At 32.2% G+C, this 121896-nt stretch overlaps 5 protein-coding genes across 6 annotated transcripts; 3 read left to right on the top strand and 2 right to left on the bottom strand.

Annotated features, from left to right (window-relative positions):
• The first annotated feature begins 503 nt into the window (after window positions 1–503).
• Window positions 504–3071, top strand: LOC148312704 (uncharacterized). Its single transcript, XM_088274834.1, has 2 exons — window positions 504–634; window positions 1439–3071. The coding sequence occupies exons 1-2, from the start codon at window positions 617–619 to the stop codon at window positions 2837–2839; spliced, it is 1419 nt and encodes a 472-aa protein (XP_088130960.1). The 5' UTR covers window positions 504–616; the 3' UTR covers window positions 2840–3071.
• Window positions 3072–6665: 3594 nt separating this feature from the next.
• Window positions 6666–13459, bottom strand: LOC148312703 (uncharacterized). Its single transcript, XM_088274653.1, has 4 exons — window positions 13392–13459; window positions 10651–11020; window positions 9097–9240; window positions 6666–7633 (listed from the first exon to the last, which is right to left on the bottom strand). Exons 2-4 carry the CDS (start codon window positions 11005–11007, stop codon window positions 7310–7312), a joined length of 825 nt encoding a protein of 274 aa, XP_088130779.1. The 5' UTR covers window positions 11008–11020; window positions 13392–13459; the 3' UTR covers window positions 6666–7309.
• An 11068-nt stretch (window positions 13460–24527) lies between these two features.
• Window positions 24528–34297, top strand: LOC148312702 (putative ATP-dependent RNA helicase Dbp45A). The gene is made up of 9 exons (XM_088274693.1): window positions 24528–24734; window positions 24822–25015; window positions 27723–27934; window positions 29066–29201; window positions 29765–29934; window positions 30307–30534; window positions 31543–31670; window positions 32267–32420; window positions 33339–34297. The coding sequence occupies exons 1-9, from the start codon at window positions 24656–24658 to the stop codon at window positions 33682–33684; spliced, it is 1647 nt and encodes a 548-aa protein (XP_088130819.1). The 5' UTR covers window positions 24528–24655; the 3' UTR covers window positions 33685–34297.
• Window positions 34298–38466: 4169 nt separating this feature from the next.
• l(2)k09913 (transmembrane protein 53-like lethal (2) k09913) lies at window positions 38467–74759 on the bottom strand. Of its 2 annotated transcripts, none has more exons than XM_088274704.1 (8): window positions 74558–74759; window positions 60428–60620; window positions 59164–59300; window positions 57790–57955; window positions 52306–52442; window positions 41905–42042; window positions 41010–41187; window positions 38467–39627 (listed from the first exon to the last, which is right to left on the bottom strand). In XM_088274704.1, the coding sequence occupies exons 2-8, from the start codon at window positions 60515–60517 to the stop codon at window positions 39487–39489; spliced, it is 987 nt and encodes a 328-aa protein (XP_088130830.1). In that variant the 5' UTR covers window positions 60518–60620; window positions 74558–74759; the 3' UTR covers window positions 38467–39486. The 2 variants fall into 2 exon arrangements, with proteins under 2 accessions (XP_088130830.1, XP_088130839.1); XM_088274713.1 differs by lacking the exon at window positions 52306–52442 and adding an exon at window positions 45027–45157 and having other exon boundaries at window positions 38871–39627; window positions 74558–74731.
• Window positions 74760–101270: 26511 nt separating this feature from the next.
• Window positions 101271–105394, top strand: LOC148312700 (transmembrane protein 53-like). Its single transcript, XM_088274800.1, has 4 exons — window positions 101271–101276; window positions 102078–102223; window positions 104016–104181; window positions 105260–105394. Exons 1-4 carry the CDS (start codon window positions 101271–101273, stop codon window positions 105392–105394), a joined length of 453 nt encoding a protein of 150 aa, XP_088130926.1.
• Window positions 105395–121896: the final 16502 nt, after the last annotated feature.

Raw genomic sequence — 121896 nt, 5'->3', positions numbered from 1 at the left:
CAAACCGATTTGCACAAAAATTAAATGTAACTATGATGAGGTGAGTATGTTTAAACATTTAAATGTGTGAAATTTGTTTGTTCAATTCAGGGGGCAATATTCCTTATGATGCTGCCCTCTCACCAATTGAAACTTTCCTGGAGTGAATTTTTTTATTTTTTTTTTACTATTTATAATTTTTTTATCAAAGTTAATGGTAAAAGCAACATATTTTCTTGAAAAAAAACATTTTTTCATCAGTAAACGTATAGTTTACTTCATCACATAGTTTTATAAAAAAAAATAGCGAATGTGCTTGGTAATAAAAGCAGGGGAAGACCAAGGAGAACTCGGCATGATTTTTTCAAGTGTTTCAAATACTTGGCCTTTGGCACGAGAAAACCCAGTGAGGGTACAATATTGCAAATTGTAATTATGTGTATGGTGAAAAATAAATCTGTGAATACACAAAAGATGTTCTCAAAGAATAATTACATTATATATTTTTTTAAATTTTTAGATCTGGTGGCCATTTGTGGAAAAATGTCTTCACAGTGAACACATAGAGCGTATCTGTGGTCCAAATGGAATTGTGGCCAATGATGTATTTGGAGATGCGTACTGCAAATGCCTCCCCATGTATGGAAACCTTGCTGTAAGCAAAGAATAGTTTTATTCAAAATTTCGTATTAAAATAAAAGGGAAATATTTGTGTTTTTATTATTTACAAAAATACTTTAATTTCATACTTTTTCTGTGAGCCTAAGCGGCTCATTATTAGAAATAGGTATCAAATTATGCTTGTGGTAGAGTGGTTTTGAACCAAGAAACTCTGACTCAAGAGTCCGCGACACTAACCACGGGACCACAACCCGACTTAATATATTTTGTTATCATAAATAGATAAAAATAAACTTGTGATTTTTTCAAAATCTTGTCAAATTATTTGCAGATTGCTTTGAAATTTTGACACACCATTGAATTTGAATATGCGCATGTTTTTACCTATCTATATCAATCAAATTGTAGGTGTTATTTTGTTCAAAATCTCAAATCTCAAGTGATTAACCAATTGCTTTGAAATTTTGACAGTGATATTTTTTTTTAAAATAGCTTTTTTGACCTTGTGGTAAAAAAATGCTGGCAAAGCTATTTGTTGAACGTTGTTACACATGCAAAAATTGCCCATGACGGTCAGCATATTTCTTGATAGCTGCTGTCATTCAGTATTTTTTTTTTTCAATTGCATATCCATTGCTTCATAAGCATTGTGAAATTTAACATGTTAGAAATGTTTTTTTTTCTTCTTTCTAATCCTTTTAACCAACTGAGCCACAGTAATGCGTGGCCGGGCACAGCTAGTTAAAAATTATTAGTAGCTCAATTTATGATTTACCAAATGGCATTATTTTTTAAAAATTACTATAAATTTTTATTAAATTTTAATATCTTTTTTCAGTTGCAAGATATGTGCTATTCACTTTTTCAACAAGGCCCTTGTCAAAGCAATGAGATGTTTGTGCCAAAAAATAATTATACACACCTCTCCAATTGCATTTCCAAAAATTATTTACAATCCAAAGAAGGACAGAATGACCAAGAAGTAAATGCATCTGTTTTAGAACCAGAAATTTACAAACAGAAAGTAAACAGCTCTGAAGAAACCGAAAAATATTTAAAGATGGAAGATATTAAGAATGAAGAAATAAGCGAGATTATGGAAGTCAACATGAATGATAATATAACAAAGAAAACTAATGAAGATAGCAATTTAAAGGGGGATATGAAAACTATGATAGACACAAGTATGCAAGACAATCCAGAAAGGACAAATCCTGGTGTAGAATTGGAAGTGCAAGATAATATGGATTCCAAAAAACAAATTGATATAATCAACATATCTGATATATCGCAGGATACCATAACTACACCAACAGATGATGTTACGAATGAACCATATCAAAATGATGAATCAAGTGCAAATTTTAAATATCACGATATAAGAGACAGTGAATCAATATACAATGAAACTAATAAGGAAACAAATTACGTTGTCTTTAAAGCCCACAATTCTGATGGAAGTCAGGGAAGAATATATTCAAAACAGCATCCATCTTTTCATAAGCACAATGGTGAAATTTTCGGCAATCCAGAAAACCAAGAAGAGGGTCACTCGAAAATTATCATTGATCATTTGACATCATTACAAGATATGATTAAACCCAGAGAAAAAGATGAGGAATTACATGACAATGAAAGCAATCGTACCAGTGAAATGGAAGATAAAATTTACCAGGAGTACCAAAATCTATTGAGAATGTTCGCAAATAATCCACCTTTAATTAACTATGAACCTATAAGGATCACCGAGAACCAAGAAGGAGAAATTCAAGGCAAGGAAAGTGCCGAACCGGAAAAACCGCCAGAAATTATCTCAATAAATTTTGAAGACATGGAAGATGTACAGGAAGAATTGACAGTCAACGGTAAGATTTTTGAAGACGAGTTGGTGCATGTGCCAAGGTTTCGTTCGGTTGAACATATCAACCAATTTATACAGGAAAACAGACAATTTCAGGACCGTGTTCAAAGCCAAGAAGACATCGATTCCACTAAAAAAGACAACTGGAAATTCTTTGATTCAGAAAAGAGCCTGGGAGAAGCAGAACCTCCAATTCCTTCCGAAATATTCTCAGATTTGTCTCAGTTTGAAGACAAGGATGATTCACATGATGGGACATTCCCGGATGAACACCAAGAAAAATATGAATCAGAAAATCCTTTTTCGATTCCTTCCATTTCATATGAAGAACAAACGGAATCCAATGAGAAGGAGAATTGGAGATTTCCAGAACTATGATGGGAATTTTTCAGACAAATTTCACAAAATTCCTAACCTAAAATTACCTAACCTAACTGTTATTTTAACTCTTAATCAAGTGCATTCTACCCATACATAAAGTGACCATAAGTCCCGTTTTGAATGGGACTGTCCCGTTTTTAGATACCCTGTCCCGTTGTCTGCAAGTAAAGTTTCGGGATGTCGATATGTCCCGTTTTGAAAAAAAGAGCAACACGCGGTAACAATTTTAAAAAAAGTGTGAAAAATCTACAGTAGTTTGTAGTATAGCCGTTTCATATAACTTTGCTGAACAAATCCTAGCTTGTTTAGTCTTTTCACAGATCAATAATTACAAGACGGAGTACTGTGAAAAGGGATGTTGTTAGTTAAGATAAATTTTTAAAAATCGTGCCAAGAATTATATTCTTATATAAAAGCAAACCCACTTACCTATACTTAAGAAAATTTGTTAATCAGAAAAATTTAAAACATAATTTTTCATATTATTATATTTTTCATATTTTTATATTATTATAATACATAAAAACTATGAAAAAAGATGTGTTTCCTTGAATAACCATACTATTACGTAAGAATTGGTATATGTCCCGTTTTGAGGACAAAAATAAATGGTCAGTTTACCCATACATGAAGTGGATGCTCTGCGTCTCTTTAAGTTTTTATGTACACAACATATACATATTTCTGTTATCCACCCAATGGGTGATATATCGCTCACTCCTTTCAAGAACGTCATAAATCAAAAATCGACAATTTTCAGGTGTGCATGTTTTCGGAATGCCTGGGCAATATCTGGATAATGTACTTTATCCCAGCAAAAGAGGCATATTTTTAACTTGATATTTACCCGCTACAGGGCAGAAAATGTTATTCTTGCATTTTGGAGAAAATGTATTGTTTAATAATTTTTTTAAATATATTAAATATTTTTAAAATGGAGAAAAAACCTTCAGGTTTTACCTAAAAAGATCTGTTGCACAGTAAAAAGTTCAATAAGAGGCTTGATATTTATTTTTAATACACTGTGTTATATTTTAAAACATTAAAAACGTTCTCCTGAAAAATCAAGTTTTTTTGATTTATGACGTTCTTGAAAGGAGTGGGCGATATATATGACCTAAATATTCAGCGTTTGTTTGGTGATTTAGGACTAGCATGCCAACCGTTTGGGTGGATGATGCCGTTAGAATTGAATCTGAGCTTTATACAAAAGTTACCTTTCCTGCGCATGCGCTTTAAGTGTTATCTTGAAGGCCTAGAGATGCAGTTTTTTAAATCACATCCACATCGCAAAAACGACTCTAATAACATTGTCTCCTGGTATGCTAAATAATTCAGAAAGAATTGTATATACTTTTCATGAATCCATCAGCATTTACTTTCATGAATACATCAGCAAAACTTACTTTTTTCATATTTTTTTTTGATATCTCATCAAAGATGAAGAAGAATATGGAAGTCTGCGCATTTACGGGCCTGACGACCGTCATAGGCTGGTTTAATTGATCACTTTACACACGTGTAACATTCACCAATTCTACCCATTATTGACAACCATATTACTCAAATCCTTGGAAGTTCTATATATATGAACCAATTTCGAAACACTGTTCTTGAATCACTAGAACTTCACTAGAGACATCTATTGGTGAGATGAAAAGAAGCTTTTTATTGAGCAAATTAACTGCTATATTTGGAGACATTTGGACACACTAATGTTGTTAATTACTTTTTTCAACCATAGATGTCGCTGCCGAAGTAACACGCAAATCTTTTCAATTGAAATGCTTCATTATTCATGAAAATACAACTTTCCGAAAATTGAATAATGTGGTTGTCAATCATGGGTACAATGGTGAATGTTACAAAGTGTATAAAGTGACACTTAAACTAACTTATGACGGGTCGTTGGCTCTGTAACTGCCTGGACCTCCATATTCTTCTTTATCTATGTTAATGTATCTATAAAAATCTTAAATTTTTTTTTCACTCCATTAATTGTATTATCGATTATTAATTATTGAATTCACATCGTCTGCGAATAAAAATCCCATCTTTAAAATCAAACATGTGAGCCTTGGTTTATTCAAAACCTTAAACTTCTAAAGTTATCCACCGATCACTTTGAAATTATGACACAAAGATTCATTTAAATGTGCAGGCAAAGAAAAACAATTAAGCATTTGTTGTTCTTTACCTGCGACAAGTAAAAGACATGTTTTTTCCGCAATGGCAGCGCCATCTGTTAAACTTAACGGCAACACACGCAATACTAAAAATTACTCATAGAGGACAGCATGTTTTTTGATAGCTGGTAAAATACTGTACATGCACATGTGAAATTAAACATGTGAAATGTGTTTTCTTTTTTTTCCATTTAACCATTTGACTGAGCCACAGTTTAACGTGGCTGGATACAGCTAGTATTACGTAAAACATTAAATCATATAATACACGAGAATATGACATAATATCAATATCAACGTGTCACAATTTAAAAATATCTAGGTCGAAAGTTCAAGGAAAATTTAAGATAATTTTTTTTTGTAATTTAATAATTGTATAAATATTTTTAATGTCAGGCGGTATTTTCTCACGTGAATTAATTTGTATCTAAGACCTCTGAATTTATGGGTATTTCCACACATTATTCTGGGAAGAGATCAAATAACATATATATATATATATATATATATATATATATATATATATATATATATATATATATATATATATATATATATATATATATATACAATACATATAAAATATGTTTTTGTGTCATAAAACATTTGAATAAATTAATTTTACTGCGTTGTTTTCGACATTGTAAATTTCTTCTCATAAGTATCAATGAAAAAAATATGTTGAAAAAAAAATTAACTTTCGTGCCGTTTCTCTGCAGGGGTAGGCAAAGAGAATAGAACGCCACACCGATATTTGCAAACAATTTTCACCTCTTCCACTTTCATGCATTTCCTCATACATCTTCTACTTCTAACCCTTATCCGCACCTAATGGTGCATAGGGCACTGCATTGTATTGACGCAGTATTATCTTGATCGTTACTTACATGAAGGCAAGACGATTACTCCTGCGCTTCAGGGACCAGTCCAGGGTAATATTAAATAAATATTAGAGTGTAAAATCACTAATATTTATTTTCACTCCCCCCTGGGAATCGAACCCGGGACCTCCAGCACGGAAGCTAAACACGCTAACCATTGCACTACGGAGGCGGACCTCATACATACCCGCCGAATATTCATACTCCTGACCTGAACACGCTCAAGCATTTAAAATACTTGACCACACCAAGTTTTCCTCTGCTTCTATTCCAACTACATTCACCCCATAAATTTGTTTTACTATTCTTTCTTCACTCATTCGATTCACATGTCCAAATCATCTCAGGCTTTTTAAAAATTTTATCGATAATGCTTCAGCCTTGCATTCTTTCCTTAATTCACCATTCGAACATCTATCGTACATCGTTTTGCCACATGTCTGAGAGATCGCATTTCAACTGCATTTAGTCTACTTTCATACATTTTTGTCAACTCCTTGCTTTACTTCCATGCATTAGAGATGGAACTAGGACTCTTTTATATACTGCCAGTTTAGCTTTTGCTGATAGGTTTTTGTTTGCTACAAACTGATTTGTGATAAAGCATTATATATACACATTTGTGTCAGGGTATTTTCCAGACAAATTCGACAAAAACGCAGGTAATTATTTGATTCTTGCATACATAATCAAATTCGGCTTAAAATAGCCATATTTTTTGGACTAAAGGTTATATTTAAATAATAATAAAAAATGTTTTGTTTCATAAAAATTATTGATTTATTATGTAATAAAGATTTCGTTGTTTATTTAGCTCACAAAATTAAAATATGTAGGTAAAAAATACAGAAAATTAAGAAAACAACTTACATAGTTGATCAAAATTTTATTTGTAATTTTTACCAGCAAAATATTTGCACTAATGGTAGACATAATTCATTTGCATCCCAAAAATTTTTGTTAATTTTTTTTTAAATTGTTGTATCCTTCAATATAAAAATCTAAGAATTGGCAAGTAGGTACATTCTAAGACTGTAACAATAAACAATACCTAACACATTGTTTGTGGAAAACACATAAAAGTGTCTTTTACATACTGTTGGTATAGAGCGGGAGACGCTTATAAGCACTCTATTTGCTTACTTTTGGTAGAGCGTCTGACTTCAAAAAACATTGTATAGTTCAGAATTGAGTTTGCGGTTACTTGTGATCAGTATACGACCCTAGTTAGTATACCAATTAGGGTCAGGGTTGATGAAAAAATCGCCCACCAACAATGTGTTTACAGATATGGCCTGTGTTTACAAATTTTGTGAAAACCAAGTTTTGTCGGGTCCTGCTTTTTGCATATAGTTTATATGAAACGTGATTATAGTAGATTAACAGTGTGTTCAGAAATATTAATAAATGCGACGAATCTGACATTCAGGCAAAAACGTTGAATAACTGATGACCAAGGTCTCTTCGGACATTACGTTTTCTCCTTTGCAGCCGAAATGCGAGTTCAACATCAAACATTTGCCGTTCCCGTTCAATGGGGCAAATGGAGTCTCTTCAATGAAGATTTTCTCTTGTATTTTACGGCTCCCCTTTTTGAATTCCTCATTTTCTTTCAAACACAAGTCTGAAACGCATTTTCCCAAAGCGGAATTGGGATCGTGCACCAGGACTTTAGAGCTAGGGCACATGGCTTGTTGGTAAATCTTTCCGCAATCTCCATTTTCCTACAAAAAACAATTTGAAATAAAGAAATAATGACATATATATCTAGCACCCAAACTGTATAATTTTGCACTAATTGGTATAAAATTAAAAAATAATTTAATGTTGCTTTATGATATTTAAAGTTGACCCAAGAATTATTTAAAGTTGATCACCCCACCAAAATAAAAATTGTTAATAACATTATTTTTTATATATAACAAACTGTCGGGACTGTCACCCTTACAATGTATTAAGATATTTATTTTATTTATCATATATATATATATATATATATATATATATATATATATATATATATATATATATATATATATATATATATATATATATATATATATATATATATATATATATATATATATATATATATATATATATATATATATATATATATATATATATATATATATATATATATATATATATATATATATATATATATATATATATATATATATATATATATATATATATATATATATATATATATATATATATATATATATATATATTTGTAAATTACATCTATGTGGCCTCACTGACTTTTCCTGTTCTGAGGGTACATTTTACAATATTTATAAAAATTGTTTATGATATTCAATCGAATTCGACATGGCCGAATTATGCAATCTATTTCAGATCTACCTAATACCATTATCCATTTATGAATAGCTTTTTTATACTGAGTTTATTTTTTAATGACTAACGAATAATGGAACCAGGTTGTACAAATTTCTTAAATAATGATCTAAGTTCTTTTCACCAAAAGAGGTATATGTTAAGTTTTATTTGATGTGTTTCTGTGTTTTGGATCGTGTAATTATTTGTATGTCTCTTTGTTAAGTTGTGTTTGATGTGTTTCTGTGTTTTGGATCGTGTGATTCTACGTATGTTACTATAAAGTGTGATAATTGCGATTTGCGTGCTTTGCTGGGAGGTGCTTTCTTGTGTTATAAAATAGTAATTCTTAAATTTAAATGTAAGGATTGTTTTGGCATAAAGTTGTTTTACAAACTCTGTCTTTGCAAACATTCTTCACCTCTTACACATTCACACATCTCTACATGCATTAACATTTGCTTGTATTTAGGAGCAATGAGGTTAACACATTTCGGACGGGTGTTTTTTAAGCCTGCGGACCACTGGGGACGGGATTTGATAATTATGTACATATAGTTAAGACCTTAACAAACAGCTGGTCCATAATATTCAAATAAAAACATTGAATAATTCCTTCTTTTCTGACTTTGAAATGAGGCCGGCGCAGAAGGTAAAAATACCCTTCCCGTCCTTAAGCATCAATCGACCGAACGGGTAGAAATACCTTCCTCGTCCACAGTGTGTTAAGAGTAATGTAAATGAAGAATAAGTCAGAGTAGAAGATTGCTTGGAGTTCAACCAGTTTTGGTCAGTAACAGATCTGTTAATGTCTGAGGGGATAGTGTTGAACTTATGTACTTACTTGGATGGCTCTTGAAATTGGACTGTCACAAGTACACGCTCCGAGATCAAACATGTCAGGATCCAGCAAGTTATTCTCGCCGCAAATATTTTTCTTGGTTGCGTGTGTCCTGAACACACATTCGTTCAGCGCTGGCCACCATGCCTGCAATAAATAAATACATTAAAAAAATGAAAATGCATTGAATTCAGTCTACTTTTTTCCTTCTTAGATACCGCATGATTGACAAGGTTGAAATGCTAGAGGTACAATACGGAGCTAAGGATACAGAGCACTGGGCAGTAGTGGTGTTGTAAAACACAGCAGATCACTTAAACCAGCCTATGACGGTCGTCAGCCCCGTTAATGCCCAGACTTCCATATTCTTCTTCATCTTTGATGAGATGTCAAAAATAATATGAAAATAACTCCTGTAATTGGAGATAATCCAGATTTTGTGAACAAGTATTTGGACACACTCAAAATGTTGTATATAGTATTTATTGATTTGGCGTTTAATTTGTAGAACTCCATTTTTATTTATGTATTAATTTTAAATCAAACACAGATTTTTTGAGTCTACTAAGTTATATTTTATTAACAAAAACACATAAAAAATTAATATTGTGACAATTGTTTCGCCTTGTTAGGGCATTATTGTCACAAGATTTTTTTTTTGTGTTTTTGTTACAACTTAGTAGATTGAAAAAATCTGTTTTGATTTCAAATTAAAACATAAACTATATAGAACACTCAGTTTTCCCGTCCCGAGGGTACATATTACAATATTTATTTATAAAACTATATGTATGAAAATTGTTTATGATATGCAATCAAATACAACATGGCCGAATGATATGATCTATTTCAGATCTACCCACAAATATTATCCATTTATGAACAGCTTTTTTCTACATAATTTATTTTTTTAATGCAGAAAGCAAGGGGGCTACCGAACTATCCTTCTAAAAGAACCCATCAGTTGGTACAATGAAACCCGGTCACTGGTCAAATAAAATATATATGGAAAATATATATACATCGTTGTTGTTTTATTATATAAACTGCAGTTCTACCAAGAAATGTCAGAAATGCAATAATGCAACAAGCCATGGGCTCTAAATCCAAAGTTCTGGTCCACAATTCCAATTCTGCTCTAGGAAAATATCATTATATTTTATAAAATGCAGTTTCACCAAGAAATGTTGTGACAAAACTTAAATCTAAGAAAAAGATGAACATTAAGAGTTACTCAAAATATATTTTGTATATTAAAAGCCATGTTAACTTTGTGGTATGGCAATATAACACTCTCCTCATCGTTCATACTTTGTTTTATGTAATACCACTTCATCATCAGGTCAAATGTAGACTAAAGTGAAATTTTTATGGTCTGATATTTATACAAAACTAAAATTTGAACTCCGGTTGTCAGGAAGTAGTGTTTTTCAAAGTGGTATTACACAAAGTGAACAATGAATGATAAGGGGAATGTTATACTTAAAATCCTTTCACAACTCAGTGAACGATGAATGATAAGGGGAGTGTTATACTTAAAATCATTTCACAACTCACATGTCCTATTTGGCAACGTTGCTTGTGACAGACAGGTTCAACTGGGAATTGCTTTCCCCTCTTGGACTCTTCCGGCAGCTCCAGGATGAGGACCTCATTCTGCGCGCACAGTTTCGAGGGATTGTTAAGGTCGTGGCACTCTTCTCTGAACCAGATCGACCCTTTGGTGCACTTGGTGCCGACCCATTTCTCGACCGCCATTTTGGCCTTGATGTTATATGATACGTTGGGCACATCCGGCAGATCCAGGGTAGTGATCACGCCGAATCGGGCAGGAACGGGATCCACCGCCATCATGACTGAGATATTCACCATCAGAAATAAGGAGACTGTAAGCCAACGCATTGTTGAAGCCATGTTTGAGGTTTATCTATAAGCAAAAATACATCCAATGAAATTACGTACATTTATATGTAATTTTATGATATTATTAGTAAATAATTACATTTAAATGTGTGGGCAGAAGACAGATCTCCTGGTGCCGGAAAAAATATGGTCTCAGATCAAAAATACGTATGGAAGAAAAGTTCATTATGCGCATTCTTATACGTTCCTCTTTTATTCAAATGAAATATTACTTATCAACAAGATTGTATGTTTAAATATATTTAATTTTTAAAATGTAATTAATATTTAATTAAAATATGAATTTAACACAAATTATAAGAGAACTCAAAAGCACATTATAAAGAATTGCAAAGAAGATACTTTTGGATACACACATTCATGATAATATCCAAAAGTACATTCTTCACAATTCTAAAGAATGTAATTTAAGAATGCAATTTAAGGTACATATATTCATAACAATACCCAAAAGTACATTTTTCACAATTCTAAAGAATGTAATTTAATAATGCAATTTAAGGTACATATATATTCATAACAATACCCAAAAGTACATTTTTCACAATTCTAAAGAATGTAATTTAATAATGCAATTTAAGGTACATATATTCATAACAATACCCAAAAGTACATTTTTCACAATTCTAAAGAACGTAATTTAAGAATGCAATTTAAGGTACATATATACTCCTAACAATACCCAAAAGTACATTTTTCACAATTCTAAAGAATGTAATTTAATAATGCAATTTAAGGTACATATATTCATAACAATACCCAAAAGTACATTTTTCACAATTCTAAAGAACGTAATTTAAGAATGCAATTTAAGGTACATTTATACTCATAACAATACCCAAAAGTACATTTTTCACAATTCTAAAGAATGTAATTTAATAATGTAATTTGAGGTACATATATTCATAACAATACCCAAAAGTACATTTTTCACAATTCTAAAGAACGTAATTTAAGAATGCAATTTAAGGTACATATATACTCCTAACAATACCCAAAAGTACATTTTTCACAATTCTAAAGAATGTAATTTAAGAATGCAATTTAAGGTACATATATTCATAACAATACCTAAAAGTACATTTTTCACAATTCTAAAGAATGTAATTTAATAATGTAATTTTAGGTACATATATTCATAACAATACCCAAAAGTACATTTTTCACAATTCTAAAGAATGTAATTTAATAATGCAATTTAAGGTACATATATATTCATATCAATACCCAAAAGTACATTTTTCACAATTCTAAAGAATGTAATTTAAGAATGCAATTTAAGGTATATTCATAACAATACCCAAAAGTACATTTTTCACAATTCTAAAGAATGTAATTTAAGAATGTAATTTTAGGTACATATATTCATAACAATACCCAAAAGTACATTTTTCACAATTCTAAAAAATGTAATTTAAGAATGCAATTTAAGGTATATTCATAACAATACCAAAAGTACATTTTTCACAATTCTAAAGAATGTAATTTAAGAATGTAATTTAAGGTACATATATTCATAACAATACCCAAAAGTACATATCGCTCACTCCTTTCAAGAACGTCATAAATCAAAATTTGACAATTTTCAGTTGTGAATGTTTTCGGAATGCCCATAAAATGTACTATATCCCAGCAAAAGCGGCATATTTTTAACTTAATATTTACCTGCTACAGGGCAGAAAGTGTTGTTTTTGCATTTTGAAGAAAAGGTATTGTTTAATTATTTTTATCAAAAAACTAAATATTTTTCAAATGGAGAAAAAAACTTCAGATTTTACCTAAAAAGATCTGTTGCACAGTAAAAAGTTCAGTAAGTGGCTTGATATTTATTTTTAATACATTGTATTATATTCTTCAACTTTAAAAACATTCTCCTGAAAAATCAAGTATTTTGATTTATGACGTTCTTGAAAGGAGTGAGCGATATTTCACAAATGTAAAGAATGTAATTTTCGGTAAACATATTCATATTAATACCCAAAAGTATATTATTTACAATTTTAAAGAACACGCTTTTGGGCACTAACAAAAATGCCGCTTTAAAATGATCCAAAATCATTATTATTAAACATTTTAAAATTATTATATATGTAAAAGTTTTTTTTTCTTTTACAATTGGTAAGTAATGATTTCATTTAAAGAAAATACCAGTGTGTAAGAATGCCCACAATAAACATTTTTCCTTTAAACCTTAATTATCCTGAAACATGTTTATATGACTTACTGAATTCTGCTAATATGGTCTTCATAATGCATATAAAACACCAAAATCTGACATTGGTAAATATTTCTAACACCAGGTCTGGGAATTATACTAAACGAAGCTTTCAAACAGTTATATTATTATTGGGTCATCAACCAGTAAGATAACTTACCTAGAAATTCAGTTGTAACCCACAGTGACACCGCTCAGTGTTGACCCACCAATGTTTGGTGACGAACTGACTAAAATTATTCAGAGTTTTTAGTATACTATAGAATTATTACCCCCACCAGTATTCTCATAAGTACATAGGTGATTATATTTCTCAGAAACATGATGTTTATCTTATCAGAGTTGGATTGGGAACAAAAAATCATAAATACATATTGGAATATTTTTTTCCCCCTTTATTAACCGCTGTAGCCGATTTGTACATCATTTATCACATATTGTTTACTTATGGAAGTCTGGGCATTTACGGGGCTGACGACCGTCATCGGCTGGTTTAAGTGATCACTTTACACACGTGTAACATTCACCAATTCTACCCATGAGATGTCAAAAAATAATATAAAAATAACTCCTGTAATTGGAGATAATCCAGATTTTGTGAACAAGTATTTGGACACACTCAAAATGTTGTATATTGTTTACTTTATAATAAAATAATATATTTTCACATAATTTCTGTTTGAAGTACTTACTTTGTGATTTTCCATTTTATAAATAAATGTAACTTTGTATTAAATTACAGCGATTTTAAAACAAAGTTACATTTTAATTATAATATATTTTCTCTTTTTAGTTTATTATTGGTTCCAAATTATCCAAGCAAGGATGAACATTATAACGACAAGGAATTATGAATTAGCTTGAAATATTGTAATAACTATCGCTTTATAGTTGTCCGCCTCCGTAGTGTAATGGTCAGCACGCTCGGCTACCGTTCAGGAGGTCACGGGTTCGATTCCCAGGGGGGGGTAAAATAAATATGAGTGATTTTTTCACTGTAATATTTATTCAATATTACCCTGGACTGGTACCTGAAGCGGAGGGCTTATCGCCTGTCTTTCATGTGTAAAAACGATCAAGATAATACTGCGTTTATATGACGGAGTGCCCTATGCACCATTGGGGTGCGGATAAGGGTTTTATTATTATTATTATTATAGTTAGGAAGTGACATATTCCAGATATCAATATGGTTTGCGAAATCATTGCTGAGGTTAACAAAAATAAATGGAAAAAATTGTCAAGTAGGTATCGTTTTCATTTTATTTTTATTCTTCTTCTCACCCTTGTCCGCACCCAATGGTGCATAGGGCACTGCATCGTATTGACTAAGTGTTATCTAGATCATTAACACATGAAGGAAAGGTGATCAGCCCTCCGCTTCAGGGACCAGTCCAGGGTAATATTAAATAAATATTAGAATGTAAAATCACTAATGTTTACTTTCACCCGCCGCCATTGGAATCGAACTCGGGACCTCCAGCACGGTAGCTAAACATGATAACCATTTTCATCATTAACACATGAAGATAGTGATCAGCCCTCCGCTTCAGGTACCAGTCCAGAGTTATATTGAATATATATAGGAGTGAAAAAAATCACTTATATTTATTTGACCCCACTGGGAATTGAATCCAGGTCCTCCAGTACGGTAGCCTGGATTTTTATATTCAACATAATTTGACAGACGTGTGAGACTAAAGATGTCATACGATGGAGTAGAAAAAGAGGAAGATTTTGGAGAGACCATATTTATAAGATGGATGAATTAAGGATCCCATACATTGCGGCTAACGATATATCACCGACACGTGTTAAAAAAAAACATGTTTTTACCTGTAACATGTTACAAATGCAACGTTATGTCGAAATTTCATATCAATGGGCAAATAATTTAAGAAGATTCAACATTTTGAACAAACTAACATTTGCATTTTTTATATGGATTGACAATATAATTACTTTATTACATAAATTTATTTAAATCCTTAATTAAGTGTGGCAAATAATATTTAAATAAAAAAATTCTGTATTCTTTCTGTGAAGGTTCGCGCCAACCAGGACGACCACTGCTAACAATTTGTCAGCAGTTCTCATCTGAACTTCGGGACGCGGACCTAACTTAGGGGGATGCAAGGGAGCTGGTGGCCAACAGAAAAGCCTGAAGACGGTTTGTGGACTCCTTATGCTCCACATAGGGAGCGGATATGGTTTAATAATATAATTCTTTCTGTGTGGGATATTTGAAAATTTAAAAAAATATTTTCGATAAATTGATATTTTATGAAAATACACTTTTTTGTATCTGGCAATACTTTTCACTAAAGCCATCACTAGAAAAAATTGCCCACATTTAATGTGTTGACTAATATTAAGGAAATCCAGAATATGATTCGATAAAAAACATTTTTAAAAATGACAGTCACCCATTGTACTAAATGCGGTAGTGTTAAATTTACCATAACCAACCATTACATAGATCCACGAAGCGTAGCTACACCATGGCTTTAAAACTTTCAAATAGTCTAAATAGTTCATTGAGTAAAATAATTTATATTTATTTACTAGGTGTCTTAACTTGAGACAAACATATTTTGTTTTTTATAGAAGTATCTAAAAAAAAATATTTTATTTCAGGTACTCTCTTCTAAAAATATATATATGAAGTAATTCTGAATAAATGTTACCGTTGTTTAATTAGATTAAGCTTTATACTTCACGAATTCTCAATTGAGGGCATCACAGTCAGCCAAACTCCAAATCTTTCAATAAAACAACTAACATACGAAGATAATGCATCATAAGTGCATACATGGCTTTTTTTTAAAACAAAAAAGGTCCTGTAACTCAATTCATGTCAAGCTTTTTATTAAAACAAATTATATTCAAATCAAATTAAAAGCAGATTTTCCTATCGTTTTGACTAATTATATAAAATTAGATTGTAATTACGAAATCGTTAACATTGTTTCGTTTAGGTAATTGATTTAGATAATTAAAAAAAATGTATGTATCCGTAAAAAAAGGTAACGGAACGTTGTACCACCCATAAGGGTATGTAAAAACATAGAAAAAAAACCCTGAATGCATATGTACATCTTGCAAAAAGAATTGCATTATGGATGTTCGAAAATGGGAAGAATGGTAAAGTGTATAAAGTAATCGCTTAATACAACTAAATGACAAGTCGTAAGCCTTGGGATGCTCAGATTTCCATCTTCTTTCATTTAAAAATATAAAAATGCTTTGTCTTAAGTTGAGAATCCTACTATAAATATTGATATATAATCCGTAGAGGGAATAATCTGGTGTTTGAAAATGCTAAAATAATTAACACATTGTTTGCGAGAAACATTTAAAAGCGTCATTTACAAACTGTTGATGTCAGCAGAAGATGCTTATAAGCGTTCTATTTGCTTTCTTTTGGCAGAGCGCGAGAGATGCCAAAAAATATTTTACAGATCAAAACTAGGTTCGCGGTTACTTGTGATTAGAATAGAACCCTAATTAATAAACAAATTATGGTCGGGGTTGATGAAAAAACCGTCCGACACTAATGTAATGTGTATAAGCTTTGTAAATTTCTGATTCACTTCTGTCAGTAACACAAAGGTATCCAATTATTAAGTTGACACTATGCAGGTATATATATTATAATAAAAAAAAGTGTTATGACTATAAGCTGAACTCGAAAAACAATTTTTTTTCCAAGATAATTTTCCTTTTACGTTTATAATTATATATTTGCCACATCATTTTACATGACAATGATTTCATAATTTTTTATAAAGACTATTAGCATAATAATATATGTACATTTTTGGGGAGGTCCGTGTCTTGTAGGCGACTATAGTTTAGAGACGAGAAGGAATGTGTATTTGATTACGCATTTTTATCGATTGTTGCGCAGTATGATCGATAACCTTGAAATTGTCTGGAACATTGGTCTGTCTGTTCCCGATAGTTGCCTAAGACAGCGTCGGCATAGATTGTTTCACATTCCTATATACAGGACCAACCTGCCGATGGTTATGCCTGTAGGAAGAGCTGCCGCTATGCTGAACAATATCACCCCGGATACTGATCAGTTATATGTGTCTGAAGGGGTTTTCTAAAGAGTGATTCTTCTACATCTTTAAGAAGAGCGTTCTTGCTTACTTTATAATTTTGTTTTTTAATGTATACGCTCTAAATTTTAGTTTGTAATGTAAATGTTAATTATTATTTAAAGTTAGTTAGTTAAAAAATTTAAAGCTAAATTGTTCGAAATCTTATAAACCTAAAAAAGTAATTCCCTGTCCTTTCCTTTTCTTCCTTTGCTTTTCTTCTTTTCCTTTCACTGCCATCTCCTTTTCTCTTTATCCCATTCTTGTTTCATGTCTCTTCCTTTATATAGACCTCTTTTATGCATAGTTGTGAAAAACTATAATTGGTACTCATGATTTAATTTTTTGTATTCTGATGTATCATATATTGTAACTGTTGTTCTTCCTTCCAATAAAAAAAAAAAATATTGAACAAATTGAAAATGAATTGAAATTGAAACCTGATAACGCAACACAGGGGTAAATTGTGCAACCCAAGCAATATGATAATTCACAAAAAATATATTTTTTAATGAATTTAATGAGTGATGCCCTTGAGGTAGTGTTTAAGGAAAAATATATTAAAAGAACAATGGATATGAAAAACTGATTTTGTCAAAATATGTCCAGGTCATGGTTTAAGAATCTTTTTACTTCTAAAGGCCATATTTATTTATCTGATTAAACATAAGGTCAATTTCATTTCAAGTCAATCCATCAACTTTTTTAGTTTTGGGGACACAAACATATAAAAGCTAAATTGTCATGTATAATTATTTTTTGACATCTCATGAAAGATGAAGAAGAATATGGAAGTCTGGGCATTTACGGGGCTGACGGCCGTCATAGGCTGGTTTAAGTGATCACTTTACACACGTGTAACATTCACCAATTCTACCCATTATTGATAACCAACCACACTACTCAAATTCTTGGAAGTTCTATATATATGAACCAATTTTAAACATTGTTCTTGAATCACTAGAACTTTACTAGAGACATCTATTGGTGAGGTGAAAAGAAGCTTTTTACTGAGCAGAAACTCTTTTATTAGTATGTACGTAAATACCCAGACTTCCATATTCATCTTCATCTTATGAGATGTCAAAAAATAATATGAAAAATACTCCTATAATTGGAGATAATCCAGATTTGTGAACAAGTATTTAGACACACTCAAAATGTTGTTAATGTATAATTATAGTAACTATTTTTTTAAATTTATGTGCGTCCCATCATGACATAGGGATTGTATACAGAGCAGACACCGCAGTAACAAAAAACTCTCTAAGAGTGTCAGAAATGAAGACTCTAAGGAGCATATCTGGCAAAAGTCTACGAGATAGAACAAGGAACACCAGGATAAGAGAAATATGCAAGATTGAAGACATTGTTAGGTGGGGAAGGCAACGAAGAAGACAGTGGTATGCGCATGTAAGGAGAATGGAACCATCCGGACTCCCCCACATTGCATCTCACAGCAAACCCCAAGGTAGACAACTCCTGGGCAGATCGCCAAAGAGATGGATTGACTGGTAGGAATTGACATCGCAGGAGGCTAATCCCTTTTAAAAACAGGCCGCAAGGCCTACACAAAGAAGAGTTTTTTAAAAAAAACAAAATATGTTTTTTATTTCATCATTTGTTTTAAATTAAATTATATATTAATAATAATAATAAAACCCTTATCCGCACCCCAATGGTGCATAGGGCACTGCTTCATATAAACGCAGTGTTATCTTGATCATTTACACATGAAGGAAAGGTGATCAGCCCTCCGCTTCAGGTACCAGTCCAGGGTAATATTGAATAAAATCACAAATATTTATTTTACCCCCCTTGGGAATCGAACCCGGGACCTCCAGAACGGTAGCCGAACGTGCTGACCACTACACTACGGAGGCGGACAAGAATAATTATTTATTAAATATTATATCGCAATAAGCAAACATAACTTTATAGTATTTCTATAACTATATGTATAGTTATTTCCACTTTTATTTGATCGGGTTTTCTCATTACCAATATCACCAGTCTCATGATAGTGGTAATGACGAAACCCGGTCCCTGGTCAAATAAAATAAAAGTAGAGAAAAAACTATATGGTTTTAGTTTTGTTTTATAAAATGCAGTTCCACCAAGAAATGTCAGTATAAATCTTTTAAAAAACAACGGATTTCTCTGTATTTTGTTTGCCCAGGGACTGAGTGTTGATGTTTTTTTGAAAGCTATATTTATTTAAGGATATATCGTAACACACAAATATTTTGTCCATGCTGTTGACTTATTGAGTTTTAATATTCATCGCACATACTCACGTAAAGTGCTTTTATACCCAAAAAATCAATATTAATTTTGGCATGTGTCAATACACTGCTTACTAATTGAATAAGCCCATAATTTTTTATTTGTTTGAAAAATGTTCATCTTTTAATTCGAGTGTTGTGGAAGTTATTATGACAAAAATTATTGATGGCTTATTGTACCTGGCCACGAGTTGCTGTGGCTCAGCCTGGTTGGATGGAAAAGAAAGAAAAGAGCATATGAAAACATGCGTATATCTAAATCCAATATTGTGTCAAAATTTCAAAGCAACTGCTAAAAAGCAATAACCTTAGATTAAAAATTTTAAACAAAGGAACATTTACAACATTTTGAGTGTGTCCAAATACTTGTTCACAAATTCTGAATTATCTCCAATTACGGGAGTTATTTTTTTGACATCTCATCAAAGATGAAGAAGAATATGGAAGTCTGGGCATTTACGGGGCTGACGACCGTCATAGGCTGGTTTAAGTGATCACTTTACACACGTGTAACATTCACCAATTCTACCCATTATTGACAACCACACTACTCAAATTCTTGGAAGTTCTACATATATATATGAACCAATTTAGAAACCTTGTTCTTGAATCACTAGAACTTCACTAGAGACATCTATTGGTGAGATGTAAAGAAGCTTTTTACTAAGCAGAAACTCTTATATTAGTATGTGAGATCCGAATCCTGGATTATAATTTTAAAAAAAAAAAAAAAAAAAAAAAAAAAATAATAATAATAAGGAACATTTATATTTTTCATACTATTTTTTGACATCTCATCAAAAATGAAGAAGAATATGGAAGTCCGGGCATTTGCAGGGCCCTGTAAATGCTTAGACTTCCGTATTCTTCTTCATCTTTGATGAGATGTCAAAAAATAATATGAAAATAACTCTTGTAATTGGAGATAATCCAGATTTTGCGAACAAGCATTTGGACACACTCAAAATGTGTATGTAAATTTATATTTTTACTGACACCTCAATGTGGATGAAGAAGAATATGGAAGTATGGGTATTTACAGGGCTTACAATCTGCCATAGGCTGGTTTAAGTGATCCCTTTATACGGATCTAGCATCTAGCATGCAGCATTCTACATTCTACCCATGATTGACAACCATACTACTCAAATTTCGGAACTTGTATGTACCTATCCTTTAATTGAATATTCTTTCACATGTGAGTCCTTGGCAGCATCTTTGGTTGAATTGAGTAAGTTTTTTATTTATTTAGCAGAGACCCTTATGAAATGTATGAAAGATTCTTTCTGAATTATTTTACATACTAGAAAGCGCCTGAAAATATAATTATTAATTTTTATTAAATATATAATTTGACCAGTTATTTACAATATTTTCAGTGTGTCTAAATCTCTCTATCTCTTATTATTTATTTTAAAATCCCTCTTATTCCTCATTTTTTTATGAAGTTTCACTTCTTTCACGTGTACGGCACTGCATGCACAATTTTTTTTGCAATTATGTTTGTTTTTTTATATTTTTTATGATTAATATAATACTTCCTTTATGAAATATTATATTAACTTAATAGCAAAATAAATAAATTACTTTTGAGATGTTATCACACGATAAAAATAATGATAAGAATTAGATAACAGGATTATATTATTAATGAAATAACACACTTCAGTTGATTTTCCTACAGTAACAACAGCAATACAAAATAAATAAATAAAATAACAATAAAAAAATGCAAGTGCAGCAACGTACTTGGAATAAAAATGAAATTTCTAAAAACATAAAAAATAACAGAGATTTCATGTGTGAGGGAGGCAGTTAGGGCGTTTGTGCACTACCCGGAATTTTACCGTCTGGCACTTCAGTTAGTGTGATAAACGATGATTGGCTTGGATTGGCTTGTGCTTCTGTCCATCTTTCTTCGGATCGGTGCTCTTGATCGATGCGTGAACACGTTGCGCGTAAATTCGATCGCGCTAAACTGTCATAGTCGCTTTTATTTTTCAAAACCGGACTGCCGGATGGTAAAATTCCTTGTAGTGCACAAGCTCTATTATCTTTTGTCAGCACACTCGGCTACCGTAATAGAGGTCCCGGGTTCGATTCCCAGGGGGGATCAAATAAATACATGTGATTTTTTTCACTCTAATATTTATTCAATATTACCCTGGACTGGTATCTGAAGCGGAGGGCTAATCACCTTTCCTTCATGTGTTTATGATTGAGATAACGCTGCGTTTATATGATGCAGTGCCCTATGCACCATCGGGTGCAGATGAGAGTTTGAAGAATAAGAAAACTTAACGATTTTTTCCAAAATTGCAATTATTAGATATTAAAAAAAAAATCATTGTATTTAAGTTTACTTACTCGTATTTTTAAAAAAGACATGTATTTTTTGCTCGTACCATTTGAAAATCAAAGCTACAATGTGAGAAAAGTAAATATTATTATAAGCAAATTTAAACGAGAAAAACATGTATTGAAAATAGGTAGATACCTTACCCACTGATTCAATAATAAAACAAGGTGTTTAAAAAAATTGTGAATCACAATATTTTACAACTTCGTTATAATTTATTGATGCAAGAGATTTTCATATACATAAAAAAATATGTAGGTATGTACAAAGTTTTAGTCATCGAATGAATAATTATACAAATTTTAAGCTTCTAGAATTACACAGAAGGTGATGACATTTTTTAAAGGATTAATTTGTGTTTTTGCAATCATAAAAATATGTTATAAAAACATGTACCAAGTACCAATGTATTTTTCTAATTTACGATGGTTTTTCCATTTTTTTTCTAAAATTAATTTAATGAACAAATAGTATCCTTGTTCTCATAAAGCAGTGTAAATAACCAAGTACATTTTTATAATATTCTATTATTAGTTTCATCTTGTTTGCAATATTTCTTACAACAAAAGACATCATCGAAAATGGTGTTGCCTCATTTACTTATTACCTTTAACACACATACACAAACATATCATATTCATACAGTAGAAAGTGACCAAGTGCAATTTTTTTACAAAAACGTGATTATTAACTATTTGATATCTTAATAAACCGTATCCGCTCCCTAGGTGAGACATATGGAGTCCACAAACTGTCTCCAGGCTTTTCTGTCGGCTGCCAGCTCCCTTGCATCCTCCCAAGTCAGATCCGCGTCCCGAAGTTCTGACGAGAACTGCCGACGAATTGTCAGCAGTGGTCGTCCTGGGCGGCGCGAACCTGATGCCTTGTAAAAGAGGCAAGCTTGATTAAGGCTCTCAGGAGGCATGCGGAATGTGATCATTGACTATTTGATATCTTACTAGCTTAATAATGCCCTGAAAAAATCCCAAAGCGATTTTAAACTTGAAAGTATAATGTATTGATTTGTTAAAAATGACTAACTGCATTGATGTTTATTTTTTTGCCAAGCAAAAGTGACTTAAATGGCCCTCCTGAACATTTTACGTTTTGTTAGTTAGTCACTTTCTCCTGTACGACTACGATATGTATATTCACAACATTTTGAATGTGTACAAATGCTTGTTCACAAATTTAGATTTCTCTTAGGAGTAATTTATATTGATATCTCAAGATAGTATAGACTAGAAAAGTATAGAAAGTATAGAAGTCTGTATAGACAAACTTCATATTCATAGGAATATGAAGGTCTTACGACCTAACAGGCTGGTTAAACCTGTCCAGGAGTGAGTTTCTGCAAACTGTATCCGGGAAATAAGTTTTTTTTTATAATTCTTCCATGGTCAATGCTATAAGCAACATATTTTCTTGAATAATAGAATAAAATAATCTGAAGTGCAGTTTTAATGTTTAAAACAACCACAGATGGCAGTATTAGTGCCATTTTAGAAATAAATATCACTGGGCTTTAGTTATAAGCACGGCCGTTCATATACGCCCATAATCCTTTGAGGAAAGTTTTGTTTGGACGACCATGTACGGCCACACTACCGGACAGGTTAAGTGATCACTCTATGCACGTCCAACATTCACAGTTCTACCCAAGATATTCTTATAATTGACACATTCCTTTGTATGTGGGTTCGTGGCAGCATCTATGGTCGAGTAGAGTAAGCTTTGTATTTAGCTGAGACTCTTATTTAATTTTTTGTAAGAAGCCTGGGTAGTTATAGTGAAAAAAAATATGGCATAATGAAATATCAAGAACACATGACAACAGGATATGTGTAATTTTTATTTATTTATCATTTTTCGTTGTTATAAACTAAACCTTTTAAATATTTGTAGCGTAGACCTAATAGACATATCAACATGTTTAATTCTCTGGGTCAACATAACAATAAACATCGATTAGACTTGATAAAATTTACCTGAAGGCCAACAATGATACACTTCGCCACAATGTCCTACACCTAGAGCTCCTTCACTCACATCATTTTAATTCATTAAAAAATTATACCGTGGCGACCGCCTCTTCGATTACAAATTATATGACGGCCTTGACGATCAAGAAAGCTTTCAAAAATTAAAAATGTCAAAATACCAAACAAACAACAAAGAAAGTAACCTTTTAGGTTATTTGTTTTAATATTGCAACATGCAAGTGTAAAGAAAAAAATATGCCAGATTTTTAATATCAAATGAGTAGCGAAAATGAATTGATTAGAGAGTTTGTCCCTTTTTAGATACTCAGTGGTGCATAGGATACTTAATCCAATTGAGGTGATATTAAATCGATAATAAACGATTCAATGCACTACCCCAAAAATTATATACTATGCACTACCCCATAAATCACCGAGAGAAAAAAAAAAGAAAAGTACCTACTCAGTCAATTCTCGCTACTATATTAAAAATCTGGCGTAAAATTAGTTTGAGCACTTGCAAGTTGCAACACATGTGAATCGAATAACCTCAAAAACAACTTTGTTTTCTGTTTTGACATTTCTGACAGTTCGATCGCTCGTTTCGGGCAATTATAAAAATATGTCTCATTGTATTTATTGAAGTAAATAAATTATCAGCAAACCTGCAAGATATCAAAACAGCTCTCAAAATGTTACCCGATGACGAAAACGTCACCTTTTCTTCCATGAATGTCAAGCCTTGGATCATCAAACAATGTGAAAACTTGGGTGAGTTTTTTTTGCAATACTGTATTGCGTATTTGATGACAAGTTTTATTTTATTTAATTTTTTGTTTATATATATTTATCTTTTAGGTATTAAGACACCTACTCCTGTCCAGGCAGGATGTATTCCAAGTATATTTAGAGGAATGGACTGTATTGGTGCAGCTAAAACAGGATCAGGGAAAACGTTTGCGTTTGCAATTCCTATGCTGCAACAACTTTCTGACGATCCTTACGGTATATTTGCGTTGGTTTTGACTCCTACACACGAATTGGCACATCAGGTAAAGAAACATGTTGTTTTTCGTATATTCTGACCAATATTTCTACATAATTTTTTTTAAACATTTAGTCCATCCGACATTGTTGTCACCATCTTTTGTTCTCCCAAAGTCTCCATCTTAAACATTTTGGGGTCCATCTTGTGGGGTCTTGTCTTGCAATATCACTCACTCCTTTCAAAAACTTGATTAAAAAAAAATATAACACAATGTATTAAAAATAAATATCAAGCCACTTATTGAACTTTTTACTGTGCAACAGATCTTTTTAGGTAAAACGTGAAGGTTTTTTCTCCATTTGAAAAATATTTAGTATATTTAAAAAAATAATTAAACAATACCTTTTGTTCAAAATGCAAAAACCACACTTTATGCCCTGTAGCGGGTAAATATTAAGTTGAAAATATGCTGCTTTTGCTGGGATATAGTACATTTTCTGGCCATTCCGAAAACATGCACAACTGAAAATTAATGATTTTTGATATATCGCTCACTCCTTTCAAGAACGTCATAAATCAAAAAACTTGATTTTTCAGGAGAACGTTTTCAAAGTTTAAAAATATAATACAATGTATAAAAAATAAATATCAAGCCACTTATTGAACTTTTTACTGTGCAACAGATCTTTTTAGGTAAAACCTGAAGGTTTTTTCTCCATTTGAAAAATATTTAGTATATTTAAAAAAATAATTAAACTATACCTTTTGTTCAAAATGCAAAAACAACACTTTATGCCCTGTAGCGGGTAAATATTAAGTTGAAAATATGCCGCTTTTGCTGGGATATAGTACATTTTCTGGGCATTCCGAAAACACTGAAAATTGTCGATTTTTGATTTATCACGTTCTTGAAAGGAGTGAGCGATATGTCCTGCCCAATGCCATGTGATCCATGATATCCTCTATTTTGGTTCTGTTGCTGATATCTTAATTTTTTTATTTTATCCCTCAGGCTTAAACCGAGCATGGACCTTTCCATGGATCGCTGTGTGCATTTGACCTTCTCTGCATTTCTCTTTGTCAGAACCATATTCTCTAGTGCATATGTGTTCACTGGCAGTATGCAGGATTCACAAACTTTTCTTTTTAGACAAGCCGGAACCTCCTTATTTTGCAGAATCTGTTTGAGCTTTCCAAAATTTAACGAAAACCTGGCTTTAACTACCCTACCTTCGGGTTATTTTCTGAGTTAATTCTGTCGAAAGTAATTATCGTTTTTTCTGCAGAATTATGAAAACAGATTTTTTGCCATAATAGGTGCTTTTAGGACGGAACTGATGTCTACCTTCGGGTTATTTTCTGAGTTAATTCTGTAGAAAATAATTATCTTTTTTTCTGCAGAATTATGAAAACAGTTTTTTTTGCCATAATAGGTGCTTTTAGGACGGAACTGATGTACTTTTTTGCTAGCGTGATCCCTCTCTCTGTATCGCATTAAATATTTTTGGCTCAGGGTTAGCGCAATGGTGCGGAAAAAATGACGCTTTTCATTCCAAAAATTGTGTATTTTTTATAAGAATCTGTGTATTAAAATTGTATTCATAAATGTATGCGAGAAGAACAAAGAGACGCAGTTCATAGACTTTTATTTTATATTATTTCAAGAAATAAAAATACTTTGTGTTCTGATCCACTCACATTTTTATTTAACCAACTAGTTTCGGCAACAACCTGTTGCCCTCTTCAGGGTTACATTTATTACTAAATATATATATTTAGTAATAAATGTAATCCTGAAGAGGGCAACAGGTTGTTGCCGAAACTAGTTGGTTAAATAAAAATGTGAGTGGATCAGAACACAAAGTATTTTTATTTCTCGAAATAATATATCAATATGATCCACAAAGTTAATGCTTTCAATATTCAAAACAGACTTTTATTTTGTTTATAACATTGTCCCCACCACATGCAACTCCTTTAAATCGTATATAAAGGGTGGAGGGCAAATTTTTGTGTGCTCAGATAAGATTAAAATTCAAACGTATATACGTCGCGCTCGCTCTTTGTCCTTTGAGTTTCAGTACTGAGTGTTATTTGATCGGTTTGGTGACGGGTTTTCTTTGTGTTTATACTCAGTACTGTTAAGAAGCGAAACATCGTGCGTCACTCAATTTATTGGCGTCGCTTTGCTCTTCTCGCCTTTATAACTTTATAATTTTCGGAAAATAAATAATTGACTTTCATTTGCGCGTTTCCGTCTTCCTCATTTTAAAATTTTTTATGTGTAAACATTTATTTAAATCACAATTTATACATATTTAGAACTTTTCTTTTTTTTGCTGAGACCCACCAAGCCACCTTGTGTGTCTTGTCAGTGGAGTTCTTTTTTAATACTTTTTTTATTGTTTTTAACAATTTTAACCTAATATAGACACAAAAAAGAGAAAAAATTAAGAATATAAACATTTTACAATTTTCATAAAATTAACTCTTGATCATTTACCCATTCCTTTATTTGGCCTTTGTTCCATATTTTATTTTGACCTCTACTAACATCCGTCGGCAACAATTTTAAAATGTTCGGAACGATATATCGCAGTGTTCGACTCCCATATTTATTGTTAATTCTTCATCACAAGTATTCCACCATTAGACGAAACAGACGCGCATCACGTAAGTTCCTATGTGTAGGGCGGTTAGTAAGTAAGATTCTGGAACGAATAATGCTCATTACGAGACGTTCCACTGTAATGCCGTTGTGATATTTCCAGATTGGGGAGCAGTTCTCGGTGCTGGGCCAGCCGATGGGGCTTCGGGTGTGCGTAGTGACGGGCGGCAGCGACCAGGTCCTGGAGGGGCAGAGCCTCTCGCGGCGGCCCCACATCGTGGTGGCCATGCCCGGCCGGCTGGCGGACCACATCGACGGCTGCGATACCTTCTCGCTCAAGAAGATAAAGTACTTGGTCATTGACGAAGCCGACAGGTGTGTTTTAATCTTCAAATTAACCTTTTAAGTTCTGAACAATTATACCAATAGAGTGCACTACACAGAATTTTACTATCCGGCAGTCCAGTTAGCATGAAAAAACAGATGATTGTCTTGTGCGCTAATGTGTAAAGGCAACTAGCCGTAACTCAAACGTATTAAAAACTCGTATTAAAAATAAATATCAAGTCACTTTTTGAACTTTTTACTGTGCAACAGATCTTTTTAGGTTAAACCTAAATGTTTTTTCTCCAATTGAAAAATATTTAACACATTAAAAAAAAAAATTAAAATAAACCTTTCGTTTAAAATGCAAAAACAGCACTTTCTGCTCTGTAGCGGGTAAATATTAAGTTACAAATATGCCGCTTTTCTGGGATATAGTACATTTTCTGGGCATTCCGAAAACAAGCACAACTGAAAATTGTCGATTTTTGATTTATGACGTTGTTGAAAGGAGTGAGCGATTTGCGTTACTGACCATATCAGTCCATGGAATGGGTAGCATTTTACGATGGATCCACATTTCGAATACCTTCCTTTAATTTGAAATAACTATCAAATTAACATTTATTTTGTCCGGCCCCGTGGTGTAATGGTTAGCATGTTTAGCTACCATGCTGGAGGTCCCGAGTTCGATTCCCAGGGAGGGGGGTGAAAATAAATATTAGTGATTTTACATTCTAATATTTATTCAATATAACCCTGGACTGGTCCCTGAAACGGAGGGCTGATCACCTTTTCTTCATGTGTTAACGATCTAGATAACACTTCATTAATACGATGCAGTGCCCTATGCACTATTGGGTCCGAATAAGGGTTAGAAAAAATAATCAAAATAAACAAAGACAATATCCTAGTCATACAGGTGAAAGTGACCAAGTGCATTTTTATACAAAAACGTGATCATTGACTATTTGATATCTTACAGCTTAATATTGCCTTGAAAAAATCCCAAAGCGATTTTAAACACGGAAATATAATATATTGACTTGTTAAAAATGACTAACTGCATTGATGTTTATTTTAATGCCAAGTGACTTAAATGGCCCTCCTGAAGATTTTACGTTTTGTTAGTTGGTCACTTTCTCCTGTACGACTACAATATGTGTATATTTTTGCTTTCAGATTGCTCAGTGGGTCGTATGACTCTGACCTGAGCACAATCCTCAGCAAGTTGCCGGTGAAAAAACAAACCTTACTCTTCTCTGCAACCATTACGGAGCAAATAAAGGAAAACCAACTTTTGACACTGAACATGGACGTAAGCTATGACATATTATACAGGGTTTTTAATAGCAATGATACAATTTTACATGATTATAATGGCAACACTGCTTATTTTAAAATAAAATTCTTATGTTGTTTGTGTTCAGTAGGTTCTGCTTTTTAACCCTTTCAATGTCAAAGATGGCCACACCCAACAGTATGTGATTTTTTCAACAAAAATAAAACCTAAAAGAAGTATATTTTTTGTATCCAGATAAAGGAAATTATGAAAACTTACCAAATATTTATGTATTAATTCTTAAATCAAGCACAGATTTTTTGAGTCTACTAAGTTGTATTTTATTGTAAAAAAAAACACATAAAAATTAATATTGTGACAATTGTTTCGCCTAGTTATGGCATTTTAAAACGATATATTTATCGTGTGGCGCTTGAGTTGCCGTTTTCTCAGAAAAAACACAGTTTAAATATTCACAAAATGTCAGGGTTGTCACAATTTGATACAGAAAACTGATACTGTGAGAAATTTAAGGATTCATGGATGATATTATTCAGTAATTGGACTAATTATTCGTTGTTCAATTTACCGTGTTTTAGAGCCTTCACACGTGGACGGAAAACGCACCGCAAGTGACTGTGTCTACATTAGACCAGCGATACGTTGTGTGTCCGGCGTACGCGCGAGATGTTTTCCTTGTCGAAGTGTTGCGGACTTATATGAAGGATCACGCAGACGGGAATATCATGATTTTCACCACAACTAAAAAGTAAGTTGAACAGGCTGTGAGCTATCATATTAATTTTTTATTTTTGGATTTGGCGTTTAATTTGTAGAACTCCATTTTAATTTGTTTTTGAAATGTGAGATCCTACACTGATTTTTTTTGAGTCTACTAAGTTGTATTTATTTGTTAAAAAAAAACACATAAAAATCAATTTTGTGACAATTGTTTCGCCTAGTTATGTCATTTTCAAACGAATGTCAGTTGAAACAGACGTTCGTTTTAAAATAACTAGGCAAAAAAATCGTCACAAAACTGAATTTTATGTGTCATCTTATTGTTTGGTGGACCCTTGTATATACCGTAACAATAATCGACTCTTAGATATTACGAACATATTGAATGTATTGTCCCCAGAGACTGCCAGCTGCTCTCTGTGACGATGAACAACATAGGCCTGGAGAACGTCTGCCTGCACGGCTACATGAAGCAGCGCGAGAGGGCCGCCGCGCTGACCACCTTCCGCGGCGGCACGGCCCGCGTGCTCATCGCCACCAACGTGGCTAGCCGAGGGCTAGACATCCCGGCCGTGCAGCTGGTCATCAACCACAAGATGCCGCTAGAACCCAATGAATATGTGCACAGGTAAGCCTGTTATTCCATTACCTCTTACACTATCTTCTACTCCTTTTGTCTCAATCCTCTGGATAGGTCTGCAGCAACAAATGACACCTTTGCCACTCTGGTCTGTTTTGCGAAACCCTCTTCGGCTCTTCATATGTCGAACAGCTCGTGTAACGTGTAATGGTACCGGAACACTTATGATGAGGAACGCGGAAATGCGCAAATGAAGATCAATTATTTATCTTTCGAAAATTACAAAAGTTATAAGGGCGAGAAGAACAAAGCGACGCCAATTGACAAAGAGCGAGCGCGACATATTAAGTTTAACGGTATATCCAATCTGAGCACACAATATTATATTAGTCCTCCACCCTTTAAATACGATTTTACAGGAGTTACATGTGGTGGGGACGATAATGTAAACATTTAAATTTAATGAACTGCGTCTCTTTGTTCTTCTTGTAAACATTTATGAATACAATTTTAATACACAAATTCTTATAAAAAATACACAAATTTGGAAGGAACAGCCCGTGTCCTCGTATGAGTCGCAAAGATATTTGCGGTGTGGTATCCATTATCAAAATTCATAACAAAAGAACACAATAAAATCAAACGTATTTCTATTTTTTATAAAAAATTGTTTAAATTTATTCACTTCTCGTCCTTTTGACATATCCTGCAGGACTTATTTTCATTTTTCATTTAAACCCTTATCCGCACCCCAGTGGTGCATAGGGCACTGCATCATATAAACGCAGTGTTATCTTATCGTAAACACATGAAGGAAAGGTTATCAGCCCTCCACTTCAGGTACCAGTCCGGGGTAGTATTGAATAAATATTAGAGTGAAAAAAATCACATATGTTTATTTGACCCCCCTGGGATTCGAACCCGTGACCTCCAGAACGGTAGCATTGCATGCTGACCATTACACTATGGAGGCGGCAGGACTTAAGTATAGGTATATTTGTGACTCTATTTTGAAGACAGCCATCAGGAGGAATCGATTGTTGTACATTGTTGCAGAGTTGGACGCACCGCTCGGGCCGGCAGATCCGGTCTCGCCATATCCCTCATCACTCCGTACGATCTCATGTCTCTTGGGGCCATCGAAGAAAAAATCAAAACCAAACTAACGGAGTACAAGATTGACGGTAAGCTCATCATGATTACTCGGTATTAAAGCATTGTTTACGGCACATATTTGTGTGTTTTAAAAACCTCATGTTGAGGCGGTGTGCACATTTTTGTGCATTTCGGTAACCTTCAACTTACAATTCAAAAAACATATTTTAAACGTCTAAGAAAAACGTATGTATCCTGCATACTGCCAGCGAAAACTGGCTGCAAGTAGCAACAGACTGACAAAATGGAAGGATACGGAAGAAGCTTATAACCAGTAATAGAGGACAGACAGCTAAAGAATAAGAAGAAATGTCCAATTTCTTATTTTGCCTTGTTGTGTAGCGGATAGGTATCACTCTGATACAAAAATATTATCGATTCTTTTCTATCATCATTTTTTCAATGCAATCTAATAGAAAGATGTGACTGCCGTATCAATTAATGAATTAACAAATAAGTGTTATAAAAGTGGTATTACACAAAGTAAACGATGAATGATAAGGAGAGTGTTTAATAAATGAATTTTTCATGTTAAGCAATTTGATTTGCCAAACGGATAGAAAATTGTCACATCGTCTTCTTGTACTAATATTATGTTAACATCTTCAATATTCTATTTGTACAGATAAAGAGGCCGCGAAGATATTTACCCAGGTGTCTGTCACCAAGAGAGAAGCTGAGATTAGCCTGGATAATGAAGATTTTGATGAAAGAGCTAAGAATTATAGAAGGAAGGACTGGATCACCAAAGGACTTAATCCTGATCTCATGGAAGCCAGGTACGGAGTGTAATTTTTCCACAATTTATTATTATTTGTTCATCAGACACTGGATTATTCATCCTAAGGATGATATATTAATATTATAAGTGTCTCAACTTGAGATGAAACACCTACCAACGTTATGAACGTTACACAAGTGTATAAAGGATCACTTAGGCCAGGTAAATGCCAGGTCGGAAGCCCTGGGATGCTCAGACTTCCATCTTTTTTCATTAAAAACATTCGATAGATGTTTCATATAAGTTTATAATATATATACTAATGAACTTTAAAGGCTTCCACTCTTTCCTTCAAGGTTTGAAATAGAGGTAAATATCGTGGGTATACTGGCAAAAAACGTCAACTCTAAAATCCCTGTTATTGAAAGCTTTTAGCCTGAATAAAATACCCTCTATTTATAGACTATAAAGTGTAATTTACTTGTAAAACCACATAAATATGACATTTCAAACCACTTAGTGTATTTTGCCAGTTTATAGAACGTTGAAAACTTTATAATACTGCATCGTTAAGTCAAAATTGCATATTTTCAAGTTAACGTTTTTTGCCAGTACACCCACGGTGAGATAAATATGAAAAATTTAAATTTTTTATTTTAAAAGCATTGATAATTTTGTGGTATGGTAATACATATAAAACACTTTTCTTATAACACCCATGATATATGTATAAATAAATAAGGAAAATATATATTTTGTATTTCAAAAGCATTGATAACTTTGTGGTATGGTAAAATAACACTCTCCTTATCATTCATCGTTCACTTTGTGTAATACCGCTTAAAAACTCAATTCACGTCTACTTGTCATTTGAAACCGGTTGTCATGAAGTAGCGTTTTTATAAAAAGTGAACGATGAATGATAAGGAGAGTTTTAAGTAAATTACATTTCAATTCTCTTAATTAATCATTTCAGATACCAAAAAAAGATAAAGCTGCGCAGAATAGAAGTGAGAAAGGATAAAATGAAAAAGATGCAGAAAATGAAACGCGACGTGTTGAAGGAAGAAGCCGAAACTAGTCGGAAGGAATCGGATGTAACGGCGGGCGGGGTGAAGGCCACAATGAAAAATGTCAACAAGGTCATCATGAAAACCGACAGCAGGTTCAAAAACATGGCCAGCAAACTGACCAGCATCGGCAAGAAGGCGGCTAGGAGCAAAGTGAACGCAGATATCAAGAAGAAAGACGGGAAATTGGTTAAAGTTGATCTGATAAAAGGCAAGAGAAAATCAAAAAAGGAGACAAGTCGCAAAAGTTGATTTATTATGTAACTCCTTAACTCTAGATAACTAAACTATATTTATATTATTTTTTGACATCTCATCAAAGATGAAGAATATGGAAGTCTGGGCATTTACGGGGCTGACGACCGTTCACGGCTGGTTTTTCTTTACATCTCACCAAAAGATGTCTCTAGTGATTCAAGAACAAGGTTTCTAAATTGGTTCATATATATAGAACTTCCAAGAATTTGAGTAGTGTGGTTGTCAATAATGGGTAGAATTGGTGAATGTTACACGTGTGTAAAGTGATCACTTAAACCAGCCGATGACGGTCGTCAGCCCCGTAAATGCCCAGACTTCCATATTCTTCTTCATCTTTGATGAGATGTCAAAAAATAATAAGAAAATAACTCCTGTAATTGGAGATAATCCAGATTTTGTGAACAAGTATTTGGACACACTCAAAATGTTGTAAACTATATTTGTAGACACATAGTAACTTAACTTTTGTCAGGCGGACTACGCAATCAAAAACGTGAAAATTATCAAAAGTATTTATTAAAAATAGGAATTGGTTACATGGCGCTTAAGTTTGGTTTATTGGGAATGAATGTAAGAGATATTTAAAAATAAATCACTCTTCCGCACAGCTACTTCTTCTTCTTCTTTCCATGTTCGCTCCCTAGGTGGAGCATATGGCCAACACGAGACGTCTCCAAGTCACTCTGTCACGCGCCATCTCCCTAGCTTCCTCCCAGGTCAGTCCGGCGTCTCGAAGTTCCGCTGAGTATAGTCGGTGAATGGTCGTCAGCGGCCTTCCGGGGCGCCGGAATCCTCGGGGTTGGAAGAAGAGACATGAGGGGTTGATGCTCTCATGTCCCAACCATGTCCACCTTCTCCTCTTCAGAACTTCCAGTATGAGGGGCTGTTGAGTTCTTCTCCTCACATCGTCATTCCTGACGAAGTCATACCACTTTATACCCAGTATTCGCCTCAGGCACCTATTTTCAAAACTTGCTAGTTTCTTGCTTTGAGCTTTGGCGAGGTGCCACGACTCACATCCGTGCAGCGTTTTTCACAGCTACTACATATGTCAATATTGTGTGATCCACACATGGCGTTTTTGCATTTCATGCATCGATGTTTTGTCATCCTACGAGCCTTTGATGGACATAAATAATAGATTTTGCGCACATTAGTCGCAGAATGAACAGGAGTTGCAGAGTCTGGAGACTCACCAAGAATATCTTTTAAGAATACCTTGATGTCATAATAATACATACCTTTATGAAAAACTAACATGATAACTAAACTTATGCCAACCGGACTACGATATAGCCGTATGTCACCTCCTAATCATCGTGTTATTGCATTTGCATCACCCGATGAACTATTCACACCAATCAGGAAGGTAAACAAAGCGTGGGGGTGCAGGGCTCGGGGAAGTTAGTGCACTTGACTTTCTCAGAGAGGGGCGTCATCGCGTGGACGAATGTTGAGTTATCTAGGGTTAAAACGCTGCTTTAAGATCACTTAAACCAGCCTTTGACAGGTGGTAAGCCCTGTAAAAGCCCAGACTTACATATTCTTCTTCGTCTATGTTGAGATATTTTTCTATATTTATTAAAAACAGTTGTTAGATATGAAAATCAATGTTTCTTTTTTAAATATTCTTTTCCATACTATCTATACACAGCCACTCATTGCTTTTTTTGCTCAGTCTCATCAGAAAAGAAAGAGTATAGAAAGCACACATTTCCAATGTATTCAATTTTTATTATTTCATAATGCTAAGAAACACTGCGATCAAAAATGTTGAAAATGTTAAATGACAAAATAGTAGGGTGATGTTACTGGATTTATAAAATCCAAAAATTAGTCTCGCTGCGTTTAACACTGTTTGCAGTAGTCATTTTTTATTAAAACCCTTATCCGCACCCCAATGGTGCAAAGGGCACTGCATCATATAATCGCAGTGTTATCTTGATCGTTAACACATGAAGGAAAGGTGATCAGCCTTCCGCTTCAGGTACCAGTCCAGGGTAATATGGAATAAATAATTGAGTGAAAAAATCACTTATATTTATTTGACCCCCCTGGGAATCGAACCCGGGACCTCCAGAACGGTAGCCGAGCGTGCTGACTATTACACTACGGAGGCGGACAAAGTCATTTATTGTTTTATAATCTGTATGTGTATACAGTTAACCCCCATATAATGTACACTCGTGTAAAGTTTTCCCCTATAACGTTTGCTACAGTATTTTTTCCTATAATGGTGGTCCGTTGGTTAAAATGTAAATCAGTTAAATTGGTTGGTTAAAATTTATTTAAAAAACTATAATCCCTTATAACGTTCCCGCGATAATGCGGAACCTATCTCAGCGTTATAAGGGGGTTTACTGTAAGTGTAAATAAAATTCTAATTATATCTCAAAAATCTTTTATTCATAAAGTGTCATACATTTTTTTAAATAATGTTATAAAAACATATTTTTACAATCTACCGCGGGGGGAATTTCTTAATTGAAAACTGTCTTACATTTTTTTTTGTAAATAAGGAACATTATCAAATATTCTATGTTTTGTTAATATCTATTTTGACATACAAAAATTCACACAATTTTTATATATTTTGAATGTTTTTTTATTTATACATTTTATTAATAAAAACCCCCTATACCTTGAAACAAAAAAAAAAAAATCTTCCAATATGAGTTTTTGAAACATTATTTACATCATGTTTATAAAAAAAAAAACAAAAAAACAATAGTTTTCTCAATATAAGTACAAGCGTTTTGATTTGAAATTCAAAAGAGACCAAAATTCGAAAAATATTCTAAACTAGCTGTACCCCGGCCACACGTCGCTGTGCCCTTTGTTTGGTTAAATGGAAAAAAAAGTAGACAATCCTTTTTTTTTAAAAGGAATATCCCGCAAAGCCTTGAGGCTTGTCTGCAGGTAGGATAGTAAGGATAAATGTTTAATTACACAATGCTTGTACCCATACAATATTTTTGCAGTTGTCAAGAAGCACGCTGTTTGTCATGAGCAGTGTTTAGTATAGTGTGCTGCTGTTACATTAAACAAATGCAAAAAAGCCACGCTACATCGCTGAGCGATAATATATCGGATATATCACGTACATACATTCGCATGGGTAGGGCAGTTAGTTATGATTTTTCATAGCGTAATATTTTTCGAATTTTGGCAGAATTCAAATTATTTTTGCTGGAATAAACTAGCTTTTAGTACGATACGTGTTTAAATTATGTTCGTGACTATAATATACTTTCCTTATATGTATATTAATATAAAATGCAGGTTTATAAAGTTTACGAATTTCATTCACATATTTTGTTCAGTCGAAAAGTTCTACAAAAAACATCCAAGCCACCTCATTGATAGTTTAGATTTAAAAATAATAAAATAATAATAAAACCCTTATCCGCACCCCAATGGTGCACTGCGTCATATAAACGCAGTGTTATCTTGATCGTTTACACATGAAGAAAAGGTGATCAACCCTCCGCTTCAGGTACCAGTCCAGGGTAGTATTGAATAAATATTACAGTGAAAAAATCACTTATATTTATTTTGCCCCCCTTGGGAATCGAACCCGGGACCTCCAGAACGGTAGCCGAGCGTGCTGACCATTACACTACGGAGGCGGACAATAGATTTAATAGATAGATTTAATTAATTGTATAAAAAAGTACTGTAGAACCTCTCATAACGACGTAACTCTTTCCAGAATCTTACTCGTTACCCAATTTTGTTGTTATATTGACTGGCGCAGAAGTCCTGCTTCTGGGACTTGACCTTTCTCCACAACTCGTTATGCGAAATGTCGCTAGTTAATGGAGCAACTTTTTCACATTTTTTTTGGTCGCTATGCGAATCACTCGTTATGAGGGGTTCCACTGTATTTGTAGGCTTGTCTGTTGATCTGATAATGATAAAGATTGTTTGTATTTGATACTGCGTATGGACCTCGACATGTCATTTTCTTAACCGGATCCACGCGGCTCGCATAACCGTATGTGTTTTAATAAAACATGCCCCATACGCGGCTGACATAACCGTATGTGTTTTTACTTTGCTCCAAGTTTCGAACCTCAGTTCAACTTGGAGGGATTTTTTCATGGTGTGAAACTTTGGATAAAATAATACGTCAATCCTTGGCCTTACGACATCTGTTGAAATATCTGACTAATAATTTGTAATATCAAAAGGATAAATAAAAGAACAGATCCCTGATTTTTCTTGCGGTCGGTAATTAGTCCGCGCCATAATCATGCCCTATATCTGTCTCACTCTCGACGCTACGCATCACCAGTGGGTAAGAGTGACACACGATGTGTGCTTTGATTTATTTATGTTACGATCTTATTTGTTTATATTACGATATATTTCAAGAATAATGTGACACAAGTGTATTATAGAGTACCAAAAAGGCACAATGAATCCCATTGAACGTAAAACCGCCAGTGTTGTATTTCTGTATTTATTCCGTATAATTGAAAAATAATCGAACGGTAGTTAGTACCTTCTATATTGTCCGCCTCCGTAGTGTAATGGTCAGCACGCTCGGCTACCGTTCTGGAGGTCCCGGGTTCGATTCCCAGGGGGGGTCAAATAAATTGAAGTGATTTTTCACTCTAACGTTTATTCAATATTACCCTGGAGTGGTACTTGAAGCGCAGGGCTGATTACCTTTCCTTTGTGTGTTAACGATCAAGATAACACTGCGTTTATATGATGCAGTACCCTATGCACCATTGGGGTGCGGATAAGGGTTTGAAGAAGAAGATATTATAGAGAAAGAATTACATTTAATCATACTGTGAAAAATTTCTATTTTATGCTAATAAAAAAAAACATTAATTTAAAAATGCAAAAATCTCCTTTCTATCATGTTACATTTGCAAAACATATCGTTCACTCCTTTCAAGAACGTCATAAATCAAAAATCGTCAATTTTCAGTTGTGCATGTTTTCAGAATGCCCAAAAATGTACTATATCCCAGTAAAAGCGGCATATTTTTAACTTAATATTTACCCGCTACAGGGCAGAAAGTGTAGTTTTTGCATTTTGAAGAAAATGTATTGTTTAATTATTTTTGTAAATATACTAGATATTTTTCAAATGGAGAAAAAACCTTCAGGTTTTACCTAAAAACATCTGTTGCACAGTAAAAAGTTCGATACGTGGATTGATATTTATTTTTGATATATTGTATTAGAACTTTAAAAACGTTCTGAGAAATCAAGTTTTTTGATTTATGACGTTCTTGAAAGGAGTGAGCGATGTATGTAACATCTTTTCTTTTCCAGTAAACAATATCATTTTGAGTATCTCTTGGCTTTTAAAAATATATATAAATTAGAATTGTTAACAAGGATCTCCTTATTAATTTCGTATTACAGTGAAATTTCAATTGAACCTTGAATTACAGTTTTGATCGAATCGCACTTGCTGGGACATTTCTCCAGATGTTCTTATGAGTAAGATGATGAATTGCAATTGCTAGGACATTTCTCCGCATGTTCTTATGAGTAAGATGGTAAATCGCGAGTGCTAGGACGTTTCTCCAGATGTTCTTATGAGTAAGATGGTGAATTGCAATTGCTAGGACGTTTCTCCGCATGTTCTTATGAGTAAGATGGTATATTGCGAGTGCTAGGACATTTCTCCAGATGTTCTTATGAGTAAGATGGTGAATTGCAATTGCTAGGACATTTCTCCGGATGTTCTTATCACTGAGATGGTGGGTCTAGGTCAGGTCAGGTCATGTACGGTGTATAGATTAGGTCGGGTCGGGTGGAGCGTGCCTCCTATATCCTGGCGCGGATCTTCTCGGGCTCGGCCAGGAGGTCAAGGCTGCCGAGATGCTCCGACATGAGGGTCAGGTACTCGCTGGTGTGGTACTTGTAGTGGGACACATGCGGCGACTTGTCCCAGCATTTCCACGTTGTCTGAAACCACAAAAACGAGCATTAGATTTAAGGCTGAGGTCTCAAACGTTTAAATATATATTGGATTTGACTATTTTTTTTATATATATATATATATTGAACTTTTTTTTTTTTAACTCTTTCCCCTCAAAAAATTATTTTCTTTTCAAAACCTTATATTTATTTTGAACAAAAAATCATTTTTTAATACGAAAACGGTGTTTTGAGCAAAGTATTCAATCATGTCAAATGTTACCTAGATTTAAAGAAAATTAAGTTGCGATTTATTGTATATTGCGCCTTAAAAAAATACATCGCTCATATATACAGTAAGCACTCTTCCGATTATCCGGAAAATATTTCACAATAGTACTTATGATACAATAATTAAAGAAAACACTTCGTTTTTTACCACTTGAGTTTAATTATAGACTACATGTTTCAGAAGCTAAACTTCCATCATTCAGGTCTGTATAATAACTAAAATATAAAATATAAAATTGTTCTATAAATAAGGATAGGGGGAAAGTAAGGGGAAGGGGTTATTATACAGACCTGAATGATGGAAGTTTAGCTTCTGAAACATGTAGTCTATAATTAAACTCAAGTGGTAAAAAACGAAGTGTTTTCTTTAATTATTGTAACATGTCTTACCACAAAGTTAATGCCGAAACAATAAATAAAGTACTTATGATGATGAAACACGTGTTGAGGGCCAAACATATTTGCTGTCTGCAGTAATACAATAACAGTATGGGCGATTGTCCACTACCCGGATTTTGACCGTCCAGCAGTCTGATTTTGAATAATGAAAGCGACTACGACAGTTTAGCGTGATCAAATTTACGCGCAACGTGTTCACGCACTGATCCGAAAAAATATGGACAAAAGCACATGCCAATCCAAGCCAATCGTCGTTTTAAAACGCTAACTGACGTGCCGGACGGTAACATTCCGTATAATTCCGTGTAGTGGAAAAACGCCCTATGTATGTCACTTATACTGGGTTTTCACTTCAAATTGAATGCCTTATAAATCGAATTGGACATTTAACAAATACTGCTGTTATATAAAGTACAAAGATCTCGTGTCACTGGCTGATTGTGCTTTTTATCAAAAAACAATATTTCGAAACATGAAATGATTTTAAATTCTTCTTCTCTGGTCTCAATCCTGTGGATTGGTCTGCAGCAACAAATGACATCTCCTTCGCCATTCAAAGGATTCTGAGTCCGAAAGAGACAATGCAAAACCAAAGAAATAAAAAAAAACAGGAAAATTTCGAGGCGTCAACAGGCGTGCCTACACTGGAAGAGAGTCGTGCCCAACAGAGAACTGTGGAAGTCCAAGAGGGAGGGGTTTGTGCAATACTAGACACAAGAACAAGGCTGAAGTAGCGGTACCTTGACGCCCATGCTCTTCCAGCTGTCGTGCACCTTCCTGTTGGAGTTCTCGGAGCCGACGGGGTCGGTCTTGCTGAGCAGGAACAGGGCGGGCGCGTGGCACAGGTTGCGGTGGAACTGCTGGCTGGAGCGCATGTAGTGGATGGTGGCCGACTCGTGGAACGTCTTCATGTGGTACCTGCAAATCACAACACCACTTTACAGTGTCCACCAACACACGAGCCATACTAACTTTCAGTCAAAATGTTTTGTGTCGGGTTGTGGTCACGTGGTTCGCGGACTCTTCAGTCAGAGTTTCTCGGTTCGAACCCACTCTACCACAATTTGATACCTATTTCTAATAATGAGTACAGAAATAGTATGAAATTGAAGTTTTTTTGTAAATAATAAAAAACATACATACTTCGCTTTTATTTTAAAAAAAAATGCTAACTAGCTACAACGTGTTGTGATAGTAAGTATAAAGGTTTTTTTACTTCAAATTGGACTTTGACAAACTAAATTGGACACTTTACAAGTCGAATCGGGCATTTAAAAAATCAAATAGGACATTTAACAAACCAAATTGGGCATTCAACCAATCAAATTGGACGTTTTACAAACCAAATTGGAAACGTTTTAAATCAAATTGGATGTTTTACAAAACAAATTGGACATTATATTGTATTTTATGAAAAATGTTGGAATTTAAAAAATATATATATTCAAGTACTTCTCATGATTCAATGAAGTATTGAAAATCTTGTCTGAAAATTCCAAAGCTTTTTATAAAATACAATATGTCGTCCAATTTATTTTGTAAAATGTCCCATTCGAAGTGAAGTGAAAAGTGCAAGAAGTCAAATTTTATCAACTTGCGCAAAAGGTTCGCCATCCCTGATTTCGAGATACTTACACAATATATTTCTGAAGGGTGTTCTGCATCACTTGGTTCTTGGGGAAGATCGCCTTCGGCACCCCTATTGAGATTTCACTGATGTCAGCCGCGCTGTCCCATATCTGGGCGGCCACCTTATCCAACACTGGTTGGTACCTAACGATAAAACACACTTAAATACATACTCAATATATTTTGTATATTAAAAGCCTTGTTAACTTTGTGGTATGGTAGCATGGTTATATAACACTCTCCTTATCGTTCATCATTCACTTTTAAAGTGGTATTACACAAAACGAATGATAAGGAGAGTGTTACATACTCAATAATTCACCTTGATAAAAAAAAACAAAAATGAATTTTACTTCTGCAGTCTTCATATTCTATAATCCTTAGGACTCAATTATTATTATTTGCAAAGTTTAACATCAAACATTTCAATAAACTCCCTAAAGAAATAAAAAAAATAGATGATATAAAAATCCTTAAGAAAAAAATTAAAGCTCTATACATTTAAATCTTAAAAAAAATATATAAAAAAAACTATTTTATCTTTTATTTTATAACATTAAACCACGAGTGTAAGTCCCTTTCCAAGCACAAGAGCACAGACTCTTTTATGGAGAGGCACAGCGAATCGAAATATAAAAGTTCTCCATATGTATAAATGATTCAAATGTTATTATGTTATAAATAAAAATGTAAATATATTAAATGAATAAAAAAAAGAAAAAAAAGTACCCGTGATTGAGTGAAACATTAATAAACTCAAGAGGTGATCCAAACCATACGATAACAATGTAATTATACTATTAATAATTGTTGTGTACTAGTGGAAGATTATCAGCAATACCTCGCTAGTGCTTTGACTTTAAATAAGTATGACTAGGTAGCCTAAGCGAGTGTCTGGTTTCTAGGTGAGACAATACTAGAATCCCCTTGCCGGACTATGCTGGCATACACATGCTTGCGGCTATGTTGTTGTCACCAATCTATCACCAACATATCCGTCCACATTCCTTACAATAATACAACAAGCAGCGGGTAAAAGATAATTTGAATACAAAATGAACAGAGTTAATTTGCAGGCGGGAATAAAGCGTTTGGGTGTTTTAAAGTAATCAATTCGCTCACTCCTTTCAAGAACGTCATAAATCAAAAAACTTGATTTTTCAGGAGAACGTTTTTTAAGTTTAAAAATATAATACAATGTTTTAAAAATAAATATCTAGCCACTTATTGAACTTTTTACTGCGCAACAATTTTTGATTTATGACGTTCTTGAAAGGAGTGAGCGAATTGTGATAAAGAATGCACAATGAGAATTTTTTTAGGCAACTAATAAATAACTAAGTGACTAACTGAGCATCACGCCACTTTTCCGCGGGGATATGCAGAGAGAATAGAATGCCACACCACTCTGTCTTTGCAAACATTCTTCACCGCTTCCGCATTCATGCATCTTCCCATACATATCCACTGATTATTTCGACTCCTGACCTAAATGCTTTTAAGTATTTGGTAAACCCGATCATGCCAAGTTCTTGTCAGTCTTCCTCTGCTCCTGTTCTAATTACATTCACGTCATAAATTTGTATTCCGTTCTTTCCTCACTCGTTCGTTGTGTGTGCAAACCGTCTCAACACACCTTTCTTAATTTTATCGATGTTTATCTCAGCTTTGCATTCCTTCCTTGTTTCACCATTCAAACATCTATCAAACATCCTTTTGCTGCACGCTACTAAATATTTATGCAACTAATAAATATTATTATTATTTTGTCCGCCTCCGTAGTGTAATGGTCAGCATGCTCGGCTACCGTTCTGGAGGTCCCGGGTTCGATTCCCAGGGGGGTTTAATAAATATAAGTGATTTTTTCACTCTAATATTTATTCAATATTACACTGGACTGAAGTGGAGGGCTGATCACCTTTCCTTCATGTGTAATCGATCGAGATAACACTGCGTTTATATGAAGCAGTGCCCTATGCACCATTGGGGTGCGGTAAGGGATTTATTATATAGTAAATATTTAAAAAAAAATCTAATGATGACAGAGCACAAAACTGATTGCAGCAATTTTCGGAGCATACGTTAGCAAAGTAGTGTGCAATCTGTACCATGGTCGGGTATTAAAAATTTAGGATAATTTATATAGCGCCATTTTTGTAAAATACTACTCCAGGGTGTTTGAAGTTAACACATTGTTGTCGGGCAAATCTGCCCGCTAATTATCAAGTGTCACGAGCGGGCGGATTTCAAAGTCGGAAAAGAAGGAATTATTTCATGAATATTATGTATTAAATATGAATATTATGTACCAATCTCTTTGTTAAGGTCTAAACCAGTGGCTCCCAACCTGTGTATTCATACCATCGGTGGTACGCAAGTGGATAGTTGGTGGTACGTGAAAAATAATCAGTAATGGCGGACAAAAATAGTAAAAAAATATCAGTTAAACTATTGTATTTTTTTATATATTTTCTATTAATATAGGTTATATTTAGAAAAAATTGCGTGCGGCACATTAAATTTTTCTTATACAAATAATTTAATTTAATTGTATGATTTTAAGATGAATTAAATTGAGTTTTGAGAAATATAGCCACCCTATAAAATTTATAATGCAAATAGAATAGCAAAATTGTCGAAATACAATAATTTTTACTAAGTAGTACAACTAAGCTAGATGTACTACCAACCAAAAAAGGTTGGGAAACGCTGCTCTAAACTATAAAAAATAAAATGAAACCCTTACCGCACCCCAATGGTGCATAGGGCACTGCTTCATATAAACGCAATGTTATCTCGATCGTTTACACATGAAGGAAAGGTGATCAGCCCTCCACTTCAGGTACCAGTCCAGTGTAATATTGAATAAATATTAGAGTGAAAAAACCACTTATATTTATTTTACCCCCCCTGGGAATCGAACCCGGGACCTCCAGAACGGTAGCCGAGCGTGCTAACCATTACACTACGGAGGCGGACTCTAAACTATAAGTACATAATTATCAAATCCTGTCATCAGCGGTCATAAAAAACACCTGTCTGAACTGTAAACGAAAAAACTTTTTCATACGTGTCCCGACAACAAGGTGTTAATATAGGGTTATGGAGAGAAAACAAGATCATCTTACTTGGGTTTGTCGGCGGAAGCTAGTAAGCATATCTCCCCCCACATGTAACCGCCGACGGAAAAGCCGTGAACGACCAGCGGATTGTACAAACTGTTGGACTCCAAAAACCGGAGAGCGTCAGCCGCGACCAGCTGCAAGGCAACAACAACATTACGGGGCTGCGCTACTCTACCGGAGACGAGCCAACTTCCCCGTGAGACTGTTCTCAATGCGGCGATGGCTCAATGGCCAACCTAGGGTCCGGACATGGCAGGGTAGATCACTTGTTAACTAAGTTTCAAACCCTTATCTGCACCCGATGGTGCATAGGGCACTGCGTCATATAAATGCAGTGTCATCTCGATCGCTAACACATGAAGGAAAGGTTGTCAGCCCTCCGCTTCAGGTATCAATCCTAGGTATTATTGAATAAATATTAGAGTGAAATAATCACTTGTATTTATTTGACCCCCCCCTTGAGAATCAAACCCGGGACCTCCAGCACGTTGCAGAGGATGCTGACCATTACTCTACGGAGGCGGATAACTTACGCAGAAGTATAAATTTAAGTTTTATTTGTATATTTAAAACATTGTGATATTTCACAAAGAAGTATTGTAGTTTTGGTTTGCCACGTTCTATACATTATAAAATAATGGTCATACTACAGTGCGAATTTTCGAAAACCCGTAACTTTGTTCAAAATCAAATTCTACCTTCCATTTAAACATCACAATTAAGTAATTTTTATGCATTAAATTTTAAAACATACACAGATTTTTGAGTCAACTAAGTTGTATTTTATTGTTAAAATACTTAAAAATTAATATTGTGACAATCGTTTCTCCTAGCTATGGCATATTCAAACTAACGTTTGTCATTCGTTTGAAAATGCCATAACTAGGCGAAACAATTGTCACAATATTAATTTTTATGTGTTTTTAACAATAAAATACAACTTACAACATTTTGAGTGTGTCCAAATACTTGTTCACAAAATCTGGATTATCTCCAATTACAGGAGTTATTTTCATATTATTCTTTGACATCTCATCAAAGATGAAGAAGAATATGGAAGTCTGGATTAATAATTTAATATAAGAGTTTCTGCTTAGTAAAAAACTTTTTTACATCTCACCAATAGATGTCTCTAGTGAAGTGCTAGTGATTCAAGAACAAGGTTTCTAAATTGGTTCATATATATTGAACTTCCGAGAATTTGGGTAGTGTGGTTGTCAATGATGGGTAGAATTGGTGAATGTTACACGTGTGTAAAGTGATCACTTAAACCAGCCTATGACGGTCGTCAGCCCCGTTAATGCCCTGACTTCCATATTCTTCTTCATCTTTGATGAGATGTCAAAGAATAAAATGCAACTTAGTAGACTCAAAAAATCTGTGTTTGATTTACTCAAAAAATACATAAATTAAAATGGAGTTCTACAAATTCAACGCCAAATCAATAATTTAAGTGTAATCCTTGTGTGCAATTTTTCTTAATGCAGAAAAGCCGACTGTATATAATTTCTACAGTAGATTCCCAATTTAGACTTTTGCCATGTCATGTGTATCGCGGAATGAAATTGTGAACCGCATATTTTTTTAAAACCGCATTTCTCTCAGCACGCAAGTCTGCATGTTGGTAATCTAAAAATATGTGTACAATGTTGATTGAAGCTGCTCCACTGAATTCTGTTCATGTAAACGACAATTAAGACCTCAAAACCCAAGTAAAATAATTTGCACATGTATACGTAAACATTAAAATATGCATACAAGCTAGAAAATTTAAACATACATTATTTTAATGAGAAATGTACTAATTATTAAAGAAAACACTTCGTTTTTTACCACTTGAGTTTTATTATAGACTACATGTTTCAGAAGTTAAACTTCCATCATTCAGGTCTGTACAATAACTTATTATACAGACCTGAATGATGGAAGTTTAACTTCTGAAACATGTATAATAATAATAATAAAACCCTTATCTGCACCCCAATGGTGCATAGGGCACTGCGTCATATAAACGCAGTGTTATCTTGATCGTTTACACATGAAGGAAAGGTGATCGGCCCTCCGCTTCAGGTACCAGTCCAGGGCAATTTGAATAAATATGACAGTGAAAAAATCACTAATATTTATTTTACCCCCCTTGGGAATTGAACCCGGGACCTCCAGAACGGTAGCCGAGCGTGCTGACCATTACACTACGGAGGCAGACAAACATGTAGTCTATAACAGTCTGAAACATGTAGTCTGAAACATGTAGTCTATAATAAAACTCAAGTGGTAAAAAACGAAGTGTTTTCTTTAATAATTGTAACATATCTTACCACAAAGTTAATGCCGAAACAATAAATAAAATAGAAATGTACTATTTTAGGTTTTATAACTAATGAAATGGGAAATTGAAAAAAATCGTATGAAGGCATTTGATACAAGTTTAGAATTCATTGGATAGTTATGTTAAAAGTGCACAATTTTTTTTATTTTACTCAAATTAGTGATAGCGACGATGAAATTAGAATGTTCATCAATCGGAAGATGCGTATCCATAGTGAAAACTCTTGAAAATGAGTCATTCAGATTTCACACGACCTTGTCGCATGTCGGGTTATGGTCCCGTGGTTAGTGTCGCGAACTCTTAATTCAAATTTATATTATCCACTGACACTTCGTGATGGAATAGCATTTTTAATATATTATTAGATTAAAACCAATATTTTTAGCTTTTCCACTTTATTTTTATTTGACCAGCGACCGGGTTTCGTCGTTACCGACATCATCAGACTGGTGGGAGGCTATACAAATTGTTATGTTATGTTATATACAAAAGAAGGCAGGAGTTGATAACCACGATTTGATATAATTTTATTGAGAAATTAATTTAATTTGAGTGAATTTAAGTATTGTATGATATTAAAAATATTTTTTATAAAGGTTTTTTTGTATTGAGAGCACGATTTTATATAACATTATAACTTTATATAAAATCGTGCTCTCAATACAAAAAAACCTTTATAAAAAATATTTTTAATATCATGCAATACTTAAATTCACTCAAATTAAATTAATTTCTCAATAAAACTATATCAAATCATGGTTATCAACTCCTGCCTTCTTTTATATATAACATAACAATTTGTATAGCCTCCCACCAGTCTGATGATGTCGGTAACGACGAAACCCGGTCGCTGGTCAAATAAAAATAAAGTGGAAAAGCTAAAAATATTGGTTTTAATCTAATAATATATCTTAATTCAAACTTTATACAATGAAATACCTTTGTTTTAACCTTATTTTTTATTATTAGTACACTTTTTAACCTACCGGTGTGTGGAAGCTTTTGGTAAGAGAATGTAATTGAGTATTTAAATGTTTTAGAATTTAATAATCCCTACAACATTTTGAGTGTGTCCAAATACTTGTTCACAAAATCTGGATTATCTCCAATTACAGGAGTTATTTTCATATTATTTTTTGACATATCATCAAAGATGAAGAAGAATATGGAAGTCTGGGCATTTACGGGGCTGACGAACGTCATCGGCTGGTTTAATATAAGAGTTTCTGCTTAATAAAAAGCTTCTTTACATCTCACCAATAGATGTCTCTAGTGAAGTTCTAGTGATTCAAGAACAAAGTTTCTAAATTGGTTCATGTATAAAGAACTTCCAAGAATTTGAGTACACTACTCAAATTCTTGGTTGTCAATAATGGGTAGAATTGGTGAATGTTACACGTATGTAAAGTGATCACTTAAACCAGCCGATGACGGTCGTCAGCCCCGTAAATGCCCAGACTTCCATATTCTTCTTCATCTTTGATGAGATGTCAAAAAATAATATTAATAAACCCTGATGATGACAAGGTTTTTGTTGAAACCGGTAAGTTAAAAAGTGTACTAATAATAAAAAAGTGGTTAAAACAAAGGTGTTTAATTTTATAAAGTTTATAAAATGTGCCACTAAGTATCTGCGAAAAACATTCAAGAAATCTAAGAACAAAGTTTCTCAGTTTGAACCCACTCTACCACAATTTGATACCTATTTCTAATCATGAGCCGCTTAAGCTCACAGAAACAGTATAAAATTAAAATATTTGTGTTAATATCAAAAACACAAATATTTCTCTTTTAATTAAAAAAAAAACTACAACATTTTGAGTGTGTTCAAATACTTGTTCACAAAATCTGGATTATCTCCAATTACAGGAGTTATTTTCATATTATATTATAATATGAAAATAACTCCTGTAATTGGAGATAATCCAGATTATGTGAACAAGTATTTGGACACACTCAAAATGTTGTAAATAAATTATCTGGTCAAATTATAAGCTTAATAATAAAAATGAAAATGGTATTTTCTGACATTTCTCATGTGTGTGATTATAATCCAGGATTCGGATCTCACATACTAATATAAGAGTTTCTGCTTAATAAAAAGCTTCTTTACATCTCACCAATAGATGTCTCTAGTGAAGTTCTAGTGATTCAAGAACAAGGTTTCTAAATTGGTTCATATAACTTCCAAGAATTTGAGTAGTGTGGTTGTCAATAATGGGTAGAATTGGTGAATGTTACACGTGTGTAAAGTGATCACTTAAACCAGCCTATGACGGTCGTCAGCCCCGTAAATGCCCAGACTTCCATATTCTTCTTCATCTTTGATGAGATGTCAAAAAATAATATAAAAAAAACTATTGTAAATGAGAATTTTCCTTTTTTCTTCTCAAACTGCATTTATTTTGAAACGCGTTTAAGTCTATTTGTTACAAATTTTGAGTGGCCTGATATGTTCTCTACTAACACCAGAAAGAAACACTAAAATCGGTTGACGTTTGAGAAAAAAACTGTTGATTTTGCACACACCTAATGAAAAGGACCATTTTTGCAAAAAACAGTCTTCGACAATTTTAGCACACATATGAGAAAAAATCTCAGCAGTGAATTGGTTGAAAATTTCAAACATATGTTTTTTTTTTGCTGCAAGATGGATATCTAAACATACAATGTAATAGATCATTCTATTTTGCACCAAATGCCTTCATATCGCTCACTCCTTTCAAGAACGTCATAAATCAAAAAACTTGATTTTTCAGGAGAATCTTTTTAAAGTTTAAAAATATAACAAAATGTATTAAAAATAAATATCAAGCCACTTATTGAACTTTTTACTGTACAACACATCTTTTTAGGTAAAACCTGAAGGTTTTTTCTCCATTTGAAAAATATTTGGTACATTTAAAAAAATAATTAAACAATACCTTTTCTTCAAAATGCAAATACAACATTTTCTGCCCTGTAGCGGGTAAATATTGAGTTAAAAATATGCCTCTTTTGCTGGGATGTGGTACATTTTCTGGGCATTCCGAAAACACACACAACTGAAAATTGTCGATTATTGATTTATGACGTTCTTGAAAGGAGTGAGCGATGTGTAATTCTATCAGTGAAGATTCCGAGATGTAGTGTTTTATTTTTGAGCATTTTGATAGTTTAGTCTAAAATATAAAATAAATAAATAATTAACTTGTTTTCTAAACATGACAGAATGCTTAACAGCTCCATCTCGAATCTGGTGTATTCTATTAATTAATTATTTATTTCCTTTAATCATTTATTAATTAATCAAATTACAAAATAAGTTTAAATATGACAAAGCAAAATTTTTGATAACCACGCAAAAGACTTTGTTGGCAATAGAAATGAAATGAATTGAGACTGAGAGGAGCAATGATTCATAGAAAATTTATATATATCGCTCACTCCTTTCAAGAACATCAATAATCAAAAAACTTGATTTTGCAGGAGAACGTTTATAAAGTTTAAAAATGTAACACAATTTATTAAAAATAAATATCAAGCCACTTATTGAACTTTTTACTGTGCAACAGATCGTTTTAGGTAAAACCTGAGGTTTTTTCTCCTTTTGAAAAATATTTAGTTTATTTAAAAATATAATCAAACAATACCTTTTCTTAAAAATGCAAAAACAACACTTTCTGCCCTGTAGCGGGTAAATATTAAGTTAAAAATATAACTGTAATGTAACTAAAAATTGACAAATTTTGATTTATGACGTTCTTGAAAGGAGTGAGCGATATATGACAGTTATAAAATATAATAAAAGTATGAAGGTATATTCACAAGCTCTGAAAATGCTATATTTGTCATATTTAAACTTGAAAATCAAAAAGCACAAACATCTTTAACGCAAACATGAGAAATGTTAGCAATGCTACCTAAGGACAAATCATTTTGTGTATATTTCGTATAATAATAATTTTGGATAATTTATGAAGCGCCATTTTTGTAAAAAAAAAAGGATAATAAAATTTTGTAAAACACTACGGGCACTTTACTGTGATTAAATCGGAGAAAATAATACTGTGGAATTGTATATCAACGATATGAACAATCCAAACAAATGCGTTCTTAATAATCCCTTACCGCACACCAATGGTGCATAGGGCACTGCTTCATATAAACGCAGTGTTATCTCGATCGATTACACATGAAGGAAAGGTGATCAGCCCTCCACTTCAGGTACCAGTCCAGTGTAATATTGAATAAATATTAGAGTGAAAAAATCACTTATATTTATTAAACCCCCATGGGAATCGAACCCGGGACCTCCAGAACGGTAGGCGAGCATGCTGATCATTACACTACGGAGGCGGACATAATGCGTTCTTAGTTGGTTTTATTAAATTTTTCCGTCCGTAGGCGTAAAGATATCCGTCTGAAATATTTTTAATATTGATTGCAGTTGAGATATTTAATTGTTTGGTGAACTTGTGTATATACCACTACAATAATTGACTCTATATATTCGTCGGCCTCCGTAGTGTAATGGTCAGCACGCTCGCCTACCGTTCCGGAGGTCCCGGGTAGGTAAAATAAAATATAAGTGATTTTTTTCACTATAATATTTATTCAATATTACCATGGACTGGTACCTGAAGCCGAGGGCTGATCACCTTTCCTTCATGTGTTAACGATCGAGATAAGGCTGCGTTTATATGATGCAGTGCCCTATGCACCATTGGGGTGCGGATAAGGGTTTTATGATATATTACAAACACATTTACCAATTGACGGGCAGCATCAGCTGGCAGATTCTTGCGGAATCTTTTAATTAAAAAAAATAAATTAAATGCGTCACTTTCACATTATGTGTTTGCGTTAAAGATGTCCGGCCTTTGCTTATAAAACTAGGGATGGACAGCGGGAGGGACACGGGATTTACAGGAAGCTCTGTGCGTAGTTACGTTGAAGGATCATCGTGTCAACCTGGGCTTGTCACGCGAGGCGTGGACCAGGAGTTCCCCGAACACGTATCCGCCAATGCTGAAGCTGTGAATTACTAGGGGATTGAATGAATTGGTGTTGTTGGCCTCGAGGAATCTCAGCAGGTCACCGGCCACTAGCTGCAAGGAAATCATTGCCATTATGGTACAATGATTAAAGAAAACACTTGTTTTATACCACTTGACTTTTATTAAAGACTACATGTTTCAGAAGTTAAACTTCCATCATTCATTATTATACAGACCTGAATGATGGAAGTTTAACTGAAACATGTAGTCTTTAATAAAACTCAAGTGGTATAAAACAAGTATTTTCTTTAATCATTGTAACATATCTTACCACAAAGTTAATGCCGATACAATAAATAAAATGCCATTATGGTACACTGAACTCCCTTTTTACGCAATTTCAAAATAGCATGGTGCAAAAAAAATGAAATAAATCAAACTGTTTTACCCATTTTGACCCTCAAAAAAATTATAAAATTCCAAATTTTTGGAACTTCAATTTATGTATATCGTAATCATACAGGAGAAAAAAACGTACTAATGCACACATTTGTACAAAAACGTGATTATTGACTATTTGATATCTTACTAGCTTTATATTGCCTTGAAAAAATCCCAAAGCGATTTTAAACATGGAAGTATAATATATTGACTTGTTAAAAATGACTAACTGCATTGATTTTTATTTTCTTGCCAAGCAAAAGTGACTTAAATGGCCCTTCAGGACATTTTACGTTTTGTTAGTTGGTCACTTTCTCCTGTACGACTACGATATATATATGGACCAATTTCAAATTTTTGTTCTTGAATCACTAGAACTTCACTAGAGACATCTATTGGTGAGATGAAAATGCTTTTCTTTTCATTTTCATTTTCATCCGATTTCCAAGAATTTGAGTAGTGTGGTTGTCAATCATGGGTAGAATTGGTGAACGATACACGTTTGTAAAGTGATCACAAACCAGCCTATGACAGCCGCGAGCCCCGTAAATGCCCAGACTTCCATATTCTTCCTCATCTATGTTGAGATGTCAAAAAATATTACTAAAAATAATTGGAGATAATCCAGATTTGTGAACTAGTATTTGAACACACTCAAAATGTTTAAAAAAAATTATTGTCACTTAGACTCACCTATTTTTATTTTTCATAAAAAATAGTTTTAAAGTCATTACAAACAAAAATAGGCTTGTAAAGAAAGATTTGGACACACTCAAAATATCGTACTTGCTACTTGGTACATACTATGCGCAGAGAGGTATGCGGAATGGGGCTAGGTGAATAATTTTTATCACCTTAGATTTTTATTAAATATTAAAAAAAAAGATATAATAACAATTAACAATAATGAATTAAATTTTTATGATATCCTGAATTGATTTTTATACGAGAAAACCATATCCACCATATTATATTTATTTATTTAAGTATTCTTTTTTTACACAGTATTGCGTGGAACATATCGCTCACTCCTTCCAAGAACGTCATTTATCAAAAAACTTGATTTTTCAGGAGAACGTATTTAAGGTTTAAAAATATAATACAATGTATTAAAAATAAATATCAAGCCACTTACTGAACATTTTACTGTGCAACAGATCTTTTTAGGTAAACCTGAAGGTTTTTTCTCCATTTGAAAAATATTTTGGATATTTAAAAAAATAATTAAACAATACCTTTTCTTCAAAATGCAAAAATACACTTTCTGCCCTGTATGTAGCGGGTAAATATTAAGTTAAAAATATGCCTCTTTTACTGGGATACAGTACATTTTTTGGGCATTCCGAAAACATGCACAGCTGAAAATTGACGATTTTTGATTTATGACGTTCTTGAAAGGAGTGAGCGATATCTATCATGTAAATGGGGAGTTCAGTGTGTTTACAAAATATATACAGCTATATACAAAGCATAGTAAAAATGTAAATAAATAGTGTTGAATGCATCAATCATTGTGAATATACTAGCTGTATCCGGCCACACTTTGCTGTGACTTTGTCTGGCTAAATAGAAAGGAAAGAAGATACAGTGTAGCCCCGGAAATCTGAACTAATTGGAGCTGTGGCCTGTCCAGATTTGGGAAAGTTCATAGCCGAGTAATTTGTAATACAGTACATAGTACTTATACACTATAACTAACTAACTAACTAACCATCACGCCGCTTCCCCGCAGGGGTAGGCAGAGAGAATAGAGCGCCACACCACTCTGTCCTTGCAAACATTCTTCGCCTCTTCCACGTTCATGCATCTCCTCATACATACCCGCCGATTGTTACGACTCCTAACCTGACCACTATAGTAGTTACGTTATACGCACGGCCCTATGCTGCCTAGTATTCAATTTGCGCTCCGCATACAAATTTCACAAACGTTTGTACGTATTTCAATTTAATAGAGTAGCAATATACAGGTACAGTACTGTATACTTTATAACCACACTTGGGACGGGAAATGAAAAAGGTATTTCTACCCGTTTGGTCGATTGATGCTTAGCCGGTTAACTGCCGGCAATGTACGGCGGTACCCAGCACGCCGCAAATTTTACGACAAAAATAAAACTTTCTAAACATATCGTTATTGAAAGTGTATTAACATTTATTTATAAAACTTACCAAAAAAATGAAAAAAGCGCCAGTCGTGCAGTCATTTATCCATGATCATTAAATTAATTGTTCATGGTGCAGGGTTGTCACAAAATTTGTCATAGAAAATATGAAAACTAAATTATAAGTCAAAAGTAATTGTTTATGTTAGTTTAATATTAAAAGTATACACACACACACACTATGAATTAAAAAAAAAAAATAATAAATCATCAGAATCGACACTAAAATCCCTGCCATCAGATTCAGCAGTGACGGCAACTCGGGGATTATTGGACTTCCCTGAGCGCCATTAGTTGTTCCAACGCCAAAGCTCTCATTAATTTACGTTTAAACAAGGTAAAAACAAATTCTTTTTCAATTCTAAGTATGCAAAGATATTCTCAATAGATGTCACTGTGCGTTCAATATATTTGTACATTTTAAATAATTGATTTTCTTTACTAAAAGCCCATTTAAAACGGCGCGTCTTAAGACGTAATTTTTGTATGAGCGGCGCTCCGTTCACAGAAAATTATGCGTCTTAAGATGCTTTTGGCAGTTGACCGGTTAAGGATGGGAAGGGTATTTTTACCTTCTGCGCCGGCCTCATTTCAAAGGCAGAAAAGAAGGAATTACATATTTAATGTTTTTATATTAATATTATGTACCAATCTCTTTGTTAAGCTCTTAACTATATGAACATAATTATCAAATCCTGTCTCCAGCGGTCCACAGGCGTAAAAAACACCAGTCTAAAATTTGCTTACTTTTCAATAATGAAAAAAATAATTACATTTATATTATTTTTTGACATCTCATCAAAGATGAAGAAGAATATGGAAGTCTGGGCATTTACGGGGCTGACGACCGTCATCGGCTGGTTTAAGTGATCACTTTACACACGTGTAACATTCACCAATTCTACCCATTATTGACAACCACACTACTCAAATTCTTGGAAGTTCTTTATATATGAACCAATTTAGAAACCTTGTTCTTGATTGTTCTAAATTGGTTCATATATAAAGAACTTCCAAGAATTTGAGTAGTGTGGTTGTCAATAATGGGTAGAATTGGTGAATGTTACACGTGTGTAAAGTGATCACTTAAACCAGCCGATGACGGTCGTCAGCCCCGTAAATGCCCAGACTTCCATATTCTTCTTCATCTTTGATGAGATGTCAAAAAATAATATGAAAATAACTCCTGTAATTGGAGATAATCCAGATTTTGTGAACAAGTATTTGGACACACTCAAAATGTTGTAAATTACATTTATAATTAAAATGTAATTTTGTTTTAAAATCACTATAAATCACTAAAGTGATTTTAAAACAAAGTTACATTTTAATTATAAAAAAGAAAATTACAAAGTTAGTTCTTCAAATATAAATTATAAACAAATAATTGGTTAAATATAACAATTTAAAGTGATAATAAATGTTAGCTTCAGTCTTTGGGCGCTTGTCCACTACCCGGAATTCCGCGTAATTTTACTGTCCGGCACGTCAGTTAGCGTTTTAAAATGACGGTTGGTTTGGATTGGCTTGTGCTTTTGTCCATCTTTCTTCTGATCGGAGCTCTTGATCGGTGCGTGAACACGTTGCGCGTAAATTCAATCGAAAATCGTCGTTTTAAAACGCTAACTGACGTGTCGGACGGTAAAATTCTGTGTAATTCCGTGTAGTGGACAAACGCCCTTTGCGTGATTTTTAAATGTTTTCCTACAGATATTTCTCTTCAAAATCTTATTCGGATCATCCGGGATTTTTTATTTCTCCGTATTTCAGTTTTCCCGGGATTTCGGATTTCCCGGGATTTCAGATTTGTGAGGTTCAGATTTCCGGGGTTCCTGTACAAAGCACACATTTCAAATTTGCATAATTTCATATGTAAAATAATGAAAAATTAAGTTAATATTTTTAGTTTAATTCTTATAATTTCACAAAGCTATGAAAATATTAAAAAATATAAGTAATAACAATGCAATAAAAAAAAATTGAAAATGCCAAGTGACAGCAGCTGTCTGCAATGAACAGAGTTAGTATTGAATATAATGTTGTTAAATTCAACAGATGGCGCCGGCATTGCGGTAAAAAAGTGGTTATATTTAACTTATCACAGGTGTACATAAAAAAACATGTATTCGAATGCAAACATGTGTGAAAATTTCAAAGCGATCGGTGAGTAACACTCACTTTATCATCCATGGTTCACTTTGTGTAATTCCACTTTTTAAGTGGTATTACACAATGTGAAAGGTGAATTAAAAGGTGAGTGTTATAATACCATACTATAGCACTCTCCTTATCATCTATGGTTCACTGTGTGTGATTCTACTTTTTAAGTGGTATTACACAATGTGAAAGATGAATTATAAGGAGAGTGTTGTAATACCATACTTGTATACATAATACTCTCCTCATCATCCATGGTTCACTTTGTGTAATTCCACTTTTTAAGTGGTATTACACAAAGTGAATTATGAACTATCCCAACACAGAATTGTGTCCGGTTGTCGTTCCGTGGTTAGTGTCGCGGACTCTTAAGTCAGAGTTTCTCGGTTCGTACCCACTCTACCACAATTTGATACCTATTTCTAATAATGAGCCGCTTAGGCTCACAGAAATAGTATGAAATAGAAATATTTGTCTAAGTAATAAAAACGCAATATTTCTGTTTAAAAAAAAAAAAATACAAGTACAGTGTTATATGTAATACCATACTACAACACTTTTCTCATCATTAATCCTTCTTTGTGTAATATAGTAGTATTTTCCGATAGTCGGAGTTGGGATAGTTGGATTTCTACTGTACACACTAACAAAATTTAGAAGTTACGAAGAGGGATGTTGCGAGTGAGGTTTACGAACCTGGGAGCCCTTCATGGGCCACAGCAGCTGCCACGGGGTGCAGCTGACGGAGAGGACGTCGTAGCCCTGCTCCAGATACAGCTTGGCGTACTTGTGGATGTTCTTCTGCTTAGCCAGCATCCAGTTCAGCATTATGCAGAGCGGCTTGTCTATCGGCTTCACCAACCTATGAAAAATTGTATCAATTATAAAAAAAATATATCGAATGTCAATAAGTAAAGCCCGTATTGGGCAACTGTCCATTACCCGGAATTTCGGAAGTCTGGTTTTGAAAAATGAAAGCGACTACGACAGTTTAGCGTGATGGAATTTACGCGCAACGTGTTCACGCACCGATCAAGAGCACAAAAAAAAGCACAAGCCAGTCCAAGCCAATCATCGTTTTAAAACTGACGTGCCGGACGGTAAAATTCCGTGTAATTTCGTTTAGTGGACAAACGCACATTGTCTATGTTAATAAAACCCTTATCCGCACCCCAATGGTGCATAAGGCACTGCGTCTTATAAACGCAGTGTTATCTTGATCGTTTACACATGAAGGAAAGGTGATCAGCCCTCCGCTTCAGGTACCAGTCCAGGGTAATATTGAATAAATATGACAGTGAAAAAATCACTAATATTTATTTCACCCCCCCTGGGAATCGAACCCGGGACCTTCAGAACGGTAGCCGAGCGTGCTGACCATTACACTACGGAGGCGGACTGTCTAATGTTACTGATAAAAAAAAATATTATAAATAATAAAAAAATAAGAACAAATCGTACACCCTCTTCGTCCTTCAAAGTTCCAAGACACACAACTCTTAAATTAAGACTTAGCTATAGTGGTCAGTGCGTTTAGCTAACTTACTGGAGGTCCCGGGTTCGATTCCCAGGTGGGAGTGAAAATAAATATTAGTGATGAACTCAAATATTTATTTAACACCCTGAACTGGTCCCTGAAGCGCAGGAAGGATCACCTTGCCTTCATATAAGTAAGATCAAGATAACACTGCGTTAATACGATGCAGTGCCCTATGTACCATTGGCTGCGGGTAAGGGTAAGAGAGAAAATTAAGAGGACCATTGTTGCAAATTTAAAATATATATATATATATATATATATATATATATATATATATATATATATATATATATATATATATATATATATATATTTGTGTTTTTTTTATATTTATACAAATATTTCCATTTCATACTATTTCTGTGAGCCTAAGCGGCTCATTATTAGAAATAGGTTTCAAATTGTGGTAGAGTGGGTTCGAACCGAGAAACTCTGTCTTAGAGTCCGCGACACTAACCACGGGACCACAACGCGACACAAGTCAATGTAAACACGGCTAGGTTCAAGAGCTACGAATGATTTAGTCTCACTTGAATGTTTCCGGGTCCTTTTCGAGATTGACGCCCTTGTCGTTGCTGATGTACTGGATGTTCCTGGTGACATCCTGGCTGCTCAGCAGGCGTGCCTGGATGCTGGACAACCCGCTGATCATCGGGGATGCATGGCCCTATACAAATTACCACATAAATCACTAGCTGCAACAGACCGGCACGATAAAGAGAGTCTACAAAGTCAATACAAAATTACACTGTTTGTTTACAGCGCTGGGTTTGTTCACACATGAGAGATTTATGTATTGATGACTAACTAACTAACCATCACGTCGGTTCCCCGTTCGTTCGCCTCATAAATTTGTTTTACCGTTCTTTCCTCACTCATTCGTTCTACATGTCCAAACCATCTCAACACACCTTTCTTAATTTTATCGATAATGCTTATCTCAGCTTTGCATTCCTTCCTTATTTCACTATTGAAACATCTATCATGCATCGTTTTGTCGCACATTCTTCTGAGAGATCGCATTTCGACTGCATTCAGTCTACTTTCATCCTTCTTTTGCCAACTCCATGTTTCACTTCCATATATGTATTGATGCTACGTATCAATATATGAATAGCTACGTATCTGTTGCGTATGTTTTCTGTTTTATGTGTTTGCTGTTTTTTTTGCTGTTGCCTTATAGCACTTATTTTTACATTAAAACTCTTCTCAACTTGTACATCTTATAACTGTTTACGTTTTAATTTTTACTTTAGCTCTGAATTAAGTTTGCCTATTAATCTACTTAACTTTTGCTATATTTTATTCTTGCTGTTTACTTTTAACTCATTTAACATTTCGCTCACTCCTTTCAAGAACGTCATATCGTTTTTAAAGTTTGAAAATATAATACAATGTATTAAAAATAAATATCAAGCCACTTATTGAACTTTTTATTGTGCAACACATCTTTTTAAGTAAAACCTGAAGGTTTTTTCTCCATTTGAAAAATATTTAGTCATTCAAAAAAATAATTAAACAATACCTTTTCTTCAAAATGCAAAAACTAACACTTTCTGCCCTGTAGCGCGTAAATATTAAGCTAAAAATATGCTTCTTTTGCTAGGATGTAGTTTTTTGTAGCATTTTCTGGGCATTCCGAAAACATGCACAACTGAAAATCGACGATTTTTGATTTATGTCGTTCTTGAAATTGTAATTGGAATGTTACAATTAATTACCTGTTTTATTTGTTATTCATTATTGTAAATGTATTTATGTTAAGGTTCTGTTTAATTTCTAAAACAAACTTACGTATTTTAAAGTGCTGGTTTTCCACGCTGCAAAGCCATTGGAGGTTATGTTCTTCGCAGCAAGAGTGACCACCATCTTGAGAGCGGACATTTTGAATAGAGATCAAAATGCAGTTTTTCAAGTCAAGCTTCCTTCTGCCTTTGGTGCGGTTCAAAGACGAAGTTGTTACCTCAAGCAGCAAAGTCAGCAAAAGCTGTAAACAAAACAAATGAGTTATTTTAGTTGACCACTTAAAGACTACACCTGAGACAGCTCGGGCAAACTTTACCTGTAGAAAAGACCACTCCCGAGATAACTTGGGTAAACTTTAAATGCAGAAAAGACCACTACCGAGATAACTCGGGTAAACTTTACCTGCAGAAAAGACCACTCCCGAGATAACTTGGGTAAACTTTAAATGCAGAAAAGACCACTACCGAGATAACTCGGGTAAACTTTACCTGCAGAAAAGACCACTCTCAATCAGGCCTTAAAGATTATTTACTTTTCTTTAGTAGAATGCAAGTCTTGGGGATATTCGACGAAAACAAATTTTAAAATGGTTGAAAATCTGCAATATTTCATAATAAAAAAAATTGTACCCAGTCATATATATAATCAAAGGGACAATCCAATCTTGATATATAAACATTAAAAATTACTGCCGGTACGTGGAATATTGTGGACGAGTATCATCGTTGAACAACAAACTAGACAAAATTATCGAAATCTTTTAGTACACAGCCATTGTTACTGCTAACGGTACTGGAACACTTTTCATTAGGAAGACGGAAACGCGCAAATGAAGACAATCTTTCATTTATTAAAAATTACAAAGTTATAAATGTGAAAATAACAAAATTACACCAACATATCGATAATTACTAAACACAAGGGCGAGAAGAACAAAGTGACACCAATATAAAAACAGAGCGAGCGCGGCGTATACACGTTTTGAATATTATTTAATCTGAGCACACAAAATTTTGTCCGCCACCCCTTATATACGATTTTAAAGGAGCTACACGTGGTGGGGACAATATTATAAACAAAATATAAGTCGATGAACTGCGTCTCTTTGTTTTTCTCGCGTACATTTATTAATACTATTTTTGTCCGCCTCCGTAGTGTAATGGTCAGCACGCTCGGCTACCGTTCTGGAGGTCCCGGGTTCGATTCCCAAGGGGGGTAAAATAAATATAAGTGATTTTTTCACTGTCATATTTATTCAATATTACCCTGGACTGGTACCTGAAGCGGAGGGCTGATCACCTTTCCTTCATGTGTAAACGATCGAGATAACACTGCATTTATATGACGCAGTGCCCTATGCACCATTGGGGTGCGGATAAGGGTTTTATTATTTATTATTATTATATTATTTTAATACATAAATTATTCTGAAAAATACACAGATTTTGGCCGAAACAGCCATGATACACAATTTACACACAACGAAGATTTGAAAGTCCCAAGAATTAACAGTAAATATGGGAGTCGAACACTGCAATATATCGCTCCGAACATTTTTAATTTGTTACCGACGGATGTTAGAGGTCAAAATAAAATATGGAACAAAGGCAAAATAAAGGAACGGGTACATGATCAACAGTTAATTTCATGAAAATTGTAAAATATTTATGTTCTTAATTTTTCTCTCTTTTTTGTGTGTATATTAGGTTAAAATTGTTTAAAAACAATTAAAACGTATTAAAAAAGAACTCCACCGACAAGACACACAAGGTGGCTTGGTGGGTCTCTGCAAAAATTGTTTAACACATTGTGTACGGTGTGCACATATTTGTGCGTTTCAGAAACCTTGTGTGGTGGCGGGGTGCACATTTTTGTGCATTTCGGCTACCTTCAATTTAGTATACAAAAAACACGTCATAAACTTCTAATCTCTTGGCCTTTTTGCTTTTGTTGTGTAGTGGATAGATGTCGTTGTAATATAAAAAATAATACTGATATTTACTGGTTCAAAACATAGCAAATGGTCGAAATCTGTTTTGAAGGAAATGTTACAAATTAACTTTAAACAATGGATACAGAAGGTGTGTTTTTTTCTTTGTCCTAAAATGAAATAAAATACAAAGATCATTGTCTTTTACTTAAGTTGGCAGTTGGTACTTACAAAGCAATAAACGCGTGTGGGGAAAGCCCATAAATCATTTTTTATTCGCAGATTTTGAGTTTTCGGCGGTTGTAAAACTGTATTGTTATTTTCTGATATTTTATTAGTGTTTTTAACATTTTTTTTTACTTTTGTGATTTGTGGACTAACATAATTTTATTTTGAGACGTTAGAGACCATTTAACCGTTTTTGTATTGTTTTCGAGTTCAACCTCAAGTTCAAAATATGAAGTTCACTGACATATTTTATATTTCCGGACAGCTGTCTAATGTCGCCCGCCTCAAGATACAGTTTTATCAAAACATTGCCGTAATTAATGTGTTAAAACTGTGATTTAAATAAATGTATATAATTTATGTTAATAAAAAAAAAAACATAACTCAGGCAAATTAAGTGCTGAAAAGACTGCTTCCAAGATAACCCAAGCAAACTTTAGCTGCAAAAAAACCACTCCTGAGATAAATCAGGCAAACTTTAACTGCAGAAAAGACTACTCCTGAGATTTATTGTATGTGGAGGTGAGGAAAGTGACAAGAGAGGGAAAAGATTCAACAAGAGTCTCAGTAATGAATGCAATGTAATAACTGCAATGTACACACACACACACACGCACATGCCCGCACACACACACACACACACAAAAATACAGTTTGAAGTTTGAAACAGAAATTATAAAAAATGTATGGACATCTCAATGTATATGATTGTTGAAGTAGAATATCGAAGTCTGGACATTTACAGTGCTTACGACATGTCAAAGGCTGGTTTGAGTGACCACTTTATACAGGTGTTCGGCGACACCTGTGTACAAAATTAGTAAGTTTTATCAGCAAAAACCTTCATGAAATGTATATAAATTCTTCCCGAATTATTATTACATACACGCCTATGACAGCTCGTAAGCCCTGTAAACACCCAGACTTCCATATTTAATTTATTTTTTAATTTATTTTTATTTTATTTGTTCGGGAATTGTACAGCTTACATATAAAAAATATACAATAAACAATAGTTACATTAACAATAATAAACATTACATTACATTAACAAAAATAGTTACGTTAAAAAAAAGCCAATTAAACAATTCCACATTTATGTTATAAAACTATTAAAAAACATTAAAAGATTTTTTTTAAAAAGGTATGGTATAAAAACATTCAGAGATTAAAAAAAAGGGTATGGTATAAAAACATTCAGAGATTTAAAAAAAAGGGTATGGTATAAAAACATTCAGAGATTTAAAAAAAGGGGTATGGTATAAAAACATTCAGAGATTAAAAAAAGGGTATGGTATAAAAACATTCAGAGATTAAAAAAAAGGGTATGGTATAAAAACATTCAAGATTAAAAAAAGGGTATGGTATAAAACATTCAGAGATTAAAAAAAAGGGTATGGTATAAAAACATTCAGAGATTTTAAAAAAAGGGTATGGTATAAAAACATTCAGAGAATAAAAAAAGGGTATGGTATAAAAACATTCAGAGATTAAAAAAAGGGTATGGTATAAAAACATTCAGAGATTAAAAAAAGGGTATGGTATAAAAACATTCAGAGATTAAAAAAAAGGGTATGGTGTAAATTATATTCTTCTTCATAACTCCAAAGCGGAGCAGAAACCAGAATTTGTGAGCAAAAATTTAGACACTCAAAATACTGAGATTTTTACGTTTTAAAAAAAAATAATGGAGCAATGTTGCGATGTTTTAAATTTATTTATTTAATTTATTTGATTGCACCTTTTTGATGAGAAATTCGTTTAGAAACACTTCCGGTCTATCTCGAGATGAAATCGATATCCGGTTACGAACCAGTATCTAGCTTGTATGTTTCTTTATCAAAAGCAGTATCTGCACTTTTCTTTATGTAGATCCTCCTTCAGACTCTTACCTCTTTCGCCAGCGCATATACACACGCAACCACTTGATCAATTTTCCAAATATTTAATAAAAAAAACTAGCTGCATCACACATTGCTGTGGCTCAGCTTATTAAATGGAAAAGAAAGAAAATAGAAATCAAACATTTCTATAATTTCAAAACGTTTATGAGTGAAAAATATTTTGGCAGCTGTCAAGAAGCACGCTGTCCGCCATGAGCAATATTTAGTCTTTGTGAGTTGCTGTTACGTTCAACAGATGGCGCTGCCATTGCAGTAACAAAACCTTTTTTAAAGTGTGGTTTTACCTGTTGGACGTATATAAAATCATGCGCGTCTATTTGAACTCAACGTTGTGTGAAATTTTCGAGGCAATCGACTTTAAGAGATTTAAGAATTTGAACAAATCAACGTTAATATTTTTATTTACACATTAATTTTTCGCCTCCGTAGTATAGTGGTCAGCGCGATTGGCTACCGTGCTGAAGGTCCCGTTTTCGATTCCCAGAGGGGGGGGGGGGTTTGAAAATAAATATTAGCGATTTTACGCTCCAATATTAATTTAATATTACCCTGGACTGGACCCGGAAGCGCAGAAGTGATCACAGATAGTAACGATCAATACAACACTGCGTCTATACGAGGCAGTGCCCTATGCACCATTGGATGCGGATAAGGGGGATAGAATAAGTATCGGAAGTTAAATAAAGTACCCAAGGGGGGTAAAATAAATATAAATGACTTTTTCACTGTCATATTTATTCAATATTACCCTGGACTGGTACCTGAAGCGGAGGGCTGATCACCTTTCCTACATGTGTAAGCGATCAAGATAACACTGCGTTTATATGACGCAGTGCCCTATGCACCATTGGATGCGGATAAGGGGGATAGAATAAGTATCGGAAGCTAAATAAAGTACGTTTGAATCAATCAAACAAATACCATTGGGAGTCAGTTGGACTCTGCCCGGCGCGGCGTTATATTTATCTCGTCTCGCCAATACACAATACATACATATGTACATACCTAAGCATATCGTGTAAATACAAATGCAATACATCGCGATCGAGGCAACGTGGAGATAGTGAGAATTAGTGATGTGACTAATCAATCGAACAAAATGATCGAACTGTTATTATGTATAAAATAATTTATGTACCGCCGTTTTCGCGAGATGAATCACCTTTAAAGGCGCTTTACCATTTACAGTAATTTTAACATTCACGTAAAACGGCATAGCTTAATAAAAAAAAATTAAATCAATCTATAAAATACAATAATAATGATAATACAAACATATATGTATCCGCCTCCGTAGTGTAATGGTCAGCACGCTCGGCTACCGTTCTGGTGGTCCCGGGTTCGATTCCCAAGGGGGGTAAAATAAATATAAGTGATTTTTTCACTGTAATATTTATTCAATATTACCATGGACCTTGATCACCTTTCCTTCATGTGTAAACGATCAAGATAACGCTGCGTTTATATGACACAGTGCCCTATGCACCATTGGGGTGCGGATAAGGGTTTTATTATTATTTATTATTATGTATGTATACCCGTGTGTGTGTGTGTGTGTGTGTGTGTGTGTGTGTGTGTGTGTGTGTGTGTGTGTGTGTGTGTGTGTGTGTGTGTGTGTGTGTGTGTGTGTGTGTGTGTGTGTGCGCGCGCGCCTTCAACAGGTCACAAGCCCCGTAAATGTCCACACTTCTATATATTTTGTCATCTATGCTGACATGTCAAAAATGTAAAAATAACTCCATATTGAAGAAAACTCAGATTTGTGAACAAGTATTTGGACACACTCAAAATGTTGTGGATAAAATAACTAGCCAAATTATAAGCAGTACAAAAATAACTTTTTCAGACGTTTTAAATGAATGAATATAAAATAAAATCTTCAATATTGCTTGTCGATAATGAGCAATCGAATTGAAATTGAAATCGATATGTTCGAAATAATCGAATAAGTCGATTTGCGATTATCTTCCATTCCGTTCCGAAATCGACATATTTTAAATAATCGAATACGTCGATTTGCGATTATTTTCCATTCCGTTTCGAAATCTACATATTTTAAATAATCGAATAAGTCGATTTGCGATTTTTCCTATTCCAATCATCGCATCACTAGTGGAACTATTACATTATAATGCATAACATACAATTTCCAGCTTGGGCCGAAACGTGGCGTTCATTTTTTGTCGAAAAATGGCCGCGCAAAAAACGTGGGGCAAAGTACTGCGAATTTCTCGTTATTAGATCGAATTTATAATGAACAACAATATTATATTATTTTAATGCGATTAGTCCGCCTCCGTAGTGTAATGGTCAGCACGCTCGGCTACCGTTCTGGAGATACCGGGTTCGATTCCCAAGGGGGGTAAAATAAATATAAGTGATTTTTTCACTGTCATATTTATTCAATATTACCCTGGACTGGGTACCTGAAGCGGAGGGCTGATCACCTTTCCTTCATGTGTAAACCATCAAGATAACACTGCGTTTATATGACGCAGTGCCCTATGCACCATTGGGGTGCGGATAGGGGTTTTTATTATTAATGCGATTAGGGTTTGCACACACCGCATTTAAAAGTGGCACTCTTCAAAAAGAACTGGGAGTACGTTTAGGGCTTGCAGGCACCGCATTCAAATTTATATTACCTGCTCCAGGCGTTTTTTTTAACTTATGACGGATAAAAAAATACTTTTATAAAAAAATAATAACCGCAATTTCAGAGTTATCTGTTGAACGTAACAGCAACACAAGTAATGGTAAACATTGCTCACGGCGGACAGCGTGCTTCTTGACATCGGTCATTATTAAGCATTTTAAGTCGGGTTGTGGTCCCGTGGTTAGTGTCGCGGACTTTTAAGTAAGAGTTTCTCGGTTCGAACCCACTCTACCACAATTTGATACCTATTTCGCTCACAGAAATACCGGAATACCTGAATACCTTAGTCTCACAGAAATAGTATGAAATTGAAATATTTGTGTAAATAATAAAAAACACGAATATAATTTATATATTTGAAGCACTAACTTTGTGATTTTCCATTTTATAATGAAAATGTAGCTTTGTTTTAAAATCACTATAAATATTTTATTATAAAATAATTATAATGTCTACCGGTTTCGAAGCTAACCGGTAGACATTATATAAAATTATGTCATAATAAAATATTTACAGTGATTTTAAAACATAGTTAAATTTTAATTATAAAAACACAAATAATTCTCTTTTATAAATAAAAACAAATCTATCGCATTGTTTTTCCAAAGATTTTAAACATTTTCATTGCTTCACAGGCATTGTAAATTATACGAATTAGAAATGTGTGCTTTCTATTTTAATTCTTATCCATTTAACCAAATTCAGCCACAGCAACGCGAGGCCGGATACAGCTAGAAAAAAAATTCTTGTTGATAATAAAATGCCTAATAATTATGATAAATGTTTTCATTATTTGATCCACGAGCGATGACAGCTACATTTCTTTAAAGATAGTGGCTAATCTGCGACATGCGACCACGTCATATCTAAAAGATTTTAGTTTAGACAAGGATTACAATAATATTGTCGTATAATAATGACATGAGCTCTTTTAAATACACGCGTTTCGAGTTAGGCAAGGTTAGGTTCTTTTGAATACACGTATTTCGAGTTGGGTTAGGTTAGGTCCTTTTGAATACAGGTGTTTCGGATTAGGTCAATAAATCATTAAGTGCATTTTTGTTTCTTCTAGCTAAAAAGTGTTTAATTTTAATTTGTGTTGGGAACAGGAGGGATAATTTAGTGTAGGCCCATCAGGAGCTTTTTGTGCCTTAACTTGGTTTATAGTACCAATGTCCTTCACTAATTTTACGAGTTATGTTAGGTTAGGTCCTTTTGAATACAGATGTTACGATTTAGGCTAGGTTACGTTCTTTTGAATACAGCTTTTTCGAATTAGGTTAGGTTACGTTCTTTTGAATACAGCTTTTTCGAATTGGGTTAGGTTACGTTCTTTTAAATACAGATGTTTCGAATTAGGTTAGGTTACGTTCTTTTGAATACAGATGTTTCGAATTACGTTAGGTTACGTTCTTTTGAATACAGATGTTCCGAATTAGGTAAGGTTACGTTCTTTTGAATACAGGTTCCTCGAGTTATTTATTTATTTAAACTTCATGTACAGAAAATAAATAAGTACATTGGCGGGCTTATTGCTAAAAAGCAATATCTTCCAACCAACCAAAAACAGACTAGTGATATAGTGACTACAAACGTTATGTATGCGGTTGATAACGCATGGCCAAAATATGACGCCGACTTAAATTGCTAATTTTTGCAAAAAACATGCGGTTTCAGGCTTGATATTTCGGCGAAATTGTGCGGTCTGTGAAGTGTTATTTTATTTGTTCGGGAATTGTACTGCTTTACATAAAAAAAAAAGTATATAATAAAAAAGGTTACATTACCAATAATAAACATTAACAAAAGTAGTTACATAAATAAAAATAAAGCCAATTAAACGATTCCACATTTCGCTCACTCCTTTCAAGAACGTCATAAATCAAACATCGCCAATTTTGAGTTATGCATGTTTTCGGAATGCCCAGAAAATGTACTATATCCCAGCAAAAGCGGCATATTTTAAACTTAGTATTTACCCGCTACAGGGCAGAAAGTGTCATTTTTGCATTTTGAAGAAAAGGTATTGTTTAAATATTTTTTAAAATATACAAAATATTTTTCAAATGCAGAAAAAACCTTCAGGTTTTACTTTAAAAGATCTGTTGCAGAGTAAAAAGTTCAATAAGTGGCTTGATATTTATTTTTAATACATTGTGTTATATTTTTAAACATTAAAAACGTTTTCCTGAAAAATCAAGTTTTTTGATTTTTATCGTTCTTGAAAGGAATGAGCGATATATTAAAAATCGAAAATTTTCAGTTTATACATGTTTTCGGAATGCCAAAAAATGTACCATATCCCAGCAAAAGCGGCATATTTTTAACTTAATATTTACCCGCTACAGGGCAGAAAGTGTTGTGTTTGCATTTTGAAGAAAAGGTATTGTTTTATTATTTTTTTTAACATACAAAATATTTTATACATATATACATATAAACATATCTTGATAAGCTGACTGTTAAGGATGGCTTCCATGTTGCATAATTGTACGCTATACTGTTTAATATAAGGAGATATCGCTCACTCTTTTCAAGAACGTCATAAATAAAAATTCGTCAATTTTCAGTTGTGCATGTTTTCGGAATGCCCAGAAAATGTACTATATCCCAGCAAAAGCGGCATATTTTAAACATAATAATTACCCGCTACAGGGCAGAAAGTGTTGTTTTTGCATTTTGAAGAAAAGGTATTGTTTAATTATGTTTTCTAAATATAATAAATATTTTTCAAATGGAGAAAAAACCTTCAGGTTTCATCTCAAACGATCTGGCTTAGTGGCTTGATATTTATTTTTAATACATTGCATTATATTTTTAAACTTTGAAAACGTTCTCCTGAAAAATCATGTTTTTTTATTTATGACGTTCTTGAAAGGAGTGAGCGATATGTAGACAAGCAGAATACAGTATAAGGTTACTTGAGTTCAACCGTGTATATTGATCTAAGTGAAGGACTGCCACCACTGCTAACTATAAAGCTTGCATGCTTATTTCAAGGTCGATATACTTACGATATTCAATAAGGCATGGTAGCAAAAGTCAATATACGGGCATATTAATTAAGTACGTATTAATTTGTACGCCTCCGTAGTGTAATGGTCAGCACGCACGGCTACCGTACTGGAGGTCCCGGGTTCTATTCCCAGGGAGGGTCAAATAAATACAAGTGATTTTTTCACTCTAATATTTATTCAATATTACCCTGGACAGGTACCTGAAGCGAAGGGCTGATCACCTTTCCTTCATGTGTTAATGATCAAGACAACACTGCGTTTATATGATGCAGTGCCCTATGCACCATTGGGGTGCGGATAAGGGTTTGAATGAATTAATTAAGTAAAATATTATATTCACACTAGCTATAGGCCTAGTCTGATTAAATGTAAAAGAAAGAAAATAGAAAGAGTGCATTTCTCATATCGAAGCCGTACAGGAGAAAGTGACCAACTAACAAAACGTAAAATGTTCAGGAGGGCCATTTGAGTCACATTTGCTTGGCAAGAAAATTAACACCAATGCAGTTAGTCATTTTTAACAAGTCAATACATTATACTTCCAAGTTTTAAATCGCTTTGGGATGTTTTTCAGGGCAGTATTAAGCTAGTAAGATATCAAATAGTCACTTGCAAAATGCACTTGGTCACTTTCTCCCGTATGACTACGATATCTTTAACTGTCTCGAAATCCATTTGCTCCATATGTCCATACCACCTTTACCACTTAATGCTCGGATTTTTGTTCACATATATAATACTCAAACTATTAAACTATCAGTTTTAATTTGAGTTTTACTTAGTAAATACTACTATTTCTTAAAATTTATTGTGACATGTGTTTCGTTGTTTTTCGCATAATTTTCAAGCATCGTATGTAAAGATAAGTCTAACACTCTAAAATTTAGACTTCATATATGGTTGCGGAATGCATTGAATTTTAAGATTCAATGGATTTTAAGATAAAGTGGTATTTAATGACTTAAATTTAAATTATAAATGATTAGATTTTACCACGGAATTATTTATGAGGCGAATGTAATTGGAAAAAGGAGCTGAGGAAGACCGAGAAAAACTTGGCATGATCAAGTATGCCAAATACTTCCAACCCTTATGTATGGAAGCGAAGCATGGAGTTGGCAAAAGAAGGATGAAAGCAGACTTAATGCAGTCGAAATGCGATCTCTCAGACGAATGTGTGGCAAAACGATGATTGATAGATGTTCGAATGATGAAATAAGGAAAGAATCCAAGGCTGAGATAAGTATTATCGATAAAATTATGGTGTGTTGAGATGGTTTGGACATGTGGAACGTATGAGTGAGGAAAGAACGGTTAAACAAATTTATGAGGCAAATGTAGTTGGAAAAAGGAGCAGAAGAAGACCGAGAAAAACTTGGAACGATCAAGTATGCCAAATACTTGAAAGTGGTCAGGTCAGGAGTCGAAACAATCGGCGGGTATGTATGAGGAGATGCATGAACGTGGAAGAGGCGAAGAATGTTTGCAAGGACAGAGTGGTGTGGCGTTCTATTCTCTCGGCCTACCCCTGCGGAGAAGCGGCGTGATGGTTAGTTAGTTAGTTAGTTAGACTGATATACTAGGAACACCTCCAGGAAGGAGGGACTATAGGCGAGGGAAAGTAGAAAATTTGCAATGGCTAGATTCTTTTCTTATACAAAATGAGTAAATACAGCTTTTACAAATAATATAATATATATATTTTTTTAATATGGAATGGCGTTGCACATGTAATACAATGCATTTGCCAATGTCAAGTTAATTGAATTCTTAATTATAAAATATGATAGACTATAAATTATAAAGATAAACTATAAATTTATTGCATTTAATTTCAGAAAAACAACTAACAGTCTGTACAAAATTGGGTTCCTGCTCGCCAGGATGAGATGGATATCTGTAGGGAGGGGAATAAGCGGGGCCAGAGATTTGAACAAATTTGGCATTTTATCATTTATTGGGCAAACAAAGAATATGTGGTTAAGGTCTTCCTCTTCGAAACGACACTCGCAAATGGGGGAGTCAAAGACACCAATCCATAAGGAAATTTTATTTTAATTTAAAAATTTACATATTAAACTTTGATAACTCATAATAAAATTTAAAAAAATGTGATCTCTCAATTTATATGCATACTTAAATACAAACAAACAATAAAAAAATATTAATTATTCATAATAATTTGACTGTTCAAAATGGCAACTAAGTAGTTCTTTTGCTATTTTTATAAAATAGACCAAATCAGTTTACATTATTTTATATTGATATCTCAACATAGATGAATAAGAATATGGAAGTCTAGGTATTTACAGCTCTTATGACCTGTCATAGGTTAATTAATTTAAGTTAAAGTATACTCAACTCAACCGTAGATAGTGTTGAGAACTCGCATGTGAAAGAGGTTGTCATTAGAGGATAAATACTATCTAACTAACTAACCATCACACCGCTTCGCCGCAGGGGTAGGCAGAGAGAACAGAACGCCACACCACTCTGTTTTTGTAAACATTCTTAGCCTCTTCCACATTCATGCACATCCTCATACACACCCGCCGATTATTTCGACTCTTGACCCAACATACCTGATAAATCTTAGGATAAATGCTACTTACGAAATTAAACAAGTCGCTCATTCCTTTCAAGAACGTCATAAATAAAAAATCGTCCATTTTCAGTTGTGCATGTATTCGGAATGCCCAGAAAATGTACTATATCCCAGCAAAAGAGGCATATTTTTAACTTAATATTTACCCGCTACAGGGTAGAAAGTGTTGTTTTTGCATTTTGAAGAAAAGGTATTGTTTAATTATTTTTTTAAAATAAACTAGTTATTTTTCAAATGGAGAAAAAACCTTCAGGTTTAACTTAAAAAGATCTGTGGCACAGTAAAAAGTTCAATAAGTGGCTTGGTATTTATTTTTAATACATTGTATTATATTTTTAAACTTTAAAAACATTCTCCTGAAAAATCAAGTTTTTTGCTTTATGACGTTCTTGAAAGGAGTGAGCGATGTATCTTGTAATGGATAGCCGTGTGCATTTGAGCTTCTCTACTTTTTTGTCAGGGCTAGTCTCCAGTGGATATGTATTCACTGGCAGTATGCAGGATCCATACGTTTTGCTTTTTAGAAAGGTCGGATATGATATCAAAGTTGTTTACTATTCATAAAAAAATATATTTATTTCATCACTATCATCATCGTGGCGGCCATCTCAACACAGACAAAGAAGATTATGAAAATCTCAATATTTGCAGGGTTTACAACCTGTCATAGGCTAGTTTAAGTGATCACTTTATACACTGTAACATTAACCCTTCTACCAATGATTGACAATCACACTTCACTCACTCCTTTCAAGAACATCATAAATCAAAAATCGTGAATTTTGAGTTGTGCATGTTTTCGGAATGCCCAGAAAATGTACTATATCCCAGCTAAAACGGTATATTTTTAACTTAATATTTACCCGCCACAGGGCAGAAAGTGTTGTTTTTGAATTTTAAAGAAAAGGTATTGTTTAATTATTTTTTTAAATTTTCTCAACATTTTTCAAATGGAGAAAAATCCTTCAGGTTTTACCTAAAAATATCTGTTACAAAGTAAAAAGTTCAATAAGTGGCTTGATATTTATTTTTAATACATTGTGTAATATTTTTTAACTTTAAAAACGTTCTCCTGAAAAATCAAGTTTTTTGATTTATGATGTGTTTGAAAGGAGTGAGCGATATGTATGTATTTTATATTATATTGACGGGTCATTTTACACACTCAACATATAGTAGTTTCATTTATATAACGTTCCTTTATCTTCCATTACTAGGCTAAAGGAATTAAAACAAAGGATAATTGAAATCATATATCCAACAAAAGAAATGTAATCAATAAATCAAATCAGGGATATTATATTGTACATATGCCGTATATATTATGTATGTACATTATTATATATGTATGTATTTTATATTATATTGACGGGTCATTTTCCTGACGTTCTGTTATGAATTATTAATACGGTACGCCATTTATTTTCCGTTCAGCCAAACTCAAATATCGGCATTGGCAGGAAATATTTCATTACATTCAATGATTATCGTTCCCATTCGCTATGAAAGGCACACACACACTTTGGTTGCAGTTTGCAACGAACACAATCATAAGAATGCGAAAATACAACACATGGTAACGAAGTAATCACATTAGCGCAAAATAAAGTTGATAAAAATCATACATTTCCGATGAAATATATTGAAAAATACGAGCTTGAATACGTGAAGCATGTCTAATTTGTTTAAATGTATAAACCGTTGAAACGAAAGTCAGAAAATATATAATAAATAATGAAATGTGTTGTTGAAATGTCAAAAAATTGGTAGGGAAAAATACCTTATCTCTCGGTTGGGGTGGTAAATTTAAATGAATATGAATTTGTTTTCGTACGTACCTTGAACCAAAATGTCACTTATAAGCACAAGCACTATTTCATCGTTTTTTAATTCCGTTCTGTTGCATTTATTCGGTAACACAATGCAACTTAACGGAATGCCAGCGGCGAAAAGGTCGCCGAAGATGAAATGAAATGACAACTTGAAAAGTTGACAAGTACCACAAGCTAAACAAATCTATCAACTGGCAACACTACAAGCAGCGCCTTCAAAACAATAATATCCGTATTCTGCGATTTTAGATTTTGTAACGTCGCTCACGCCGTTATTGGTAAACCCGTTTATAACATTGAAAATAGCTTATATGTAGGAATAAAACTTACTGCTTTTTCATATATTGTTTTAATTGATTGCACAGTCAAGATATTTATTGTTTAAAAATGTTGGCAATGGCACCCGGACCAATTTTACTTAGTTTGTCATTAAGTAATCGTTAACATTGACAGATGGGTATGAAATAGAAGGATGAAGGATGATGGAGGTTTGTAAAACAAAAATATAAAGACATGACTATTTTTGAGAGTCTAGACTAGAGGGCTGAATTTCATAATGAATTAAATTTGCCCCAACTATCCGCTTTATATTTATATCTAAGAGGCACTGATCTCGCATGTGGCAACTAATTAATTTATATACCCACCTATGTATGCATGAATGTATGTTTTTTTTGTACCCACACAAGTTATAAAGGTAGGTAAAGGAAATGCGGCAGCGTTGTGTGGAGAGAGAGAAAGAGACACAAAATATTGACGCTTAATTCTTTCTCAACACAGTGATGCCAATTTTTTTTTACAATCAATCATAATAATCGACTTCCCGCCAAATTCAAACATTTGACCGGGAAAATAATTTTCCTGTTGATCCTTATTAATTATTTTTCATACTTATCACGGGTAACTGGTACAAAAGACAGTAAATTATAATATTGTATTGACGACGTGTTATTTGACTTAAATTTTGAAATTCATTTAGGCCTTATTTAACTTATACTAATAAATTTAATAACTCAATATTTTAAAACATTACCAACTGTCATACTTCTACTGCCATCTGTCGTCGAAAAGCATAACTAATAGTGACATCATTGATAGCGGTTTATGTATAAATCCGCTAGATGGTGTAAACGTAAGAATATCACCAAAAATATATAAAACGTGAATACTTTTAGGAACCAATATTGTACCCGAGATTACATTCGTTAACCCTTTGCACTCGAGACTTTTGTTGTTGTATGACATACCAGTAACTCGAATGTACTTTTTTTGGAAATTAGCATTTAAATAGTTGATTTTTGAAAAAAAAAATACAAAAACCTGGAAATGGGTATCATGCAAATTGAAAATAAAACCAATCCATAAGTATTTAAAATGGTTTATTTAAGAAAAATAAAGACAATTGGTTACTTTCTTATTATTTCTCAGTAATAAAGTATTTTAATGTATGGTATGTAACAAAACAATCGCCCAAATGTTTCCCAGGCTGCCCAGGACAAGTCGCTCACTCCTTTCAAGAACGTCATAAATCAAAAAACTTTATTTTTCAGGAGAACGTTTTTAAAGTTTAAAAATATTATACAATGTATTCAAAATAAATATCAAGCCACTTATTGAACTTTTTACTGTGCCAAAGATCTTTTTAGGTAAAACCTGAAGGTTTTTTCTTCATTTGAAAAATATTTAGTATATTTAAAAAAATAATTAAACAAGACCTTTTCTTCAAAATGCAAAAACAACACTTTCTACCGCTACAGGGCAGAAAGTGCTGGATTTGAATTTTGAATAAAAGATATTGTTTTATTATTTTTTTAAAAATACTAAATATTTTTCAAATGGAGAAAAAACATTCAGGTTTTACCTTAAAAGATCTGTTGTACAGTAAAAAGTTCAAAAAGTGGCTTGATATTTATTTTTAATTCGTTTTATTATATTTTTAAACTTTAAAAACGATCTCCTGAAAAATATAGTTTTTTTTATATATGACGTTGTTGAAAGGAGTGAGCGATGTATTTGACATTTCAAACTACTTAGTGTATTTTGCCAGTTTGTAGAACGTCAAATTTCATCATTAAGAACATCATGAAGTCAAAAATTCGTATTTTAGATTTAACGTTTTTTTCCAGCACACCCACGATATAAGTACCTACATTTATATTGAATAATATAATTCTAAGTATCTCTTACATACAAAATACGAAAGAAATTCCCGACCATACGTCATATAAATGGACCGTAAGCAGAAACCAACGATTGTTTTCTCGTATATAGTTGATATCTCTCCATAAAACGGGTACAAAAAATGATGCTGTCTTATTCACCCTTTTCCATTTAAAATAACAAACATAAAAGTGATTTACGCCTCCTAATTTCGGCAGCAGTACTGTCCATGCGTACCGTAGTATGCCGGCAGTCATAAACCAGGGTACTGCCAACGTTAGAGTCTGAAGAGATAGTGGTTTGGCCATATCTTCTCATCTTATGATCCCCGGGATAACAACCTTATTATACCGAGAGAAAATAAGAAAACTTCGTCTTTTCTTACATATTTTATTGAACATTTTATTCGATTGAGTAAGTAGGTAGGTTATTTTTACATTTTTGACATCTCAACATAGATGAAGAAGAATTAAAAAGTATCTGATTTATTTTGCGTACCTACTGTGAGACGCTTGAAAAATGATTTTCAGTTTTTATGCAGTTCAATGCGATCTCTCAGAAGAATGTGCGACAAAACGATGTATGTTAGATGTGCGAATAGTGAAATAAGGAAGGAATGCAAAGCTGAGATAAGCATTATCGATAAAATTAAGAAAGGTGTGTTGAGATGGTTTGGACATGTGGAACGAATGAGTGAGGAAAGAACGGTAAAACAAATTTATGAGGCGAATGTTAGTGGGAAAAGAAGCAGAGGAAGACCGAGAAAAACATGGCACGATCAGGTATGCCAAATACTTGAAAGTGGTCAGGTTAGGAGTCGTAACAATCGGCGGGTATGTATGAGGAGATGCATGAACGTGGAAGAGGCGAAGAATGTTTGCATGGACAGAGTGGTGTGACGCTCTATTCTCTCTGCCTACCCTTGCGGGGAAGCGGCGTGATGGTTAGTTAGTTAGTTAGTTTATGCAGTTCATAATTTAACCTACTAAATAAAAGTTTTCTGGGAGAAGTAGACACGAGTGGGACACTGATAAACCATTAAAAAGGAAGAGAGACCTAGGTAAGGGGATTAAATGCAGTCAAAATGCGATCACTCATATGAATGTGTGGGAAAACGACGTATTACATTGTAGATGTTCGAATTGTGATATTAGGAAGGAATGCAGGCCTATAAGCATTATCGACACAATTAAAAAAATGTGTGTTGAGATGGTTTGGGCACGTGGATCGAATGAGTTAAGATAGAATGGTAAGACAATTTATCATGTGAATATGGTTGGAAATAGGAGCAGAGGAAGACCATGGAAAACTTTATAGTCAGTAGTCACATTTATCAGCAGGTTTGTATGAGGAGATGAATGTATCATACAAACTTGCTGATAAATTTGACTACTGACCAGCATGAATATAGAACAGGCGAGTATTGTTTTTAAAATACAGAGTGGTGTGGCGTTCTGCCCCATATGCATACCCCTGCGGGCAAGCGGCGTGCTGGTTTATAAATTAATTAAATAACGTTATGGTTTATATCTAATTATTATATATACAAAAAAAACATAAAATTACAGGAACCACCAAACCTTGAAATGGCGGTAAAGTGGGTTATTCACAGGAAAAAGTGTAATAATGTCTAATATTATTACAACAAAGAATAAATGCGTTATTTGTAATGTAATATGTACCGTTTTTAGCAGAAAACAAAAGTTTTTCTAGGATTTAATGTCGAAACAAAAAGTTGTGAACGTCACGTCCGGGGAGCTATTCACAATAACATCTGAGAGATCGCATTTCACATGTGGTGGGGGGATAAGCTGCTGAAACAATAACCTACCTTATTTTTTGACATCTCATCAAAGATGAAGAAGAATATGGAAGTCTGGGCATTTACCCAGCCCCGTAAATGCCCAGACTTCCATATTCTTCTTCATCTTTGATGAGATGTCAAAAAATAATATGAAAATAACTCCTGTAATTGGAGATAATCCAGATTTTGTGAACAAGTATTTGGACACACTCAAAATGTTGTAGTATAAGATATGTTATCAGTAAAAATTAATTAAATTGTAAAATTTTTGTACTTGTATTAAATAAATCATAAATATTTAAAAAAAATACCTGTTGTAAATAACACACTCAAAATGTTGTAAATAACCAACCTGATAACATTTTGAGTATTTCTAAATACTTGTTCACAAATTTGGGTTTCTCCACTACATTTCATTCATTCGAACCTTTATCCGCACTCCAATGCTACATAGGGCACTGCATCATATAAACGCAGTGTTATCTTAATCGTTAATACACGAAGGTGATCAGCCCTCCGCTTTAGTCCAGGGTAATATTGATTAAATATTAGAGAGAATAAACCACTTTTATTTATTTGAAACCTCTGGGAATGGACCCGGAACCTCCTGAACGGTAGCCGAGCGTGCTGACCATTACACTACGTAGGCGGACCACTACACTAAGGAGTTATTTTTATATTTTTGACTAACATACATAAAGTTATTTTTGACATACTTATATACATACATAAAAACGTAAGATAAAAAATTGAAATTATGTTTTCATGTGTTTCCCAGTATGTAAAATAATCCATCGAAATAAAAGGGTCTGGGTCTCTCCACTAAGGAGTTATCTTTATATTTTTTAAAAACATATAAGCTGCATAAAAAATTGAAAATCGTGTTTTCAGGCGTTTCCCTATACGTAAAAATAATCGGAGCTTCGGATCTTGCAAACGAATAAAAGGGTCTCTGTTAAATAAAAGCTTTTCTCAATTCAACATAGAAGGCTGCTGTGAACTCATATGTACTGTATTATGAAATATATCAAGGAGTTTAGAGACAATTTGAGTAGTATGGTTGTCAAACATGGATAGAATGGTGAATGTTGCACGTATGTAAAGTGATCACTTAACCAGCCTAAGCCATGTAAATACCCACACTTTTAAATTCTTCTTCATCTATGTTGCGATATCGAAATGATAAAATTAACTTAACTTAAGAAATGACTGAGACATTACTATCAATCATTAGAATCCTAACTGTCCATCAAACCTTATCCCTTAATTTTTCCCTCTACATCCTTCCCTAAACTCCCCTTTTCCTTTGCCTTCCTTATTATCATCAATTTGTAATTTATATATATTTTTTTCATGTTCAAGTACTATCTACCCTCTGATTGCAAACAGCTATATAAGGTATATTATTTCGAGAAATAAAAATACTCTGTGTTCTGATCCACTCACATTTTTTATTAACCAACTAGTTTCGGCAACAACCTGTTGCCCTCTTCAGGGTTTAATTTATGACTAAATATATATATAAAAAAGAAACAGTGTACAAGTTGTTGGGTTTCAAAAGGGTAGGGGTGGGGGTAATGGTGTTTTAAGGAGGGGTAAGAGCAAGGAAGGGGATAACTCTGTTTAGGTTTGGTTTGATTTTATGGGAAAAATATTATAAATGGGACTTTGACTTACGTTTATTTGATTGTTAATTATATTTAATTTTTGTTCAACCGTTTTTTTTTATTTTAGAATAAAGGAACATATGAGATGTCTTAATAATAACAATTTTTTGGAATTCGCGGACCACATCTTATCAAATAATCATTCGTTCAATTTTGAAGATGGGATAGAAATTTTACATTGTAATAACAGAACTAGTCAAATTAATAATTTAGAGGTTTTAGAAATAAAAAAGCGGTTTATAACAAAGTTAATGCTTTCAATATTCAAAACAGCTATATAAGGTATCAAACGTTTTACCAATGTCACTAGTCTGTTTTTGGTTGGTTGGAATATATTACTTTTTAGCAATAAGCCGGCCAATGTACTTATTTCTTTTCTGTACATGAAGTTTAAATAAATAAAAAAAACACCAATTTGATTCAGTGTCCTTTGAACCATTGGGTGCGGATAAGGGTCAGTAGTAGCTTTCAATAAATTTGAGAATATTTTTTTTAATAAATTAATTAAATTAAATTAATAAATAAATTTGAGAATTTCACGTACCAGCATTTCCCGGAAGGTTAGTCGGGAATACACCCACTTTTTCCTTAAACTTCCAGAAGCAGAAACACATGCTGTTCGCTCATAAATTTCTCTATTCGCGTAATAAAACTGACAACTGTTTTTACTCACTTCTGCTCTGTTTTAAGCGTAACATTCGTTGTGGGCATAAAAAAATATTATATACCTTATCAACAAAATAATTTGAGAGAAATATGAACCACATAGTTTTCTTGTTGGTTTATTATAAAAATATAAACAAGTAAAATATTATACTATAGCGTAAAATGTTGAGGTCTGCCAGCTACAGGTTTAGTATGACGTATTACAAATCAGCGTTAAGCAGACTACTAAAGGGCGTTTTTTCGGAGTTTTGGTTTTTAAACTAGCAAAATTCGGTTCCTTCAGACGAATGTGTGGAAAATCATTGTATGACATAATTAAAAACGAAGATATAAGAAAGAATGTAAGGTTGAATAACTACTACTACTACTACTACTACCATCACGCCATTTCCCCGCAGGGGTAGGCAAAGAGGATGGAACGCCACACTTTTATGTCCTGACATACACTCCTCGCCTCCTTCACATCCATACATCTAGTCATACATGCCCTCCGATTACGCAGACTTTTGACACAGCCAGATTTTAGGTTCTGATTTATTTGATCGTGCCAAGTCTTTTTCGGTCGTCCACGTTCTGTTTTCCCTCTCACATTCGCCACATATATTTTCTTAGTCATTCTCTCGCTATCCATTCGCTCCACATGTCCATACCACCGTAAAGAACTCTTCCTAATCTTTTCAATTATTCCTCGTTCGGCAGTGTAGCATTAATCATTAACTACTTGAAGGCAAGATGATCAGTTTGGCTCTTCTAAATACCATATATTCTATATACCATACCTAAGTGATCATGGGAATAGAACCGGCGATCTCCGGCACGGTAGCCAAGCGCGCTAACCATACACTACGAATGTGCGTGAAAATACGAGCCACATAATTCAGCTTATCAAATATATTGGAGGGAAACGCGCAAAGCCGACATGTTTATTTCTAAGAATCCGAAAAACATTCTTTGTCTGATGCAGCGCCGAAATTCTGCTGCATGGAGGATTTTCTTGATTTATCTCGCGAATACATTAAAGCAAGTCTCAGATATGATTTCTTTCTATAATGTGGGGGCCATTTATAAGATTTAGTTTCTCAATAGCTGCAGGGTTGGGTTTAGGCTGAGTGCCTTTGTAGCTAGAAAATACCGCACCCCGTCACTCAGATGTTAGATCAGTGGTCGACAACAAGCGGTATGAATGCTTATTTATTTTTTTGAACAATTTCTAAAGCTTTGTTGGGTATATCCAAAATTAAACAAGGTTTATTTGGTTGAATTCTACGTTTATTTATGTATATGTTAATACGTGACGCGTTTCGTCTTCTTAGGACATTATCAAACACTTGAGTGTTTGTTTGAAATTATTGAGTGTTTGATAACGTCCTGTGATGTGTCCTAATGAGTGTTTTATAATGTCCTAAAAAGATGAAACGCGTCACGTATTAACATATACATAAATAAATGTAGAATCCTACCAAATAAACCTTGTTTAATTTTGGATATATTACCCAACAATTCAATATGGAATTCTACCAACTGTCTGCAGTTACAATAAATAAAAAAAATTCTAAAGCACCTTGATTTTATTTCCAGAATACATTTTTTTAAATGAGTTTACACCATATCCCTTGTTTACAAGATTGTGTCATTATATATTATATATATTAGCCCTGTACAAGCATCGTACAAGCACCGGAGAGGAGAGCTGGCTGACTTGCTGAAAAGAAACATAAAGGTTATTTTTAACATTTCCGTGAAAACTCACTGCGTTTGGCCTCCAAATACCATGATCAAGTAAAGTTACCTCTTTTGAATATATTTTTTAAGATGGTAATTGCATTTATTTTTACCTTGCTTATTACGTGCAAGATTTATAGATCATTGAGTAAGTTTTTATTTATTCTTACTAAGAACAAGCTTTATTTTTATCTGTGTTGGAAATAGGAAGGATAAACTAGTGTGGCCAATCAGGAACATCTCAGTATTTGCTTAGTGCTGAAAGAAAAACACGTTAACTCCTCAGGAGAAGCCAGACTGTTGACTTATAGGAGTTGTTTTCATTTTACTTTTATTTTTTATAATAATAAAGAGATAATCCAGATTTGTGAAGTTTTTAGACACACTCAAAATGTTAATAAATTATCTGGTCAAATAAAAAGCTAAAAAAGCATATGTTCTGGCATTTCTCCTGTGTGTGATTATAATCCAGGATTAGGACCTCACATAAAATATGAAAGTTTCTGCTCAGTAAAAAAAAACTTCTTCATATCACCAATAGATGTCTCAAGTGAAAATTCTAGTGATTCAAGTACAACGTTTCGAAATTCGATCTTATATGTGTATATATATATATTTATATATATATATATATATATATATATTATATATATATATATATATATATATATATATATATATACATATATATATATATATATATATATATATATATATATATATATATGTATATATATATATATATATATATATATATATATATATATATATATATATATATATATTTATATATTTATATATATATTTATATAAATATATATATATATACATTCGATCTTATATGTGTATATATATATATTTATATATATATATATATATATATATTATATATATATATATATATATATATATATATATATATATATACATATATATATATATATATATATATATATATATATATGTATATATATATATATATATATATATATATATATATATATATATATATATATATATTTATATATTTATATATATATTTATATAAATATATATATATATACATATATATATATATATATATATATATATATATATATATATATATATATATATATATATATATATATATATATATATATATGTATATTTATATATATATATATATATATATATATATATATATATATATATATATATATATATATATATATATATATATATATATATATATATATATATATATATATATATATATATATATATATATATATATATATATATATATATATAGAAGAATTAGAATTAGAATGTAGAATTTCCAAGAATTTGAGTAGTGTGGTTGTCCATCATGAGCAGAATCGGTGAATGTTACACGTGTGTAAAGTGATCACTTAAACCAGCCTATGATGGACTTAAACGCCGTAAATGTGGGCATTCTATATTCTTCTTCATTTTTATTGAGATTTCAACATTGGTTATTGTTTTTAATGATTTTAAAAGTATTTTTATGATAGAATAAATGTGAAATTTGAAGCCCGCACAGATGGTTGAGTTTCCAGTTTCGGGCTTCTGTCAAAAAGGTTGCTCATCCCTACAATATACTTTAATGCAATCTGTCTGAGTAGGGTAAAGTATAGAATGCATTATTTAAGTCGGAAAGTTTAAGTTTATTACTTAAGTCTTAGTACTTGCTGACTTCGAAAAAAAATAAAGAAAAAATATGTTTTTCACGAGCTTCTTTTCTTTTCTCTACTTTACTTTACTTGTTCGATTATATTAGTATTTTAATTTATTTTATATTAACTAATTACCTATCACGTCGTAAAACCTGATAGTATTTTCTCCATTTGAAAAATATTTTGATATTTAAAAAAATAATAAAACAATACCTTTTCGCAACTAACTAACTAACTAACCATCACGCCGTTTCTCTGCAGGGGTAGGCAAAGAGAATAGAACGCCACACCACTTTGTCCTTCCAAATATTCTTCGCTTATTCCACGTTCATGCAACTCCTCATACATACCCGCCGGTTGTGTCGGGTTGTGGTCCCATGGTAAGTGTCGCAGACTCTTCAGTCAGAGTTTCTCGGTTCGAACCCACTCTACCACAATTTGATACCTATTTCTGATAATGAGCCTCTTAGGCACAGACATAGTATGAAATTGAAATATTTTTGTAAATAATAAAAACACACATATTTATCACACATAAAATATATATATATATATATATATATATATATATATATATATATATATATATATATATATATATATATATATATATATATATATATATATATATATATATATATATATATATATATATAGTTATATATATGTATATATATATTGTATATTGATTTGACCGCTTTCAAGTATTTGGCAATCCTGATCGTGCCAAGATTTTCTCGGTCATCCTTTGCTCTTTTTTCCGACTTCATTCGCCTCATAAATTTGTTTTACCGTTCTTTCTTCACTCATTCGTTCCACATGTCCAAACCATCTCAACACACCTTTATTAATTTTATCGATAATGTTTCAGAGAACAGAATATCAGGAATGCAAAACTGACATATTTTTATTAATATACAAATATACACATGCATTGAAAAAAATAAGCCGATTGATATGTCTTGTCGTATTCTTTTTACATGATTTAATTAAAAAAAAATTATAAATTTTTTTAACATAAATTACTTTAAAAAAAATTGCAACAAAATAGCTTATCACAATATTTTCAATGTGTCCAAATAATGCTCACAAACTTGTGTTTATTTATGATTACGAGTTAATTTTATATTGATATCTCAACATAGATGAAGAAGAATGTGAAAGTATGGATATTTAAAGGGATAACGACCTGTCATACGCTGGATTAAATGATCACTTTACACACGTGTAACATTCACCAATTGTACCCATGATTGACAAACACAATACTCAAATTTCTTTGAGTAAAATAACCGGTTAAATATGATTTCTTTAAACCCTTATCCGCACCCTAGTGGTGCATAGGGCACTGCATCATATGTGTTCAAAGGCTACAAAGACAAATGAAGCCAGAAAGATCCCCAGCAATGAGAACAAAGACGCAGAAGAAGAAGAGGTTGTCGTTATCATCCTGCGAAATGAACATACATATATACCTTAATATGTAAACATATGCTTCAAAGACGTCATCGAAGATTTCACTATTGTTTTGATTATCACGTGATTATAATTGAATGTATTTATCGTCAGGAAATTTTATTATTTTCGTTTCATCAAAATAATTACGGAATATTGATATTTTTTATCTATAATCTCTAGATTAAACATTATTTTTATCCTACATCTCGAAATGGAAGTTGGAGATAAAATCTGATGTAAGCATGAAATTGATTGCATAATTTTATAAATGATCTATTGAAAGTACTTCAATGAAAATGCGAGGGTCTATATGTAAAATGAGGGTCCGCCTCCGTGGTGTAATGGTCAGCACGCTCGGCTACCGTTCTGGAGGACCCGGGTTCGATTCCCAGGGGGGGTAAGAATAAATATGAGTGATTTTTTCACTGTAATATTTATTCAATACTACCCTGGACTGGTACCTGAAGCGGAGGGCTGATCACCTTTCCTTAATGTGTAAACGATCAAGATAACACTGCGTTTATATGACGCAGTGCCTTATGCACCATTGGGGTGCGGATAAGGGTTTTATTATTATTTATTATTATATGTAAAAAATAAATATCTAATTTCGTGATTATGATAAAATGTTTATTTACTGATATTCCAACATATGACGATCTTTATATGCTGAAATATGTCGAATTTCTTGCATATAATGAATTCTTCATTTGACATCACGATTTTATTGATATTGCAACATACGTATGCATATTGTATATACACAAATGTATGGGATTTCTCGAATATGATGAATTCTTCATTTATTGATGCTCCAACATACGAGGATCTATATACTAAAATATGTCTAATACTTGCATATAATAAGTTCTTCATTTAACACCACGATTTTATTGATATTCCAAAATACGATGATCTGTATATATATAAATATATGGAATTTCCTGAATATGATGAATTCTTCATTTATTGATATTCCAACATACGACGATCTTTATATGCTGAAATGTGTCCAATTTCTTGGATATAATAAATTCTTCGTTTAAAATCAAGATTTTATTGATATTTCAACAAACGATGATCTGTATACTTATACACAAATATATGGAATTTCTTGAAAATGATGAACTCTTCATTTTTTCATATTCCAACATACTTCGATGAAAATACGAGGGTCTATATAATATACCGAAATATATAAATTCTTCATTTAACACTTAGATTTTATTTATATTCCAACATACGATGATCTGTATATAAATAAATATATGGAATTTATTGAATATGATGAATTCTTCAATTTTTCATATTCCAACATACTTCAATGAAAATACGAGGGTCTATATAATATACCGAAATATATAAATTCTTCATTTAACACTAAGATTTTATTTATATTTCAACATACGATGGTCTGTATAAAAAAAAATATATGGAATTTATTGAATATGATGAATTCTTCATTTATTGATATTCCAACATACGAAGTTCTTTATATGCTGAAATATGTCCAATTTCTTGCATATAATAAGTTTTTCATTTAACACCAATATTTAATTGATATTGCAACAAACGATGATCTGTATATATACAAATACTTATATGGAATTCCTTGAATATGATCAATTCTTCATTTATTGATATTCCAACATACGACGATCTTTATATGCTGAAATATGTAGAATTTTTAGTATAGTAAGTTTTTCATTTAACACCAATATTATATTAATATTCCAACATAAGATGATCTGTATGTGCACAAATAAATGGAATTTCTTGAATATGATGAATTCTTCATTTCATGTCAAGATCTTACTGATATTTCACATACGAGGATCTTCATATACCGATAATTGTCGAATTTCTTCCATATGATAAATTCTTCTTTTAACACAAAGATTTATTGACATTCCAACATGGGGTGATCTGTATATATACCGAAATATATCAAATTACTCAAAATGTTGGGAAGTTACTTAGTTAGCTCGCCCTCTCAGATTTAGCATTCGTGGACTTGTCCCACTCCTATTCTGACATATGCTGGAAATATATTATTATGTTACTGCAAAATATACTTCTTAGTTCTTTATTAGTTGCCTCAGATACGATCAAATAGGGGAAACCCGGGCGAAGCAGTTATTTTCGCTAATCTCTCATAGATCTCCACACTTGACACAATTACCTTAATAAATCCCCCACGTGCCGGCAAGATGATAGAATCAGTCAGTTCTTGCAACTCGAACTATATGCGTTTAATAGTTTTCAGTATTTTTGTGTTTTTTCCCGATTTCCGACAAGGTAAATTACAAACCATTCTTACTGTTATTTATTTATTGAATATATTCTCTATAAAATATTAAAATTTAATTCATTTGCTACACATTTCTACTATTAATGTATTCATATACATATATCGTAGTCGTACAGGAGAAAGTGACCAACTAACAAAACGTAAAATGTTCAGAAGGGCCATTTTAGTCACTTTTGCTTGGCGAGAAAATAAACATCAATGCAGTTAGTCATTTTAAACAAGTCAATATATTATACTTACAAGTTTAAAACCATTTAGGATTTTTCCAGGGCAATATTAAGCTAGTAAGATATCAAATAGTCAATGATCACGTTTTTGTACAAAATGCACTTAGTCACTTTCTCCTGTATGACTACGATATATTTATATTAATATTTTATTTATAGTTAGGTTGATAATAATAAAAGCCAATTAAATATTGTTTTTTTTTAAAGAGAAATATTTGTGTATTACACAAATATTTCAATTTCATACGATTTCTGTGAGCCTAAGCGGCTCATTATTAGAAAAAGGTATTACATTGTGGTAGAGTGGGTTTGAACTGAGAAACTCTGACTTAAGAGTCCGCGACACTAACCACGGGACCACAACCCGACACAAAATGTAATTTATCAATAATTTGATGTATATTAAGAATGAACAGAGAAGAGAGGGAAGGTGTTAGTGAATGTGTGTGATGGTGTGTGGGTGTGCGTGTGTGTACATATCTTAATACTCGTTACGCTGTTACTTTCCAAAAACGAGACTTAGCTCTTGTGCTTGGAGAGGGACTTACGCTCATTGTTTATTGTTTATAATAATAATAATAATAATAAAACCCTTATCCGCACCCCCATGGAGCATAGGGCACTGCGTCATATAAACGCAGTGTTATCTTGATCGTTTACATATGAAGGAAAGGTGATCAGCCCTCCGCTTCAGGTACCAGTCCAGGGTAATATTGAATAAATATGACAGTGAAAAAATCACTTATATTTGTTTTAACCCCCCTGGGAATCGAACCCGGGACCTCCAGAACGGTAGACGAGTGTAATGGTCATTATTGTTTATTGTTATTGTTTACTTTTGAATGATTAAAATAAGTACCTATTTTTTTATTATTACTTAAATGAAATATTTCTTTTCATCCATCCATGAGGTATGAGAGTAAAATCAATTCTCCTACTCTTTAACTCCTCTCTTTCAACTTCCGATTGAGAGAAAAGCGTTTAACGTTCTCGTCTGTTTTTTTTTACAATTTTCCCTACCGCGCCCAAAAAAGTTTTATTTAAAAAACAATCAATAATTTGACTGTTTTCATTATATTTTATTATTCTTTTAGGTATTGACTTTCCCCAGGTTTCCCCTAAGTAATTACCGTCCAAAATTCAGAACTCCGCAAAGTCGGGGTAAGATCAGACTCCGATTACTTAAGTCGGTGTAGTTTAAGTACTCCATTATTACAGAAGGCATTGGCTCGTACAAACTTAAAAATCCGAGCACTTTCATCGTCTAGACGCCATTTAAAGGTGGTCGTTTGCGGTGCATGTCGGCCATCTTGAATTATTCTTGCGAGGGACCATTTGCGAACCCTTTTTTGAATCCGGTGAATTTGTCAGTGTCACCGTTTAAGCTGCCGCCATTTTTCAACCGCAACTGATATTATGATAGATGTATTAATTACCGTAAACAAAATGTAAAAATACCTGCACGAGGCGTCAGGTTCTCATGTTATAACATACAATGACATATCGCTCAATCCTTTCAACAACGTCATATATCAAAAATCGTCATTTTTCAGTTTTGCATGTTTTCGGAATGCCCAGAAAATGTACTATATCCCAGCAAAAGCGGCATATTTTTAACTTAATATTTACCCGCTATAGGGCAGAAAGTGTAGTTTTTACATTTTGAAGAAAAGGTATTGTTTTATTATTTTTTTAAATATCAAAATATTTTTCAAATGGAGAAAATACCTTCAGGCTTTTCTTAAAAATATCTGTTGCACAATAAAAAGTTCAATAAGTGGCTTGATATTTATTTTTAATACATTTTATTATATTCTTAAACTTTAAAAACGATCTCCTGAAAAATCAAGTTTTTTGATATATGACGTTGTTGAAAGGAGTGAGCGATATGTTATAAAAATCAATTTTGTAGGTTAAAAAATAGATGATCGTTAAGTTAGTGCTTCAAATATGAATTATCATTTTAAAAACGACGGCCTGAAGGGGTTAAAAGAAAAACTGCAATTTGGATGTTTTTCCAGAAACTTTACTTTTAATGCGTTTCATAATTCAATATTAATGGTTGCAAACAACACTAGAATAGAGTATGTGGTTCTAGCAGTGTCTGATGGTGTGTTTACATGTAGTTTCAGATTTAATGGTTTCGGCATTCGACGTTTTGATGGGTTTTGAAGTTTTATGATTTCATTGTGTTTATTTTGAGTTCGGCACTTTTGATACTATTTTATGTCGATATAAAAAACTTTTTGAACGTAAATCGATACTTCGATATAATTTTATCGTTTTGTGGTAATTTTTTATCTCCATTTTATACTTAAATTTTGCTGAAAAAATTAAACTAATTAAGTAAAAACGGGTTAATTATTTATTATCTGATAAAAGAAAGTTGTTTTCGGAAGCTACAGATAATTCCATCTACGGGTCTGAAAATAAATTGAAGCATAAATAATTATCTGTACTGTAAAACAAATCGTTAAAATAAAACATTTCCAGTGTGTCCAAATACTTGTTCACAAATCTGGATTATCTCCAATTATAGAAGTTATTTTTCATTTGTAATTTCTGTTTTTTTTTCATGTTCAATTAGTATCTACCCTGTAATTGCAATCGACTTTATAAGGTTTAAAACGTTTTGATCAATATCACTAGTCTGTTTTTGGTTGGTTGGAAGATATTGCTTTTTAGCAATAAGCCCGCCAATGTCCTTATTTATTTTCTGTACATGAAGTTTAAATAAATAAATAAATAACGACATATTATTTTTTGACATCTCATCAAAGATGAAGAAGAATATGGAAGTCTGGGCATTTACGGGGCTGACAACCGTCAAAGGCTGGTTTAAGTGATCACTTTACACACGTGTAACATTCACCAATTCTACCCACTATTGACAAACACACTACTCAAATTCTTGGAAGTTCTATATATATGAACCAATTTAGAAACTTTGTTCTTGAATCACTAGAACTTCACTAGAGACATCTATTGGTGAGATGTAAATAAGCTTTTTACTAAGCAGAAACTCTTATATTAGTATGTGAGGTCCGAATCCTTGATTATAATCACACACATGAGAAACGCCAGAAAATACCATTTTCATTTTTATTATTAAGCTTACAATTTGACCAGATAATTTATTTACAACATTTTGAGTGTGTCCAAATACTTGTTCACAAAACCAATAGATGTCTCTAGTGAAGTTCTAGTGATTCAAGAACAAGGTTTTTAAATTGGTTAATATATTTAGAACTTCCAAGAATTTGAGTAGTGTGGTTGTCAATAATGGGTAGAATTGGTGAATGTTACACGTGTGTAAAGTGATCACTTAAACCAGCCTATGACGGTCGTCAGCCCCGTAAATGCCCAGACTTCCATATTCTTCTTCATCTTTGATGAGATGTCAAAAAATAATATGAAAATAACTCCTGTATTTGGAGATAATCCAGATTTTGTGAACGAGTATTTGGACACACTCAAAATGTTGTAAATATCGACATAATACAACGCAAACCATTTTTTGGCATTACAAGTTCATTTCACCAATGACATTCATGTAAGCTTTACAATTCACTTAAAGTTATTTTACGATTATGAAGATGAACCGTTTACATCTTCAGCCAGTTGTTTGGGCGCCATAGAGCTAGGATTGAAATTTAAAAGGTGTACGAGACGATTTCCTCGGTTGTAAGTTATCTTTAATAGTCATATTAACCTCCTCGTATCTCTCAACTAGCAACTTGGCAAACTGCCATTGCACGCACGAGCTTTAAGGATTGTTTCCACTACACGTTCACTTGCGACAAGCGACGACAATCGGGCCGATTTGTCTGACAGATGAGGTACATATGAACTGAAATTGCTTTAAACCACAAACTGAAATGCACTCAGATATCATACTCTTTAAATGTTTAAGAGTTAGTATAAATGTTAGTTAGTATGGCATAATTGGTTGGATTAATGCCAATAATGCATTTTTAAATATTGTTATTGATGCCCGAAAATCAATAGTTAATAAACTATACGCTTAAAACAAAAATTGCATATAAATTAAATTATAAATTAAATCTCACACAACTCAAGAAAATACCTCCCAAAACACACAATTCACAATTAACAAGTTTTCATATCTCTCAACTAGCAACTTGGCAAACTGCCATTGCACGCACGAGCGTTAAGGATTGTTTCCACTACACGTTCACTTGCGACAAGCGACGACAATCGGGCCGATTTGTCTGACAGATGAGGTACCTACATATGAACTGAAATGGCTTTAAACCACAAATTAAAACGCATTTCAGATATCATACTCTTTAAATGTCTAAGAATTAATCAAAATAAATATAAACTACCTAATATCTTCGTCCGCCTCCGTAGTGTAATAGTCAGCACGCTCGGCTACCGTTCTGGAGGTCCCGGGTTCGATTCCCAAGGGGGGTAAAATAAATATAAGTGATTTTTTCACTGTCATATTTATTCAATATTACCCTGGACTGGTACCTGAAGCGGAGGGCTGATCACCTTTCCTTCATGTGTAAACGATCAAGATAACACTGCGTTTATATGACGCAGTGCCCTATGCACTATTGGGGTGCGGATTAGGGTTTTATTATTATAATATCTTAAGGATAACATAGTTTTAAATAACAAAAATCATAAACATAGTACATAGTACTAGAAATAATAAAATTGTAAAATATAAAATAAGACATGAGATAATTTTTGAAGAAAAAAAAGTCGTAAAATTGTATAATGTATAAGGGTTTGATAATGTATAATGTACGATGAGATGCCTGAGTGTATGAGGAATGAAAAGTGTCTGAAAGACTTAAATATCCCATAAATGTTTTGCTAACTTACTGTAAGAAGATGTACATATATGATGTAAACAATAGTTTATGATAGAAATATGAGAATATACGAGTTTTTTTTGTTGACTGAAACTCTTCGCGAAAATTGCTTCGCGGTAGCTATAATGAGAGCGTACCTTCACTAGATTAAGAGGAGAATAATGTAAATAAATATTAATACTACACAGATATATTTTACGCACTCACAAAGTAACATGTAGAATATTTATGTATTTAATATTCAAGTCCTAATAATCTGTATGTTGTACGTATTATAAAAATATTTTCTAAAACATTTTATGTGTATTTTTAATGATAATATAAATAACGTAAAACCACTTCAATGTTATTTTGAATATAAGTTACAAACGTACCTCTTCACGTTATGTTCTCCTGATAATGTGAATTCGAAATTCGCCATCATTTCTTCAGTTTCTCTATAACACTAAAAAATAAACCCTTACCGCACCCCAATGGTGCATAGGGCACTGCTTCATATAAACGCAGTGTTATCTCGATCGATTACACATGAAGGAAAGGTGATCAGCCCTCCACTTCAGGTACCAGTCCAGTGTAATATTGAATAAATATTAGAGTGAAAAAATCACTTATATTTATTAAACCCCCCTGGGAATCAAACCCGGGACCTCCAGAACGGTAGGCGAGCATGCTGACCATTACACTACGGAGGCGGACAATCAATAATCGTCAATTTTTAGCAGTGCATGTTTTCGGAATGCCCAGAAAATGTACTATATATATATATATATATATATATATATATATATATATATATATATATATATATATATATATATATATATATATATATATATATATATATATATATATATATATATATATATATATATATATATATATATATATATATATATATATATATATATATATATATATATATATATATATATATATATATATATATATAATCTAACTAACTAACCATCACGCAGCTTCCTAGCAGGGGTAGGCAGAATAGAACGCTACACTACTCTATCTTTATATTGTATTGTACTGTATAAGAAAGCATCCCAACTTTTTTTATTGGATCATATGCAATAAGAAGAAGAAGATTGCTGTTTTATTTAGTGATGTCACACTTTTGTGTTTGAGTTTGTATACTATAACCGAATACTTATATTACTATTGAAGGTAGGTCTTAACGCGATATTATCTTCCAGCAAAGAGCGGTCATGACGTCGCAACATGTTTAGCCATTAAGTATACACCGTTGAAGGGTTCAGAATAAGAGTAGTTATATTTTATATATGTCCGCCTCCGTAGTGTAATGGTCAGCACGCTCGACTACCGTTCTGGAGGTCCCGAGTTCGATTCCCAGGGGGGGGCAAATAAATATAAGTGATTTTTACACTCTAATATGTATTCAATATTACCCTGGACTGGTACCTGAAGCGGAGGGCTGATCACCTTTCCTTTGTGTGTTAACGATCACGATAACACTGCGTTTATATAATGCAGTGCCCTATGCACCATTGGGGTGCGGATAAGGGTTTGATGACATATATTTTATATATCGCTGGTTAAATGTCAAAGAGCCACAACGCAAAAAAAGTATTTTTGCTAAAAATGGTCTAAATCGTAAACATATCATGTTAAAAAAAAAAACATGATTCTCTCGTTAGAAATGTTTATTCAAGTAACGCTAGAATTTGGGTCTCTGCTAAATTGTTAAAAAATATTGCACTCTAAAAAATATTTACTATTGTAAAAAAAAACTTTCCCAATCCAACCATAGATGGGTGCAGTGAATCCACATATATAGTGTCATGAGATTAATGATATAGGCAGGAGTTCCAAAAATTTGAGTATTGTGGTTATCAAATCATGGGTAGAATAGTGAATGTTTCACGTGTATAAATGGGTCACTTATACCAACCAGCCTATGATAATTCGTTTTCAATTTCGTTTTTAATTTTAAGATTGTAAGTAGAAATGTTTACAAAATGAATTAAAATCATAAAAAACTTTTCTAAACATATTAGCCAATTATAAACCAATACTTTTGACAGTATAGATTTAATTTCATTAATTGTTTCGGCAGTACTTTGTGGTAAAATCTATCCATGTGTTTTTCCACGTGTTTCGATGCATTCCGCATCATTTTCAAACACCGTATGTGTTTGAAAATGACTCGGAATGCATCGAAACACGAGTCACAGTAGATTTTAAGAAATAGTGGTATTTACTAAGTAAAACATTAATTTAAAAAAAGTGAAGTCTGTACTTTCTCAGCATTTCTTCTCCATGTTATAATGGATAAATTTAAACGTTGTGTTTCACTCTCTCTCGCTGCTCGCTGATAGTGTGTGAAGGAGACGTGTATTTACCAGTGCTTACTATTTGTTATTTTATCATTATTTTATGTTTAAGACTTTTTGTTTCTCTATTAGTGTGTTCATTAATGTATTTTTATATAAGATACTGTATATATGTATTATGTTAAAGGCTTTAGCCTTTCAATAAATAAATAAATATTAAAAAAAAAATACGTTTATGTAGATAGATTTTTATTTTGTATTATTCAAAACTTCTTTCATTATTATCGTGAACCTCGCGTTAAGTAGATGACACTTTTGAAGGGGAGCTATTTTTGAAGTCTTCTGTTTCCGTTTGGTTTTGATTCCGATAATTTCATCCGAATGGTCGCCGTGTGTGTTCGGTAACATTTAGGTCAACTGTCAAACCGGTCAACTGGTCAATTCTCAACTAGAGGAGTTTAACTAAAACAAAACAAAAAAATAAGACGAACAAATAATGGATTAATTTTTTTGGGGTGATTGCGATAAGAAAATATACTGCCAGACTGCGTGAAATCTAAAAATTAGGATCGAAGAACATCGGCGTGGACTTACTAGTAATTATTTTTCATAGTTCGCGAATGATATAATGGAAACTAAGCACTCATTTGACTCAAACACACACTCGAATTATTATACTCAATCACATACAAAGGGCAAGATATGAATAATGTAGAAAATTTAGAAATACATAAAAAATAAATTGAAAAATGCCATATGGAAAAATCCTGAGATGAAGATCGGGAGCAAAATTAAGATTTACAAAATGTGTGTCTGACCCATCATGACGTATGGAATCGAAAGTAGAGCGGACACCGTGGCCATAAAAAAGGTCTGAGTGTCAGAAATGAAGACTCTAAGAAGCATATCAGGCAAGAGTCTTCGAGATAGAATAAGAAAAGCCAGGATCAGTGAAATATGCGAAATCGAAGATGTCGTTAGGTGGGGAAGGCAACTAAGGAGACAATGGTATGCGCATGTGAGGAGAATGGAACCATCCAGACTCCCCCACTTCGCACTGTACGGCCGACCCCATTGTAGACGACTCCCGGACAGACCACCAAAGAGATGGATCGATAGCTGGGAACCGACATCGCAGGAGACTAATCCTTCTTAAAAACAGGCAACAAGGCCTACAACAAGATAAAGAAGAAGAAAAAGATAAAAAAATAAATGCTGATAAAACATTGTAAATGAAAACAATTGTTTTAACTTACCTCACTTACAGTGCAGATAATTATTTATGCTTTAGTTTATATTCAGACCCAAAGATGGAATCATCTGTAGCTTCCGAAACAAGTCGTTAAAGTAAATATATCTCAATTGGTAAAAAACAAGATTTTTTCATTTACAATTCCATAATGTCTTACCACAAAGTGAATGCCGAAACAATAAATAAAATATGTGATAAAACATTATTAAATAACATGCTTTATCCAAAATTCATCACCATTATTGTCTATGTTCCCATTAAACCAAGTCCCACATCTAGTTATTACCCCACCCACTTCAACTAATAGATGATTAATTTTTTCTCCTTAGTTTTTGTCATCACCTGTCGACGAAAACATCTGTAGTTTTCAAAAATAGTCGTGTAAAATGAAATGAAATTTACTTAAGTATATATACTTTTTTAACAAAAGTTTTAGTTATATTAGTATACAACCACTCACCGGGATTTTTATGTCTGCCGGTTTCGAGACGTACCCGTCTCTTCGTCAGGACAATCACTACCACAGCATGCAAACAATACTACCCTTCACTACCATAGCACTATTAACACAGTGCATGCTTGACCTCGGATCTTAACGCATGTTTGTGGTGCAACCCCTAGTGCATGTTGGTTTTCGGGTCGACCATAATCGCATGCATTTTTAAGTGTGTAAATAGTGCTATGGTAGTGAAGGGTAGTACATTTTTGTTGAAAAAAATATAAAAGTAGAAATGATTGACCACAAAGTAAATGCTTTAAATATTAATAAAATTGAGAATATGAAATAAAATTCCTTCAGTGTATAATTTTAATAAAACAAGTGTATAATTTTTAATAATCAAAATAATTTTCTATTTTCATATTGAAAACATAAATAAACACTCTGGATACACGAATATTACCAACCCCATTCTGCCAATCTGTTTAAATGCCGCAATTTATAAAGCTCCATTTTCTACTAAATGGACACGTCATTGCCTATAATAAAAGTGGCATTTTAATATTATTTTCTTAAGAGTTTCGACTTTATATCACGAGCTTCCTACGCAATCACGAAAATACGTCTTCATTCCAAAAATACGCGAGAATCTGAATGAAATCGGTTTTCAGCGAAATGCTGATAATTTTGTGAAAAAATGCAAACAGATTCTATTTGTAAAATGAATAATAAATTCCAAATTTTCCTAATATAATATCAATATAATATCGCTCACTCCTTTAAACAAAGTCATATATCAAAAATCGTCAATTTTCAGTTGTGCCCAATGTTTTCGGAATGCTCAAAAAATGTTCTATATCCCAGCAAAAGCGCCATATTTTTAACTTAATATTTACCCGCTACAGGGCAGAAAGTGTTGTTTTTGCATTTTGAATAAAAAGTATTGTTTAATTATTTTCTTAAATAAACTAAATATTTTTCAAATGGAGAAAAAACCTTCAGGTTTTACCTATAAACATCTGTTGCACAGTAAAAAGTTTAATAAATGGCTTGATATTTTTTTAAAATTCATTTTATTATGTTTTTAAATATTAAAAACGATTTCCTGAAAAATCAAGTTTTTTGATATATCGCTCACTCTTTCAAAAACGTCATAAATCAAAAATCGTAAATTTTCAGATGTCCATGTTTTCAGGATGCCCATAAAATGTATTATATCCCAGCAAAATCGCCATATTTCAACTTAATATTTACTCGCTACAGGGCAGAAAGCGATGTTTTTGCATTTTGAAGAAAAGGTATTGTTTAATATTTTTTTTTAAATAAACTAAATATTTTTCAAATTGAGAAAAAACATTGAGATTTTTTCCTAACAAGATTTGTTGCACAGTAAAAAGTTCAATAAGTGGCTTGATATTTACTTTGAATGCATTTTATTATATTTTTAAATATCAAAAACGATCTCTTGAAAAATCAAGTTTTTATATATATGACGTTGTTGAAAGGAGTTATTATGGGTATCTGAGATGGGATGCTTTAAAAATAAGTTTGGTTGATTAGAAAACATGACCTAGGTGACGAAGTCCATGATAGAAGGAAGGACCTATAACCTGAGGACGAAGAGTGCTGACCCCTACAGTCTATAAAGACGATAAGTTGGAATGGAGCCAGGAGAAAGAGTTGAGACTCCTTTTGATATAAATTGAATAATATTGTAGTGAAATTTCGATGATGCGTATATCAGCCTTCCACATTATCCTTCACCATTCAAATATCTTCTTTTTGCTTCACATTCGTCTGAGAGATCTGATTTTGACTGCATTAATCTTTTTTTGTTGCTAACATTCTATACATTAGGGCTGTTTTTTTTAAAGATGGGAATGCATATATTATTTGCCTTGCTTATTATTACAAGGTTTTACGTTAGGGTTGGTACAAGGTCCCTGCTATGCCCTGCCAGTTTAGTTTTCGCTGAGTTTTTTTTAGGTAGATCACGCTACTCTCCCGCAGAGGTAGGCAGAGAGAATAAAATGCCACACCACTCCGTCTTGCAAATATTATATGTCTCTTCTGCATTCATTCATCTCTTCATACATACCCGCCGATTATTCCGACTTCAGGCAACTTTCAAATATTTGAAATACTTTACCATGCTACATATGTTTTCTACTACATTCGCCTCGCAAATTTGGTTTACTGTCCTTTCCCCACTCATTCGTTTAACATGTCCAAACCATTTCAACACACCTTTATTATTTAGTATAAATCATTTTTTAAATTTACTCTTATATTTATTCATTATTACCCTGGACTGATATCTGAAGCGGAGGGCTGACCTTTCCTTCACGTCTTAACGATCAAGATACGATGCGTTTATATGATGCAGTGCCCTATGCACCATTGGAGTGGCGGATAAGGGTTTGTTGAAGAAGAAGATTTTGAATTGCGCTTTTTTTGTTTGCAGAATATTTTTTTTATTATTATCTTGATGCCTTTCTGCAAAGGTCATAAACAGCTACTGTGCACAGTACTTCCATTGGGAGATATTGATAACAGTGTGATAAAGTATATATTTTGTATTAATTATCATCGTGAAAATTATTTCAACTTGGTTGACGTGCAATTTCAGATAAGTATTGATAAAATGTAAACCTAAAAAACCACAGGGGGTCTTATCAAAAATACATTGTAATACGATTATATTCTGGAATTTTTAAGAAAAGATAATCAAGGTTAGTTTACCAGAGGCGTATGTTGACTGTTTTCAGAAGGCATGCCGTTTTAAAAAAAAAGGTTTTCATATTATTTTTTGACATCTCATCAAAGATGAAGAAGAATATAGAAGTATGGGCATTTATAGCGCTGACGACCATCATAGGCTGGTTTAAGTGCTCACTTTACACACGTGTAACTTTCACCAATTCTACCCATCTCACCAATAGATGTTTATAGTGAAGTTCTAGTGATCCAATAATAATGTTTCGAAATCGGTTCATATATATAGAACTTCCAAGAATTTGATTAGTGTGTCAATAATGGCTGGAATTGGTGAATGTTACACGTGTGTAAAGTGATCACTTAAACTAACCTATTACGGTCGTCATCCCCGATTCTGCAGACATCTATTAGTGAGATGAAATTTAATACCCACTTCTTCATATCACCAATAGATGTCTCTTGTGAAAATTCTAGTGATTCTTGTACAATGTTTCGAAATTGGATCACATATACAGAACTTCCAAGAATTTCAGTAGTGTGGTTGTCAATCATGGGTAGAATTGGTGAATGTTACACGTGTGTAAATTGAACACTTAAACCACCCGTAAGACCCGTAAATACATTCTAAATAAATAAACTAAATGTATTCTAAATAAATATAAAGCCACTAATTGAACTTTTTACTGTGCAACAGATCTTTTTAGGTAAAACCTGAATGTTTTTTTCTCAATTTGAAAAATATTTAGTATATTTAAAAAAAATATTAAACAATACCTTTTCTTCAAAATGCAAAAAAAAACATTTTAAATTGTAAATGTTAAGTTAAAAATATGCCTATTTTGCTGGAATATAGTACATTTTATGGAAATTCCGAAAACATGCACAGTAAAAATTTACGATTTTTGATATATGACGTTGTTGAAAGCAGTGAGCGATATGGCAGTAACGAATAAATATTTTTTGGTAAAAACTCAATAAAATGAAATCATCGCTTAATAGAACTGCCCAAGACAGGGACAATCGTATTTTATAATTAAAATGCAACTTTGTTTTAAAATCACTATAAATAATTTAATATAACTTAATTATAATGTCTACCGGTTTCGAAGCTAACCGGTAGACATTATAATTAAATTAAAATAAATTATTTAAAGTGATTTTAAAACAAAGTTACATTTTAATAAGTTAGTGCTTCAAATATAAATTATACAAGTGTATTGTTTTAAAATTGTATAAAGGAAATTAAACTTTAGCTTGTAAGTATTTTGGCTCAACACAGGCTATGCCTAAAGAGCTAAAATACAGATTAATTATATGTACTTGAATATTTAGAAATAAATAAAATAAAATAAATCATTTAAGTGATAGTCGACGTCATAATACGCATAGAAGAAGAAGAAGAATAAAGGAAATATGGTTTTTTGTTGTTGCAGCATAAAGGCAGAAGCGTAACGATGTCTACTGTGAAAATGGCCGTAATAACTTCAATTATTCACAGTACATCAAGGATCGGATTTTCTTCATTGAGAAATTGTATCACCGTATTTAGAAATGTAAGTACCTACTAAAAATCAAACAATGCATTTATTTACAATTTTAATGTAACAAAGCTTAATGTTATTAGCTGATTTACTGAGACTTTCGGGGTTTTTTTTTAAAGTTTAAATATAATTTATTAATGATTACAGAAAACACTTCGTTTTTTACCAATTGAGTTTTATTATAGACTACATGTTTCAGAAGTTAAAATTCCACAATTCAGGTCTGTATAATAACTATAGTATAACTAGTCTGTATAGTAGTTATTATACAGACCTGAATGATGGAAGTTTAACTTCTGAAACATATAGTCTATAATAAAACTCAAGTGGTAAAAAACGAAGTGTTTTCTTTAATCATTGTAACATGTCTTACCACAAAGTTAATGCCGAAACAATAAAAAAAATATCATTTATTAAGATAATACATATGGTCAAAGAATATTACAATTAAATTTATTTACTAGAAATTCAAACCTAAACAAATCTTTTATATATGTTATACAGTATCGAACAGATTAATTGAAACAAAACTTTTTGTTGTTGGATTTGCGTAAAAAGTGTTGTAAAATCTTATTGAAAAGAATTATGGAATTGAGCCCATTAGAAGTGTATGCTTTTTGTTTTATTTCTTTTATATTTAACCAGACAGAACCACAGAAGTATGTGGCTGGGTACAGATAGAATAAATACGTTATAAAATTATTTTTGATGATTTAATTTATACTTTTGTTCCAGTGCAATGCTTCACCAATGTTGTCAGGATGTGGCACCTATTACAATATTCAAGTAAGATGTCTGAGCGTAAAAAACCTCACTTCCAACATGTATTACATCAGTCAAGACGATGGTCTCGATTTGAGGATTGATCCTAAGACTCTCAAGTAAGAACTAAATATCAAATCGATTTTTTTTTAAATCAGCTATTTTGGTTTTGTTACTGATTTCTTTATTTATTACATTATCTCTCCGGCTCAAATCAATCATGTCGCTCACTCCTTTCAAGAACGTCATAAATCAAAAATCGACAATTTTCAGTTGTGCATGTTTTCGGAATGCCCAGAAAATGTACTATTTCCCAGAAAAAGTGGCGTATTTTTAACTTTTTTACCCGCTACAGGGCAGAATGTGTTGTTTTTGCATTTAAAGAAAATGTATTGCTTTTTTTTTTTAATAAAGTAAATATTTTTCAAATGGAGAAAAAACTTTCAGGTTTTACCTTAAAAGATCTGTTGCACAGTAAAAAGTTAAATAAGTGGCTTGATATTTATTTTCAATACATTGTATTATATTTTTAAACTTTAAAAACGTTCTCCTGATAAATCAAGTTTTTTGCTTTATGACGTTCTTGAAAGGAGTAAGCGATGTGTCTTGTAATGGATAGCTGTGTGCATTTGAGCTTCTCTACTTTTTTGTCAGGGCTAGTCTCCAGTGCATATGTATTCACTGGCAGTATGCAGGATCCATACGTTTTTCTTTTTAGACAGGTCTGATATGATATCAAAGTTGTGTATTATTCATAAAAAAATATATATTTATTTCATCACTATCATCATCGTGGCGGCCTGTTTTTAGTCGAATACTATGACTTAAAACAATACATAATTTTCTTTACCTATGGTTATCAATATTATTTTTTGACATCTCAACAAGGATAAAGACGAATATGAATGTCTTGGCATTTACGGTCTAACGACAGTCATAGGGTGGTTTAAGTGTTCAATTTACACACGTCTAACATTCACCAATTCTACCCATGATAACCACACTACTGAAATTCTTGGAAGTTCTATATATATGATTTAATTTTGAAACATTGTACAAGAATCACTAGAACTTTTACAAGAGATATCTATTGGTGAGATGAAGAAGCTTTTTTTATTCTCAAAATTATTAATATTTAAAGCATTTACTTTGTGGTTAGTCATTTTTACTTAATTATTTTTTTACAAAAATGTCAATGAAATTACTATATAACCACTCACGGTGAGTCGTTATTTACTAATTTTATTAATATTTTTGTAAAAAAAATAAATAAGTAAGCTTTTTTTATTGAGCAGAAACTCATATATTTGTATGTGAGGTCTGAATCCTGGATTATAATCACATACATCGCTCACTCCTTTCAAGAACGTCATAAATTAAAAAAACGTGATTTTTTAGGAGATCATTTATAAAGTTTAAAAATATAATGCAATGTATTAAAAATAAATATCAAGCCACTAATTGAACTTTTTACTGTGCAACATATCTTTTAAGGTAAAACCTGAAGGTTTTTTCTCCATTTGAAAAATTTTTTGTAAATTTAAAAAAAAATTTAACCTTACCTTTTCTTCAAAATGCAAAAACAACACTTTTTGCCCTGTAGCGGGTAAATATAAAGTTCAAAATATGCCTCTTTTGCTGGGATATAGTACATTTTCTGGGCATTCCGAAAACACGCACAACTGAAAATTGTCGATTTTTTATTTATGACGTTCTTGAAAGGAGTGAGCGACATGAGAATCGCTAGAAAATGTCATTTTCATTTTTATTATTTTAACTTATAATTTGACCAGTTAAACTCTTGTATTTGTATGTGTGAACAAATATCTATAATTGGAGATAATCCAGATCTGTGAACAAATATTTGAAAACACTGAAAATTTTGTTATCTTGTTTTTGCTGTTATTATAGAATGGTGAATCCGATAGAAAAACCCCTCTGCATCGTGCTTCCGTGGATAGGATCCAAGCTAAAAAGTGTCATTAAATACGCCCAGATGTATACAGAGCAAGGATACGACGTACTGAATTGTGATTTCAATACATTTCATATCCTGCGACCGCTCAAAGGATCAAAGGTATGCATTTTTTTTCAAACAGTGCGACAGAGTTATAAAAACCAAGATGACGACGTTACGTCAGATTTCGCGAGTGTTTTTGCCTAGAATTTTCACTCATAATTTACATGAAATTATAGTAACTTTAAACATAAAGAGTAAATCCACTCACAAGTAGGCATAGGCTATGAAAATAATAAAGTTAAAGCCTGAGTAGGGACATGATAAACGGTGTTACATAAGCCGTAGCTAGATTTCAGAGTCACTTGGGCGTTAGGTAATTAAAAAAAAAATTACGTCAGATTTGAGATTATTTCGACCCCTGACCTGACCGATTTCAAATGTTTAACATACCTGATCTTGTCAAGTTTTTCTCGGTCGTACCATGCTCCTCTTTGCAACTACGTTCGCCACACTAAATTTGTTTGACCGGTTTTTGCTCGGCGACACGGTGCAGCCATCTTGGAAAATGCACTTTGAAATTTAATATAGGAATAGTGCATTTCAATTGACGGCAATAAATACTCTTTTGATTTTTTTTGTAAACTTCTGCATTCACAATTTTTTTTATGAAAGGTAATTTTACATTAAAGCCCCACTACATATAAACAAAATTAAAAAATATATATTTGAACCAGGACTCCTTTATGAACTGTCTCGCCTACTTTCAAAATCCACCAGATCCATATAAATCGATTTTACAAAAAAATTACAAAATTCTCCGGCAACATTTATGTTCCGAAGAAATTTCTATCTTTAGATAAAATATTATGCAATGGAGAATTTTCCCATTTTTTTGGAATTAAAAAAAACACGAGACCCAAACCGATAATGACGTCATCTTAATTTTTGACTTATCCCCGCTCTCTGATTGGCCGATATGGGTCAGAAGGCAAGTTCCATGAATATAGCGGAATTTGAAATACAACGCTGTTTTAAAGTATTTTTAGCAGGGTTTTTAAGTACATAAATATTTTAAATAGTAAAACCAACAATTGGCATTCCGATAGTGTATTTATATTAAAATTTTATCGAAATTGAATCTGGCGGATTTTTAAAGTAGGCGACACATGTGTGTGTGTACTTTTCTTTTTTTTAGGTAGTAGCGTACGATTTGTTGCGGTTTTTAGAAGTCAACTCTCATTTCAATCCGATGGTCATACACGGATTCTCTGCTGGCGGATACATGTGGGGAGAAGTCAGTATGCACGCAAGGAAAGACAGGAAAAGGTAAAAAGAGACGAATATGTTTTTTTTTTTTAAAAAGCTAACGACTTGTCTTAGTCGACACCATATACTAAACACCGTGTAATATCCACATTTGATGATTGAACATACATCGTACTTGAACTGTGAACTATCTTATGCTGGTTTAAATAGTCACTTTGTGCTCGGGTTAATTTAAAATTCGTCATTCTACCCATGATCGATAACTATACTTCTCAAATTTTTGAAACCCATATACTCGTACATATCGCTCACTTCTTTCAAGAACGTCATAAATCAAAAAACTTGATTTTTCAGGAGAACGAACGTTTTTAAAGTTTAAAAATATAATACAATTTATTAAAAATAAATATCAAGCCACTTATTGATCTTTTTACTGCGCAACAGACATTTTTATGTAAAACCTGAAGGTTTTTTCTTCATTTGAAAAATATTTAGTATTTTAAAAAAAATAATTAAATAAAACCTTTTCTTCAAAACGCAAAAACAACACTATCTGCCCTGTAGCGGGTAAATATTAAGTTAAAAATATACCTCTTTTGCTGGGACAAAGTACATTTTCTGGGCATTCTGAAAACATGCACAGCTGAAAATTGACGATTTTTGATTTATGACGTTCTTGAAAGGAGTGAGCGATATGTAATTGACATGTTCTTTGTGTGGAAAAAAATAGTGTTACAGAAAATTAAAAAAATATTTCAATTTCTACCACAGACGAAATTTTTCTCGAAAATGCAGTTGATCTTTTCAATTACAGTGTTATTATTACAACTTTGCGATGTTATGTGGTTGTCAATCATAGGTATGTAGGACTGTGAATTTTTATTTCTGTTTGTGTGTATATTAGGTAAAAATAGATAAAAACAATAAAAAATGTGTGGAAAAAGAACTCCACCGACAAGACACACAAGGTGGCTTGGTGGCTCTGCAAAAAAAGTTAAAATTTAAACTAACTAACTAACCACCCACACCACTTCCCCACAGGGGTTGGCAGAGAGAATCGAACGCCACACCACATTGTCTTTGCAAACATTCTTCGCCTCTTCTACATTCATGCATCTCCTCATACATACCCGAGGTTTATTACGAATCTTGACCCGGCTGCTTTCAAGTATTTGACGTACCTGATTGTGCAAGGTTTTTATCGGTTTTCCTCGGTCTTCCTCTGCTTCTTTTTCCAACTACATTATCCTCATAAATTTGTTTAACCGTTCTTTCCTCACTCATACGTTCCACATGTCCATACCATCTCAACACACCTTTCTTAATTTTATCGATAGTACTTATCTCAGCCTTGCATTATTTCCTTATTTCATCATTCGAACATCTATCAAACATCGTTTTGCCACACATTAGTCTGAGGGATCGCATTTCGACTGCATTTAGTCTGCTTTCATCATTATTTTGCCAACTCCATGCTTCGCTTCCATACATAAGAGTTTATTATGTTTATATTTTTTAAATGAATGTATACAGTATTTGTATTAACAAATAAATGTTTTAAAAAAAGGTCACACATGTATAAAGTTACCATTTTAACCAGCCTTTGATTGGTAGTCATATTCTGTTTGACGATGACTCTTTCCATATTCTTCGTCATCTTTGTTGAGATATCGAGTTTTATTTAAACCTTGTATTTTCCAGATTTGAGCCTGTTATGCAGAGAATAAAGTCACAAATATGGGACAGTGTAACGGATGTAGACCAAGTTCCCATAGGACTTGCCAAGGGAATATTTCCAAATAACAAATATTGCCAAGTCAGCTTACAGCGTACGATAGAGTAAGTAAAAAGATTTTTTTGAGTAAAATGAAATTTCAAGGACGCGTCACGTTTATTAGGCGCATTTCGTTACATGAGAGAGAGAAAGATATAAGTAAAGTGGATCAAGAGTAAATAATAGACGATTTTTTTATATTTCTTAAGTTAGCTTATGTTACAACTAATATAAACTATTATAAACACTTAATTTACTACATCTACATATTTATATATATATATATATATATATATATATATATATATATATATATATATATATATATATATATATATATATATATATACATATATATATATATATATATATTTGTATATATATATATATATATATATATATATATATACATATATATATACATAAATATATACATATATATATATATATATATATATATATATATATATATATATATATATATATATATATATATATATATATATATATATATATATATATATATATATATACATAAATATATACATATATATATATATATATATATATATATATATATATATATATATATATATATATATATATATATATATATATATATACATATATATCTATATAAATATATATTTATATATATAAATATATATATATATATATATATATATATATATATATATATATATATATATATATATATATATATATATATATATATATATATATATATATATATATATATATATATATGTATATATATATACACATTTACTTACAGTAAACAAAACATTTATTTTCATTCACCCTTTTCATTCTTCATACATTCAGGCATCTCATTATACATTTTTAAACTCAAAAGATGATGATAGAAGTCTGACCACAAAGTGGCTGAAATAAAATAAACTTTTACTTGGAAAATACCAGTTTTTCTAAATAATTATTTAGACACGTGTTTCAATGCATGAAACATGACTCTAATCAATCGAAAATAAAAGAGTTTAGGATATTGTTTTGATTTATTCTGTTATATTAAAGGAATTTTATTATACTTAAATTTCTAATCGCGTGGAAATCTAAAATTTAAAAAATCATCACATAAGTGTCAGTAAAAAGCTGATTGATTGATTTTTTAACGAATATTTTCGTACGCTAATTAATTTAAGGATAAATATCATATCAAGGACTTTTTTTTAAATAATCAAATTATAATGATAATACACTGTTCATAACAGATTTATTGATAATTTCATGTTCGTTTCAATACTTAATCATTTTATTGATTTTGTTGATACATGACAAGGAAAAATTATCCGTAATACAAATTTACGTGAATATTCGTCTTTAGTGGATGGACGTACGTGATACTTTATATCAATTAGCCTGACTAAAGTAGGTCGGTGTTTATATAAATTTGACTCTGGGGTCGATGGATGAGCTGTATCTAGATCAGCGATTCTCAAAAGGTGATCCGCGGAGCCGTGGGACTCCGAGGAGCCTCTGCGAGAGCCCCGTTAGGCCTCTGCGAGAACTTCTCATTAAATGGAAGGAATTTTATCAATTCATACAATGTTTTGTTTTGTATCATATAATTGTGTGTGTATTTTTTACTTAGTTTCATTCTTCATTTATTATAAAAATAAAATTACCAAAAACTACACAAAAAACAGTATCGATAAACTGCTAACGAAGCAGTTTGTTATAGGGCTTTAAAAGTAATCGTCTAATCAAATAAACAAGGAAACAAAAATATCATGTTCAATGTACATTTTCTTATATCGATACATTTATATATTTATATATATATATATATATATATATATATATATATATATATATATATATATATATATATATATATATATATATATATATATATATATATATATATATATATATATATATATATATATATATATATATTTATATATATATATATATCCGCCTCCGTAGTGTAATAGTCAGCACGCTCGGCTACCGTTCTGGAGGTCCCGGGTTCGATTCCCAAGGGGGGTAAAATAAATATAAGTGATTTTTTCACTCTTATATTTATTCAATATTATTACCCTGGACTGGTACCTGAAGCGGAGGGCTGATCACCTTTACTTCATGTGTAAACGATCAAGATAACACTGCGTTTATATGACGCAATGCCCTATGCATCATTGGGGTGCTGATAAGGGTTTATTATTATTATTATTATTATATATATATATATATATATATATATATATATATATATATATATATATATATATATATATATATATATATATATATATATTTATGTATATATAAATAAATAAATGACCAAGTCACGTTATTAGTTTTACATGCTTAAAAATTATTTCAATATTTCTTAACAAAGTATGCAAACAAAAAAGATACGAATTTAAATAGAAATTATTAAAATATTTTCAAGTTATCCAAATCTTTGTTCACAAATCTGGGTTTATCCACTTGGCATTTATTTTTATATTTAAACTTCATATTTCTAAACTCCATGTTTTGCATATTTTAAAGTTCATTAAAATAGGCAGTGTTAAAAATGGTTCCTTCGCCAATAAAGTTTGATTAGCGATAATTTGGAGGATACTTTTTTTTACCGCTTATTTATCCCTTACTCGATAATATTACCCCTAACTACACCTTCATGAGGTTTGATGATGTTAAATTTATATTTTAAACTGACAAATATGATAGTTTAACGTGTTAAACAAAATTATGATACTCCAATTACTTTAAAAAAAAATTGAACGGCGTTAAATGCATTTTCCAAGCGTTTAGACGCGTGTCTAAAATGTGAATTTTTTAATTATATTAACCACACCACTAAAATTTTGAAACTCGTTTATATATCCTAAATTTAATACGTTCTTTCATATGTGAGTTCTCGATAGCATCTATGGTTGAATTGAGTAAACTATTTTTCAATAAACGTACGTAAGATTCTTCCTGAATTATTTACAGGCTTCTCTTAGTAAAGAGAAGCCTGAAAAAATGATTTTCAATTATTTTAAGCTTAAAATTTGACCAGTTATTTTGTTCACAACATTTTGAGTGTGTCCAAATCATTGTTCACAAATCTGGGTGGCAAATCACTTTCAGGAATTATTTTTATATTACTCATACACATCTTACACTTCGCTCATTCCTTTCAACAACGTCATATTTTAAAAAACTTGATTTTCAGGAGATCGTTTTAAATGTTTAAAAATATTATAAAATATATTAAAAATAAATATCAAGCCACTCATTGAACTTTTTACTGTGTAACAGATCTTTTTAGGTAAAACCTGAATGTTTATTCTCCATTTTAAAAATATTGTGTATATTTAAAAAAATATTTTAATAATACCTTTTCTTCAAAATGCAAAAACAACACTTTCTGCCCTGTAGCGAGTTAATATTAAGTTAAAAATATACCGCTTTTGCTGGGATATAGTACAATTTCTGCGCATTCCAAAAACATGCAGAACTGAAAATTCTGGATATATGACGTTGTTGAAAGGAGCGAGCGACTTGTGTAAGACCGCTTTTGTGTTAATGAATGCAAATACGAAAAGTTTCAAGAACTAAAGCTATTCTCTCCTGTTATTTTATTTATGGACCATGTATTTTTTTATGGGTAGAATGGTGAATATTACAAGCATATAAAGTGATCACTTATACAAATTTACGACAAGTAATTAAAATACCCAGACTTTCATATTCTTCATAATCTTAACAGATATTTGTTGGGATCAATTTTGCTCATTTATTGCGAAGTATACACATCCACTTAAATTTTGAAGAGATATAAACTAAACTTGGTATCGATATATAATTTTTTTTAAATTTAGCACTTGAATATACCACTATATGTTTTAATTTGTACTAGAAGATGAAAACATCTGTAAGTTTTCGAAACTAGTCGTATATATAAATAAAACTCATTACAGTGGTTTATTCAAGTGTTTAATTAAAAAAAATCAACATGTCATTCCACAAAGTTAATGCCGAATCAATAAATAAAATAAATATGGTATTAATTCTTGTATAAAATAGCTGCTGGGATGACTCGCCTCACGTAGGTCACTTCCTAAAACACACAAATGAATATATTACATTGATGCACGACCATCTTTCGAAATTGAATCTCCTGCCACATCCAGAGAAGTTGCTTGCCAGAATAAAGATAAATTGAACTCATATATTTTACTGAGGTTATAAGCACTAGTCGTTTATATAAATAAAACTCATTTTAGTGGTTTATTCAAGTGTTTAATTATATAAAATAATTAACATGTCATTCCACATAGTTAATGCCGAATCAATAAATAATATAAATGTGGTATTAATTATTGTATAAAATAGGAGAGGAATGTTTTCCAAGGCAACTAACAAATATATAAAAATCGTTATTGATATGTCAGTATAAAATAACTCATAATTGGAGGTACCCAGATTTGTGAACAAGGAATTGGACACACCCAAGATGTAGTGAAACGTTTTTAACTTTGACAGCACATTATTTGAGATTTTGATTGCAGATACTACATGAAGACCTTCTACGATTCGACCACCATTCACTACCATAAAGGCAGCGAGGGATTCCACTACAATTTATGCAAGGCGCCATCTCTGTTCATGTTTAGTAAAACTGATATTGTCGGGTCTGTAAAAATTAGCGAATCTATCACCAATATGTGGATAGAAAGAGGAGTAGATGTAAGTATTTGTTTAACACCAATACAATTATGAGAGTCTTGAGTATATACTCGTAACTGATGGGGAAATTTAAAGGAAGCGTGGTCCTAGTAGAAGGCTAACATATTGGCTGTGCAATATAAGAGATTGGACCAATATTAGACATATCGCTCACTCCTTTCAATAACGTCATAAATCAAAAAACCTGATTTTTCAGGAAAACGTTTTTAAAGTTTAAAAATATTAGACAATGTAAAAAATAAATATCAGGCTACTTATTGAACTTTTTACTGTGCAACAGATCTTTTTAGGTAAAGCCTGAAGGTTTTCCTCCATTTGAAAAATATTTAGTATATTTAAAAAAATATTTTAATAATACATTTTCTTCAAAATGCAAAAACCACACTTCTGCCCTGTAGCGAGTTAATATTAAGTTAAAAATATGCCGCTTTTGCTGGGATGTAGTACATTTTCTGGGCATTAAAAACATAACAATGAAAGACATGAAAATAACTGAAAATTGACGAATTTTGATTTATGACGTTCTCGAAAGCAGTGAGCGATGTGTGTAAACTGTTCCGGGTTGTGCAAGATAGAGAAGCCTTCGCTAGTGTGATTGCCTTTGTCGGGGGGACCTGACACGACATATGAAGAAGAAGATAGTTCGTTTATTATATTTCTGATAAAACTTGATGATTTGAAAATAAACATACAACATTTGTATAATACCAATTTGGAGTTTATTTATGTAACAATACTTGTTTCTCATTAACAGATGATTTTTTTTACAGAAATATGTTTATTATTTTTTTTTTACACAATTATCCTAATTTAATACTATTTTTGTGAACAAAAATTACATTTATCATTATTTATTTATTAAATTATTAATTTATTAAATATTTATTTATTGAATATATATAATATATTATTATTATTTTTTACACAATTATCTTAATTTTATGCTATTTCTGTGAGCCTAAGCGGCTTATTATTAGAAATGGGTATTTGTAATTGTGGTAGAGTGGGTTCGAACCGAAAAACTCGATTTAAGAGTCCGCGACACTAACCACGGGACCACAACACAAATGTAAAACAATGTAATGTGAAAACAGTTTGTATTTTCATCTGTGAAGAACACCATCCTCATACATAATTTTCAGACATACATTTTTTTATAGTAATAAAATTACATGAAATTTATTGATATAGACACGACTAGTTTTAGAATTAAAGATGTTCTCATCAACAGGTGAAAATACAAGTAACAGAACAGTGAGTTTGTATTTTCAACTAACTCGAACTAGTCATGTTTAAATTAATGATCTCAAAAGTGGTCATTTACATACTCAAAAGTGTTTTATTTATTTTATATTGGAATAGATCAGGAACGTGAATGAAGTTCTCAAAATGTTAAATTTCATTTTTTTTTCAGATGAAACTGCATTGCTGGGACGACTCGCCTCACGTCGGTCACTTCCTAAAACACACAAATGAATATATTACATTGATGTACGAACATCTTTCGAAATTGAATCTTCTGCCACATCCAGAGAAGTTGCTTGCCAGAATAAAGAAAAATTGAACTTATATATTTTACTGAGATTATAAGCACTATAAATACCCAGATATCCATATTCTTCTTCATCTATGTTGATATATCAATAAAAAAACTTGATATAGATATCTTTTAAGTGACACAAAATCCAGAATTTATGAACAAATATTTGGACACATAATTTTTTTTTGTGAATTATGTTTTTTGTGTACATTATTATTTTCCTATCCGAAATATGTCAAGTAATTTCACGAATGGATATCAATAAATTTGTGATAAATTATACAATTAAAAATAAAACCCTTGTAGAAGACCACTTTTGGGTTTATCAATATAAACACGACTTGTTTCGAGAAGTTCATGAGAACATCTTAAGTTCACGAAACTAGTCGTGTTTAAATTAAGAAATTCAAGAGTGGGTTTTATACAAGTGTTTTAATTCGTACATTGAAATCATCGTGTTGTTGCACAAAATTAATAAAAAATCGATGAATAAATTTATTTTAGATGATAAAAATGTTTTTTTACGTGGTTGACAACAGTGCAAAGAAGAATTTATAACAATATTATCTTTTTTCAATACTTAAATGCAATTTCAGATAAGTATTGATAAATTGTAATGCAATCTGCCACGGGGGGTCTTATCAAAATATAATGATTAAATTATGCACATTTTTAATTCTGATTAAAACATGTCAAAAATTTAACCGTTAAAACTTTTGTCATCATATTTTTTCAAGACAATCATTGGTATCTCCATTGCAAGCAATGCACCTAATAATACCAACTTTTGGTCATATTTTAGTATGGCCCTAAAACAGGTTCTTGCAAATTTTGGACTTAATAGGTGGTGCTGTAATGCATTTATTTTAGAAAAAAATAATAAAGTTTTTTGAGAGCACACGTTGCGCCTATTTTATTGGATGTATCATTTTTTTACACTTATTATTTCAATATATTTACCAAAATGTTCAATATTATTACCAAATATTTTATCAAATGTTTTTGAAAAATAATAAAATACAACTGTGTAGACCCTAAAATTCTGTTTTTGATTTAACATTTACTACATAAATTAAAATGGAGTTCTAAAAATTAAAAGCCAAATCAATAAATAATCTTTTTAACTGTGATTTTTTTAACAGCTATCAAAATTTCATATCTTTTATTGGACTTGTCAACACCAAATTAGAATGAATGAGAAAAAATATTAAAAAATATTCAATACGTGTCAATCACCAATATACAATTTAAAGTTTCGATAAATATTTTTGCAATGTTGGTTAAAATCTATAGACACGTGATCCAATGTTCGAACCTTCCTAGTTTGTTATTTATTTTTATCGAGTATTTACAGGGTTATCTTTATATATATATATATATATATATATATATATATATATATATATATATATATATATATATATATATATATATATATATATATATATATATATATATATATATATATATATATATATATATGTATATATATATGGTACATAATAAAGTTTGGACGTCTATTGGACATACATCGGAAGCTGCCCCTAGACGCTACATAGTTATAAGACCTATGTATGTGTAGTGATAGATAAGTTTATAAGTGTGAGGTAAGTTAGTGTATACCTAGTTTATAAATAAACTCAAAGCCTATAAAACCTTACATACAAGTCAAATGCATATATTTTTGCATGGAATTTACGTGAAATTAATGTAAGTTTGAACACAAAGAGTAAACTTACTCGCAAGCAGAAATAGACTGTGAAACTTATTAAATAGTAGCCTAAGTAGGGCTATTATAAGCGGTGTTGCATAAACCGTAACTACATTTTAGAGTCACATGGACATTAGGTAATTCCAAATAATACATTGTCATACGTAGCACAGTTATATTGGATTGCAGCATTGAAAAAATGCCATTTCAGGCATTTTTTTATCGAGATACTTTTTTCGCCAAGATTTAAGATAAGCAAATATTATGATACGATACATAGTTACCAGTGAGGTAATGAATTGCATTATTAACTCATTTATAATCAGAAGTGATAACGCTACTGTGTATGTCTTATGTGGTCATGCACTTAAAAAATATATGTATTTTAGCGACAAGACGTTGATATCACTTCATTTTACATATTTTGTTTTCAATCTTAGTCCTCATTACGGAGGGTTGTGACCCTTGTAGAAGCAGTTTTAAGCAGTTGAAGCAGTGAGACATTTAACTTTTATAAGAAAAAAGCAAGGGTATTGCATTTGAGCTGTATTTTGAGATTGTAATTGCACAGGTAAGTAATTAAATTTTATAATATAAATTAGACACCTCAATATAGATATTTTTTTTATAATATGGTTTATAAGCATTTCTAACAATCTTAAAATAAAGAACGCAGTTTTCTCCAAAAAAGAGACTAAGCTCTTGTACTTGGAGAGGGACTTACACTTGTTTAACAATTTATTTTTATTGAAATTATTATTATTTTTTCTCTCTTAGATTAACATTTTAAAAATTCGTTTCATTTATTTTTAATCATTTTAAAGTCTTAATTTTTTTCGTCTTTAGGAAGGTTGTTGAAGTGCTTTGTTCCCAAATATTAAAAGTTCTGTTGGAATTATAATTAAAATGTAACTTTGTTTTAAAATCACTATAAATATTTTGTTATAACTTAATTATAATGTCTACCAGTTTAAGAAAGAAGCTTAAGTAGATCTCAAGTGGCTTTTTTGTGTCGATTGGCAGTCACAGTCAAAAGGGATCAGGGATGATGAGTGATTGGAAACATATTTAATTACGGACTTTTAGCAAAATCATTTACTTGTGTATTAATTACTTGTAAATTATTATAAATTGCCTTTTTAATTTCTAATATTTCTAAGTAATCTAACTTCAGTCCGCTATCGTTATTATTAAAACCCTTATCCGCACCCCAACGGTGCATAGGGCACTGTGTCTTATAAACGCAGTGTTATCATGATCGTTTTACACATGAAGGAAAGGTGATCATCCCTCCGCTTCAGGTACCAGTCCATGGTAATATTGAATAAATATTACAGTGAAAAAATTACTTTTATTCATTTCACCCACCTTGGGAATCGAACCCGGGACCTCCAGAACGGTAGCCGAGCGTGCTGACCATTACACTACGGAGGCGGATTATATATGTGTAATATATTTAGACCTTTATTTTTATCAAATGAGTGATTATTTTTTATTAGATGATTGGCAAATTCAGAATAATTATTATTATTTGCACATCTTGTATGCTCTTTACATCGGATGTTAAAATTTCTAGATCACCTTATAGAAAATGAATCACTCATTTGTAAACATAATAAACATATTATTTTTTGAAGCGACGAATTGTAAAATATGATAAATATACGAGCTCTTCTCTTCCCCATCGATGACATCTAAAAAATGTAAGCCGTTTTTAACCACAACAAAACTATTGTTTTTTTTATTTATTGATCGATATCATATTAGCTAATTGCTAGGTATCAAATACGTAAGTAACTGGACAGATACGATCTAGTGCAGTATCAGGGCCATTCAGCAGGAGTTCGCGATATCATTTGGTGGATTGAAATCTGATGAGAGCCTTGGATGATTGATTGGAAAAATCAGTTCCTTTCTATGGATATAATCACTGATAACAGACTTATTAGATAGCTGATATATTTAACCCTTTAGATAAAAAATAATATAGATTTTATTTTAAGAAAAACGACTTATAAATAGAGTTATAAAGGGTCCGCCAAATAACATTTTTTTTTTGAAAATGGGGCGCAAAACATCGAGTGTAGCTTCGGCTGTGTGGCACGTAGCGCCGTCTTGTTGAAACCAAATGTTGCCAATATCCTCCTCTTTAATTTTTGTGAACAAAAATCCGTTCAACATGGCCCGATAACGATCGCCATTGACTAACGGCCACTCCTTGCTCATTTTCAAAGAAAAATGGCCCAATTATGCCTCTGGACCAAAATCCGCACCAAACAGTGACTCGTTTTGGGTGTACCGGCTTTTCAATGTATGCGTGCGGGTTTTTTGTGCCCCAAATACGACAATTTTGCTTGTTTACATACCCGCCAAGATCAAAATGAGCTTCATCCGAAAAGATGATTTTTTTGGCAAAATCGGCATCTTCTGTAAGTCGAATGTCGCAATATTTTTCAGCGTTGTTCAAGCGTATACACAACCATATTCGCTTAGCGGAAGGATAAAACTAATTATTTGTCAAATCAGACATGAGCTAAGTGTTATCATTCACGAAATAAGCACTAGTTAAAAAAAAAAACTTTAGATGGCGGACCCTATATCATTAATTAAGTGCAAATAATAAACATTTAGTGTAAGTCGTTCTCCAAGCACAAGAACTAAGCCTTTTTTTTTGGAGAGGCATGGAGTGACTAGTATAAGATACATAAATAAAAAAATTATAATTTTATATATTTTTTTACACATTTTTGACCAGTGACCAGGTTTTGTTCTCACCGATATCATCAGAAAAGTAGGAAGCAAGACATCTATTTTATATATACAACAAAGCAGGGGTTGATAACCAGAATTTTATGTAAAATTTTCAGTCAAAATGAATTTCAATTGAGTGAATTAAAGTAGTTTTTTATTTTAATAATAATTACATAAAAAGATATGTTAGGCGCTTTCAGTATAATTTTAGTTCATTTTATCATAGAAATGGATATTGTATGTAAATGTAAATAAAAATCATATGGTATATAAATGTAATATAATAAACATTGTTGAAAAAACTTTGGATGGGAAAGGGTTAGATTCTGTGACGTTTCACGAGTTGTAAAAGTCATCACGTAGCATCGGAAAATAACAAAAAAATCAATCATTGATAACATTGAAGCAGTGTGCGTTTGATTTGATTTTACTCCATAATAGATTCAGATGAAAAGAATGTACACGCAGTATCATTTTAGTGAGTGAACGCGAAGGATCAAGTGTACCACACTCAACGTGAAGGATTAATTATTCTGGCGTTTTTGAAACTCTCCAATTGTCGAGCTTATTGTAAATATTTTTCTTGCAATAATTTTTTTAAAATTAATAATAATTTCTTGAATGATACTTTGTGGCACATTTTATGAACTTCATAAAATTAAACAATTTTGTTTCAATCACTTTTTATTTTATTATTAGTTCACTTTTACCTACTATGATTCCATAATGAGTATTAACCTATTATTTAATTAATTATGAGTATTTTAATGTTTTAGAATTTAATATATCCTGATGACGACAAAGTTCTTGTAGAAACCGGTAGGTTAATGTGTACTATTAATAAAAAAGTGGTTAAAACAAAGTTGTTTAATATATTATTAGATTAAAACCAATATTTTAGCTTTCCCACTTTATTTTTATTTGACCAGCGACCGGGTTCCGTCGTTACCGACATCACCAGTCTGTTGATGTCAGTAACGACGAAACTCGGTCGCTGGTCAAATAAAAATAAAGTGGAAAAGCTAATAATATTGGTTTTAATTTTATAATATATTAAAAATGCAATTCCATCACGAAGTGTCAGTGGATAATATAAATCTATTAAAAAGTTGTTTAATTTAAAAAAAATTGACAATAAACTTAGAATATTTATAAAAAAGTAAGAACTTAGACCCCACTTTTGTATTGAGTTTATTAATGTAAAGAAGACTAGTTTCTAAAACTACTAATATTCTCACCAGAAGGTGATTTGTTATTTTTATTTATTTAATAAAGTAACAAAAAATATGACAAATTCATTAATTTAGACTGTTCTATTTATAACATATCTTATAGTAGTTCCGCTGTGCCTTTCCAAAAAAGAGAAGGACTTACACTTAACTTGGACTTGGAGAAGGACTTACACTTACTTACTTACTTAACTTAAGGACTTGGAGAAGGACTTACACTTAACTGATTATATTTAAATAATAAAAAATTAAATGCCTATAATACATATAAATTTAAAAAATAATACACCAAAAAATAATAAAAAAAAACTTTTGTATCATTGATTAAGTATAAACAATAAACATTGAGTGTAAGTCCCTCTCCAAGAACAAGAGCTAAGTGTTTTTCGGAGAGTCACAGCAAAACTAGTATAAGATATTATTTTTTGACATCTCATCAAAGATGAAGAAAATAACTCCTGTAATTGGAGATAATCCAGATTTTGTGAACAAGTATTTGGACACACTCAAAATGTTGTAGTATAAGATATGTTATCAGTAAAAATGAATTAAATTGTTATATTTTTTGTACCTGTATTAAATAAATCATAAATATTAAAAAAAAATACCTGTTAATGAGAACATCTGAAGTTCTCGAAACTAATTGTGTTTATTTAATAAATAACAACTGTATAGTTTTTTCCACATACATTTTTTTGCCATTTTTTTAAAATTTATGGAGAAAAACTTTAAAGTGGTTATTTTATTAAATAAAATGCACTTCCACCAAAAAATACAAATAACCAGTACAAAACTTAAATAAAATAATCGTGTTATTTAATAAACTAAAAAAATTGAATCATACAAATGTTTTATTTAAAAAAAAATTAAAATCATTACTTTATTTTACAAAGTTATTGCGGAATCAATAATAAGCTGCAACCTTGTTTATTAAACTATTTTTTTAATTATTATGTTGCAGCAAAAATTCTAATAACAATAAAGCACAAAGATGTCTGCCCTAAAAATGGCAGTGACAGTTGTTGTTCGGAGTGCAGCAACGATTGGGTTGTCGCCAATTAGAAATACCAACTCCACATTGAGAAATGTAAGTATTTCTTTTTGAACTGTTTATTTTTCACATGGAAATTTAGTTATACTAATAAAAGTGTGTATAAATTTTACTTAAATCCATATTTAAAAAAAAATAATAATTAAAAATTCAAGTTGAAATATCGTAAATTGTTAAATACAATACATAAAAATGTATTGCAAAAAAATTAAAAAGAAATACGAAACAATTATTTAACCAAAAATAGATTTTTCCTATTATGATGCATTGAAATAAAATAAAACAACAATTATTGTCACATCGGTTAAATAATATAATTTTTTAATTAATGTTTTACTTAGTAAATACTACTATTTATAGAAATAGTGGTATTTACTATAGAAATAGTGGTATTTACTAAGTAAAACATTAATTAAAAATGGATAGATTTTACCACAAGTGACTGCCGAATCAATTAATGAAATAATATAAAATTGGAAAAAAATGTATACTTGATTTATTATATTTGTTAAAAAACTTGAAATATCATCAAAAAATGCCATTACAATCCTTAAATATTAAATATTAAAAAATAAAAAATGAAAAATATTTTTATAATATCCATTCAATTTTCGTATAAAATCAAATTCATAATTGTGTTAGACATTTTGTGTAGTTTTGAGTGTGTAAATGGTGCTATGGTGGTGAAGGGTAGTATTGTTTGCATGCTGTGTTAGTGATTGTCCTGACGAAGAGACGGGTACGTCTCGAAACCGGTAGACGTAAAAACCTCGGTGAGTGGTTATATACTAATTTTATTAACATTTTTGTAAAAAAATAAATAAGTAAAAAGGACTAACCACAAAGTAAAGGCTTTAAATATTAATAATATTGAGAATATCATAATTGTCTTTTTCGAAACTTTTTTTTTGTATATGTTGTTGTTTCTCAGATTTTTAATATTTTCATTTCGTATGAGAAATGTGTGTTTTCTAATTTATTTATTTCCGATTTAAGCCGACTGTAACAACATTGTGACAACATGAGGCCGGGTACAGCTATTATAACTATTATATAAAATAACTTTCGATGATTCAATTTATACTTTTGTTCCAGTGCAATATTTCACCAATGTTGTCGGGAAGTGGCACCTATTACAATATTCAAGTAAGATGTCTGAGCGCTAAGAGACTCACTTCCAATATGTATTACACCAGTCAAGTCGATGGTCTTGACTTGAGGATCGATCCCAAGACTCTCAAGTAAGTACCAAATATTTTTAAATTAAATTAAATTTTTTTATTAATTTATTTAGCAGTCACCCAGTGAAAGGATGTTTCTGCCAGTGTCAAGTGTTATTTTAAAAACGAAAAAATAATGGAAAATAATAATAACCATTAATACTAAATTTCAACATTGCTATTATATTCTTCAACATGTGGGGTCTGTTTTACCATTTTTATGAAATTATTCACACATTTATGTTAACAATAATAAAATTAGAGAACAAATACATAAATGCGATAGACATTCAAATTGATTAATTAAGTATAATTTGTATTTGAAGCACTAACTTTGTGATTTTCCATTTTATAATTAAAATGTAACTTTGTTTTAAAATCACTATAAATATTTTACTAAAACTTAATTATAATGTTTACCAGTTCCGAAATTAACCGCTTCTTTATCTTTGTCTTGATAAAGAAGTGGTTACCTTCGAAACCGGTAGACATTATAATTAAGTTATAATAAAATATTGAATTTATTATTAGATTAAAACCAATATTTTTAGCTTTTCCACTTTTT

The sequence above is a fragment of the Brachycentrus maculatus genome, unplaced genomic scaffold (assembly GCF_059751285.1).
Source record: "Brachycentrus maculatus isolate JH-2025_06_01 unplaced genomic scaffold, ASM5975128v1 h1tg000035l, whole genome shotgun sequence".
Lineage (NCBI taxonomy): Eukaryota > Metazoa > Arthropoda > Insecta > Trichoptera > Brachycentridae > Brachycentrus > Brachycentrus maculatus.
The sequence above is the reverse complement of the archived record's forward strand: the minus strand, read 5'-3'. Positions and strand labels throughout refer to the sequence as shown.

Bases quoted from the DNA above. Each gene is read 5' to 3' on its own strand.
- LOC148312703 (XM_088274653.1), bottom strand. From the start codon at position 11,007: ATGGCTTCAACAATGCGTTGGCTTACAGTCTCCTTATTTCTGATGGTG. The intron at 9,241-10,650 runs GTGAGTTGTGAA...TATTTATTGCAG, and splicing joins AACGTTGCCAAATAGGACAT to GCATGGTGGCCAGCGCTGAA. The intron at 7,634-9,096 runs GTAAGTACATAA...TGTTTTTTGTAG, and splicing joins CAATTTCAAGAGCCATCCAA to GAAAATGGAGATTGCGGAAA.
- LOC148312702 (XM_088274693.1), top strand. From the start codon at position 24,656: ATGTTACCCGATGACGAAAACGTCACCTTTTCTTCCATGAATGTCAAG. The intron at 29,202-29,764 runs GTAAGCTATGAC...ACCGTGTTTTAG, and splicing joins TTTTGACACTGAACATGGAC to AGCCTTCACACGTGGACGGA. The intron at 29,935-30,306 runs GTAAGTTGAACA...TATTGTCCCCAG, and splicing joins ATTTTCACCACAACTAAAAA to AGACTGCCAGCTGCTCTCTG.
- LOC148312700 (XM_088274800.1), top strand. The intron at 102,224-104,015 runs GTAAGAACTAAA...CTGTTATTATAG, and splicing joins ATTGATCCTAAGACTCTCAA to AATGGTGAATCCGATAGAAA. The intron at 104,182-105,259 runs GTATGCATTTTT...TCTTTTTTTTAG, and splicing joins GACCGCTCAAAGGATCAAAG to GTAGTAGCGTACGATTTGTT.